The sequence below is a fragment of the Somniosus microcephalus genome, chromosome 6, assembly GCF_052327205.1.
Source record: "Somniosus microcephalus isolate GS21.2 chromosome 6, FLI_Smic_1.0, whole genome shotgun sequence".
Classification (NCBI taxonomy): domain Eukaryota; kingdom Metazoa; phylum Chordata; class Chondrichthyes; order Squaliformes; family Somniosidae; genus Somniosus; species Somniosus microcephalus.
The window spans coordinates 32,273,465-32,417,643 of NC_140992.1; the positions used below are offsets into that span (position 1 = coordinate 32,273,465).

A 144,179-nucleotide genomic window follows, 5' to 3' on the forward strand; every position below is an offset into this window, starting at 1 on the left:
AATAAGCAATATAACCTACTCAGAAAAATACACCATTCTATGAAAGAATTCTGGCCTTATTAAAACATGACAAACTGGGTCTGGAAATCTAGAAACTTAATGATGAAAAAACTGTGATAGCATTCTGGCTATTGAGATAAGATAAGTTGTTGACACTGAATCAATAACGTTATTGAAACAGAAGGTTAAAGGCTCCTGAAGTCTGAACCTTTGGGAACAAGACAATAGTTACCCGGTACAAGGTGTTCTAATTTACACCTCGTAAAGGAGCACATAAAAGTAACAAACATCTGCCTTCATAAAAATGATACCAAGTAAAGCGCACCTGCTGTTAACGCCGTTTTTTATGATAAGCTTAGCACACCTAGAGGAGAGACATGGTTTTGTAGTGCTACCAGCTGAGATGACTGTAAGAACTGCAGGGGTTAGCAGAAAAATGACTAGAGATAATTAGCTTACATCAGCAGAAAACCTTAAAGGAAACACCACTGGAAAAGGGTATAAATATTGAACTCTCAAATGGGATAATAGACTCGCTTAAAGGGGTAAAGCGATTCTTGGCTTCAGAGCTGGCTCTGTAAGTCTACAACTCTTTGTACCTCAGGGATCAAGGTATTATATTTGATTTTGGTGGATATCCTGAATAAACTTTAAGAACTATAAAACTGTAGTGAAGTTAAGATTTGAGAGTAAGGATCTCCGATATGATTGTAAAGCTTTCTCTTTTTGGAACTGTTAATGTTGTGATTGACTCACCAACTGTAAATTATATGTCGGTTCTTTAATAAATCTATATATTTTTAGAATTATCTCACATAATACTTCTGTATCAAACTCGCAAACTCAATCTCTGTACACTCTTTGGTGAGGAGTTGCAGAATTCTGGGGGAGTTTTCCGGACCCTCATAATATCCAGAATGTTACAGTCTAGCTGAACTTATTAAAAGTGCTATCTGGAGGACGGTAACATTTTTGGGTTGTTCCTTTCCTTTAGGGAGAGATAGTCCGGATCTTTAGACCCAATTAAGCATCTTTAGGATTCGGCTACCTCAAACTTTAGTTGAAAGTGAATGTCTGAGGAATACGCCTGATCCGGGGTAACCTTAAAGGGGTTAGGGTTAGTAATTATCCCTTCAGAGCTAATTATCCACTCCATCACCAAGATTGTCTACTTCCACCTCCGTAACAGCACTTGTCTCCACCCCTGCCTCAGCTCAACTGCTGCTGAAGCCCTCATCCATGCCTTTCCCTCTAGACTTGACTATTCCAACACTCTTCTGGCTGCCCTCCCATCTTCCACCCTCCATAAACTTGAGCTCATCCAAAACAGTGCTGCCAAATCCTAACTCGCACCAAGTCCCGTTCACCCATCGTCCCTGTGCTCGCTGACCTACATTCGCACCCGGTCTGGCAACGCCTTGATTTTAAAATTCTCATCCTTGTTTTCAAGGCCTCCATGGCCTCACCCTTTCCTATCTCTGTAATCTCCTCCAGCCCCAAGATCTTGCGCTCCTCTAATTCTGGACCCTTGCACATCCCAGATTTTAATCACTCCACCATTGGCGGCTATGCATTCAGCTGCTTAGGCACCAAGCTCTGGAATTTTCTCCCTAAACCTCTCCATCTCTCTAGCTCTCTCTCCTCCTTGAAGACTCTCCTTAAAACCTACCTTTTTGATCAAGCTTTTGGTCACCTGTCCTAATAGCTCCTTACGTGACTCTGTGTCAAATTTTGTTTGGTAACGCTCCTGTGAAGTGCCTTGGGATGTGTTACTATGTTAAAGGTGCTATATAAATGTATTAGTGTTTTTGTTTGAAAGCAGACATCAGGTCTCCGTCCCCCCTTTTTCTGCGATCTCTAGACACAAGGCACAGGAAAATCGGCCCATTGTCTTTTCTAAATAGTCAGATCATCATCCACAGAGAAAGAGGCTGGCTGTTTTCTTTGCCAATAAGGTACTAGGAATATTACATTTCACTATCAGTTTAGGAATCAGTGAGAATGCAGGAATATATAAAACTTTCTGTGACGTGGAAGAGAAAAGCTATTTATTTTCGGTGTTCTGGAATGCCAATTGGTATGATTTGAACAATCACCAGATATTTTTTTTCATGCTGCGTGCAATGGACTACTTCCAAGGCAAACATGACCCAAGGTGCAAAGTAATCTGGGAGAGAGCATGTCTCAGGTGAACAATCAACACGTTTACCATCAATATACATACTGGAAACAATAAGTCTTGATGTCTTCAACTGACATTTCCATAATACACTGACAGATCATGAGTCTCAGGCTACAAGCTATGACTCAATTTATTAAGTAAAATTAAACAGAAGAAGATTACATTGTATTACAGTAAAATATTGATTTCTCACCAGTAAGTTAAACCTGTTTTAAAGTAATAAACATTTTGAACCTTTAATAGTTCTTGTAACTTGGAGCACATGTCTGTGTGGAAAAGCCTATTCAAAGGCTTGGTCAAAGAGGTAGGTTTTAAGGAGCTCATCTTAAAGGAAGAAAGAGAGGTAGAGAGGCGGAGAAGTTCAGGGAGGGAGTTCCAGAACCTCGGGTCTCAGCAGCTGAAGGCGCGGCCACCAATTCTGGAGCAATTAAAATTGGGGATGCTCAAGAGGCCAGAATTGGAGGAGCGCAGAGATCTCGAAGGGTTGTGGGGTTGGAGGAGATTGCAGAGATAGGGAGGGGGGTGAGGCCATGGAGGGATTTGAAAACAAGGATGAGAATTTTAAAATCAAGGCGTTGCTTAATCAGGAGCCAGTGTAGGTCAGCGAAGGTCAGCGAGCACAGGGGTGATGCCTGAACGGGACTTGGTGTGAGTTAGGTCACGGGCAGCAGAGTTTTGGATGACCTCAAGTTCTCAGTCCTATCTATACCAAAAGTAAGACAGACATCACCACAAGTAATCAAAGCTGATCCAGTGAGGGACCCGTTCATTAAACTTTTCCCCCCCAAAGGTATCAAGTTGGCTGCTTGGGCACCAGTCTCCGCTTATTCACCCATCTCAAGACAAAGCAGATCCGAGCATCTGGTAACCAGGACCCTTCCTGTTGGGACAGACTATTACAGTTAATGGTTCTGGTTGTCTTATGCATGGGCTAAACTCATAAAAGCTGTCTAATGTGATTAGTTAACCAACTGCGACCAAATAAATTTAGATGAAAACAACTCGTTTTGAAGTAGCTATCACGTGTGAGACAGAACAGGTGTATTATATACATAGACAGGCTACTTTCAACCAATTAAAGAGGCTACGATGCTGACACAGCTACAAGATCCCGTAAAGAAATATTAAAACTGACTCATGAGTTAAAGCAAGACAGATCTGTCACAACTATGTCCTAGAATAGAGCAGACAGCTGTCTGTTTTGCCGAAGATTGTAATGGCCAAAGATGAAAAAAGCATATCAGAATTGTGAGTCATAGATTGGATGGCATATTTGAGGGGCTAATCATGGATGGTGATCGCAGTGCTTTAAGGAGAGAGTTCGATGGTCTGTTATTTGCTGTGGTGAGAGGTTTTTAAAAGGCAGGGTATTATGCCATTTGAATAATCATTTCAGGTGGTTTTACAAGCAGACACCTAGGCTCAGAATTTACTTGCTAAGTGTAGCAAGATAGCAACACAGTCATTGTGCAACAAAGTCACAACGCAGGGCAGGACCCGTTTTCACCAGGTTTCCACCCCCTTGCTGCTATAGATCAGGACACCACTGGAATTGCCAAATTGGCCTGGAAATTCGGGGCGCCAAGCTCGCCTGGGCGCTGGAATTTCCGCTCCGGACAGAGCCGCTTGCGCCAGCGCGATATTCAGTTTCAGCGCCCCAAACGGAAGTGGGGCGCTGCTCGAGGCGCCCCGCGTCCCTCTTAGGGCGCTGAAACTGAATATCGCAGCGCAACGTGCCGCAGCGCCACATGCTGCGGCACGGCGCGCTGCGGTACTGCAGGCCTTCCTCCCCTTCTTAAAGGGGAGGGGCCTGCACCAGCGTGATCTCTGATTGCGAGAGCCGGCAACAGAGCCCGGCACTGAGGAGAAATGATGGGCTCTTGGAACACAGCCGGCACTGCCCGGGGGGGGGGGGGGGGGGGGGGCGGGGGAGGTGATCAGGAGGCCGGGGAGGGCGGCGTGAGGAGGTGCTGGCAGGCGGCCAGCGAAAAAATGGCCGCACCGCACCTCCCCTTTAATTAGCGCCACTACCGCCACAGGTAGGCCCCCCTGAACCGGTCGCGAATTGCGGCCGGCGCTACGGGGGGGGGGGGGCGCGAGCCAATATCGCGTTCGGGGCGGCAGCAGGGCGCTGCGCACACCGATGACGTCATCGGTGGCGGCGCAGCGCTACAGGCTAACGCCGCCATTAGCGCCCGGCTAAATTTCGCGGGAGGCGTGGCCAGTGGCGCTAAAACCACTAAGTGCCCTCTTTAGGCGCTAACTGGTGGCGCAGCCCACCAACTTTCTAGGCCAAGAACTTTGTTAGAAAGAGGCCCATGTGGCCCTTCAAATTGTAACCAAGAGAACCACAAGGGACCTGAAGGGGGTTTCACTGCTAAAAAATAATAATTACTGGCCGCAAGAGAAATTTCGAGACAAATAATCTAGGATACTTTCCCATCTGATTAAACATTTATCTTTGTCAATACAACTATTACTACATTTCTTCAACCTTCATGACAACTCCAATCCCTGCACTGGAAAGGAAAACTGGCTGGAATGTATAATGGGTAGCTGATCCACTACCAACCTTTTGCACCCCTGCTGTCCTTGAATTTAACTCCCAATGTATCCAATTGTGGGCGCTCTACTTTAGGAAGGATATTAAAGCCATGGAGACGGTTCAGAGGAGATTTACTAAGATGATACTGTGGCGGAGCCACCAAAGGACTCAGATCGGTTGTATATAATTCCTTTAATAGCATGTTAGCTACAGCCTGAGTCTGTACCTTTATTTATACTGTTTAACTGTACAGAGTGTAGTTACCTTAACAGTGCGGGTAAAACGTGATGACGTCATACTGTTCATCACGTGATCCCCGACTGGTGGGAAGAACGTGATGACGTCAGTGACCGGACCGCCCGAGCAGTCCTCGTGGAGCCTCCAAAGAGAACAGACCTGTATTCGATGTTATCCTGCAGTTTCTTGTTAAAACCTGTTTGTTTCATTAAAGTTCGTTTTGTTTAATCGCCTGAGTAGAACTCAGTCTTTTAGTTAGGAACTCACGTTCCTACATTGGTGACCCTGACTTTCGTGAACGGTTTTCGCGGAAGATCTTCAGCATGGAAACGAACGCCGTGACTCTGAAACTGCCACAGTTCTGGGAGCAACAACCAGCCACGTGGTTCATCCAGGCTGAAGCCCAGTTCGCCATCAGGAACATCGTCGCGGATCAGACCTGTTATTACTACGTGGTCTCCGTCCTCGATAGCACCACTGCCTCGTGGATCGTCAGCCTTCTCGGTAGTCCACCTACTGACCGCAAGTATGATACGTTAAAGGCGCAGTTGCTACAAGTCTTCGGGGTCTCGAAGTCAGAACGCGCTCGCCGGCTTCTCGCTATGCCCGGCCTCGGGGACTCCAAATCGTCTGAGCTCATGAGCGTGCCGAACTGGAATGCTTCCTCTTCCGAGAGCTATTCCTCTGCTAACTGCCAGAGCAGGTGCAGGCTTCCCTAGCCATGTCCGAGGTTACAGACTGCGCAGAGCTTGCTGCCGAAGCAGATAACATTTTCACAGTAACCCAGCAGTGCTGCGCCGCCACAAGACGCCCATCCCCCACAGACGCGGCTCCAGCTCCTTCTGCAGCGGGCTGGTGCGTCTACCACGCCCGCTTTGGCGCGAAAGCATGACGCTGCCGCTCTCCCTGCAGCTTTTCGCCCCCAAAAAAAACAAAGCTCCTGCAGCGTTCATGGCGAAGGAGGACCGGGTCTAACGGGCGCTCCGCGGCTGCGATGGCCATCGGATCTTCGGGGAAGCTTCTCTTCATCACAGACTCCCTTTCGGGTCGACGTTTCCTTTGCGACACCGGGTCGCAGTGTAGCATCCTACCTGCGTCAAGTCTTGATATTCAAGCTGGGGGCCATGGCCTTTCCCTCGAGGCGGCTAATGGCGCAGCCATTCGAACTTTCGGAAAGCGGCGGGTCCAAGTGTGTTTCAGCGGTCAGCGCTTCCACTGGGAATTCGTCACGGCCAAAGTCTCGCAGGCCATCCTGGGGGCGGATTTTCTGTGTGCCAACGATTTCCTCGTCGATGTCCAGCACCGCTGGTTGGTCAACACGGCCACCTTCCACTCGATTCCGTGCCACCGCGGTTACGCCGTGACGCGCTCTGTCGCCTGCACGTTCCCATCTCCGGATGACTTCATTCGTCTCCTTGGAGAGTTCCCGGAGCTGACCAGGCCAACTTTCCCCACCTCGGTCATGAAGCATGGTGTGGAGCATCATATCGCCACGACTGGCTCCCCGGTTTATGCACGGTCTCGAAGGCTTGAACCCGGCAAGCTCGCGGCTGCGAAAGCGGAGTTCGACACGATGGAGCGGCTGGGGATTATTCGCCGGTCGAATAGTCCCTGGTCTTCGCCTCTCCACATTGTTCTGAAGCCTGGCGGCGGCTGGCGGCCATGCGGCGACTACCGACGCCTAAACGATGCCACTACTCTTGATCGGTACCCGATCCCGCATATCCAGGATCTTTCAGCCCATTTGGCAGGAAATTCCATCTTTTCTAAAGTCGACCTTGTCCGTGGGTATCACCAGGTTCCCGTTCACCCGCAAGACGTTCCAAAAACCGCCGTTATCACCCCGTTCGGCCTTTTTGAGTTCCTGCGGATGCCGTTCGGTTTGAAGAACACGGCACAGGCTTTCCAGCGCCTTATGGACTCTGTGCTCTGAGACCTTACTTTCATCTTCATCTACCTCGACGACATCCTCATCGCCAGTGCTAGCAAGGAAGAGCACATCGGCCATCTGCGTACCCTCTTCACATACCTCAGCCAGCACGGATTAATCATCAACCCAGCCAAGTGCCAGTTCGGCTTGCAACGGATCCATTTTTTGGGACACCGCATCACCTCGGATGGCGCCGTTCCCTTACTGATGAAAGTGGAGGCTGTTACCTCTTTCCCACGCCCGCAGACCATCCGGGCTCTGCAAGAGTTCCTGGGGATGGTCAATTTCTATCACCGATTCGTCCCTAAGGCGGCCCTGCTTATGCAGCCTTTGTACGAGGCCCTCGAGGGCAAAGCCGGTAAAGATCCAATCGGCTGGACGGCCGAGATGGACCAAGCGTTCGTCAACACCAAGAGCGCCTTGGCCAATGCAACCATGCTGGCACACCCGCTTCCAGGCGCCACCATCGCCCTTACTACAGACGCGTCAGACTATGCCATTGGCGCAGTACAGGAGCAGTGGGTGAATGGCATGTGGCAACCGCTGGCGTTTTTCAGGCGTCAACTGCGGAAAAATGAGAGAAAATACAGCACCTTCGATCGGGAGTTGCTGGCCCTTTTTCTGGCCATCCGCCATTTCTGGTTTTTATTGGAAGGACGCTCCTTCACGACTTTTGTCGACCACAAGCCGCTGACTTTCGCCATGGCCAAGACCACCGAACCGTGGTCAGCTCGTCAACAACGTCACCTGACGTTTATTTCTGAATTCACCACAGACATTCAACATGTGTCTGGTAAAGACAACCTGGTAGCGGATTGCCTCTCCCGCGCGACGGTCCACGCGGTTCACCTTGGGATTGACTACGCCCTCATGGCTGAGGATCAGATTTTGGACCCAGAGGTCCAATTATACAGAACCGTCCCATCTAGTTTCCAAGCGGCCGATGTCAGCTTCCAGGCCGCAGGCACCACGCTCCTTTGCGATGTCTCTATGGGAGTTCCCCGGCCTATCGTGCCAGTCGCATGGTGCCGGAGAGTGTTCCGACGCAATACACGGGTTGTCGCACCCTGGTATGAAGGCCTCACAATGGCTTATGTCGGCGAAATTCGTCTGGAAGGGTATGCACCTGGATGTCCGTGACTGGGCCAACACCTGCGTGGTCTGCCAGAAGGCCAAGGTCCAGCGTCATGTTAAAGCTCCAGTGGCTACGTTCGCTGTTCTGGAACGTCGTTTCGACCACGTGCATGTGGACCTGGTGGGGCCACTTCCACCTTCCCATGGCTATACTCATCTCCTCACCGTGATGGACCGCACCACTAGGTGGCCAGAGGCAATTCCTTTGGTTTCCACCACTTCGGCGGATGTTGCTAGAGCTTTCATCTCCTGTTGGGTTGCTCGTTTCGGGGTACCGGCGGACATCTCTTCTGATCGTGGGCCACAATTCTCCTCGGAGCTCTGGAACGTGGTAGCTCAGGGGCTCGGCACCAAGCTTCATCGCACCACCGCCTATCATCCACAGGCGAACGGCCTGTGCGAGCGATTCCACAGGTCGCTTAAAGCCGCCCTACAGGCCAGTCCTCAAGGTGCAGGATGGGTGGACAGACTCCCATGGGTCCTTTTGGGTCTTCGTACAGCGCCCAAAGAAGACCTGCGATCGTCTTCGGCGGAGCTCGTTTATGGCCAGCCGCTCCGAGTCCCAGGTGATTTCCTCCCTTCTCCCACAAAACTGTGGTCTGCCTCCCAGCAACTCGTCAGCCACCAGGAAGCGGCCAGGTGTTTCGCTCCGGTGCCTACGTCAAATCACAGCCTACAGACCTCCCACGTGCCAGTTGAGCTGAAGAGCGCCGAGTACGTCTTTATCCGCCATGACGCTCACCGGGATCCGCTCAAGCCTCCTTACACTGGTCCTTTCTGCGTCATCGAACCGGGAGACAAATCCTTTTCGGTCGACATCGGAGGAAAGCCTGATCACATTTCGGTGGACCAGTTGAAGCCGGCTCATTTGGACCTTGACTGCCCAGTCGTCATCACTCAACCGCCGAAACGTGGCCCTCCGCCCGCAGCCGCCTTGACAGATCAACCACAGCTGCCCGCCAGTTCAACCACACCCGCCGCGCCAGCTAATCCACAGCCGCCCGCCAGCTCGACCGCCGCCCATCAGCTTCCTCTGCCAGGTTACTGAAGTTGCTCGGACAGGCTTGTCAGGCCTCCTCGACGTCTCACTTTTACTGTTAAAGACAATTCTGGGGGGGGGGCGCATGTGGCGGAGCCACCAAAGGACTCAGATCGGTTGTATATAATTCCTTTAACAGCATGTTAGCTACAGCCTGTGTCTGTACCTTTATTTATACTGTTTAACTGTACAGAGTGTAGTTACCTTAACAGCGCGGGTAAAACGTGATGACGTCATACCGTTCATCACGTGATCCCCGACTGGCGGGAAGAACGTGATGTCGGCGACCAGACCGCCCGAGCAGTCCTCGTGGAGCCTCCAAAGAGAACAGACCTGTATTCGATGTTATCCTGCAGTTTCTTGTTAAAACCTGTTTGTTTCATTAAAGTTCGTTTTGTTTAATCGCCTGAGTAGAACTCAGTCTTTTAGTTAGGAACTCACGTTCCTACAATATCAAGGATGAGAGACTTTAGTTATTAGGAGTGTCCAGAGAAACTGGGGCTCTTTTCACTAGAACAGAGAAGGTTATGAGCACATCTCACAGAGGTGTTCAAAATTCTGATGGATTTTAATAGGTTGAATAGAGAAAAAAAACAATTTCCATTGGTTGGTGAGTTGGTAACTAGAGGGCATAAATTGAAGATCATCGTCAAAAGCATGAAAAAGTTAAGAGAAGCTTTTTTCCCCCCCCGCAGAAGGTTCTTAGGATATAGCATGCCCCATTGGAAACAGTGATGGAGGCACAAACGGTTACAGCTTTTAAAAGGGAAGTAGATAGATATTTGAGAAAAGATGGTGCCCAGAGGTTTGGACAGTGGGATGATACCTTAAACCCTGTTGGTCTTAAGATCTAGCAGGTTTATTTTCAAGTCTGGTGACAAAGAAGAACTGGTTGTTTCAGACTGTTGCCAATCTTCCTGGAGGCAGTAAACATGCTGCTCCAGTGGCAACACTCTGCAATGGTGGCGATGTCATGATGTACAGTTTTGATTTCATTATGATTGTCTTTGTAGTCATACCATAATGGATGTGCACTGAGAAAAATGTCACGGCCAGTCTACATGCATACAGAATGCTGGGCCTGCAGCCGATTTACAAAAGACTAGCTGCACATTCGACAGATAAATGTGGGAGAGCTACACAGTTGGCTCACTCCCCCCATGACCTAGGCTGCAATTTTTAGTGCTAGTCCATTGGAGGTCAGTGCTATTGGGAGGCCGCTCTGCGACTATACGTTCCTTTTTTCACAGCAGGGAGCCCAGTCAAATAAGTGGAATGGAGAGCGTCAGGTTAGGAAAAAACGCCAGGAGGGATGAACAGAGCGGATGTTAAAAGGGCCAAATACATGCAGGAGAGAAATAGTTTGGAAAGAAGACAGTAGCAGGAAGTGAGCCATTGTGTCAGGCTGCACGCTCATCAGGAGGGGTCATGCATGTGCAGCAGTTGCAAAATGGTCACATGTGGTACTCATAAACCATGACCCGTGAGCCTAACCTCATAAGTATCACCTACAGTGACTATGGTGTTAGCATACATAATAAAAAAGGATGTTTGCTGTCATATACCTAGAGCAAAGCCTTCTTTATTTACAAGGCAAAAATTGAAAGCAATTTTACAAGGTTGTGCAGACAATATGGCTCCAGGAAGAGTAACATTATTTTATCTTTTTTTTCACCAAATACAAAAGCCAACTGATTATAAACTGTTGGTTATATTACAAACTCACTTTAAGGCTCTGGGATCCAATTATCTCAAATTGAAAAGAAAGACTTTTCTACATCAGGAAACTTGGCAATGCCTCTGTAATTTTGCTGCTCAGATGTGGCCAGAGGAGGAAACCCTCCGACTGTTACGCTCCAGCTCTTGTTGAGTTTGGATCAGTTTCATTCAAACTGTCCTTTTCCCTGACCTACATTTGCAAGTTGCATCAATGAGTACACATTGTGTTTATTGAATGCAAGTGTAATAATCAAAAAGTAGAAGGATTCATAAAGTGCACATCATGTAACATTAAAAAGATAATTAGAGAACTTTTCCTACCCACATGAAAGGCTGCTTTGAAAAATAAAAATCAATTGGTTTCTAGTGATTGTAACCAGATCTAAAGCTTGTTATGATTTATATTTTCAAACCAAATTTCAGACTTGGATAAGGAGTAGCAGTAAGGAAAATCACAAAGAATTTAGAGCTAAGTTTTTTGTGATGTTTGGATATAATGTATGGAGCTAATCAGATGTCATTGTCATACAACAAGGAGTAATTGGCATCTATTTTAAAAACAATGTTTTGACCAAGTTATTTTCAAACACAATACGGCGAATCATACACCATTCCATTCAACTCACTCAACCTGTCCTGTAATCATACCCATCTGATGTGAAATGCATGATTACATTTTTGATGAAGGACTTGCGTGTTTGTATTGACAGAAAGTCTCAAAACAGTGATGGGTCATGGTGAAAGTGATACCCATTTGTTAAAAGAATATAACTAACTAGGTTCAGTTTTTCATTTGTCCAGTTAGCAGCAACGATCATCCATGTACAGTTTCTCCCTCTTCCATTACTTTCCACAACACTAAGTTACTCTAAAGGTAAATTATTCCGATTAATTTTTTAAGCTGCAGTGTAACTCTCCTCACGTCCCGCCCCTCTCCCCGCCCCCATTATGATCAAAATGACAAATCTTTGTGCTCTGCAGTCTGTCTCATCATTCACCTATTCAAGGCAAAGAAAAATCATTCCTTTTGTAATTCACACACTATATGCGATAGAATGAATGAATTGTTGAGTTACATGGCTCACCTCAAACAGCATTAACTGCTGTAGATAAAATTTTCACAATGAAACACCCAACTGTACACTCGTGTTTAACTTTTGGTATTTAAGTATTCGTTTTTTTGGACTTGTTTTTTAGTTGACGGCGTGGTTCTATTTCCAGTGTCCTATTCTAGAGTAGCTATTAAAATTGTCAAAATATAAATGTTTCATTCTTCTTACAAATTGAGGCCTGTATCGATCAGAGAGCATACAATGCTGCAACAACAACTCTGAATCCCAAATAAAGACAAATACAAACAAGCAATAGAAGAATAAATTTTATTTTTGTTTCTGTACTGAAAGATTATGTTTTGCCTTCTTTTAAATACATTTTCTCTTCAAGCAGTTCAGCATTGGACTACAAAATTACACTTAAGTAATTAACTGTATGTGAAAGTCTTGGAGACGTTTCTGAGAGAATTGCTATACAAATGCAAGCCTTTCATTTCTCTCCAGGCTGGGAGGATACATCGGAGATGATTCCACGATCCCGTGCTGCAAGTGGGGAGCTGTGCGTCAGAGAATCAGTATTGTAGCACTAACTCTGTCCCCCATTCCCTTGGAGTGTGGCTTCCCTATTGGTGTTGCAAGATTGCCTCTGGCATTCCAACCGGTGATACCTTCAAATACCATCAATACCAGTGACAAGATAATTATGGATGAGGAAGGCTACTTGGTTCATCTATCCAGAAGCACCCTACAGTTTCCCTCCTCCCATTGCAGCATCTAATCGATTAAGTACAACCAGGGTTTTCGCCTCCACCAGCCAGCCTGGCAGTTCATTTCAAGTGTTGAACCCATCCATGATGCAGCGGTAAGTAAACATGCTTTATTGTGGTACAGAATGGTTTTCTTCCCTCTCGTAGAGAAAACCAATATGGCATGAGCTATGCTTCATTGAGCGCACAGGTTAGTTAAGACTGCAATTTCAAATTGACTCTTCTAGTCAACATTCCACCAGTCTCAACATCACTGCTAGAAGTTTTGAAGAAATGTTTAAAAAACTTAAGGTAGTTTACGTGACGTTTAAACCAAGAGCATGTAACAAAAAATAAAACCGATAACCGTATCACTGATTCCAAAAAGCAAACAGAGTTTATGAAAGGTGCAAACAGTAACAATATGCAACCAAAGGTCGTAACAGGAGTGGATAGCAAGGAATGAGAGTTGATAATCATCTGGCAAATCGATTCAGTCTTTGCTGCCTCATTTCCTCTTCACTCAGTTGTCTTGGTCTCCCAAAGGTGTATGGTCGTCTGCCATTACTATGGGCCCCTGAAAACACAAGATGAAAGTGAGCTGCTTGTCTTAGAATATGACTGATTCAGGCTTGGAACACAGAATACTTACTTCAAGGCTGCCCGAGTAACGGGGCTATCTACCATGTGTAGTAGCTTCCTACTGCTGTCTGACTAAAGGGTAGGCAGACAATTATTCTGCTTGCTTAAAGTGCTCAAGGTATATTATCAAGTGACAACATATTGGGAATACAAAATATTATGCATGCACCTAGCCCTTAATTATAGGGGAGACACCTAACATGAGAATTCTGAAATGAGAAATTCTATTCGTTAGTTAAGGAAAAGTTTGAGGTTTAAGATTCACTACTCACATTGCCCAACTTTCCCCTGCAAGAATAAAGAAAAATTATTGTTTTCCCATTCTATTGAGAAGCAGACAATCCTTCAACTCAGTGGTAATTGGAAGAGACAATCAGCACAGCACCAGATGACGACACTGTTGGGTGAACACAAGGTCACTCTTCTATAGGAAGTTGAACAACATACACCAGCAAGTGGAGAGAATTGAAGGGGACGAGATAGAGACAGATCCAATTTTTGGGGAAGCCACTGAGGCTATTTCAGATTGCTTAAAATCTATTAGGACACAAAGTATACGATCAAAAAACGTATTTGGTCCACTTCAACTACTTCTTCCACCATCATAGGACTAAAGGAAATTTATAGAATAGAAGGCGGCCATTTGGAACATCAGGGCTGGAGTTTCCTGGGTCCCACCCGCACAGTGCTGGGGACCCAGGAGATGGCAGGAAACCCGTAAGTTCGGGTTTCCTGGCACGCTGTGGAGTTTTGACTCTACAGCGTGCATGCGACGTGAAGGGCGGGTTCCCCACCCAGAAGTCAGGATTGACAGGCTGACTTCCAGTCATGCGGGGATCACGGACCAGGAGGCCACAGGACAAGGTAAGCGCTGGGCTCAGGTTGGGGGAAGGGGGGTCCGATCCCCGACCCCGGGGCTCAGCCGCGATCCGGGGGGGAGGGGAAGGGGGGAGGGGGAGGGAGATGGTGGACCGATCCCCGACCCCAGGGAGTGCGGGCTGATGGTGGAGCATAGGGGGCCGAGGAAGCATTCCTGCTCCTCCTGGCCCACAGGGAGTGCTCCCCGAGGTTATGGCCACCTTGTTGCAGTCACCAGGAATCTCGAGCCCTGGGATCCCCAGTCGCCTGCAGTAAAACCTGCAAAGCAGGTTAAAGTAGAGGCTTCAAGCCTCATTATAATATTTAAATTGCCAACCTGCCTCCTGGCAGCGGGTTGGCATCCCACCCCTTCCATCCCAACTTCATGCTTTGATCTTTGAGGATCAAGGAGAAATGTCATAGGCTGGGAATTTGCACATGAAAGGTGAAAGGGCGGGTTGGAGTCGGGTTTTACATTTGCACAACTTTCACTTCCCCCCATGCCTCTGGCCCATGTCTGTGCTGCCTCATAGATTCTCCTCAAGCTATTTCATTACTTGAGGTAGGTGCATAATCACAGGTTGCATTTGCAGGAAGAGAAACTATAGCCAGGAATTTCCTTGGAGCTGCTCCTGCTTCACCACAAGTGCGGTGGAAATCCCGTTTGCATGTGCAAATTCCCAGCCTATGACATTTCTCCTTGATCCTCAAAGATCAAAGCATGAAACCACAGGTTTTCCACTCAACAGTATGCAACCCTAACTGGTTGCAATCCACGGATAACATTGCCATAATCTCAACAGGAATTGAACAATATTGTTCCACACCATCTATGTTTAGATCTATCATTATTTAACCACATTATTGGGCACAAGTCAACTAAAAAAAAGGCTTCATCTCAAAAGTTATGCTTAAAAGCAACATCTCTCACAGTGTTGTCCAATAGAAATCACTGACTAGCCACAGGTGTGGCTACAGCGATACCGTTTTAGCCACAGGCACTAATTTTAGTAGACAACACCTTATATGCACCCACACAATACAGGTAAATGTATTTCATGTGTATATTTACTTAACATACATCTACCACAATTCAGTAACCTTGGAAGTAATGCACTCACAACAATCAAAACACACACATACACTCTGCTTTTTGTCTTACTACTTTACCAATAAATGCACAAAAAGGTTAAAGTACACATGCATACACCGTACAAATGAGTATCGCAATCACATGCCCAACGACTTAGGTTTTATTTACTAATCAGAATTGCAATTAGCCATATCTGGATTCCCAATAAGCCACATGTGGCTAGTGGATAATGCACTGGACAACACTGGTCTATCACAGGTGCTGAAGTTTGTGGCCAATGGGACAGGCTGATGGAAACAGTGAAGACAAGAGTCACGGGTCTGCTTCTCCAATGAGTGCAGAGTTTGCAGAAGCCATGTAAGCATCCAATTAAAAATAGAGTGCATACAATGAACATGATCCAACACATAATTTATTTATTTAAGTACTATTCTTGGAACATTACTACATTTTTCAGTCAAAACAATCCATTTCACTGTGACTACATAAATACTGCACACATAATTAGTCAATTCCTATCACTTTCAATTGATAAAGTTACTGCGAGCATGTTATACCTCAAACCCTTTAATTTTGTGTTCCACATTTTATCAGATGAAAGTTTCAGCTTGTTGGAAGTATACGGCTATTTAAAAAAAATTCATTTATGGGATCTGGGCGTCGCTGGCAATGCCAGCATTTATTGCCCATCCCAAGTTACCCTTGAGAAGGTGGTGGTGAGCCGCCTTCTTGAATCGCTGCAGTCCGTGTGGTGATGGTACTCCCACAGTGCTGTTAGGTAGGGAGTTCCAGGATTTTGACCCAGCGACAATGAAGGATCGCCGATAAACTTTTAAGTCAGGATGGTGTGTGACTTGGAGGGGAACTTGGAGGTAGTGGTGTTCCTATGCGCCTGCTGCCCTTGTCCTTCTAGGTGGAAGAGGTCACGGGTTTGGGAGGTGCTGCCGAAGAAGCCTTGGCGAGTTGCTGCAGTGCATCTTGTAGATGGTACACACTGCAGCCACGGTACGCCGGTGGTGGAGGGAGTGAATGTTTAAGGTGGTGGATGGGGTGCCAATCAAGCAGGCTGCTTTGTCCTGGATGGTGTCGAGCTTCTTGAGTGTTGTTGGAGCTGCACTCATCCAGGCAAGTGGAGAGTATTCCATCACACTCCTTACTTGTGCCTTGTAGATGGTGGAAAGGCTTTGGGGAGTCAGGAGGTGAGACACTCACCGCAGAATACCTAGCCTCTGACCTGCTCTTGTTGCCACAGTATTTATGTGGCTGGTCCAGTTAAGTTTCCGGTTAATGGTGACCCCCAGGATGTTGATAGTGGGGGATTCGACAATGGTAATGCCATTGAATGTCAAGGGAAGGTGGTTAGACTCTCACTTGTTGGAGATAGTCATTGCCTGGCACTTCTGTGGCGCGAATGTTACCTGCCACTTATCAGCCCAAGCTTGAACGTCGTCCAGGTCTTGTTGCACGCGGGCATGGACTGCTTCATTATCTGTGGAGTTGCGAATGGCGTTGAACACTGTGCAGTCATCAGCGGACATCCCCATTTATGACCATATGTTGGAGGGAAGGTCATTGATGAAGCAGCTGAAGATGGTTGGGCCTAGGACACTGCCCTGAGGAACTCCTGCAGCGATGTCCTGGGGCTGTGATGATTGACCTTCAACCACCACAACCATCTTCCTTTGTGCTAGGTATGACTCCAGCCAGTGTAGCATTTTCCCTGATTCCCATTGAATTCAGTTTTACTAGGACTCCTTGATGCCAGACTCGGTCAAATACTGCCTTGATGTCAAGGGCAGTCACACTCACCTCACCTCTGGAATTCAGCTCCTTTGTCCACGTTTGGGCCAAGGCTGTAATGAGGTCGGGAGCGGAATGGTCTTGGCGGAACTAAAACTGGGCATCGGTGAGCAGGTTGTTGGTAAGTGCCGCTTGATAGCACTGTCGATGACACCTTCCATCACTTTGCTGATGATTGAGTGTAGACTGATGGGGTGGTAATTGGCCAGATTGGATTTGTCCTGCTTTTTGTGGACAGGACATACCTGGGCAGTTTTCCACATTGTCGGATAGATGCCAGTGTTGTAGCTGTACTGGAACAGCTTGGCTAGAGGCGCGGCTAGTTCTGGAGCACAAGGGTTCAGCACGACAGCCGGGATGTTGTCGGGGCCCACAGCCTTTGCTGTATCCAGTGCGCTCAGCCGTTTCTTGATATCACGTGGAGTGAATCGAATTGGCTGAAGACTGGTTTCTGTGATGGTGGGGACCTCGGGAGTAGGCAGATATGGATCATCCACTCGGCGCTTGTTTTGTTGCATTTGAAGGGATAGGTTTTCAGACTGCGGTACCGGACCACAAGGGCTCCACAGGAGATCCCCAAAGTCATCTGATTTCTATCCCTCGGTTGTCAGATATCTTTACTTGTTGATTTACAAGCACTGGTCAAGGATTCTAATATTTGCATTATTAAAGGGTGTTCCTGGTAACACGTCATTGCAGGGGGATCCCTAGCAGCACATCGATTTCCACCATGCAGAAAAGCTGAAAACCACAATACTGAAGTGATTAAAAAAGGTGGTCAAGATTTCCAACAGTTGCATTTCTGAAGACCCATTTCTTACACAAACACTTTCACTATTTAATGGGCAGCATTTGGAGAATGAAGTTCTTCACTGGCCAGCAGCTTTAGTTTGACAGCAATGAAGAAACCTCTGTGGAAACCATTCCAGTGTCCAATTTTGCTTGATAACACTCCTGTGAAGCGCCTTGGGACGTTTTTACTACGCTAAAGGCGCTATATAAATGCAAGTTGTTGTCGTCTATAATATTGAACAAAATGCGACATACTTACATTACACAAATCATAACCGGTTAAAAATGATAATTCTCCAAACCAAGGGTAACTTACTAAATGCGAGATGAGGCACAGCGGTGTGCTAAACTTGGTGCTAAGTTTCCACCAACCACTCTACAACATCCAAACCAGAATTAATTTCAGCTTGAAAATCCAATAGCCAATACAACTGCAACCGCTTCTCTCCCTACACCAAAAAAAAACTGCACAGAAATGTATAGAAACCCCTCCACTATAATCCGGGTTCATTATCTGGAAATTCTGAGGGTGAATCTGCTTGGCTGCCCTGATTACGAGTAGATTCATGGAGCTGCTCCACTTATAGTGGGTGCAATTAGCACACAGTTAAATCAACGATGGGTGGAACGGACCAGAGAGATACAAGTCTGCTATATGCCGACACCAATTCTACACTTGCAATTCCAGTAAGTTACTGCATACTGCAACTCATAAGTTTGCGTTGCAGGCAATTTAATATGCAATGTGACCCAAGAACATAAGAAATAGGAGCAGGAGTCGCCATATAGCCCCTCGAGCCTGCTCCGCCATTCAATAAGATCATGGCTGATCTTCTACCTCAACGCCACTTTCCCACCCGATCCCCGTATCACTCGATTCCCTTAGAGTCCAAAAATCTATCGATCTCAGCCTTGAATACACTCAACGACTGAGCATCCACAGCCCTCTTGGGGTGGAGAATTCCAAAGATTCACAGCCCTGAGTGAAGAAATTTCCCTTCAGTCCTAAATGGCTGACCCCCCTTATCTTCTATGCCCCCTAGTTCTAGACTCTCCAGCCAGGGGAAACAGCCTCTCAGCGTCTACCCTGTCAAGCCCTCTCAGAATCGTATATGTTTCAATGAGATCACCTCTCATTCTTCTAAACTCAAGAGTATAGGTCCATTCTACTCAATCTCTCCTTGTAAGACAACCTTCTCATCCCAGGAATCAACCTAGTGAACCTTTGTTGCACCGCCTTTAAGGCACGTATGTCTTTCCTTAGGACCTCCAGTATAAGCAGAGCACTCCCCACTGAATGAAAAGGAGATTACAAGATACTTATGGGTGAGGAAGGCCATTCAGCCCATTTTAATAGATCTATATAGAAAGACCCTCTAGTACCCCATTGCTATATCTAACTGTTTCTTAAATGATTCCAGGATTTCTGACTTCACCAAGTGTTGGTTATTCTTTTTGTGTAAAGAACTTCCTGATACCAGTCCTGATCGTACCTTTTACTGGATTGAACCCATGTCCTCTTGTCCTACTCTCAGTTTAATTTTAAGTAGCATTCCAGATTTCTTTTCCAATCCCTTAACTATTTAATATGCCACGAGAAGGTCAGCTTTCAGGCACTCCAGGCTGAAAAACCCACCTCCAGTCTTTCCTCATGACTCAGACCCCTGGCATTAGGGATCAGCCTCAGTACAAAGTTTATACAAATTGCAACTACATGTGAAAATTACCGACAGCACTTCCTCACACAAAACATTTTAACAATAAATCTCCTATGTGCGAATCAAGATGTTCTGTATTGGATTGAGCGACATTAATGTGACTTCACAGGTCATGAAGCTACAAACTACACACAAATACATGTACACATCCAATCTGTCTGGCTGTTTTATTAGGCTACCCTTGAATTTTGTTAAGGCCTCTTGCTTTTCTTCCTTTACACAAATCAATTTGACTGCAGCTCCAATTATACTCACACTCCCATAGAAGATTGCATTCAGTTCGGGTCAGGGTGACCCTAAACCGAAAGTGATTTCTTCCCCTGCCCTGAGCCAAGGTTTATATAGAGAAGCACTCTCGTCTCCCCACCGGCCCACCCCGCCAATGAGTTAATTGGATCCTGGACACCTGCTGACAAGCAACTTGATTTCTGATTTCCAGCTGAAAACTGCAGATGCCTGCACAGACCCAAATGCCAACCACCTGCTTCCAGCGTCAGACAGCACCAAGGAGAAGGGAGGAGAGCCTCGATTAAGAAACCCCAAATCAATGACTTCTCTCCCTCTCCCACATACCCACCGCTATTTCGGCTTGCCCAGTTCCTGCAATTACACAGCAACGCTACAATAAATGAGACAGCCTGCAGCAAACACATGACAGTTAAAGTGGTTAAAATGTGGAGGCTGACTTCCACATGACTCGAGTGTGTGGACATGGAGTAACCTAGCAACAGGGGTGTGAATGTCAACTAACATTAAGAAAATTCAAATAGTCTGCTCACCTAAGCTGCAATTCAACAGGCTGAAATGATAGACTAGGAATTCAACTTTTACCATTTGGGGTTGAAACGTTTAAATTGATAAAACAAGGGTCAGGCAATGATCCCTTCCTTCACCCTAGAAATTCGATCCCTCTCTCCTGGATGGGTCAGAAGCCACCAGGCAGACAGACACATACACCCACCCACCAGAGATTCAATTTCCCGCACTCCCCCCACCCCAAGACAGATCCAAACCACTAGGACAAACTACAATACTCTGCTTCTTCCCCCAGACCAAATATGTACAACCACAGACTGAATTCCCCACACTCGATTAATCAGCCCACCCAGTAAAGAAAGTCATCGACCCCAGGGTGTTTCATTAATCAGATCATCTCTGTAAATTAATTCAGCTCCTTCATGTCAATGGATTTCATAACACAGACAATTCTACTGTAATCGGCATTCACAACTCAAAACAAATCTTGAGAAAATCTTTTTTGGAAACAGAAATAAAGAAGTAAACTAAAAAGGATGCTAATAATCATTGGAAGGATTTGTGCAAATAGTATTTTTTCTTTCCCCCCCCACCCACTATTACATTTAGTCACACAACACCAGTACAAAGAAGGTTCACTCGGTTAATCCCGGGGATGAGGGGATGGACATATGAGGAGAGGTTGAGTAGATTGGGACTCTACTCATTGGAGTTCAGAAGAATGAGAGGCGATCTTATTGAAACATATAAGATTGTGAAGGGGTTGGATCGGGTGGATGCGGGGAAGATGTTCCCGATGATGGGTGAAACTAGAACTAGGGGGCATAGTCTTAGAATAAGGGGCTGCTCTTTCAAAACTGAGATGAGGAGGAACTACTTCACTCAGAGGGTGGTAGGTCCATGAAATATGCTGCCCCAAAAAGCTGTAGAAGCTACATCATTACATAAATTTAAAACAGAAATAGACAGTTTCCTAGAAGTAAAGGGAATTAAGGGTTACGGGGAGCGGGCAGGAATTTGGACATGAGTCTAGGTTCGGATCGGTCATGGCCCTGTGGGTAGCGGAGCGGGCCCAGGGGCCGTGTAGCCTGATCCTGCTCCTATTTCGTGTGTCTAATTCTGTTAGATTCAGGAGATGGTTCTGTGATAGTGGATTGGCAGATAGGATCAGATCAGCCATGATCTTATTGAATGGCGGAGCAGGCTCGAGGGGCCGATTGGCCTACTCCTGCTCCTATTTCTTATGTTCTTATAGTCCAACAGTTTTATTTGAAATCACAAGCTTTCGGAGCGCTGCTCCTTCGTCAGGTGACTCCACCTGACGAAGGAGCAGCGCTCCGAAAGCTTGTGATTTCAAGTAAAACTGTTGGACCATAACCTGGTGTTGTGTGACTTCTTACATTTGTCCACCCCAGTCCAACACCGGCATCTCCACACCATTATTACATTTAGGAGAGTGGGCAGGTGATCTGTTCTCCGGCTTCCACTGTAACCCACATCCAGACATTAACAAGGGCAGATGAAGATACCTCTCCCTTGGACTTCCTTTCCTCCGTGTTGGGAAAGCTCCTGATCTCCATTCCTTGCTCCCTAAAACAGGACTGGTCAGGTTTGGAACACTTCACAAAAGGGAACCACAGGCATGAACCTGCAACTTAACACTTCATAGCCCCTCCCTTACTTCCATTAATTCTATTTCTTCCCCCCAAAAATAAAAGGGGGCCTGATTATTAACATTCACCTAGGGCTGGACATTAACCTACTCCTAAGGTTAAGTGAGCATTCCAACTGAGCTAATCTGTAATGGAAGAGTTAACATCGCTGTACTATTACACATTCCTAGGTTAGAATAATCTGGATTTCATCTGAATGGATATGGAATTCCTGAGGCATTGCGAGTGACTGAAGAGCATGCATTGCTGAGTCTCCAGTGGAGGCCCTGTGTTTTGTGTGCGCAGTGATTAGATCCAGATGTTTTCTAGCTTCTTAATTAATGGGAATATATTCCTTTCTGCCAAGACAAAAAGATTACTGTTACCAAACATTGGTCACACTAAAATTATGTTCCTCTTTACAGTATCTCAGGAGAACCCAATGTTTGATTTTTAATTGTATACATTACAAGAAACAAAAGCCATAGGATGCACTTCATGCCAAAGCACAAGTATGTGTTGTATACATAATACCGGGTCCTTTAACAGTTAGGAAAATAAATCATATTGTTACAGTGTAAATCATGCGGCATATTAGCATCCATCAACAAACCCGTCCAGCTTGTTCCACGAACCTGGTCCTGTTTCAGGACCCAATCTATGCTAATCTTATACCCACCACAAACCTATATTGCTTCCTGAATCAGAAATTTATCTGGCCGTCTTCTCAACACTTCTAACTATAGTAGCAGCTAATGCTACAAACATACAAACCAGCACTATTCATTACTGCACCCTACAAATAAGATACTGCCCAACCTCATTTAACCTAACTCAGTTCTATACAGGTTATTGTACAGCCTATTATACTGAACTCCAACCTACAGCTATGATATCAAGTACAAAGGTCCAATCATAACACACTGCATTCCCACCCATTGCACCACCGTACAAACTACTGCCCAGTGAAGCATAATCCATTCAGTGCAACACCATTTATGAGCATATGAAATAGGAGCAGGATATACACAGCCCCTCGAGCCTACTTTTCAATAAGATCATGGCTGATCTTCTACCTCAACTCCACTTTCCCACCCTAATCCGTCTTTACACTGAGGACACCCTCCATCGTGTTGTGTGGCACTACCACCGTGCTAAATGGGATAGATTCAGAACAGATCTAGCAGCTCAAAACTGGGCATCCATAGAAACATAGAAGATAGGAGCAGGAGTAGGCCATTCGGCCCCTCGAGCCTGCTCCGCCATTCAATGCGATCATGGCTGATCATCCAAATTCAGTACCCTGTCCCTGCCTTCTCCCCATACCCCTTGATCCCTTTAGCCTCAAGAAATATATCCAACTCCTTCTTGAATATATTTAATGAATTGGCCTCTACTGCCTTCTGTGGTAGAGAATTCCACAGGGTCACCACTCTCTGGGTGAAGAAATTCCTCCTCATTTCTGTCCTAAATGGCCTACCCCTTATCCTTAGACTGTGACCCCTGGTTCTGGACTCCCCGACCATCGGGAACATCCTTCCTGCATCTAGTCTGTCCAGTCCTGTCAGAATTTTATAAGTTTCAATGAGACGCTGTGGGCCATTAGCTGCAGCAGAATTGTATTCCACCACAATCTGTAACCTCATGGCCTGGCATACCCCTCATTCTACCATTAACATAAAGCCAAGGGACCAACCCTGGTTCAATAAGGAGTGTAGAAGAGCAGGCCAGGAGCAGCACCTGGTGTACCTAAAAATGAGGTGCCAACCTGGAGAAGCTCCAACACAGGACTACATGCATGTTAAACAACGGAAGCAGCATGCTATAAACAGAGCTAAGTGATCCCACACCAACGGATCAGATCAAAGCTCTGCAGTCCTGCCACATCCAGTCGTGAATGGAGGTGGACCATTAAACAACTGACGGGAGGAGGCTCCATGAACATCCCCATCCTCAATGATGGCAGAGCTCAGCATGCATGTGCAAAAGACAAGGCTGAAGCTTTTACAACCATCTTCAGCCAGAAGTGCCGAGTGGATGATCCATCTCAGCCTCCTCCTGAGGTCCCCACCATCACAGAAGCCAGTCTTCAGCCAATTCGATTCACTCCACGTGATATCAAGAAATGGCTGAGCGCACTGGATACAGCAAAGGCTATGGGCCCCGACAACATCCCGGCTATCATGCTGAAGACTTATACTCCAGAACTAGCCGCGCCTCTAGCCAAGCTGTTTCAATACAGCTACAACACTGGCATCTACCTGACAATGTGGAAAATTGCCCAGGTATGTCCTGTCCACAAAAAGCAGGACAAATCCAATCCGGCCAATTACCACCCCATCAGTCTACTCTCAATCATCAGCAAATTGATGGAAGGTGTTGTCAACAGCGCTATCAAGCGGCACTTACTCATCAATAACCTGCTCACTGATGCCCAGTTTGGGTTCCGCCAAGACCACTCAGTTCCAGACCTCATTACAGCCCTGGTCCAAATGTGGATAAAAGAGCTAAATTCCAGAGGTGAGGTGAGAGTGACTGCCCTTGACATCAAGGCAGCATTTGACAGAGTGTGGCATCAAGGAACCTTAGTAAAATTGAAATCAATGGGAATCAGGGGAAAAACCTCTCCACTGGCTGGAGTCATACCTAGCACAAAGGAAGATGGTTGTGGTTGTTGGAGGCCAATCATCTCAGCCCCAAGACATCACTGCAGGAGTTCCTCCGGGCAGTGTCCTAGGCCCAACCATCTTCAGCTGCTTCATCAATGACCTTCCCTCCAACATAAGGTCAGAAGTGAGGATGTTTGCTGGTGATTGCACAGTGTTCAGTTCCATTCGCAACTGTTCAGATAATGAAGCAGTCTGTGCCCGCATACAGCAAGACCTGGATGATATTCAGGCTTGGGCTGATAAGTGGCAAGTAACATTCGCGCCACACAATATATTGCCGTTCCTTCAGTCACTGGGTCAAAATCCTGGAACTCTCTACCTAACAGCACTGTGGGAATACCTTCACCGCATGGACTGTAGCGGTTCAAGAAGGCGGCTCACCACCACCTGCTCAAGGGCAATTAGGGATGGATAATAAATGCTGGCCATGCCAGCGATGCCCAGATCTCAGGAACGAAAAAAAATCCCCATATTCCTCAATTTCCTTAGTGTCCAAAAATCTATCGGTCTCAATGACTGAGCATTCACAGCCCTCTGGGGTAGAGAATTCCAAAGATTCACAACCCTCATCTCAGTCCTAAATGGCCGACTCCCTGCCCTGAGACTATGACCCATAGTTCTAGACTCTCCAGCCAGCATCTACCTGGTCAAGCCCTCGAAGATTTTTCTATGTTTCAATGAGAACACCTCTCATTTCTTCTAAACTCCAGAGAATATAGGCCCATTCTATTCAATCTCTCTTCATAGGACAGCCCTCTCATCCCAGGAATCAATCTAGTGACCCTTCGGTGCACCCCCTCTAAGGCAAGTATATGCAAGACCAAAACTGTACACAGTATTTTAGGTGTGGTCTCGCCAAAGCCCTATATAATAGCAGCAAGACTTCCTTGCTCTTATACTCCAATCCCCTTGCAAGGTTTAACATACCATTTGCCTTCCTAATTGCTTGCTGTACCTGCATGTTAACTTTCTGTGATTCATGTGCAAGGACACCCAAATCCTTCTGCATACTAATATTTAATAGCTTCTCATCTTTTAAAAAAATATTCTGCTTTTCTATTCTTCCTACCAAAGTGGAAAACGTCACATTTCTCTACATTATACTCCATCTGCCACCTTCTTACCCACTCACTTAACTGGTCTATATCCCTTTGCATAATCTTTGGGTCCTCCTCACAGCTTACTTTCCCACCTAGCTTTGCATCATCAGCAAACTTGGATATATTACACTTCGTCCCCTCATCCAAGTCATTGATATAGATTGTAAATAGCTGAGGCCCAAGCACTGATCCTTGTGGCACCCAGCTAGGTGGAACTTGCCAACCTGAAAATGACCCGTTTATTCCTACTCTGTTTTCTGTCCGTTAACCAATCCAAGCTAATATATTACCCCAAATCCCATGAGCTCTAATCTTGTGCAACAACCTCCTGTGTGGCACCTTATCAAATGCTTTTTGAAAATCCAAATACACTACATCCACTGGTTCCCCCTTATCTACCCTTGTAGTTACACCCTCAAAAAAACTTTAATAGATTTCCCTATCGTAAAACCGTGTATACTCGGCCTAATCATAGGATTTTCTAAGTGCCCTGTTACCACGTCCCTTATAATAGATTCTAGCATTTTCCCTACTACTGATATTAGGCTAACTGGCCTATAGTTCCCTGTTTTCTCTCTCCCGCCTTTCTTGAATAGCAGGGTTACATTTGCTACCTTCCAATCCACGGGGGCCATTCTAGAATCTAGGGAATTCTGGAAGATCAAAACCAATCTACTATCGCTGCAGCCACCTCTTTTAAAACCCTAAGATGTAGGCCATCAGGTCCAGGGGATTTGTTGGCTTTTAATCCCATTAATTTTTCCAGTCCTTTTTCTTTACTAATATTAATTACTGAGAGTAAGTTCCTCACTCTCATTAGACCCTTGGTTCCCCAGTATTTCCGGTATGTTTTTTGTGTCTTCTACCGTGAAGACATGATACAAAATATTTGTTTAACATCTCTGCCATTTTCCTTATTCTCCATTATAATTTCCCAATCTACCTTAGCCAACTCGCCCCTCATACCTACATAATTGGCTTTCAGATTTAACCACATCACTCTCAAACTCAATAAGAAATTCTATATTATGATTACTCAAGCCCAGAGGATCTTTTACTCTAAGATTACTAATTAACCCTCTCTCATTACACAATACTAGATCTAAAATAGCCTGTGCCTTCTAATACAGTGCCTTCCATTCCAGTGCAATCCAACCTAATACAGCACGTTCCTATTTGGCACAGCAGCATTAAATAGAGCACTGTTCAATTCAGTGCACTGTTGTCCAAGACAAAACCACTGAACAGCTACTTGCAGCTGAGCACGATCTAAACTAACTTAATGCAACCAGCAACAACAACTTGTATTTATATAGCACCTTTAACATAGTAAAACATCCCAAGCCACTTCACAGGAGTATTATAAAACAAAAAATTTGACACCGAGCCAAATAAGGATAAATTAGGGCAGGTGACTAAAAGCTTGGTCAAAGAGGTAGGTTTTAAGGAGCGTCTTAAAAGGAGGAAAGAGAGGTAGCGAGGCGGAGAGGTTTAGGCAGCTAATTCCAGAGCTTAGGGCCTAGGCAACAGAAGGCACGGCCACCAAAGGTTGAGCGATTATAATCAGGGATGCTCAAGAGGGCAGAATTAGGAGCCCAGATATCTCGGGGGGGTTGTGGGGCTGAAGGAGATTACAGAGATAGGAAGGGGCGAGGCCATGGAGGGATTTGAAAACTACTGCTTAACCGGGAGCCAATGTAGGTCAGCGAGTACAGGGGAGATGGGCAAACGGGACTTGGTGCGAGTTACGACACGGGCAGCCAAGTTTTGGATGGCCTCAAGTTTACATAGGGTGAAATGTGGGAGTCCAGCCAGGAGTGCAGTGGAATAGTCAAGTCTAGAGGTAACAAAGTAATGGATGAGGGTTTCAGCAGCAGATGAGCAGACAGAAGAGAGCTGGAGACTGAAGTGTGGGTATATTATATACCTCTGTATATACCGTATTTCTTTTATATAAAATTAATGTCCACCCATTTATTTCTCCAGGTACCATAGACCATCATCCTGGCCAGAAGGATGAGCAGAGAAAGTACTGTGTAAATGATGCCCTTGAGCTAGCCACCAGCTCATGATGTAAAAATAGCAAAGGCTCATCTTTTCTTTATGAAGAAGCTCCCTGGTCTTGTTCTGTACACATCTTTCCAAGACTACAAAGGATGTTAGAAACAAGTATGTTGAGATCTGGCATCTGAACAATTCTTCACTTTGCCAACAGGTGGCAGTGTAGACAAACTTTAGGAGACCTCGTCGGAATCTAGGACAATAATGCAGTCAACAAAGCCTTCAGCACGATAAGCAGATTTAGTTATTGTTCAAGAAATGCATTAAAAAACACTAGAGAGAAGCCAAGGCAATGTACACTAGCAATCATTGCATTGTTGAACTGGATTAGTAAATGAGACAAGGATTAACTGCCCATTGCCAGCAGTTTCTTTGGCCGTTTGTTCATCGCAGAATGTGCTGTGGAATGAATGACCAATGGAATTCCTAATAATCCTGAATGAATTGAGAACTCAAATTTGCTGAAGTGCACTAAATTGTAAAAATAAAATAAAAAGTGGGACGTAGGCACATTCTGGGATGATGACTAACTAGTAACAAATCTACTTTGAAATGCTCTCTGAACAATATGTACTTGGCACAAACACTTCTGGATTATTTTTATTTAGATGCATTTAATGGGAATCTCTCTGCCCTGTTACCTCTGTAAAGAAACTGCTGAGAAAAAACTACGCATTGCGGCTGTGTTTTATGGAGGAGCAATCTGGGACAGGAGATAGAGACTGATTTTGTCACAGTCAAACACTTAGAAAGGATAATGTGTGTCTGCTCTTAAATTACAGCTGTCCTCTCACTTTTTTTCCCCCCTACTGCCGTGTATAGATTTAGCAGGTTAGAGACATTAGGATAGGAACAGATGTTACAAGTAGGTGGAAGACAGTTAGTTCCTGTCAATGTGGTTCAGATTATGCTCTTCTCCCCAACCCACATTGTGCAATAAAAGTAGCAGTGACAAGTTCGAGTACACGTTTTCGTATCATCATCGCAGTCACAGTCTTAAAAAGACGAGCACAGCACTTCGTATTAAATAAATAATCCTTTAAGCGGTGAGCCACTTCTGTTGGGCAGTCTCTTCAGTTTAAATACCAGATAAAATACAATTTCCAATAGTAGATTCAGCTCCTGAAAAAGGCTAGTAGGAAAGGTTAACTCAACACGTGATCAGAGAAATACTCACCCACCAGGTGCCAAACATATGTAAATGCAGTACGTTGAATATTCATTTACACAAATTGTATACGACCTTGAAGTGGCTACATTCAAAAGGGTTTTCATTGCTAACATAACCAGGGAACAGCAACTAAAAAAAAGAGACTGCTACTGAACTAGTATTAGCCCATCTTACAATTGTGCTGAAATATTACATAGTGGATAACAATTTTTTTTGCTTGCTTCTGTGGTATTGCTTTAACAGTGAAATATGCCATATTTTTGAAACGCCCTTTAACCTGCATCATTCTTTATTATGTTTACAGGTTGATTTCACTGACCGGTTTAGTCAGTTTTCAGCCCCCCGCCCACTCCAGTGGCGGGTGCCATGGTGGACAATGGCAGGCTCCACAATCAAATCACATGAATTTGAACATGGTGCAATAAATACACCATTTCTCCTCCTAGCTTAAATATTTACTATTATACGGGCAGATAACCCATGGCATTGATCACACTGAGTTGGAGAATATATTGTCCTGTAACAATAGGGTTATCAGCAAAGCGTGACAGAGAGAGTCTGACATGTATAGGAAGTGCCTACTACAGGCAAGACTTTTAATATATTATACACGGATATGCTTTATGTCATGGCCAGCAGTGTGGTCTGATTTTCACTTCTGTTATTCAGTTTCAAACCAAGGCCAGAGGAAGATGGAACTGTGAGGGTAAAAAGGGAAAGGGGTAGTGGGCCGATGAAGGGATGTGATGGGAGCAAGGGGGTAAAGGGTTAGCACGAGTGATCGGGGTAAGGGATGGGAAGGGAGTTGCTCGAAGACTTCAAGCCACATTTCCCCCAGCATCCTGCAGTGAAAAATACAGCCTGGTTCCTTTTCCTGTGACAACATACCATGCCACCCATTCCCCCACCACCACCACTTGAGAAGACTGAGGGGTGACCTAATGGAGGTCTTCAAGATTATGAAAGAGTGCGATAGGGTAGACGTAGAGAATATGTTTCCACTTGCGGGCAAGACCAGAACTAGGGGCCATAAATATAAGGCAGTCACTAATAAATCCAATAGGGAATTCAGGAGAAGCTTCTTTACCCAGAGAGTGGTTAGAATGTGACGCTCGCTACCACAGGGAGTACTTGTGGCAAATAGTATAGATGCATTTAAGGGGAGGCTAGATAAGCACGAGGGAAGAAAGGAATAGAAGGATATGTGGATGCGGTTAGATGAAGAAGGGTGGGAGTTGGAGGATAGCTGAACGGTGAGGAAGGAAAGAAAAGCCACTTTTATACTGCCGCTCATTTAGTTCCATTCACGGGAGAGTGGAGTTCCCGTCCCGCCTCCCCGCATTTACACTTCGAAAATTGGCTCCTTTATTCTGCTGGCAGAGTCTTAGACCAACTGAATCAAAACATCATCACCGAATGCTCAGTTGTGCCATCAACGGTCCATTTGAAATGATGGCTGGATGATTAAGTAACTGCATAGTCGTTAATGTTGATTAACAGCTATTTGTATGTAAATTGAAACACGCTGAATGGATAGCGTGTAGGTAGCAAACCCTTTCCTTCTCAGCAGTGCTTAAAACTGCTTTTATGTTCATTTTGCGCTGCTAGCTTCCAACGCGCAATCTCCTGCAGCCAGCATTAGCAGAAAGCTAAACAGGCGCAACATTTCTTTTTTAAAACGGACCAGCTAAAAGACCTGTTTTTAAGCAGGTATTCCGTACGGTCACTGCTCATCCTGCAGCAGTGCAATTCCTGACAGTGATGTCATGAAACAATGCCATTACATTGCCCAGATGTTGATGAAGTGGGCATCTTGTGGCCTGCCCCATTAGTTAGACTTTTTCCCCTCACCTTTCAGCTCAAAATTTTTGTTGCATCGCTAATGACACAGCGAGGGCAAGGGGGCATCTGGGACCTTGGTGAACGAGGCCTACAGGGAGGAGGTCCAGCATCTCGTGAAGTGGTGCGCCAATAACAACCTGGCCCTTAACATCAAGAAAACCAAAGAAATCATTGTGGACTTCAGGAAGTCTAAAGGCGGAAGTCACACCCCCATCCACATCAATGGGGCTGTGGTGGAAAGGGTGGACAGCTTTAAGTTCCTCGGAGTCCACATCACGGAAGACCTCTCCTGATCCCTCAATACCTCCTCTCTGGTGAAGAAGGCCTAGCAGCGCCTATATTTCCTAAGGAGGCTGAAGGGATGTAACCTGTCACCCCGATCCTCTCTAACTTTTACCGCTGCACAATAGAAAGCATCCTGACGAACTGTATCACAGTATGGTATGGCAGCTGTAGCTACTATGACCGGAAAGCCCTGCAGCGGGTAGTCAAAACTGCCCAACGCATTACCGGCACCCGGCTACCGACCATAGAGCACATATACCAGAAACGCTGTTTACGGAGGTCACGGACCATCATCAAAGACCCTACCCACCCCAGCCACAGTCTGTTCGCCCTCCTGCCATCTGGGAGATGCTACAGATGCATTCGCACCCGTACGACCAGATTTAAGAACAGCTTCTTTCCCAGGGCTGTCATCCTACTGAACTCCACAAATAAACTCTAAAGCCTGCACATCTGCCAATGCACTTTATTATGGTTATGTTTATGTTAATGTATTACAAGCCAAATGTATGTTGAATGTTTAAATGTCTTAATCTAAATGTACACTCTCGGGAGCCGCAAGCCTACATTTCGTTGTACTGCACTTGTGCACTAACAATGACAATAAAGTTGATTATTATTATTATTATTATGATAGGACCAACAGTCTATCTCCTTAACCAATGATATTTAAGGATAGAGAAACAAACAGAGAAACAGCTGAGAAGGGAATGGGGTGAATTAGAGTCGAATTACATACAGAAAGAGAAATAAAGAGATGGAAAAAAAGATTGGATTGAGAGAGAGAGAAAAAGAAAGAGATATTTAAAATTATGAAAGGTTTTGATACAGTAGACGGGGAGAGAGTGTTTCCACTTGTGGGAAAGAGCAAAACTAGAGACCATCAATATAAAATAGTCACCAAGAAATCAAATCAGGAATTCAGCAGAAACTTCTTTACCCAGAAAGTGGTGAGAATGTGGAACTCACCACCACAGGGAGTAGTTGAGGCAAATAGTATAGATGGATTTAAGGGGAAGCTAGATAAGCATATGATGAAGAAGGGAATAGAGGGTTATGCTGATAGTTAGATGAGGAAGGATGGGAGGAGGCTCGAGTGCGGCATAAATGCCAGCATGGACTGGTTATACCGAATGAACTGTCTCTGTACTGTATATTCTATGTAAACCACTAGTTCAATCCACTAGTAAATCAATGTTCACTCCATAAACACACCTCAGATTCTGGCTCTTAACTGATTACCTCCTTGTTATCAAAACTTTTTTCTATTCATTCTCGGCCCATCCGTAATAAGGTGGATGAATTAGCTTGTGCAAATAGATGTAAACGGATATGATATGATTGGGATTACGGAAGCATGGCTCCAGGGTGACCAAGGCTGGGAATTCAACATCCAGGGGTATTCAATATTCAGGAAAGACAGGCAAAAAGGAAAAGGAGGTGGGGTAGCATTGCTGCTTAAAGAGATTAGCTCTGATGATGTGGAATCTGTATGGGTAGAACGGAGAAATACCAAGGGGCAGAAAACGTTAGTGGGAGTTGTATACAGACCCCCAAACAGTAATGTTAAGGTTGGGGATGGCATTAAACGGGAAATTAGAGACGCGTGCAATAAGGACACAGCAGTTATCATGGGTGACTTTAATCTACATATAGATTGGGCTAACCAAATTAGTAACAATACTGTGGAGGAGGGATTCCTGGAGTGTATAAGGGATGGTTTCCTGGGCCAATATGTCGAGGAACCAACTAGAGATCAGGCCATCTTAGACTGGGTATTATGTAATGAGAAAGGATTAATTAGCAATCTTATTGTGCGAGGCCCCTTGGGGCAGAGCGATCATAATATGATCGAATTCTTCATTAAGATGGAGAGTGAAGTATTTGACTCAGAGACTAGGGTCCTGAATTTAAATAAAGGAAACTACGATGGTATGAGGCGCGAGTTGGGTAGGATTGATTGGGGAATGTCACTCAAAGGGTTGATGGTGGATAGGCAATGGTAAACATTTAAAGATCACATGGATGAACTACAGAATTTGTTCATCCCTGCTTGGCATAAAAATAAAACAAAAAAAGGTGACTCAACCGTTGTTAACAAGGGAAATTAGGGATAGCATAACATCCAAGGAGAGGACATATAAATTGGCCAGAAAAAGCAGCAAACCTGAGGATTGGGAGCAGTTTAAGATTCAGCAAAGGAGGACAAAGGGATTAATTAAGAGGGAAAAGAGAGTATGAGAGTAAGCTTGCAGGGAACATAAAAACTGACTGTAAAAGCTTCTATAGATATGTGAAGAGAAAAAGATTGATGAAGTCAAGCGTAGGTCCCTTGCGGTCAGAATCAGGGGAATTTATAATGGGGAACAAAGAAATGGCAGACCAATTAAATACATACTTTGGTTCTGTCTTCACAAAGGAGGGCACAAATAACCTCCCAGAGATGTCGGGGAACATAGGGTCTAATGAGAGGGAGGAACTGAATGAAATCAGTATTTGTAGGGAAATGGTGTTAAGGAAATTGACTGGATTGAAGGCCGATAAATCCCCAGGGCCTGATAATCTACATCCTAGGGTACTTAAGGAAGTGGCCCTAGAAATAGTAGATGCATTGCTGGTCATCTTCCAAAATTCTATAGACTCGAACAGTTCCCATGGATTGGAGGGTAGCTAATGTTACCCCGCTATTCAAAAAAGGTAGTAGAGAGAAAACGGGGAATTATAGACCGGTAAGCCTGACATCGGTAGTGGGGAAAATGCTAGAGTCCATTATAAAAGATGCAATAGCAGAGCACTTGGAAAACAGTGACAGGATCGAACAAAGTCAACATGGATTTACAAAAGGTAAATCATGCTTGACTAATCTACTGGAATTTTTTGAGGATGCAACTGTGGATGTGGTGTATTTGGACTTTCAGAAGGCTTTCAATAAGGTCCTGCATAAGAGATTAGCATGTAGAGTTAAAGCACAAGGGATTGGGGGCAAGGTACTGACTTGGATAGAGAACTGGTTGGCAGACAGGAAGCAAAGAGTTGGAATAAACGGGTCTTTTTCCGAGTGGCAGGCAGTGACTAGTGGGGTACCGCAGGGATCAGTGCTAGGACCCCAGCTATTCACAATATATATTAATGATCTAGACGAGGGAACTAGATGTAATATCTCCAAGTTTGCAGATGACACAAAGTTGGGTGGGCGTGTGTGCTGTGAGGAGGATGCCAAGAAACTCCAGTATGATTTGGACAGGTTGGGTGATTGGGCAGATGCATGGCAGATGCAGTATAATGTGAATAAATGCGAGGTTATCCACTTTGGTGGCAAAAACAGGAAGGCAGATTATCTGAATGGCAATAGATTGGGAGAAGGGGAAGTGCAATGAGACCTGGGTGTCCTTGTGTACCAGTCGCTGAAGATAAGCATGCAGGTGCAGCAGGAGGTTAAGGCGGCAAATGGTATGTTGGCCTTCGTAGCGAGAGGATTCGCATACAGGAACAAGGATGTCTTGCTGCAGTTGTACAGGGCCTTGGTGAGACCACATCTTAAGTATTGTGTGCAGCTTTGGTCACCTTATCTGAGGAAGGATGTTCTTGCCATGGGGGGAGTGCACCGAAGATTCACCAGACTGATACCTGGGATGGCAGGAATGACGTATGAGGAGAGATTGGGTCGATTGGGCTTGTACTCGCTGGAGTTTAGAAGAATGAGAGGGAATCTCATTGAAACTTATAAAATTCTAACAGGACTGGACAGACTAGATGCAGGAAGGATGTTCCCGATGGTCGGGGAGTCCAGAACCAGGGGTCACAGTCTAAAGATAAGGGGTAATCCATTTAGGACAGAGATGAGGAGGAATTTCTTCACCCAGAGAGTGGTGAACCTGTGGAATTCTCTACCACAGAAGGCAGTAGAGGCCAATTCATTAAATATATTCAAGAAGGAGTTAGATATATTTAAGGCTAAAGGGATCAAGGGATATGGGGAGAAGGCAGGGACAGGGTACTGAGTTTGGATGATCAGCCATGATCTCATTGAATGGCAGAGCAGGCTCAAGGGGCCGACTGGCCTACTCCTACTCCTATCTTCTATGTTTTTATGTTTCTATCCCTAGTACAACGTTGCTAAGCCATTTCAGAGGGCAGTTAAGTCAGCCACGTTGGTGTGGGACTGGAGACACATTTAGCCCAGACTAGGTAAGGATGATGGGCTTCCTCCCCTAAAGGACAATGTGAACCAATTGGGGTTTTTTTTTTTGTTTTTTTTTTTAAAAACGACAATCTGCCAGCCTCATGTTCACCAGTCTTTTATTCCCATTTTAAACTGAGTTAAAATTTCTCAAACTTTTATGGTGGGATTTCAGCTCACATTCTGGATTATTATTAGCTCTTTGTTAATAGTTCAATAACAAACATTTGCAAGTCTGATCTATTTACTGTCAAAGGGATTCCCATCGGGGCTCCGGGAAACCTCTAACTGTGCACATGGAAACGCTGCTCTCCGAGGAACCTCTATGCACATAGCTGCAAGGTTCCTTGAAATAGGGAAACTCATAGCTCTTCAGGTACCTCCCATATTTATAGTTAGTGCATAAATGCATACACTATAATTATTCATTAGCTCCGAGGACTGTTAATTCTCTTTCGTTGTCTCGACTAGTTTTTTCCAGTTCTTATCTCGCTCTCCAGAGTTGGATTTTTATCTTCTTTCGTTGGGTCAGCATTTACTCTCCTGCCCATCATTCCATCCCCCTTTTCATAGGTCAACTCTTCTCCACTCCCCCTAACAGTCAGTATTCTACACTGATCCTCATTTGTAATAGATAAGAATGAACTATTTCTACCCAACCTGCAGCTGGACTCCCAGTCCCCTTTCCATTCTGTATCTAGTGCAAGTGCAGTATATGTAGTCTGCTATGCTGCTGGAAGACCTTCAACTCGGTGAAAGACGCCCTTTAGTCTGCCCGAAACTTGCTGGTCTTCCAGAGTAAGGAGTTGTCCACGACCGAGTATTGCAGGCTGGCACATTCCAAGGTCCAGGAGTAGGTGCTGAGGGACGCACTAAAGGTTGGTGCCGCCGCCGCAAAGGCACGATGGGGAAGGGCCACAGTTTAAGGCCCTCCCGCCACTGTACACCGAGAGGCTGGAACCAGCATAAAAAACCCCCTCGGGCCATATGTATCAAATTGTCTAAATGTAAATGTACATAACACTTGAAATGTAACTGGCATGTAGCGAACAAGACTGCCATGTAATGTATTGAACCTGGACTGTATGATATAAAATATGACCTGTGGATTGTACTGTAATGCATTTGAACACATTTTTATGAATAAAGTATATTTTTGAAAAAAAAAAAAAAAATGTAGTTTCTATAAGACTCCCGATTATCATATATTAGTCCAGTAACATAACCATTACTCTAACAATCCACTTTTGCACAAGGTAACATGATTTCTGGTATCATTCTTGTAAATCTTTTTTGCACCCTCTCCAGTGCCTCTATATCCTTTTCCTAATATGGTGACCAGAACTGTGCACGGTACTCCAAGTGTGGTCTAACCAAGGTCCGATACAAGTTTATCATAACTTCTCTACTTTTCAATTCTATCCCTCTAGTGCTTTATATAACAAAACAACAATGTTTGGCCAATCACCTCCCTGTTTATGGAATGGGTAAGGGTTCTGAACATGGAGATGCAGCCAGAACAATTATATTGCTCACCCAGTTATGAATTTGATTTTTCTCTTCCTGAAATGTAACCTCCCTAATATAACTCATGGACCAGGGAATCATTAAACATTTCTAAACCCTTTTCTGCTGAATTAAATGATCAGTGCATTTAACATCTCCAAAACAACCCTTCAAGGAAACTTAGCTTCCGAACTATTGATGATGTTTGAATGAATCTCAGCTAATGGCAAGTACAGCTGTGTAACTGAAATTTCCAAGAAGGCATCAGTCTGTATATGCAGAGAAATGAGGCCGCACATATGACACAACAGGAAGTATTAAAACAAAAATAGTTCAAATTGACTGTTATTTAAAATTCTCCTCACAAGTGGTCATATAGACTGAATACACAAGAGCACCAGAGGAACATCTAATTTAATCCACTTGTAAAGGTCTCCTCACTCAATGAATAAATGTGGTGTGGAGATGCCGGTGTTGGACTGGGGTGGACAAATGTGAGAAGTCGCACAACACCAGGTTATAGTCCAACAGCTTTATTTGAAATCACAAGCTTTCGGAGCGCTGCTCCTTCGTCAGGTGAAGTGAAGAAATGCATATAGGCACAGCATATATAGTCAGAGAACACTGCCAGATGATTACAGGTAATCTTTCTAACTGCCCTTTATCACACCTCGGCAGAGAGATAATCACAGCAATCAAAGGTGTGGATGGTGTCCAAACAGGTCAGTCAGGAAAACATTACATCAAAGAACAATGAGGTGGGGTCATAAGGGGTCAAATGTTGCAGATGCTGGGGTCTGTATGAAAAACAAAAAACAGACAAAATTTTTTTTTTGCTGGCAATCACAGCAGGTCCGGCCGCATCTGTGTACAGAGAACAAGCCAATGACGGCTCGCGTTTGGATGACTCTACGTCAGGTGGGGTTACATGTAGCATGACATGAACCCAAGATCCCGGTTAGGCCGTCCTCATGGGTGCGGAACTTGGCTATCAGTTTCTGCTCGACGATTTTGCGTTGTCGCGTGTCTCGAAGGCCGCCTTGGAGAATGCTTACTTGAAGATCGGAGGCTGAATGTCCTTGACTGCTGAAGTGTTCCCCGACTGGGAGGGAACACTCCTGCCTGGCGATTGTTGTGCGGTGTCCGTTCATCCGTTGTCGCAGTGTCTGCATGGTTTTGCCGATGTAACATGCTCCGGGGCATCCTTTCCTGCAACGTATGAGGTAGACAACGTTGGCCGAGTCACATGAGTATGTACCATGTACCTGGTGGGTGGTATCCTCACGTGTGATGATGGTATCTGTGTTGATGATCTGGCATGTCTTGCAGAGGTTGCCGTGGCAGGGTTGTGTGGTGTCGTGGTCGCTGTTCTGAAAGCTGGGTAATTTGCTGCGAACGATGGTCTGTTTGAGGTTAGGCGGCTGTTTGAAGGCGATTAGTGGAGGCATGGGGATGGCCTTAGCGAGGTGTTCGTCGTCATCGATGACACGTTGAAGGCTGCGAAGAACATGGCGTAGTTTCTCCGCTCCGGGGAAGTACTGGACGACGAAGGGTACTCTGTTGGTTGTGTCCCGTGTTTGTCTTCTGAGGAGGTCTATGCGATTTTTCGCTGTGGCCTGTCGGAGTCGAGCGTCATACTCTGTTCTTACGAGGGCGTCTTTCAGCGTCTGTAGGTGTCCATCGCGTTCCTCCTCGTCTGAGCAGATCCTGTGTATTCGCATAAATGAATAAATGGGCATTCATTGTTCCCTAGCCTGCCCCACCTCAAATACAGAGTCCTCCAGCCCCCCTCATCTCCCTCCACTCCCCACCCCCAACCATCACCACCATCCTCCCAGAGATGTGTAACACATGGCATGGAAGAGTTTAAAAATGCAGAAATACTTAAGGAAAAAAGTAGATAACTAAAAAGAAAACTGCCAGATTAAACAGAGCTCTATGAGGTTTTACTCTAAATATTTCAGATATTTCTGTTTCTAGTTAAATGTGTACCTTATTGGTTATCCTCCCTTATTCTTACTCATCTGCCATTCAGTTCCTCTTTTCCATGCAGTAGCCAGCAAGTCCCATGTGCCGACCACTCCCACACCACTGTACCAGCCCCCTGCTGCAGTCATTCACTGCAAACTCCTAAAGAAGCCATGCACTCAACATACAGGTTTATGCTTCCATAACGTTCATGGGAACTAATTAGGTTCATTACAACTATGAGAGACCACTTGAAATGCAAGGCAAACACTTAGTAAACAAGTGAAAACTATGAGAAACTGTGCCATTCAACTGCAAATTGATAAACACGAAAACCACTTTTATGTTATAGAAGTGCAGGCGAGTGTGTCTGTTGTATGCACTCTACAGTATTAGCGCCCTGAATCTAGTCCCTGTATTTCCAAGAGATTGATTCTCTGCACCACACAATGGAGCCCAGTGAGATGATGCCTGACTAAAAAGCAGGAGAGAGAGAGAGAGTGGTGCAGGGCAGCAGCTCTCCCTAAACAGGAACAGCGGAAAATAGGCAATGCAAAAATGTTAGTGTGGAGATGTGCAACCACTGTATATTCCTGTTTTAAAGACTGAGGGAGCTAGCACAGATCCTGAGGACTAAAGCTTGTGGTAGGAATGTGGAAAACAGCATATAGAAGAAACTTATTTACTCAGTCATCTGGCACAACTTCCATTCAACTCAGACACAAATGGTTCTTTTTCCATGCTGCAGATCCTCAGAGTGAAATACATCAAAAAGGAACTCCCCAGTGAAGAAAGAAGCTGCATGGTCTTTTAAAAAGTATTAAAGTATGGCAATTCTACTCTGTATTTGGCTTCTCTTTGGAAAAACAGATAAATAAGTTCACTAATACTGAACGAAGGGAAGGGCATTTGAAGGGCTTTCAGCAATAAATTGTGCTGACAGATGCACTTGTCAAACCGCATTCACTACTAGAGAGGGGAAAATATTCAAGTGAGAATTCCAAGTTTTCTGTGAATCAAGGACAAACAATTGCAATTCAGAGAGCATACTATATAAATACATATATACAAGGGAATAGGGGAGCCTACCTGCACTATTTCTTCAACTTGCAAAATGCACATTATGGATTGTTTATAATTGACATTGTGTAGAACGATAACATGCACAGGATAAAGTGTAGTTAAAGCTATAAAAGGTAATACACAGATAGGCAGAATTGAATTTGGGACATCAAACAAGTTCTTATTCGAACACGAAATTCAGAACCATATTTTAGATGTAACTGGGAATCTCCCTTAATATGAGGGCCTGAGGATGGCTGGTAGAAAAAAATTGGAAGGGCTAGACTAAAGCAATAGAGAATTGAGCAAAGCACATTCTTGGGACTGTGGAGAGCTTTACCTGTAACTTGTGCTGATCAGGGGAATGTTTGATGCTGGGACTAGATTGAAAAAAGTGTGAAACAAATGTTCGGTTTGCAGCACTAATGTCCCTCACCTTGATAAGCAAAAGAACTCATAAAAGAAAACATGTACAAGTGCGTGCGCGGATACACACAGGGTTCTTCTGCAGCTCACACAGAAACTCTGCGGTATGTAGTAAAAATCAGTAGACTGCAGCAACTAATGAAATCTTCTGTTGGTGTCTTAACCCCCTCCCCCTTCCATCCATTACTAAAGTATTTAAGCAAATATGAGCACAAGCTCTGGTACCTCACACCCAGAAGTACACAGATAGCACCTAGCTGTCTTGAATTGGCCCAATGCAAAAAGGACCAAAGTTAAAATAGTGTCAATTATAATGACATTTTTTTTGGTCTAGAATCTACCAGTCAAATTTTATAATGTCAGAGCAGATATTTTTAAATTAGTGTCAGCGAATGGATTTTAAACAAAATACATTCAAGGCATGACTCTCTACAGTTTCTTAAATCAGTGGAGACAACACAAAACACCACTGTAGACACTAAAAAAGTAAAATTAAAAATGGAAAACGAAACATACTGGTCACACGTTGCTATATAACTTTATGGATTTGGTCTGACACATAACATTCAGCAAGTGGACTGAATGCACGCTCCCCCTTTACATTGTTAGTTCAAATGTTTCTGATAAGACTGAAGATGCTCATAACGGCACTATATTTCATATATTCATTTAAACTCTAAAACAATCCTGTTAACTTATTTGATTTCAGCCCTCCTGAAATAATAAATATAACTTCTGCACCAGCTTTAGGTATTGGACACTACAGATGCAGCACCCGTCAGATTATCTGCAGATTAAATGTGCATAGTGTACCACTGATCACTACAGAGAAATATATTTTAAAAATACCATCAGCAGTCTCACCATCAAAAGAGAATGGAACATTTTCTACACTGCGCCTGAAGGAAATCGTTCTATAGTTGGGGGAATGAAATAAAAACTCCCCAGTGCTTCTGCCAATTTGTATTCCAGGTTTGATGTACTAGATCCAAATGGAATTACATTTTCTCATAGATTGCATATTACATAAACAAATGCACAGCATTACGTTAAAGTTAGTATATACTAAAAAAAACCCCAGAGTAGAACAACCAAAAAGGAAACCTCTATTGGATCGCATAACATACCAGAGTCATTTAAACTTGCCCGAATCGCTTCTTCTAATTGTTCCTGTTCAGTCATTCCTCCTGTATAGTTCATCCTGTAGTTTGGGGCATCATAACTAGAAGCACTGTAACCAGAATACCCTAGGGTTTACAAAAATCAGACAATTTCTAATTAGGACAATAATATATGGGCGTGGGGAGAAAGAGATCAGACTATATTCATATGATTTTTTTAAGCTTAAGGTTTAATGAATAAATAGTATGGACAATATTGGATAGTTTATCAGGTGCAGAGAGTATATTGGAGCATAATCATTATATAAAACTAAAGGAATAAGTGGGTAACTAAATGATCATCTGTTTAGGTGTTACTTGAGGGATAAATGTTGTCCAGGACAGCCAACCTGCCCTTCTTCGACTAGTGCCGTGGAATCTTTTACGTCCACTTGTGAGGGCAGATGTCTCATTCAAAAGACAGCACCTCCGACAATGCAGCACTCCCTCAGTACTGCACTAAAGTGACGACCTAGAGTTTGTGCTCAATTTTCTGGAGTGGGGCTTGAATCCACAACCTTCTGACTCAGGCAAGAGTGGTACCACTGAGCCACAACTGACACTTGTAAAGATTTGCATATTTGTTGTAAAGATATTCATGAAGAACAGGTCAATCTAATGGAAACTCCCTTGGTAGAGTCTGATGGTTTCCTACCAGTGAGATGTCAGCTATGGAGAATACACTCCACTAATCATTTTGCTAACTTTATATTCGAAATAGTCCTGCTTAGGTCTTTGGGACTATAATGAATCACATTGTTTGAGTGGGCTGTGACAAAAATAGGATTTTTAATCTTTAGTTTTGCACGGCTTCCAGTACTTGGGAGTAAATCTTTATTAAAAATGTCAATCAGGAAGTATGACCCAAATGTGTTCTTGTTGTCTTATATCAATGTGTGGCTGCCCAAAACATAGCCCATTCCTTATTTCCATGGAGCTCTCTGCATGACTATTTCATGTGAATTCATCTTGATGACAGCAGTCTGTGAAGCATTTTGGGGCATTTACATTAAAGGTGCTATATAAACACATGTTGCTGTTTATTGGAAAAGAGTAAACACCCCGAAGAGGAGACACAATTCTTATGTCATCGTGACATGTTTACGGAGATGTAGTCTGCCAGATTCTTTTTGTGAAAGTCAATCTTCAAAGTCATTGCTTATACATCAAAAGGATCCAATATATGTCAGGCTTTGCAGCATTCTTCAATTTTCTACTCATGTCACGGCCTGTGACAGGGGCGGATAGAACACTGTAAGCAGAGACCCTATGTATGTACCACCAAAGACTTTCTAAGAGGTTGCTGGAAGAAATATAGACTCTCTTTCTTTCAATGGGCAATCTAGTTTGTATGTAATGCAAGTTTGATGATTGTGCTATATAATCTTTTACCTATACCTTTCTGCTCGTGTGTTACTGTTACAAATTTGGGTCTGCCATAGATACCTACTTGGCCAGTAAGACACTCCAATCACTTTAAGGGAGCATCAGTCACTCCCTTAAAGTACCCATTATCTATTTGTACAATAGCATAACCCAAGAATGCAACAAGAGCACCCCTGATCAGATCCTCGTGTCTTTTGCACGTACATTTATGCAATCTGTCAGTCAGACGGTGAACCACTAGGTAAGGACAGGCTTGATTGTTAAGCTGCTTTACTTCACAGTAAAGTTCTGAATTTAAAATAAAGTTCACAGTTCTGAAGGGTCCCAGGCCTGAAACGTTAACTCTGTTTCTCTCTCCACGGATGCTGCCTGGCCTGCTGAGTATTTCCAGCATTTTCTGTTGTTATTTCAGATTTCCAGCATCCGCAGTATTTTTGCTATTACTTCACAGTAAGGTGAACATACAGAAAAACAGATTCACTTAAGGCAAACCTCATCTTCATGTAATGATATAAATAGAACGAGCATGCTACACTGCCCCAGTTCAGTGGGTCACCTTACTTGACTCAAACAGAATAACTCTTATGCATTTTGTCTCACAGCCGAGAGCAGAACCTCCTCTCCCTGTAGATTGTCTATTTTTAAATCCTTCTCATTGCAGTTTGCTGCCTGACTTCCTATGTGGCTTTGTCCATTTCTTTGTTTGCACAGCAAATTGGGGGTTGGCTTCTGATTCCTCCCTTGACTGGGGTTGGCCGGCAGAGCTGCTAATCAAGCCCGTTACTGTGTCCCTCCCTTTGAAACTACCTTCAAAGTTCAACAAGAAGGGACACTTCTATTCCACCCCCTACAGTGTGTCTTTTTTGAGACACCTCAAGGATGAGCTAACACTGCCCTATTATTTCTAGCCATCCTGGGCAATGGTGTCAACATCTGGCTTTAATACACATTTGGCAAATGACAGCAGCCTCTGGCCTTCCTTTTTAAATTAGTGTAAGTGAAAGTGTTTTTAAAACACACTTAAAAGTAAATTTTTCCCCAAATACTTGTGGGAAAATGGACAAAAAGTCCTGAAAAGTGACTACATTTTATCTGTAAATACATCTAAAAATTCTGTAAATATATCCAACAGTAGTTCTAGCCTGCACAATGGGAGGGGAGTTGTATTTTATGCCATACAAGGAAATGAGACAGAAGAATGTGCTAGGTATCCTACATATCCTCCAGCATGCAGTTTATTACAATTGAGATTACTTGTTAGACTGGGCTACAATAATTCACATGTGGAGAATAATGACATGGATACAAGTTCATAAAATGATTGGTCTGCTCATGAAACCATCATCAAGCCCACTTTCCTTCTATTCGTTCCTGGGATGTGGGCATCGCTAGCAAGGCAACCATTTATTGCCCATCCCTAATTGCCCTCGAGAAGGTGGTGGTGAGCCACCTTCTTGAACTGCTGCAGTCTGTGAGGTGAAAGTACTCCCACAGTGCTGTTAGGTAGGGATTTCCAGGATTTTGACCCAGCGACAATGAAGGAATAGCAATATATTTCCAAGTCAGGATGATGTGTGACTTGGAGGGGAATTTGCAGGTGATGGTGTTCCCACACGCCTGCTGCCCTTGTCCTTCTCGGTGGAAGAAGTCGCGGGTTTGGGAGGTGCTTCGAAGAAGCCTTGGTGAGTTGCTGCAGTGCATCTTGTATATGTTGCACACTGCAGCCACGGTGCACCGGTGGTGGAGGGAGTGAATGTTTAAGGTGGTGGATGGGATGCCAATCAAGCGGGCTGCTTTGTCCTGGATGATGTCGAGCTCCTTGAGTGTTGTTGGAGCGGCACTCAACCAGGCAATTGGAGAGTATTCCATCACAATCCTGACCTTGTGCCTTATAGATGGTGGAAAGGCTTTGGGGAGTCAGGAGGCGAGTCACTCGCCGCAGAATAGCTTCTGACCTGCTCTTGTAGCCACAGCATTTATGTGCCTGGCCAGTTAAGTTTCTGGTCAATGGTGACCTCCAGGATGTTGATGGTGGGGGATTTGGCAATGGTAATGCCATTGAATGTCAAGGGGAGGTGGCTAGACTCTCTCTTGTTGGAGATGGTCATTGCCTGGCACTTGTGTGGCATGAATGTTACCTGCCCAAGCCTGAGTGCTGTCCAGGTCTTGCTGCATGCGGGCATGGACTGCTTCATTATCTGAGGAATTGCAAATGGAACTGAACACTGTGCAATCATCAGCGAACATCCTCACTTCGGACCTTATGTTGGAGGGAAGGTCATTGATGAAGCAGCTGAAGATGGCTGGGCCTAGGCCACTGCCCTGAGGAACTCCTGCAGCGATGTCCTGGGGCGAAGATGTTTGGTCTCCAACAACCACAACCATCTTCCTTTGTGCTAGGTATGACTGGAGAGTTTCCGCTTCCCCCCCCTATTTCCATTGACTTCAATTTTACTTGGGTTCCTTGATGCCACACTCCACCAAATGCTGCCTGATGTCAAGAGCAGTCACTCTCACCTCACCTCCAGAATTCAGCTCTTTTGCCCATGTTTGGACCAAGGCTGTAGGAGATCTGGAGCCGAGTGGCCCTGGTGCAACTCAAACTGAGCATTGGTGAGCAGGTTATTGGTATGTGCCGTTTAACAGCATTGTCAACAACACCTTCCATCACTTTGCTGATGATTGAGAGTAGGCTGATGGGGCAGTAATTGGCCACATTGGATTTGTTCTGCTTTTGTGGACAGGACATACCTGGGAAATTTCCACTTTGTCAGGTAGATACCAGTGTTGTAACTGTACTGGAACAGCTTGGCTAGAGGTGCGGAATGCTTTCGGGGCCCATAGCCTTTGCTGTATCCAGTGCACTCGGCCGTTTCTTGATATCACATGGAATCGAATTGGCTGAAGACAGGCTTCTGTGATGGTGGGAACCTCAGGAGGAGGCCGGTATGGATCATCCACTCGGCACTTCTGGCTGAAGATGGTTGCAAACGCTTCAGCCTCGTCTTTTGCATATACTTCAGCCTCGTCTTTTGCATATGCTTCAGCCTCGTCTTTTGCACTCATTGAGGATGGGGATATTCATGGAGCCTCCTCCTCCCCCCATTAGTTGTTTAATTGTCCACCTCCATTCACGACTGGATGTGGCAGGACAGCAGAGCTTCGACTTGATCCGTTGGTTGTGGGATCGCTTAGCCCTGTCTATAGCATGCTTCTTCCACTGTTTAGCATGCATGTAGTCTTGTGTTTTAGCTCCACCAGGTTGGCCTCATTTTTAGGTATGTCTGGTGCTGCTCCTGGCATGCTCTCCTCATTGAGCCAGGGTGGTCCCCTGGCTTGATTGTAATGGTAGAGAGTGAGGGATATGCCAAGCCATGAGGTTACAGATTGTGGTGGTATACAATTCTGCTGCTGCTGATGGCCCATAGCACCTCATGGATGCCCAGTTTTGAGCTACTTGATCACATTTTGAATCTGTTCCATTTAGCATGGTGATAGGACACCCTCCATCATGCTGTGTGGCACTCGGTGTGAAGATGGGACTTCGTCTCCACAAGGACTGTGAGGTGGTCACTGCTACCAATACCGTTATGGACAGATGCATCTGCGACAGGTAGATTGGAGAGGACGAGGTCAATTAGGTTTTTCCCCTCGTGTTGATTCTCTCACCATCTGTCGCAGGCCTGGACTGGCAGCTATGTCCTTTGGGACTCGTCCAGCTGGGTCAGTAGTAGTGCTACTGAGCCACCCTTGGTGATGGACATTGAAGTCCCCCACCCAGAGTACAGTCTGTGCCCTTGCTACCCTCAGTGCTTTTTCCTGAGTGGTGTTCAACATGGAGGAGGAGTACTGATTCATCAGCTGAGGGAGGGCAATAAGTGGTAATCAGCAGGAGGTTTCCATGCCCATATTTGACCCGAAGCCATGAGACTTCATGGTGTCCGGAGTCAATGTTGAGGACTCCCAGGGCCACTCCTTCCCGACTGTATACCACGGTGTCACCACTTCTGGTGGGTATATCCTACCAGTGGGACAGGACATACCCAAGGATGGTGATGGAGGAGTCTGGGATGTTGGCTGAAAGGTATGATTCTGTGAGCAGGGCTATATCAGGCTGTTGCTTGACCAGTCTGTGGGACAGCTCTCCCAATTTTGGTACAGGTCCCCAGATGTTAGTGAGGAGGGCTTTACAGGGTTGACTGGGCTGGGTGTGCCTTTGCCATGTCTGAATCCGATGCCTCAGTCGATGCTGACTGGTCTGTTCGGTTTTATTCTTAGTGTTTTTCCTGGCAGTTTGATACAACGGAGTGGCTTGCTAGGCAATTTCAGAGGACAGTTAAGAGTCAACCACATTGCTGTGGGTCTGGAGTCACATATAGACCAGACCAGGTAAGGACGGCAGATTTCCTTCCCTAAAGGACATTAGTGAACCAGATGGGTTTTTACGACAATTCGGTAGCTTCATGGTCACCATTACTGATACTAGCTTTTTATTCCAGATTTATTTAATTAACTGAATTTAAATTCCAATTTGAACTCATGTCTCCGGATCATTAGTTTAGGCCTCTGGATTACTACAACAACAACTTATATTTTATATAGCGTCTTTAACATAATAAAGCATCCCAAGGCGTTTCACTGGAGTGTCATCAAAAAAAAATTGACACTGAGCCATAGAAGGAGATGCTAAGGCAGATGACCAATAGCTTGTTTGAAGTGGTAAGTTTTAAGGAGCGTCTTAAAAGGAGGAAAGAGAAGTCGAGAGGCGGGGAGATTTAGGTAGGGAATTCCGGAGGTTAGGACCTAGGCAGCTGAAGGCACGACTGGCAATGGTGAAGCATTTAAGATCGGGGGTGTTCAAAAGGCCAGAATAGGCAGAGCGGGGAGGTCTGGGGGGATTATAGGGCTGGAGGAGATTACAGAGATAAGGAGGGGCGAGGCCATGGAGGGATTTGAAAACAAGGGTGAGAATATTAAAATCGAGGCGTTGCTTAACTGGGAGCCAATGTAGGTCAGCAAGCACAGGGGAGATGGGCGAGCAGGACCTGGTGCGAGTTAGCGCACAGGCAGCAGAGTTTTGGATGACCTCAAGTTTCTGGAGGGTAGAACTAGGGAGGCCAGCCAGGAGTGCATTGGAATAGTCAAGTCTAGAGGTGATAAAGGCATGGATGAGGATTTCAGCAGCAGATAAGTTGAGGTAAGGGTGGAGATGGGCGATATTATGAAGGTGGAAATGGGCAGTCTTAGTGATAGAATGGATATGCGATAGGAAGCTCAATTCGCGATCAAATAGGACACCAAGGTTGCGAACAGACTTGGTCAGCCTTAAGACAGTTGCCGGGGTGAGAGATCGAATCAGTGGAAAGGGAATGGAGTATGTGGCATGAGGCAAAGGCAACGGCTTCGGTCTTCCCGATATTTAATTGGAGGAAATTTCTACTCATCCAGTGCTGGATGTCGGACAATCAGACTGATATTATACCGTCTCTATACTATTAGTCCAAAAGCCTGAAATATACATCAACATAGTGAAATCAGCAAACTAATTCTAAATGATGAGAATGGAGATCAAAAGAATTGAAAAGTGTGATCGGACTTTCGGCAGGAACTTGGGTTGCAGTGCAACAGCATGACTGATGTGCTAGAAAGCAAGGGTTGATCAGTTCCTGGATTTTACTCACCCCATGGCAGATATCAGAGCAACAAGCAGAAGAGTATCCCAACCCAATAATTTGAGATTGTAGGAGCCAACGGTCTCAAAAGCAAGACAAGTTTTTGAATAACTGGATTTAAATCTCAAAAGAGGTTTGACAGCATTAAACATCTCTACACTTTTTGTAAAATCAAAAAAAGGATGGTTCCTAAAAGATCCAGAAGGGACAGCATCATAGAAGACTGTAGCTGCTGCTCTATGGACCTGTATAAATCTAGATTCACATTACATGGAAACAAGGAGATGCTTTAATATGATGATGAAGACTAAAATTCTTTAGCAGAGCAGAGCGCCACTGGACACGTTTCTTCTACTTAATGGGGTTCATTCAGTTAAGTGTAGAGGAAAAAACTTTAGATTCATCCAAGGTAAGTATATAACACGATGAGGGGAGTGTAATTTTTTTCCTGGATGGATGAACTAAGATAGCCTCCCTCTGTATTTATCTTGTGACACTGAGCAGACCGATGTACCGAGATAGCTCAAAAAAAAGGTCCTTGAAAGTGGTGATGGTCTCGCCAACTTATATAGACAGCACTTGGGAGCCCCCCGCTTTCAGAAATCAGTCAATGCCAAGGCAGCGGCACTAGGTGATTTTGGAAGAACTCCTACTTTTTTCTCAGGGCCTAGGCATGGCCAGTGCTGGGACTTCTTTCTCCAATCATTAAGCAATGGGCAGGTTGGCAAATGACGTTTGACAGTTTGTCATGGTCAATGTAAATGGAGTGCTTGCAAAAGGCATATACTTCAGTACTGGCAGGCACTAAGCTGGTTCCATGTGCACAGATGCCACACACATCTTTAAGCCTGACTAGTGCTGAACTGGAAGATCAGGCAGGCTGGAATTGGCCAGAGCCGATTTCTAAAGATTTCTAAAGAAATGAAAATGCCAAGGCTTGCGGTCGCCACATTCTTCTAAAGGCGCTGTTGGCGGCCCCATCGGGTTTATGAACTTTGGATTTATAAACATTATAATCAGGCTTTGTATCAGGAGGGATAAGTGAAGATAAGTGTACTGGAGATATCCTTTGGGTCAGAGACAGTGGCAATGAAGTGCAGGAAGGAGAGTAAAATCGGATCTCTTTTTAAACATTTGATAGGAGCATGAGGCAGCAGGAAGATTCTTAACTCCACCAGAGACGGAAATCATTTAAAATTTTAAGAGAAACCAAACTGCGAAATGAAGGAAGAGCTAAAACTTAGGTTGAAATTATAGCTGCCGATTAAAAAAAAATCAAAATGTTGGTGCCAGACTTCAAAAATTTCCCGAGAGGACCCCCTGACCATGTTCACAAAACCAGCCAGCTGGCAGTCTGTGTAATCACAGCGTGATAAGTTTACATAGGTGAATCCCATTATGTTGAAAGAGGAAATTATGAATGGGAAAAAGTTGACAGAGTGCGTGACAAAAATGTAACAAGAAGTCAAGTGGTGCAGACAGGAAGTGTGCATAGATGTATGATTTTTAGGGCTATCAAAAATCAGGCAGTTTCTATAAAGGACAGCCAAATCACCAACGAACGTTTTACGCCTGGGTGGCAAGTTGAAAATCTACTCCATGAAGCCCTGCCTTCCTCAACTTCATAATAGTGCAAGCCACAGTGACAATGTGACTCCCACTTGCAACACTGAAAATAGCCCTCACACCATGTCCTTTAGTGTAGTATCAATGCAGCAATAATTGTACTTCTCGTTTCTGTTTCTATCTTTTCTTCTATTTTCCTGTCCCTCACTTACATTTTAAATCGCTTTCTGTTTCTAGCTTTATTACCTATCTAGCTTCCAGTGCAAGTGTCACTATTATTTTGCATTCTCTGGCTGGAGAGCAAGACAAGACAAAAGAGCCCTATGGAGGGAGGTGAGACTAACCCAGAAATCACAGTACTACTGAAAAATAAAATCAGGATTTACCGGCAGTGCTGGCAGGATAGTGATCCTTAGGCAGGTAGAAAAAGTGAGGCTGTGATATCGTACAAGATGCGCACAAAACTGTAAGAGTTGATAGGCTTCCACCCATGCAGCAAGTGCCATCATGAAGCACCTTACAGATGGCAAAAAATTACAACATAGAAGCTGTAGACAAGACCATGGCTGAAAACAGTAAACCAATTGAATTTGTCTAGTAGATATTTTTTTCCCCCAGAAATTTTTTTGAAGAATTTTAGCAAGCCGAAATGGAATAGTGCGACATTTTGGTCTCTCACGTGTCAGCATCAAGCACTTTCACATCAGGCATAGTGTGGAAAGTTTCTACATTGCCCCCAAAATATCCCTTGACCACTCAAACAAGATGATCAGTAAGACCGTTCCATTTCTCACAACAGTTAACCTTGGCACAGTTGACTTTTATTGTGCAGGATGATCAGAGAAGCCACACCACCAGTGAACTGACATTGAGTGCACAATTCTGCAAGAAACTGGAAAGTACTGAAGTATAAAGGGATCTGGGGGTCCTGGTGCACGAAACTCAAAAGGTTAGTATGCAGGTGCAGCAAGTGATTAAGAAGGCCAATGGAATGTTGGCTTTCATTGCTAGGGGGATAGAATATAAAAATAGGGAGGTATTGCTTCAGTTGTACAAGGTATTGGTGAGACCGCACCTGGAATACTGCATACAGTTTTGGTGTCCATACTTAAGAAAGGACATACTTGCTCTCGAGTCAGTACAAAGAAGGTTCACTCGGTTAATCCCGGGGATGAGGGGATGGACATATGAGGAGAGGTTGAGTAGATTGGGACTCTACTCATTGGAGTTCAGAAGAATGAGAGGCGATCTTATTGAAACATATAAGATTGTGAAGGGGTTGGATCGGGTGGATGCGGGGAAGATGTTCCCGATGATGGGTGAAACTAGAACTAGGGGGCATAGTCTTAGAATAAGGGGCTGCTCTTTCAAAACTGAGATGAGGAGGAACTGCTTCACTCAGAGGGTGGTAGGTCCATGGAATATGCTGCCCCAAAAAGCTGTAGAAGCTACATCATTACATAAATTTAAAACAGAAATAGACAGTTTCCTAGAAGTAAAGGGAATTAAAGGTTACGGGGAGCGGGCAGGAATTTGGACATGAGTCTAGGTTCGGATCGGTCATGGCCCTGTGGGTAGCGGAGCGGGCCCAGGGGCCGTGTAGCCTGATCCTGCTCCTATTTCGTGTGTCTAATTCTGTTAGATTCAGGAGATGGTTCTGTGATAGTGGATTGGCGGTTAGGATCAGATCAGCCATGATCTTATTGAATGGCGGAGCAGGCTCGAGGGGCTGATTGGCCTACTCCTGCTCCTATTTCTTATGTTCTTATGTTCTTAAAAAGACAAATATGATGTTGAAATGGACAGTTTAAACAGCAATCTAGTGAGTGGTTTCTTACCAGTTTCGAAGCAGAGAGAAAACACTTTCTGTGTAGGAAACCTCAGTAGGGATAAGACTGAAGATGTACAGCTTGTACAGATGTACTATAGGAAGGATGTGATTGCATTAGAGAGGGTGCAGAGGACATTCACCAGGATGTTACCTGGGCTGGAGCGTTTCATCTATGAAGAGAGACTGGACAGGCTGGGGTTGTTTTCCTTAGAGCAGAGAAGGCTGAAGGGGGACCTGATTGAGGTGTACAAAATTATGAGTGGTATAGACAGGGTAGATAGAAAGGAACTTCTCCCCTTAGTAGAGGGGTCAATAACCAGGGGGCATAAGAATTAGAGGGGATTTGAGGAAAAACTTTTTCACCCAGAGGGTGGTTGGAATCTGGAACTCACTGCCTGAAAGGGTGGTAGAGGCAGGAACCCTCACAACATTCAAGAAGCATTTAGATGAGCACTTGAAACGCCATAGCATACAAGGCTATGGACCAAGTGCTGGAAAATGGGATTAGAATAGATAGGGCTTGATGGCCGGTGCGGACACGATGGGCCGAAGGGCCTCTTTCTGTGCTGTATAGCTATGATTCTAGTTTCACTGAATATTCTAAACATTGAAGATTTTAGAAGTTCACTTCATATGGTATAAAATCTGTTTAAGGATTTAGGATCTGATGCCTTTACTATAGATTTTATTTTGATTATTTAAGCGTTTGGTAGATTACATTATTTATTTATAGCACTTTGATTTTATAAGTTTCTCAATATTCCATCCCTGGGGATTCTTCAAAGTTATAATATGACAACATAACGAATGAGCTCCGACTATAGTTTGGTCACACGACTGACCAGCTATAATTATTAGCCACCATGTCTTAAGCAATACTGCACGAATACCCCCACAGCAGGTTATTCCAATTTTATGCAATGACAAGATGCTTTGCTCAGCAGCTGAGGAAATCTCATTGCTTGCAGTTTACCAGTTCTTGCTATTCAGTCTCCATTACGATCAGGGATAATTTCAGCATTGCTTCTATTTCAAGGAAATTTACCAGCTTCAGGAGTTTATATATGCAAATGTGCGCTCTGTAACAGGTTTTAGCACGATCATTCATTTAGATAAAACTTCAGTACATTGCCCTTCGTGACAGTTGTTTTTTTTCCATAAGCATTTGTTCCATTATAGTATCAAAGGCCATGATTTTGCTGGTGCTGAGAGAGAGGTTAAAGTGCTATTGACTGACGGCGGGTCCCGAACCCGCCGTCAACCCGCCTCCAAACAGCTTTCCCAAGTGTCGGGTCCCCGATTTGCAAATGGACCCGGCACCTAGTGGCACGAAACAGATTAAAAGCAATTACCTGCCTATTAACAGGTACTTGTCAGCAGTTTTCAGCCTGTTTTTGGATTTTCCTGCACTGGGTCAGATTTCCCGATGTCCGGACACCACGCCAGGCAAGTGTGGCGTGTTGAGAGTCTGGTCTAATGTTTGTGAAAAGATGACAGCTGCAGAAGTGGTGTGAAGGAGGCAATGTTGCACATGGCGAGTTTCAGAGCAAAGAAAATGTTGGTTACTGCATTTTCAAAACATATAGATTTCTTTAGCTTACAAGTTTTTAAATCCAACTATATGTCCAGTGCCACCTCATTGGGAGAACCTCTCACACCAGTGACAGGTCTCTTCTGTCACCTCACCTGCAGCTGCCATCTATTCCAGCATATGGAGGGAGTCATTGGAGAGCCTAGGTGCAAGAGTTCACCTTTGTGCAGTGATCGTCAGTGTTTTCAGCACCTCAATGCTGTCAAACACTGAGAAATCAACTGTCAAAATAAAAGTGTGTGGTCCCTTTAAGGAATCCGGCAGATGACGAGTCATCAGATGACATCATCAGATCTGCTTCCTGTTAATTGGCCAGTTAACAAGGTCAATCAAGGGAAAATCACATCTGTGGAACAGAGGCAGCTGGGGGCGGGACCGGAACCCGGAAACCAGCTGTCCCGCATCTATTCCGACACCAATCACAAAATCGCAGCATAAATGTGGGCCCATACGATAAGTACACAAGCATTTTAGAATATGAAGTTTAAGTAATGCATTTCATATGCTAAGTTCTTAATCGCATCCCAGTCACCAGTCCAAGAAAAGGCAGGGCTCTTCCCACGAGGTAAAGGAGAAAAGCCACCCTACACCAGAAAAAACCTTGCATTTATATCGGGCTCCTCATGTGAAAACAAGGTCTCAGAATTCTTTGCACAGGGATGTTGAGCAGGAGCGAAGAGTTTAACGAGTGAAAGGAAAAAAGAGAGTTTTTTTTTTAGGAGCCTTTGAAGGCACAGAGAGGGGCAGCAAAGCAAAATCATTTTGGAAGATAATACCAGAAGGCAAGCTCAGAATGGGTGAAAGAGACTGGTCCCATGAAAGTATACTGGGGAGGGGAGATGGTGAAAGAGTGGATTTATCAACATTGTTGGGATGGAGGAGAAAAAGCAAGCCATAGTTACACAGTCATGCATGGTGACTTTGATCAGGGTGGTTGGAAATGGGATTGGAGGGACTCGAGCAGAAAGAACTGAGAACATAGTTATGTGGCAACTTGTTGAAGGAAGTTGGAGAGAAAAAGTAGGTTAGAGGTAGGGTGATAGTTTGCAAGCGTATTTTGGTAAATGGTAGGAACATTGCCTGAAGAAAGAAGTTGCCAATGAATGGGAAGTTCAGCGGTCTGGAAGGGAATGTATATGGTGAAAGAGATGAGGAAAGTATCTACATAGGAACAAACAGGAGTAGGCCATTCATCCCCTCGAGCCTGTTCCACCATTCAATCAGATCATGGCTGATCTGTATCTTAACTCCTGAGATGTCACTGTTGGCGAATGTGACCTTGGAAGGTGGTGAGACCTTGTGCGATAGTAAAGTAAAAGGGGTGACCATGGATATGGATGGGAGAGTTAATTTTGAGGGCAACAATCACGGAGGAAAATGCACCAGTGAATCTGGAGGAGACAGCAGGAACAGTTCAGGTGAAGTTGAAGAGACGAAGGAGGAGTTGCCATGTAGTGTAAAGGTTGAAACATTTGATAGTGATTTCAGCAAGGAAGTAGTCAGGGGCCTTCACACATCTGCTGTTAGCTGGTTATACAGTAGCAAGCACCGTTTCTCCTTTCCCCTCCCCAGATTAGGGAATGGAATGTGGAATTAGCCAAGGAAAACAAATTCAAACTAACCTTGGCTACTGAATCTGGTTTGTTGTCTATGATGGTAACTTGATGAAGTACCTTCTGTCAAATAAGAACATTGAAAATATATTACATAATTAATCCAGGGTGATTAGGACATGTTGAATAAGTCAGGTCAGTAAATTCAGTATCACACAAACAACAAAACCGGTATTCCAAGTTGTCTTCTGGCATTATTTGGTCAAAATTTAAATTATGTTAATTATCTTTAGTGTGATCTTTCTCATTGGGTGAAAGTATTTTCCCTCCATAGGTATTTAGGCCCATCATCCAGTGGAATAGAATAACAGGGCCAAGTACCTTTAACACTTCAATTCACTTAAGTCCTGACAGGGGAAATTTTCTTAAGGGCAATCTATATCGTGCGAGTACTTAAGCCACTCGCACCCAATTCTTACTAGTGTTATTTTGAATAAAGGGATTAACAGCTATCTTAGATAAATGCTGGGAGGAAATTGACATGAGCACTTTGACTTGCTCCATCAAAAGATCGGTCAATGGAAGGTTTATCTTATGATTACTAGGTGTAGTGCAGTAAAGAAAACATTGGCCCCAAAAATCCATGGGCATTCTGACAGACTCCTGCCTTAAATCCACAGGAGACTGCCAGAAAGGTCACGGACTCGGACAGGACCCGGATACGCCAGTTCCTGGCACAAATCGGGGATTCTAGGATGGTCTAGTAGAGGCAGAGCCTCTGGCTACACCTACAAGACCATCGTCGTGGTGGGGTGGGGTTGGGATCTTCGGAAGCCTCTCATTTGGAACCTAGCGCAGTTTCAGCGGAGGTACACCTACCCGCCAAACCCCTGACAGTAGTGGGGCACACATGGAGATGCAGGCCTGGACCACTGAGCAAGAGGTCTCTTTTTTTTTTAAATATTTAAATGTGCAAAGGGGCCATGATACTTTAGGATATATTTGTTTTGGGGAAAAGTAGCCCACCACGCCAAGCTGGCCACTTCGGCTGTATGGGGCCATCTGCAATGGTCACCCTAGATGCACCTCCACCAAGCATCAAAGACCCGCTTCTTCTGGCTCCACGTCCTGACCCTACAGGCCTTTGAGGCTCATACTCTTGCACCACTCAACAAAATGTTATCTTGCAAAATATTTAGGGTGAGAGCTAGAGAAACCTGCCAAGTCATATAGAGGAGTTCAGTGCTTTCTTCCCAGCTAATTGGGAGTGTAGAGAATCAACTTTCACTGGTGCTCTTGAAAGTGAATGTTCATGCAGTTAACTACGGTGTCTTCTCATGCTGGGTGAACCTGTCTACACCATTTGTCCTTCATGGATATGGATGGCAGAACCAGTGCCAACAGTGAATGGAGGTGGATGTAGAAAAAAAAAAACACTCTGGGTATTCAAGGATTGGTTCCCTAATTTTTTAAGTTTTTCAGCAAGGCCTTCTGGAGAAATAGAAGCCAACTTCATGGTGTTTGAAACTGTGTTTTAAAGAAAAGCAACTAAGACATTGTGGAAATGTCTCAAAACAGGATATATAAATCTCAAAGCTTGGTGTCAGCATATGTCAGGGTCTTTTAATTCATAAACTAAGGCACTTTGTCCTGTACAAAAACAGACATATTTTAGTGTGGAGAAACAGGCTGTTGAAACTTTTTCAACTGGAGTTGAGATGAAGCTGGTACTGAAGCTACAAGTTAGAATTGACAGATATATATGCAGAAAAGATTGTGAGGAACTTTATTTCCTGAAAAAGATATGGACATCAACAAATAGAGAAAAAGAACTCCAAACTTGTAAATAGCCATGGAGGCCGGATCGGAGATGACCATGAGGTTCTTGTAAAACTTTAGAGAGTGAAATTTAAGAGCTATTACTCCTGTGAACCCACTCTCTGCCACTGAACAGTAGGCTATCCTGTTCACTGTAGAGCATAAACAAATGCAGAAGATCTGGATTGTTTTCTGTGAACAATGAACACAGAAAACTTGTCAGAGAACATCACCAGTTAGCTTGGCAGCACTTCACACAAGTCAGCGACAGTCCGGCTGACAGACATGCACAGATGCCACCAAAAATGCTCCATGGGTGACCTGCCTGCCTCCTTACCCAAGACAGGGGAAAAGTCACCCCCAAGAGAGCTAGAGTACAAACATCAGAATAGAATGGTATTCAAATCTGGCCACATCAGCATTAATGCTCTAACATTCCACTCACTGGATCGTTTTAAGACACCACATATAAGTGGGGGGGAGGAGAGGGGGAACGTTGGGCAAAGATGGTAAGGGAAGAACGCACTCTGGTACGCACCACATTTGTTAATAATATTTGGCAAAAGTCCATTTAGTTTCAACATGAAAAATGAAGAAATTAACTAAGATATACACCAATTCTCTGATCACCCAATATTGCTCATTAACAATTTTTAAACTACAAAATAATTCAATGGATTTCTAAAAAGCAGTTTTTGTTATTACATTTTTGAAACAAAATTTAATTTCTCCCTTTGTTTTTGTATTGGTCTCCGGCACGGTCTATGGGGATCTAGGATTACTGTAATTTATACTCGAGATACTTAATTAGGTACAGTGCCATATGACAAGCTGGAAAGTGCAAAATGCATTCCTATGTCTAAATGATCCAATAGGGAATTGTATTTTGTGACTAAGGAGCGAGGATTTTTGCACCTACCAGCGCACATTTTTATCAAATCCTTCAAGGGTCCTTTGGTGTACATTAGCCCAACAAGAATCCCGGAAAGATGGCCAACAAAAGAAGACCTAGAAGAAAAGAAAATTCTTAGCAAGTGCCTGCTTAAAGTGACACTGATTGAACACTGTCTGCACAATTGTTATTCAGACAATTTCAATTAAGAGCAGTTTCTCCTCTTTGTTCCAGCTGTTATTTCTTTAAAATTGTTAATATTGAATCTTAGGAAGCCTATTAAAATGAACACAAAGGCGCTCCTAAAAATTCCAATTTATCAAAAAGCAACCAAAAGTGGTTTCTTTCTCTCTTACAGCGAGTCCTTAAATGAATCATTACTACAAAGGTCTGTCTGTAATGCAGACAGACAGCAGCTGTAAAAGCTCACCCACACCAAACTGTGTGCATCATTGTGCAACTAAAAAACAGTTATTGAACTATAGGTCTGTGTATATCTCTATATAACAGGTCAGGTCATTAACACTGCCAGACTCAGAACTAAACCACTGCAATGCCATCGAATTATTTACCTTCACATCAAAACAAACTTAATTTACGTCCATAATTTTGCAATCATTTAAACCACGTAATTTATTTGATTACAGGTGTGGCTGGGCGCAAATGCGGAGGAAACTGCAGTTCAGCACATTTATGCCAGGTTCGGCATCAAAACATGGCTTCTTTCTGAATTCAGAACACAACATTATACGTATGCAGCTCGGGTTTGGCGGTGATGCTTCCTATGGAAGTAGCTTGTTGACACTCCTGTCGGGCTCATACATAAATAATATTACTTGAGCAAGGTACCAGAGAGCGACCAAGCACAGATGGAACTATACCCAGCAAGAGTCAATGCCTTGGAAAGAATGGGAGGGGGTGGGAAGAGAGAAATTACCTTGTTCAAATTTTCCCATTTGATCATTTTGTTCTTTGTCTCCAATGTCTTTTTTTACTTATCGTACCATTGCCTTTCACTGTACACATTATTATTTATTTTTTTGCTGCATTCTTTCCACGCCACACACCTTTGCTAGCCCACAGGACAAGCTGCAGACCTGTTCCCAAGCTGCAAAAGCCACTATAAACAATCACGCAAAGTTTGCAAGAGCTAAATGAGCCTCTTGCATTCCTTCTCCTTACTGTGGATGAAATACTCGGGCTCTGCTCAGCACCTCCCCACAGCGAGATCGGAAGCTCATTGTGGGAAACTTATAACGGAATGAGTCTTCATCCTACCGCCACATGGGGCAGTGGGTTGGAGGTCCAATGCGTTATGTCACCATACTCACTCTCTCCTGGTGTGCAAGCTTTTGCCACTTGCCATAGGGACAACCATGTGCTCACTGGGCTAAACAACTCAAGGTCTTCTGATCCACTGGTGAGACTTATTCTGTGGATCACCTGATCAACGTCACTCAAAGATGTGCTCAGTGTTATTTTGTTTGAGTCCACTGCAACTGTGGCACTGATAGTTTTCCCCTCATTAGAATCCAGTAGCAACAAAAAACAGAATTCCAATGTGTAGTCTCAGACAAATCAGCATCAATTTAACATTTCATGACATTTTCTCAAGCACCCAGATAAAAGCAGCATTTCTATATCCTCTGCTCCCCAAGGTCCTCTACTGTTATTTTTCTCAGAGCTTCACTGCTTTAAAGCATAATGAACCCTGTTATAGCCCCTTTTCCTATTCCAGTATTAAAATGAATCCTGAAAAACATAATTTATTGTATTCTGGCAATTATAGTTACACCAACAAGTTGGGGCTTCACTACAGTTGTGAAAACATGACAATTTCTTTTTTAAATCAGTCAGTTGTGGCGGTACCACTGGTTGTCCCTTACATTGAGACACATAATTCCCTTTAACTTACCTTACTGTATGTTTAACTTACCTTTTGGGGCCATTGCCCCTTTAAGACGCGCCCTAGCGCGCTGACGTCACGTCACGTACAATGTGATGTGCATGCGCCGGCACAGCCCGGCCTAGCGTCTTCGGCCTAAACGGCCAGCCGATGGGAGCGACGTGATCTTCCGCTCCCGCGGCAAGCACAGCCCGGCCTCGTGACCTCAGCCTCAACGGCCAGCGACGCAACGACGCGCATCACGTGATGCCCTAAGCGCGGGAAACGTGATGACGTCACAACACAAACGCGATGACGTCATCATGCTCCCCACAGGACTGCGAACTCAGTCCTCGTGGAGTCCCCGCTGGGACAAGACCTACACCACGGTGCTCCTACAGTCAGCCATCTTACCTGCTATCTTACCTGCTGTAATTAGCCTGTTCCTGTAAATAAACAACTTATTTATAGTTCATCGAAGTCAAACTCTCTTATTTAGTGGCGATCTACACGAACCGCTACACAGTAATCTTACTTTTTTTCAAATAATTCAATAACAATGTTTTCTAAGAAGGATTGGTGTAATCCTTTTGGGAGTCAAAGCAACATTTATTAAAAGTAATTTACTGTGAAACAAATTGTGTACTTACCCCGGAACCAACAAATGAATCATAACCAACTCGGCCCAACATGCATACTGACTCCACACTGGGAAGCCAAGCACGTAGGTGATGCCTCCAGGGTTGTAATAGCTGTTCACAACTTTCAAGGCAAATAAAACACCTAAAATGGAGAAAAAAAATCCATAAGAGCCCCAATACTTCCTTCCAAGTCCACGCACAATGTGGTTATTCTATGGATACCACAAGTACATTTTAAACAGTTAAATTCCCAGATCCTATGCCATACACGATTTCCAGGAAGACCAGCCAGGCCAGTGTTGCTCTGCCTCCATCTTGCCACAAGTACATGAGAGCAGCCCAAAAATGACTCATTTTCTGATTCCACCCCCCTCCCGATTGACGGCCTCCACTTAGTGCCTCTGGTCAGCCAAGTTCAAATGGAGAAACTTGTGTGTGATTATTTTGTAAGCACAAGCTCACAAACCTGCACCACTCTGGTAGGTCAATTTAATGGAAACAATGTGTAAAACAAAGTAATTTTCTTGCAAGAATTTTAATCCAGCATCCCTCTCCCTCCCTTTACAAATCCCACATTAAGATAGAATGGCAACTTATTAAACTGCCTTTCCCTGTGGGAGGTGGACAGCCTCCATCAGATACCACCCCCAATAGCATAATGAAAGGCTGGGGACGCTTGTAAAGAGGTTCAAGACTCTAATCCATCTCTTGCCATTTTAGTGCAGTGCTTTGGATCACCAACAGTTGTGCCACCATTTATGTAAAACTTCTAGCACTCAGTCCCTCGTATGGAACATTGAACCTTCTCCTGTCAGAACTGGGTTTGAATCTAGAGCAGCCAAGAGGACAAAAGTTTTTGTTCTGTGTTGGCTGAAAAAGAGTCCTATCTGAAATGACTGTGGCAAGTATCAACCAAGTCCCTCGTGGATGCAGAACCACAGCAGAAAACTGTAAATAATAAGATAAATTGGCAAACTTATTTAGAGGGGCTGTATAGGTAGCTGGTATGGGAAGCTGAAAAATTCACAGGAATAGAAGCAGGCCATTCAGCCCCTCAAGCCTATTCAATTAGATCATGTCTGATCTGTATCTCAAACCCATTTACCCGCCTTTCACCCATATCCATTAATCCTCTTACCTAACAACAACAACAAAAAAATCGATCTGTCTTGAAAGCTTCAATTGACCCAGCATCCACAGCCTTTTGGGGGGGAAAAAAAGTGTTCCAGATTTCTATGACCCTTTGTGTAAAGAAGTGCTTCCTGATTTCATCCCTGAATTGTCAAGTTCTAATTTTAAGATTATGCCCTCTTGTTCTGGATTCCCCCACCAGAGAAAAGAGATTCTCTTTATCTACCCTATCAATACTTTTATCATTTAGATCACCCCCCAATGTTCTATACTCAAGGGAATACAAGTCAAATTTATGCAACCTGTCCTCATAATTTAAGGCCAGTATCATTGTGGTGAATCTGCACTTCACCCCCTTTAAGGCCAATATCTCCATCCTGAGGTGCGATGCCCATAATTAAAGACAGCACTCCAGATGGGGCCTTACCAAGGCTCTATACAACTGAAGCATAACTTCCTCCCCTTTTGTATTCCAGCCCTCTTGAGATTAAGGCCAACATTCCATTAGCCTTTTTGATTTCTATTTATATCTGTCCACTAACGTTTAGTGATTTGTGTACATGGACACCTAAATCCCATTGCTCTTCAACAGCTCCTAGTCTCTCGCCATTTAGAAAATATTCCGATGTCATTCTTGGATCCAAAGTGGATGACCTCACACTTCCCCACACACCATCTGACATACTCATTTAATACAGATCCCTGGGGAATGCCACTTATCACATCCCGCCAATCAGAGTACATGCCCTTTATCCCTACCTCCCAACTCATGTTGTAAGGTTGCCTCCAATTCTTTGTGCTTTCTTTTTTTACTAATAATCTCTTGTGCAGTACCTTATCAAATGCCTTCTGGAAGTCCATATAGATAACATCCATAGACACTCCCTTATTTATCATGTTATTAACCCCCTCAAAAAAAATTCAACTAAATTAGGCAAACATGACTTACCCTTCACAAATCCATGCTGACTCTCTGATCAGCTCAAATTTGTCATGTGCTCAGTCACTCTGTCCCTAATGACAGATTCTAGTAACTTCCCCAGAACTGATGTTCTGACAGATCTGTAGTTACCCAGTTTCCTGCTCCCAACATTCTTAAAATAATGGAGAGACATTAGCAATTTTCCAATCCAATGTCATAATCCTTAAATCAAGGGAGCTTTAGAAGATTATTACCAACACATTGCAATTTCTTCACCTACTTCTTTTATTACCCTGGGGTGGAAACCATCAGATCCTGGTGATTTGTCTTTCTTAAGTCTCATTATTTTCTCCATTACTTTTTTTTTTAAACTTAAAATAAATCCAGTAAATTCCTCCAATTTATGTATTTTTAGTTTCCCTGGTACCACTGGTATTTTGTCCTCATCCTCTTCCTCTAGATGGATGCAAAGGACTCATTTAACAAATCTGGCATTCTCTTGTTGATTAGTGTCTGTCTTTAATGGGCCCACATTTCCCTTACCCATTCTCTTAATATATTTATTAAAACTTTTACTCTTACCCTTGATATCCACTGCAAGTTTTATTTCCCCGCATTCCTTTTTGCAGCTCTTAACACTTTTGTTGTATCCCTTTGTTGCTTTTTACAGCTCTCTGCTGGATTTCCACTTTTCTTTGCATTTGTGCAAGCCTCTTCTTTTAGCTTTACACTGTATCTTACCTCATTTATTGACCTTGGCTGCCTAGCTGCACAAGTGAAGTTTTTGGCTTTTAGGGGTATGTATTGGTCTTGTGTTGTACCAAATACTTTTGAATACCTCCCACATTTTGTCTGTAGGTTTACCCATTAACAATTTGGCTCAGTTTATGTCTCATTCTTTTGAAGTCAGCCAGAAGTTTAAAACCTTGGTTTGTGACTCTCCCTTCTCCCTCTCAAACTTAATGTCAAATTCGATCATGTTATGGTTACTGTTCACAAGATATTCCCTTATCTTCAAGATTGTTAATTAGTTCTAGCTTGTTACTCAACACCAAATCTAGTAAATTCAAATCAGATGTAGCAGATAGTAGTTGAGGTTGTGAGTTCAGGCATACCGTTCAGACAGGGTAGGAAGAGTTTTACTTTGCATAAAAAGTTGAGCGGCTGAAGTTTGCTGCACTGACAGTTCATCTTGATGAATGCAAAATTCACTAAAAGTGAACTTCCTTACCTGAGAAACCAACTGCACATTGCACTTTATATGAATGGTCATTCATCAGTTCCGTTAGAAGCATCTCGAGCAACAAGTAGACAACTCCAGTCATTACAGAGAACACAGACAACAGGTAGGCAAACCACCTGCTGCCAAGCCTTTGCTCCAATTGGATCCCTTTGTATAGCACAGACACCATGTTGAAATATAGGTGCCAGTCATCGGCATGGTGAAATGGCGAATAAAAAAGACGTCTCCAATCTTGTCTGTTCCAGATTTCATGCACACTGATGCAAACATCCAATAATGGCTTAATTGGTGATAAGAATAAAAAGATATTCAGTGCCATTGTTATCAGAGTAACAGGTGGAATATTATCAAATCCCACTTGGAATAGCTGGCATAGTAACAGAAAAAGTCCCAGGTTCACTCCACGCCGTCTGGAATGCATGACTCCCACCCTCAGTGGATAAGCAATATGAGCAGTGGTAACAATTCTTTGGATTAGTTAATATTGTATTCAGCAATGACGTTAGCTGCAGAACGGTCACGTCTACCTGGAATAACAATAGTACACACGTGAGTTACACAGCACACATTTATTATTAGAATTTTTGCTTTTGATGAAAAGGTTAAATGGACACAAGCAATTTAGGTTCAACAACACATTGGCAAAAAGCAAATCCTGCCCTGCTCAATAAGCTCAATCCTGCCATTTGGTACCATCATCTCCCCATCTCAACTTTACTAGTGTGTACACTACTCCAAAATATCCATCCATACTGCTGGCTAACAAAGTCTATTTTTATTGGGCAACACTAAAGTAAAATTGTTATCTATACAAATATTCACTTAGTTGCAATGGGAATGTCATGGTTTTAAATCTGAAAAATAAATTGCACTTAGGTATTATATAGTAAAGGAGCAACTGCCAATTAGGCTTGTTCAAAAGACTATGGAGGAGTGGTAAGAGGTTTTTATAACAGCAAATTGTAGTCATGAATCAATAAGCTTACTACCCAAGTACAGTGGAGCCAATCAGATGTACAGGCAAGGCAGGGGTTATAACACTTTGTGTAATTAAATTATTTACGTTGTGACAACTGCTTGATAATTTTTTTTTTAAACCATGTATCAACTACTGGTCAAGACAAGGATTGTCCTCCTCTTGATCAAATATCAGGTAAAGGATTACCTTAACCCTACAGCCAGTTGAAAGGAATACCCTACCATAACAGTTCCACCACTCTCCAGGTAAGTACTGCCCACTTTTATTTTAAGCCAAAAAAAAGGGCTCCTTTAGCCATTTTGCAGCAGCAAATGGTCTTCGCACTACACGGAAAGGCACCAAAGGTTAAGATCCAGTGGGTTTCCAGATATTTTTTCAACATCTAATGCAGAGAAATAAGAGCATTCAAGGGACCTATTTATATTAAAAACTAAAAATGAGATTGGTCACCACTAAGCTCATCCAAGATACTATTTTTTACTAGTTCATGAAAGACAAATCAATGAAGTACAACCTTTTTGCGACCCAGATATTACTATATAAGCCATCTTATTAAGTAGGGAGGTTAAATAGCTAAGTTAAATAAACCGAGAGACATTTGTGTGCGACAGGAGGGAGGCAGGAGATTACATCACATCTGAAGCAAATAGCCATAAGTAATGAGTGCAGCATATTCCATATGAAAAATGAACAAAAATTCTAAACAGAATTGAGAGTATATCAATTCTTTCGCTCTTGGCATATTTACTGTGGATTTCTGCTGTAATCAGTCAGCAATGACAAAGCATGGTTGTTTGACTCCTTGTGCTTCATGCATTTACTTTTAATTTTGGATCTTGAAACAAATTCAAGGCACTCTGGACATTATTATTATAGATATTCGAAAAGATGAAACTAGGAGGAAAAAAAAAAATCACAGACTAAGAAAACTACAGCTCTGAAGATTGAGGAGGAATGGCATTTGCCTTTGATGCAAAGTCATTTTTGTTTAAAAACTGTTTCAAGCACTTAATGGACATCAAAAATGCTTGAGGAAATGCTGCAACCACTGCAGATGTGGAGCATTCTGTGCTTCTACCCACTCTGTCATCATGAACCTTTATACAAAAGACAGAAGCACAAGGGAAGTCTCCTCCTTCCTCGTTCTTTCAAAAGGTCGAAATAACACTCTAAAAGTGAGCCATAAAGTCTGGTGCACAAGTCTTAAAACAAGTTATATCAAAATAATGTTGATACATATAGGCTTTCTCACCTCAGCTAGAAGATTAAAAGTCTATAGACATACATCAAAAGTTCCAGGGTTTTGTAGAAGTCGAGTGTGTGTAAATATATATATCATTGCTTGCTAGAAGTGCAGCTGTGAGTGTAACATATGTAATGAACAACTAAGAAAATCTTCCATTAATTCAGCCACTAGACGTCTAGTCAATCACAAAGGGGTATTTTGGATATGAAACAAATAAATGAAGAAGTTGCAATTAATTGTAACAGAAGAGGCAAATTTTCACAGCTGGCTCTTCAACCCGTTACTCAGTGTGGACATCAAAACAGTTGTGATGCCGGGCAATCATCATAGACATAGAGCTAAGTTCAACTACAGCTGCAGAGCCTGCAGTTGACCAAGGGCCTGACATTACATTGTGAGAAACTAGCCAATGATCGCTTAACCAATGGATTTGTCTGAAATTTTCCCCTCTGCTATTTTAGCGGGTGCATCAGCTGATTTGAAATAAATGGGTTAGCATCTGTGTAAATAGCAGAAAATGGAATTTCAGACCTCCTTAAGCACTGTACACTAGTATCCCATGATGTAAGTTCAAGACCCCAAGTGTTTTAAACGTATTCTATTTATGAAAAATTCATCCTAAAAAGTCACAGTTTCTTCCCCCTATTACTGTCAAGTTGTCTTTTTCTGAATTATTGATTACTCTCTGAGCTGTTTGTTTATATTCGAGGCTGTAAATCACTACCAGGTATTGACTATTCCATTCTGAAGTTAATGTCTTTGAGATTTGTTACACTGAAGTATTGCAAAAATATAATCCAGCTTCCATGCTGCCTTATGTTCAGATATTCACAAATAAGACAGATTAGAATTGCTCCAAATGATTCAAACAAAGCTCTGGGATAATGCAACATTCCTTTAAGGCACAAAAACCCCACAGGAAAAGTGATCCAACCGTGGCTAACAAGAGAAGTTAAAGATAGTATTAGATCAAAGGAAGAGGCTTATAATGTTGCCAAAAAGAGTAGCAAGCCAGAGGATTGGGAGGATTTTAGAATTCAGCAAAAGAGGACCAAGAAATTGAAAGAGGGAAAATAGAATGAGAGTAAATTAATGAGAGACATAAAAACAGACTGTAAAAGCTTCTATAGGTATGTAAAAAGGAAAAGATTAGCAAAAGTAAGTGTGGGTCCCTTACAGGCTGAGACAGGAGAAATTATAATGGAGAATAAGGAAATGACAAAGAAATTAAACAATTAAACAAATACTGTGTGTCTGTCTTCACGGAAGAAGGTGCAAAAAACTTCCCGGAAATAGTGGAGAACCAAGGCTCTAGCGAGAATGAAGAACTGAAAGAATTTATTAGTAAAAAAATCGTACTGGAGAAATTAATGGGACTGAAAGCCATTAAATCCCCTGGACCTGATGGCCTACATCCTAGGTTTTTGAATGATGTAGCTATAGAGATAGTGGATGCATTGGTTGTCATTTTCCAAAATTCCATAGATTCTAGAACGGTTCCCGTGGATTGGAAGGTAGCAAATGTAACCCCACTATTTAAGAAAGGAGGGAGAGAGAAAATGGGGAACTACAGACCAGTTAGCCTGACATCAGTAGTAGGGAAAATGCTAGAATCTATTATTAAGGACGTGGTAACAGGGCACTTAGAAAATAATAATAGGATTGGGCAGTCAACACGGATTTATAAAAGGGAAATCGTGTTTGACAAATCTGTTCAGTTTTTTGAGGTTGTAACTAGCAGAATAGATAAGGGGGAACCAGTGGATGTGGTGTATTTGGATTTTCAAAAGGCATTCGATAAGGTGCCACGTAAAAGGTTGTTAAACAAAATTATGGCTCATGCGATTGGGGGTAATATACTAACATGGATTGAAGATTGGTTAATGGACAGAAAACAGAGTAGGAATAAACAGGTCATTTTCGGGTTGGCAGTCTGTAACTAGTGGGATACCGCAAGAATCAGTGCTTGGGCCTCAGCTATTCACAATTTATATCAATGATGTGGATGAAAGGACCAAATGTAATATATCCAGGTTTGGTGATACAAAGCTGGGTGGGAATGTACGTTGTGAGGAGGAAACAAAGAGGCTTCAAGGGGATATAGACAGGCTAAGTGAGTGGGCAAGAACATGGCAAATGGAATATAATGTGGAGAAATGTGAAGTTATCCACTTTGGTAGGAAAAATAGAAAAGCAGAGTATTTTTTAAATGGAGAGAGATTGGGAAATGTTGGTGTTCAGAGGGACCTGGTGTCCTTGTACACGAATCACTGAAAGTTAACATGCAGGTACAGCAAGCAATTAGGAAAACAAATGGTACATTGGCCTTTATTACAAGAGGATTTGAGTATAAGAGTAAAGATGTCTTACTGCAATTATATAGGGCCCTGGTGAAACCACACCTGGAGTATTGTGTACAGTTTTGGTCTCCTTACCCAAGGAAGGATATACTTGCCATGAAGGGAGTGCAACGAAGGTTCACCAGACTGGTTCCTGGGATTGGGGGGGGGGGGGGGGAATTGTCCAAGAGGAGAGATTGAGTAGACTGGGCCTATATTCTCTAGAGTTTAGAAGACTGAGAGGTGATCTCATTGAAACATATAAAATTCTTAAAGGGCTTGACAGGGTAGATGCAGGGAGGGTGTTTCCCCTGGCTGGGGAGTCTAGAACCAGGGGTCACAGTCACAGAATAAGGGGTCAGCCATTTAGGACTGAGATGAGGAGAAATGTCTTCACTCAGAGGGTGGTGAATCTTTGGAATTCTCTACCCCAGAGGGCTGTGGAGGCTCAGTCATTGAGTATATTCAAGACAGAGATCGATATATTTTTGAATATTAAGGGAATCCAGGGATATGCGGATAGTGCAGGAAAGTGGAGATGAGGTAGAAGATCAGCCATGATCTTACTGAATGGCGGAGCAGAGTCGAGGGACCAAATGGCCTACTCCTGCTCCTATTTCTTATGTTCTAATAACTTCTTCAGGATATCAGGATTCCAGTCATGGACTGATAGAAGTTCTTTTGTTAAAAAACCATTAGGAAAGGACATGATTATGACAAGAATACATTTGGATACTGTTACAGCAAAGGATAAACAGATGTTTTAAAATGAGGAATGTTAAATCACTATTTGAACAAAGCTCACTTTTCAGAAAAAAAAGACAGGCAACCTGCTTGCAGTTCATGGAATGCAATTCCTCCTCAAAATGGATGTTTTGGGAAGCTGTCTAAAGTTATCCCTGTTTTGGTCAGCGTGCCTTGATTAAATAACAACTGACCAAAGACACTAGGCGAATTGTTCATTTTCTGCAAGAGACTTCCCAAGTCAGGCTGCCACCCCCAAATGTACAAATATTAAGAATACCCTTCAGGCAAACTAGCTGCGTTGACTGAGCCTGCCACGTGCCTGCATATTTGCTCACTTACTCAAAAATAAATTGAAGTTGGAAAAGGGAGTACCATGAATAATCGTCTGTATTTATTTTGAGTGCTGTGCATAAGTGATTTGTTTTAGCATTTAAACAATTTCAGAAATGTACTTTCTGTACATTCACCCCAGTCTTGGATATCTGAAATAGCTGCCCAGTGTGAAATCTGCCCAGTTTTGTCTATTATTGCCTACAGGATATTGTACATTTCCCAATATTTATTGTCACCCTTCCCCAGGTCAGTTTTCGGTAGGCTGTTTGAAAATTTTGCTTCCAGATGCTGTGTGAGAATTAATTTAGGCAAGTATTTTTTTTTTTTTTTTTTTTTTTTTTTTTTTTAAACCAATTGGGGTATAGTTATTGGAGTGCAGCGAAGATTCACCAGACTGATACCTGGGATGGCAGGAATGATATATGAGGAGAGATTGGGTCGATTGGCTTTATGCTTGCTGGAGTTTGGAAGAATGAGAGGGGATCTCATTGAAACTTATAAAATTCTAACAGGACTAGACAGACTAGATGCAGGAAGGATGTTCCCGATGGCGGGGGAGTCCAGAACCAGGGGTCACAGTCTAAAGATAAGGGGTAAGCCATTTAGGACAGAGATGAGGAGGAATTTCTTCACCCAGAGACTGGTGAACCTGTGGAATTCTCTACCACAGAAGGCAGTAGAGGCCAATTCATTAAATATATTCAAGAAGGAGTTAGATATATTTAAGGCTAAAGGGATCAAGGGATATGGGGAGAAGGCAGGGACAGGGTACTGAGTTTGGATGATCAGCCATGATCTCATTGAATGGCGGAGCAGGCTCGAGAGGCCGAATGGCCTACTCCTGCTCCTATCTTCTATGTTTCTATGTTATAATGTTTTAAAATAGAATTGCTTCAAAATATTGGTCCTGAAATTCTTGGGGCTCCGCTCCAACACCGGAAGTGTGGCGGGGAAGAACTTCTGGTCACCAGCCTGCTGCACAATGAACTCGCTCTAAATCAAGGGGGCCTGATGTCCATGACACAGAGTTACTGGAGCATCCACTTCCGAGAGGCAGACATTTTGGATGAAGAGATATGCAGTTTATGCGACAGTATTTTGAATGCTCTGTGCTTGATTACTGTTGGGAAACTAGCATTTGAGGCAGTGGTCGGGCTCACATCCACCAGGCTCTGGAACTGGCATGCAAATAATGTCTGCATGATACTGGTATGCTTAGCATTGGTGTTTCTGATGGATGACATCATCCCACCACACTTTTTTGGTAGCAACCACATGGACAGACAGAAGAAGTGCCTGCCCCCACTTCCGGTGGAATGTGACGATGTAGAAAGGAGGGGTGGAAACTTGGTGAACAAGGCCCAGCCCTAATTTCTGGCCTGCCTGCACTGCATCCTCTTTCTCCCACCCCAGAAATTTCCAGCCCTTTTTAAAAAATTTTATGATGTCCATCCTGAAAAATAAATGTACAGATAATTAACATATAGAATTTGAAGTAGATTTTCCCTACAGCATTTTAAATTCAAAGCTGGGGTATCAGGCACAGCCACCAATGGTGGGGCGAAGGAAGCAGGGGACACATAAGAGGCCAGAGTTGGAGGAACGCAAAGTTATGCAAGAGTTGTAGGGCTGAAGGAGGTTACAGAGATAGGATGGGGTCTTTACTCCACACCACAAACTCCATTCCTTGACCACCGTTTCTAGCCCTGGCAACTGTCTGAAGCGGAGGCAGACTGTTCGCAACCTTGGTGTTGTGTTTGACCCCGAGATGAGCTTCCAGCCATATATCCGCTCTATCACCCAGACTGCTTACTTCCATCTCTAACATTGCCCGACTCCAACCCTGCCTCTGCTGAATCCCTCATCCATGCCTTTGTTACCTCTAGACTTGACTATTCCAACACACTCCTGGCTGGCCTCCCATCATCCACCCTCCATAAACTTGTGTTCATCCAAAACTCTGCTGCCTGTATCTTAACTCGCACCAAGTCCTGTTCGCCCATCACCCGTGCTTGCTGTCCCACAGTGGCTCCCGGTCCAATAATGCCTCAATTTTAAAAATCTCATCCTCGTTTTCAAATCTCCTCCAGCCCTACAAGCCTATGAGATCTCTGCGTCCTCCAATTCCGGCCTCTTGCGCATCCTCAATTTTAATCGCTCCACCATTGGCGGCCGTGCCTTCAGCTGCCTTGGCCCTAGGCTCTGGAATTCCCTCCCTAAACATCTCCGCCTCGCTACCTCTCTCTCCTCCTTTAATATGCTTCTTAAAACCTACCTGTTTGACCAAGCTTTTGGTCATCTGTCCTGATATCTCCTTCTATGGCTCAATTTAAAAAATGTTTTTATTGATAACGCTCGTTAAGCGCTTTGGCGCGTTTTGCAACGTTAAAAGCACTATATAAATGCAAGTTGTTGTTGTTGTTGAATTCCCCAGGGCTTCCTCAAGGAGCTGCAGTGTTCCGACATGAAGTGAAATCAAGGACAGACAGAAATAAAACAAGAGGGAACATTCCCGAGCCTTCCGTTTCATTTTCCTGAAGGTTTGCCAGAAAGGTGCCCAGATGCTCCCAAAGCTGTCGCTGGCCCTTGTGGCTGGTGCCCCTGAGAATGGCTGCAGGCCTCTGAATGGATTGGAGATTTCTTCTCATCCAGGACTGGATGTCAGACAAGCAGAGGGGGCAAGAGAGGTGGTGATGAGGTAGAGCTGCGTGTCGTCAGTGTACATGTGAACCCGGACGTCGTGCTTTCTGATGATGTCGCTGTAGATGAGATATAGGAGAGGGCCAAGCATAGATCCTTGGGGTACCCCAGAGTTAACCATGTGGGTGTGGCAAGAGAAGCCATTGCAGGAGATTCCCTGGCTATGAATAGATAGGTAAAAGTGGAACCAGGCGAGGCAGTTCCACTCAGCTTAACAATGGAGGGAAGTCATTGGAGGAGAATGGTTTGGTCAACTATATCAAAGGTTGCATACAGGTCAAGGAGGATGAGAAGGGACAGTGCACCATGGTCACATGCATATAGGATTTTTTTTTTTTTTTTTTTAAGAATTTGACTGGGGCTGTTTCAGTGCTGTGGCAGTAGTGCAAACCTGATTGGAGAGGTTTCAAATACAGGAAACTTTGGTTTATCCAGGAGGTTGTATGTCCGGAAACCTCGATCTACCGGCAGAAATCAGGAGCCGTTCTGTTAGGTTTTTTTTCTTCTCGTGGCTTTGTTTTCAACAGTCGGGCTCTGGAAAGTCTCTCTGAAGCTGTTGCTAAGCTACAGAGACACTTCCAAGGTACAGGCCGACTGTTTACAAGCTGTTGCTAAGCAACAGTGTTTGTTGTCAGATACGGAGATGAAAACCTCCGTATGCTTCAACATTAACTTTGTATGTCCAGCAGTTTTGATAGATCGGCAACAGCTCGGTCCCGTCGGTGCCGGATATAACAAAGTTTCCTGTATGGAGTTACGAGAAGGACAGTCACGGAATTGGGAGGCGACAACACGATCAAGTACTGGAGAGGAAAGGGAGGTGGGAGATGGGGTGATCGTTTGCAAGGACAGAGGGGTCAAGGGTGGTTTTTGAGGGGGGGCAGAAGAGAAAGAGGAAGGCAGATTTGAAAGGGAGGGGAAACCGTTTACAATATCAGCGAGCATGGGGGGGGGGGGGAAGTTGAGTGGTCAGCAGTTTAGTGGGAATAGGGTCAAGAGACCAGGAGGGGAGTCTCATGCACAAGATGATCTCAGAGAGGGCACGAGTGAAGATAGGAGAGAAATTAGAGAAAGATGCAAGTTCCAGGCTAGGACAGGGGGAACCTTGTGGGAAGTTTGGCTTGGCGGGCCAGGAGAAGGGAGGGTTGCAGTGGAGACAGCTGAACGGATGGACTCAATCTTAGTGACAAAGAAGTCCATAAGCTCCTTACACTTATTGAAGGTGAGAAGGGATAGGAGGAGAGAGGTAGTGGAAAAAAGCCAGGGATTATCTGGGCCCAATAGTGCTTTATGTGGTTCAGCCAGATCTTGGTGATGAATGGCTAAACCAGTTGTGCGTCATACATGTTCAAATCTGTGTCCCTTGGAGCGAAGATGGGGCGTACCAAGAGAACGACCAGGGTGGGAGAGAGTTTTACTGGGAACAAGGGTATCAAAAGTGGAGGTGAAGGTGTGATTGAGCAAATCAGTAGTTGCAGAAGTATTGTGGCGAATGGAGGGCTAAAGGCTAGGCAGTTGGGAGCTGAAAGTGCTGTTGTAAGTGACTTAGGGGAAGAGTTGCAACAATGGGTCAAGCCTTTTATGATGGAAGTAGCGAAACTTGCAATATGACAGGAACAGCTGAGATTTGTTTAGAGTGTATTATGTGGAAATTAACACTATATAGATTTAGATAGCTGAATTTCTTCTCAAGGCAGCTAATGTTAAAATAACTGCAACACGTGCTTAGAAAGAGGAGTGAAATAATACAATTCATGATGTTACAAAAATTATAAATACCACCACATATATTTGGTAACAAAAAGAACCAATTAAAACTTGAAAACTAAAATTTAATAAGTTCCACCACATCAAGTACAGCTTCCATGCCAGCATAACAGGTACACATCAGGGTGTTTTCTTAAATTCCAAAACAGAGACTGCCTAAAGAAAACTCCAAAGAATCTTTATCAGTGTTCTCGGTCATAAATAAGAATGATGTTCAGAAGGTGAAAGTCTAAACTACTAAAGCAGCAGATTCCCAGGAAGGGGTTTAGGGCAGCACCCATGAATGAGACAAGAGGCAGAGCTGTCACACAACATAAAATATTACATTCAGATGTTATGTAGAGACTCAAGATCAAATGTCCCACAAGAGCAACTGGTCATGGGAATTACTGTACACAAGTGGTATACAACAGACCAGCCTCATAAATCACTCAAGCACTGTGAAAGAAGAACATAACCTATCTCAGTGCAAAGGCAGAAAGACCAAAAGCTTTATTTGTTGAAACATTATAGAAAAGTAAAGTAAAGAGTACTTTCTAACAGTGTCAAATGGGCGAGAAGAATCCACTCAATTTATTTTGGTCAGCCAGGTTTCTGAAATGCATAGAAACCCATTACCAAGCTTAAAACAGTCTCCAAACCAAACTACTGAAAAATTCACACAGGTATAGTTTCTATTTGATCAATATGGAGTACATTCTCGCCTCAGTGACAACACCAGCAGCGCCCCCACCCCTCCATACCCAAATCCAGGGAGCTTAGTTGTAGGTTGGAACATGTCAAGGCTAGGTAAATTCCCCCACCACCAAAAGTGTGCACAGGGATACGAAGGTCATTGATTCATGTCCCACTGCAGAGGCTTCAGCCCATAATCTAGGCTAACAAATGTACAGAGTATCAGCAGCAATTGCTCACTCCTTTGCAACTGAAGTCACACTAGGCTCCCTCCACCACCAGCACACTGTGTAACATCTACAAGATGCACTGCAGCAACTCGCCACGGCTTCTTCGACAGTACCTCCCAAACCCTCGACCTCTAACCACCTAGAAGGACAAGGGCAGCAGGCGCATGGGAACACCACCACCTCCAAGTTCCCCTCCAAGTCATACACCATCCTAGCTTGGACATATATTGCAGTTCCTTCATTGTTGCTGGGTTAAAATCCTGGAATCAAGGGATATGGGGGTAGGGCGGGAAAGTGGAATCGAGGTAGAAGATCAGCCATGATCTTATTGAATGGCAGAGCAGGCTCAAGGGGATGTATGGCCTCCTCCTGCTCCTATTTCTTATGTTCTAACTCTCTATCTACATGGACTGCAGCTGTTTAAGGTGGCGGTTCACCACCACCTTCTCAAGGACAACTAGGGGTGGGCAATAAACGCTGACCTTGCCAGCTATGCCCACATTCTGTGAATTAATATATATTTTTTTTTAAAGGCTGTGAGCCCTGAATATATGTGGATGTGTTTTCATGCCTGACCTCCAGGTAAAACCTTCCAGCAGCTGTTGCTCAAGTCTCGCTAATCCTGGGGCATGGACCCCCACAGAAGAGACAGGGCACTGGAGCACCAATTCAAATAATCTCCATAATTTGCCAATAATTCTGGTCAGAGAGGGAAAAGAATTTCTGGGAAACAGAAAACTACTGCTCCTGGTCTCAAAAGACACTGACACAGATGCTTTAATTGCAAGAAAAGGACAATTATTTGTCCCCTATAATGGTCTGGCTTATGATTCAATAAAGTAAAATCCCTCTTCAAAAATCGGCAGCGCCTCTACGTAACCTCCTCCAGCCCTACAACCCTCCGAGATCTCTGCCCTCCTCCAATTCTGGCCCCTTGCGCAGCCCCGATTTTAAATCGCTCCAATGGTAGCCGTGCCTTCAGCTGCCGAGGCCCTAAGCTCTGGAATTCCTCCTGTAAACCTCTCTAGCTCTCTCGCCTCCTTTAAGACGCTCCTTAAAACCGCTCTCTTTGACCAAGCTTTTAGTCATGGTGTGGAGATGCCGGAGTTGGACTGGGGTGGACAAATATAAGAAGTCATACAACACCAGGTTATAGTCCAACAGCTTTATTTGAAATCACAAGCTTTTGGAGCGCTGCTCCTTCTTCAGGTGAAGTGGAGAAATGCATAAAGACACAGCTTATATAGTCAGAGAATAATGTCAGATGTTTACAGGTAATCTTTCCAACTGCCATTTATCACACCTCGGCAGAGAGATAATCACAGCAATCAAAGGTGTGAATGGTGTCCAAACAGGTCAGTCAGGAAAACATTACATCAAAGAACAATGAGGTGGGGTCACAAGGGGTCAAATATTGCAGATGCTGGGGTCTGTATGAAAAACAAAAAACATTTTTTTTGCTGGAAATCACAGCAGGTCCGGCCGCATCTGTGTAGAGAGAACAAGCCAATGTCGACTCGCGTCTGGATGACCCTGCGTCAGGTGGGGTTACATGTAGCGTGACATGAACCCAAGAGCTCGGTTGAGGCCGTCCTCATGGGTGCGGAACTTGGCTATCAGTTTCTGCTCGACGATTTTGCGTTGTCGTGTGTCTCAAAGGCCGCCTTGGAGAATGCTTACCCGAAGATCGGAGGCTGAATGTCCTTGACTGTTGAAGTGTTCCCCGACTGGGAGGGAACACTCCTGCCTGGTGATTGTTGTGCGGTGTCCGTTCATCCGTTGTCGCAGTGTCTGCATGGTCTCGCCGATGTACCATGCTCCGGGGCATCCTTTCCTGCAACGTATGAGGTAGACAATGTTGGCCGAGTCACATGAGTATGTACCATGTACCTGGTGGGTGGTGTCCTCACGTGTGATGATGGTATCTGTGTTGATGATCTGGCGTGTCTTGCAGAGGTTGCTGTGGCAGGGTTGTGTGGTGTCGTGGTCGCTGTTCTCCTGAAAGCTGGGTAATTTGCTGCCAGCGATGGTCTGTTTGAGTTCCGCACCCATGAGGACGGCCTCAACCGAGCTCTTGGGTTCATGTCACGCTACATGTAACCCCACCTGACGCAGGGTCATCCAGACGCGAGTCGACATTGGCTTGTTCTCTCTACACAGATGCGGCCGGACCTGCTGTGATTTCCAGCAAAAAAAATGTTTTTTGTCTTTTTTTGTTTTTCATACAGACCCCAGCATCTGCAATATTTGACCGCTTGTGACCCCACCTCATTGTTCTTTGATGTAATGTTTTCCTGACTGACCTGTTTGGACACCGTTCACACCTTTGATTATCTCTCTGTCGAGGTGTGATAAATGGCAGTTGGAAAGATTACCTGTAAACATCTGACATGATTCTCTGACTATATAAGCTGTGTCTTTATGCATTTCTCCACTTCACCTGAAGAAGGAGCAGCACTCCGAAAGCTTGTGATTTCAAATAAAGCTGTTGGACTATAACCTGGTGTTGTGTGACTTCTTACATTTAAGCTTTTAGTCACCTGTCCTAGTATCTCTATGTGGCTCGGTGTCAAAATGTTGTTTTCGCTCCTGTGAAGTGCCTTGGGAATGTTTTACTACTTTAAAGGCGCTATATAAATACAAGTTGTTGTTGTTACCAGGACACTGCCTGTTTTTTCTTCAGAATTAATTACCCCTAGTGAAAGTATGGCTTTGATCATTTTTTTTTTTTTTTAAGGTCATGATTAAAGAGAAACGCAGGCATTGGGAGGAATTCCATTCAGCTGTTTTCAAATTAAAATCAAATCAAATTTTATTGTCATTGTTAGTGCACAAGTGCAGTACAACGAAATGTAGGCTTGCGGCTCCCGAGAGTGTACATTTAGATTAAGACATTTAAACATTCAACATACATTTGGCTTGTAATACATTAACATAAACATAACCATAATAAAGTGCATTGGCAGATGTGCAGGCTTTAGAGTTTATTTGTGGAGTTCAGTAGGATGACAGCCCTGGGAAAGAAGCTGTTTCTAAATCTGGTCGTACGGGTGCGAATGCATCTGCAGCGTCTCCCAGATGGCAGGAGGGCGAACAGACTGTGGCTGGGGTGGGTAGGGTCTTTGATGATGGACCGTGACCTCCGTAAACAGCGTTTCTGGTATATGTGCTCTATGGTCAGTAGCCGGGTGCCGGTAATGCGTTGGGCAGTTTTGACTACCCGCTGCAGGGCTTTCCGGTCATAGTAGCTACAGCTGCCATACCATACTGTGATACAGTTTGTCAGGATGCTCTCTATTGTGCAGCGGTAAAAGTTAGAGAGGATCGGGGTGACAGGTTACATCCCTTCAGCCTCCTTAGGAAATATAGGCGCTGCTAGGCCTTCTTCACCAGAGAGGAGGTATTGAGGGATCAGGAGAGGTCTTCCGTGATGTGGACTCCGAGGAACTTAAAGCTGTCCACCCTTTCCACCACAGCCCCATTGATGTGGATGGGGGTGTGACTTCCGTCTTTAGACTTCCTGAAGTCCACAATGATTTCTTTGGTTTTCTTGATGTTAAGGGCCAGGTTGTTATCGACGCACCACTTCACGAGATGCTGGACCTCCATTCCTCCCAAATTGTAATTCTCACTTTTAATATTTAAATCTTTTGATTGTCATTCCTGTTTTATTCATTGCTGCTACTTAATCTTGAGCCTATTTTTTTTTTTTTTTTTTAAATAGCAGATGAAAACTTCAGCATCAACAAAAAATGGTTTGTGCATCGACTGAACCCTGGTTTTTCTTTGAAATGATTTTAGCTGTGGGCATTCCAATTTTTTATGCTCATCTTTGGGTCCCTTGGGTTAACAGTGCAAACAGATAATTTGCTCAGATCTCCCCCAATGCCACTTGAAGGCAGCAGGATTGCTGCGTTAATGACGAGCAACAGCAGTCTCTGGACACTGATGTAGATGGATTTTAGAGGCGCAGAAAACCAATGAGAGAGAGTGGGGACTGTTGCAGGTGAACCACTCACACATCTCTGGCACAGTTTTAGTGCCAGCTGTGGCCCAGTGGGTAGCACTCTCACCTCGGAGTCAGAAGGTTGTGGGTTCAAGTTCCACTCCAAATCTAGGCTGACACACCAGTGCAGTGCTGAAGGAGTGCTGCACTGTCGGAGGTGCCATCTTTCGGATGAGACATTAAACCGAGGCCCTGTCTGCTCTCTCAAGTGAATGTAAAAGATCCCATGGCACTAATTCGTTCTCCCCGGTGTCCTGCCCAATATTTATCTTTCAATCACCATCACCAAAAACAGATTATCAGCTCATTATCACATTGCTGTTTGTGGGAGCCTGCGGTGCACAAACTGGCTGCCGTGTTTCCTATATCACAACAGTGACTACACTTCAAAAAGTACTTAATTGACTATAAAGCGCTTTGGGACGTTCCGAGATTTCCCCCCATTCGTTCACGGGATGTGGGCGGATACAAGGCCATCATTGATTGCCCATCCCCAATTGGCCTTAGAAGGTGGTGGTGAGCTGCCACCTTGAACCACTGTAGTTGTGAAATAAACTATATAAAAAACTATAATAAAAGCCTTTCTTTTTAACAAGACTTGCAGTTATATAGCACCTTTCATGATTTAAGCACAGCAAGCTCCCACAAACAGCAATGTGATAATGACCAGCGTCGGCGGGAATTTCAGCGGCAGCAGCGAGGCTATAAAAGGCTCCAAGAGACCAGGTAGGCCTCACAGTGTCGGCGGGAATTTCAGCGGCGGCAGCGGGGCTATAAAAGGCTCCAAGAGACCAGGTAGGCGTACTAATCTCCAATCTCAAAGAGAGGGAGAGAAGTAAAAAGTAATCGAAGTGTGACGTCACCAGAAAGCAGGTAAGTGATTGGTTGGTGAGTATTTCTCTCTTTTTAAACTTTAACTCTGTGGTTTATAGTTTCTAAGCTCTCTGTGGTGTAGCGGGGACTGTTTGTAAACCAGGACCCTTAAATATATCATTTAACTGTAGTGAAATTGGTGGGATTGATTTGATTTAATTTAATTGCAATTAACTAAAGGGTAAGTCATGGCAGGACAGCCCAGCCCTGTGGTATGCTCCTCCTGCGATATGTGGGAACTCAGGGACACTTCCTGTGTCCCTGACAACTATGTGTGCAGGAAGTGTGTCCAGCTGCAGCTACTGGCAGACTGCACTGCGGTGCTGGAGCTGCGATTGGATTCATACTGGACCATTCGCAATGCTGAGGACGTCGTGAATAGCACGTTCGATCAGTTGGTCACACCGCAGGCAAAGGTTGGACGGGCAGAAAGAGAATGGGTGACCAACAGACAGAGTACGAGGCACAGGCAGGTAGTGCAGGGGTCCCCTCTGGACATCATCCTCTCAAACAGATACACCACTTTGAGTACTGTTGGGGGGGATGGCTTATCAGAGGAAGGCAGCAGCAGCCAACTTCCTGGCACCAGGGGTGGTTCTGCTGCACAGGACGGGAGGAAAAAGAGGGGTAGAGCTTTAGTAATAGGAGATTCTATTGTAAGGGGAATAGATAGGCGTTTCTGCAGCCGCAAACGAGACTCCAGGATGGCGTGTTGCCTCCCTGGTGCAAGGGTCAAGGATGTCTCAGAGCGGCTGCAGAACATTTTGGAAGGGGAGGGTGAACAGCCAGTTGTCGTGGTGCATATAGGTACCAACAACATAGGTAAAAAATGGGATGAGGTCCTAAAAGCTGAATATAGGGAGTTAGGAGGTAAATTAAAAAATAGGACCTCAAAAAGGTAGTGATCTCAGGATTGCTACCAGTGCCACGTGCTAGTCAGAGTAGAAATAGAAGGATATTTCAGATGAATACGTGGCTAGAGGAATGGTGTGAGGGGGAGGGATTCAAAATCCTGGGACACTGGAACCGGTTCTGGGGGAGGTGGGACCAGTTCAAAACAGACGGTTTGCACCTGGGCAGGACCGGGACCAATGTCGTAGGGGGAGTGTTTGCTAGTGCTCTGGGGGAGGGTTTAAACTAAAATGGCAGGGGGTTGGGAAACTGAGCAGAGGGACAGAGGAAAGGGAAACAAGGATAAAAGAAAAAGATAGGAAGGAGAAAAACAAAAGTGGCAGTCAGAGAAATCAACAGTTTAAATCAAACATAGCCACAGTAAATAATAATTCTAATAGGTCTAAGAGCGTTAAAAAAACAAACCTGAAGGCTGTGTGTCTTAATGCGAGGAGCATTCCTAATAAGGTGGATGAATTAGCTGCGCAAATAGAAGTAAACGATGATGATTTGATTGGGATTACAGAAACATGGCTCCAGGGTGGCCAACTCAACATCCAGGGGTATTCAATATTCAGGAAAGATAGGCAAAAAGGAAAGGGAGGTGGGGTAGCATTGCTTGTTAAAGAAGGGATTAACACAATTGTAAGGAAGGATATTAGCTCTGATGATGTGGAATCTGTATGGGTAGAACTGAGAAATACCAAGGGGCAGAAAACGTTAGTGGGAGTGGTATATAGACCTCCAAACAGTAATGCGGAGGTTGGGGATGGCATTAAAAGGGAAATTAGAGAAGCGTGCAATAAGGGCACAGCAGTCATCATGGGTGACTTTAATCTACATATAAATTGGGCTAACCAAACTAGTAACAATATTGTGGAGGAGGAATTCCTGGAGTGTTTATGGGATGGTTTCCTGGACCAATATATCGAGGAACCAACCAGAGATCAGGCCATCTTAGACTGGGTATTATGTAACGAGAAAGGATTAATTAACAATCTTGTTGTACGAGGCCCCTTGGGTCGGAGCGATCATAATATGATAGAATTCTTCATTAACATGGAGAATGAAGTTGTTGACTCAGAGACTAGGGTCCTGAATTTAAATAAAGGAAACTACGATGGTCTGAGGCGCACGTTGGGTAGGATTGATTGGGGAATGTCACTCAAAGGGTTGACGGTGGATAGGCAATGGCAAACATTCAAAGACTGCATGGATGAACTACAGAATTTGTTCATCCCAGTTTGGCATAAAAATATAACAAAAAAGGTGACTCAACCGTGGCTAACAAGGGAAATTAGGGATAGCATAAGATCCAAGGAGAGGACATATAAATTGGCCAGAAAAAGCAGTAACCCTGAGGATTGGGAGCAGTTTAGGATTCAACAAAGGAGGACAAAGGGATTAATTAAGGGGAAAATAGAATATGAGTGTAAGCTTGCAGGGAACATAAAAACTGACTGTAAAAGCTTTTATAGATGTGAAGAGAAAAAGATTGGTGAAGTCAAGCGTAGGTCCCTTGCAGTCAGTATCAGGGGAATTTATAATGGGGAACAAAGAAATGGCAGACCAATTAAATATATATTTTGGTTCACAAATAACCTCCCAGAGATGTCAGGGAACATAGGGTCTGATTAAAGGGAGGAACTGAAAGAAATCAGTATTTGTAGGGAAATGGTGTTAAGGAAATTGATGGGATTGAAGGCCGATAAATCCCCAGGGCCTGATAATCTACATCCTAGGGTACTTAAGGAAGTGGCCCTAGAAATAGTAGATGCATTGCTGATCATCTTCCAACATTCGATGGAATCTGGAACAGTACCCATGGATTGGAGGGTAGCTAATGTTACCCCACTATTCAAAAAAGGTGGTAGAGAGAAAACGGGGAATTACAGACCGGTAAGCCTGACATCGGTAGTGCGGAAAATGCTAGAGTCCATTACAACAGATGTAATAGCAGAGCACTTGGAAAACAGTGACAGAATCGGACAAAGTCAACATGGATTTACAAAGGGTAAATCGTGCTGGACTGACCTACTGGAATTTTTTGAGGATGTAACTGGTAAAATAGATAAAGGGAGAACCAGTGGATGTGGTGTATTTGGACTTTCAGAAGGCTTTCGATAAGGTCCTGCATAAGAGATTAGCATGTAAAGTTAAGGCACATGGGATTGGGGTCAAGGTACTGACTTGGATAGAGAACTGGTTGGCAGACAGAAAGCAAAGAGTTGGAATAAACGGGTCTTTTTCTCCCCCCCCCGGAGTGGCAGGCAGTGACTAGTGGGATACCGCAGGGATAAGTCCTTGGACCCCAGCTATTCACAATATATATTAATGATCTAGACAAGGGAACTAGATGTAATATCTCCAAATTTGCAGACGACACAAAGCTGGGTGGGTGTGTGTGCTGTGAGGAGGATGCTGAGAAACTCCAGGATGATTTGGACAGGTTGGGTGATTGGGCAGAAGCATGGCAGATGCAATATAACGTGGATAAATGTGAGGTTATCCACTTTGGTAGCAAAAACAGGAAGGCAGATTATCATCTGAATGGCAATAGATTGGGAGAAGGGGAAGTGCAACGAGACCTGGGTGTCCTTGTGCACCAGTCGCTGAAGGTAAGCATGCAGGTGCAGCAGACGGTTAAGAAGGCAAATGGTATGTTGGCCTTCGTAGCGAGAGGGTTTGAGTACAGGAACAAGGATGGCTTGCTGCAGTTGTACAGGGCCTTGCTGAGACCACATCTTGAGTATTGTGCACAGTTTTGGTCGCCTTATCTGTGGAAGGATGTTCTTGCCATGGAAGGAGTTCAGCGAAGATTCACCAGGCTGATACCTGGGATGGCAGGAATGACGTACGAGAAGAGATTGCATAGATTGGGCTTGTACTCACTGGAGTTTAGAAGAATGAGAGGGGATCTCATCGTAACTTATAAAATTCTAACAGGACTAGACAGACTAGATGCTGGAAGGATGTTCCCGATGGTCGGGGAGTCCAGAACCAGGGGTCACAGTCTAAGGATAAGGGGTAGGCCATTTAGGACAGAAATGAGGAGGAATTTCTTCACCCAGAGAATGGTGAACCTGTGGCATTCTCTACCACAGAAGGCAGTAGAGGCCAATTCATTAAATATATTCAAGAAGGAGTTGGATATATTTCTCAAGGCTAAAGGGATCAAGGGGTATGGGGAGAAAGCAGGGACCGGGTACTGAATTTGGATGATCGGATTGAATGGCAGAGCTGGTTCGAGGGGCCGAATGGCCTACTTATGCTCCTATCTTCTATGTTTCTATAATCTGTTTTTGTTATGTTGGTTGAAGAATAAATATTGTTGGCCAGGACACTGGGGATAACTCCCCTGCTCTTCGAAATAGTGCTGTGGAATCTTTTACGTGCACCCGAGAGCAGACGGGGCCTCGGTTTAACATCTCATCTGAAAGACAGCACCTCAACAGTGCAGCACTCCGTCGGCACCGCACCGGAGTGGGACTTGAACCCGCAACCTTCTGACTCAGAGAGTGCTACCAACTGAGCCACAGCTGACACAAATTTGAGAGGTTACATGCAAAGCAGGCACAGTTGCATTCAGCGGGGCATGTTAAAGGAGGCAGACAGGATGGAAAGACAAGTTTCCTCTCCCCCTCCCAACGCCGGCAGCATGTCCTGTTTAATGAAGAAGTTGCGGCGAAATAAGTCACATTTTGAAAAAGTAAAAATGAGGAGACTGCGCCTGGTTAATAGGCAGAGTTTAAAGATGGGTGGCGTGAAGAGAAAACGAAAGCGCGGTGGGTTGGGGTGGGTGACTGCTCTGCCCGGGGTCCACGGTCTCTCTGTTTAATGCGCCGTATGAAGCCGCGCTCTCTACAGCGAGGAGCGGAGCGGAGCCGCGCGCCGCCTCGAACGCCGAGCCGTTTGAAAACACCGTACTCACTGTGACGTCAGGAGGCAGCCCAACCGGCAGTCCGCGTGCTCCTGGCAATGTGTTCCCCCGCCTCACTCACTGCAGGTTCCGCCTGGCAATGTGTTCCCCCGCCTCACTCACTGCAGGTTCCGCCTGGCAATGTGTTCACTCACTGCAGGTTCCGCCTGGCAATGTGTTCACTCACTGCAGGTTCCGCCGGGCGACCCCGCTCGAGCCCGTCTTTATTTCTCAACCCTCCTCCCCCCCCCCTTTTCCTTACCCCGTCAGGAAGAGCCACGTCAAGGATCAAACCAAACCGCACCACACAACGCTTCTTCAAGTGCGAGGAGAAATTGCATCAGCGGCAAAAAAAAGTTACCAGCTCCATTCGGGAATTGCATCATTTTCCCCAAATCACTACTTGCATTTATACAACGGATATACGGCAAAGATACAGACCATTTGGCCCAACCAAGCCATGCTCCCACTTGAGCCTCCTCCAGTCTTTCCTCATCTAAATCTATCAGCATAACCCTCTATTCCCTTTTCTCTCATGCTTGTCCAGCCGCCCCGTAAATGCATCTCACTGTTAGCTTCAACCACTCCCTGTGGTAGCGAGTTCCACATTCTCACCACTCTCTGGGTAAAGAAGTTTCTTCTGAATTCCCTATTGGATTTCTTGGTGACTATCTTATATTGATGGCCTCTAGTTTTACTCTTCCCCACAAGTGGAAACACTCTGTATCCACTCTATCAAAACCTTTAATAATTTTAAAGACCTCTATTAGGTCACCCCTCAGCCTTTTTTCAAGAGAAAAGAGACCCAGCTTGTTCATCCTTTCCTGATATGTATACCCTTGCATTTCAGGTATCATCCTTGTAAATCTTCCCTGCACCCTCTCCAGTGCCTCTATATTCTTTTCATAATATGGGGAAAATATATAATGTGGGGAAAAAAACACCACCCCAAGGCACTGCTTCACTGAGGGATAAGGGGAGAGGAGGGAATGGGTGCCACACCAAAGAAGGAGATGTTAGGTCGGGGGGGTCACCATAAAGCATAGTTGAAGAGGTTGATTTTAAGGAGGGTCTATAAAGGTGGCGGGACTTAGGGAGTGGGAATTAGGCATAGTTGCCAATAGCTGGGCAAAGGCGGGGAGGGTGGGTGGGTTATAGGCTGGAAGAGATTACAGAGATAGGGGAGGGGTGAGGCCATAGAGTGATCTAAACATGAGAATTTAAGTGTTGAGACTTTGGGGAACAGGGAGTCAGTTGATTAGCAAGGACAGGAGTGAACCATACAAAAACTTGCATTTATATAGCGCCTTTCACAACCACCGGATGTCTCAAAGCACTTTTACAGCCAATTAAGTACTTTCTGAAGTGTAGACACTGTTGTAGAAAACACAGCAGCCAATTTGCACACAGCAAGCTCCCACAAACAGCAATGTGACAATGACCAGATAATCTGTTTTAGTGATGTTGATTGAGGGATAAATATTGGCCAGCACACCAGGGATAACTCCCCATGCTCTTCGAAATAGTGCCAGGGGATCTTTTACGTCCACCTAAGAGAGGGGCCTCAGATTAACGTTTCATCCAAAAGATGGCACCTCCTCTAGTGCAGCGGCACTCCCTCAATACTGCACTGGGAGTGTCAGCCTAGATTTATTGTGCTCAAGTCTCTGGCATAGGACTTGAACTCACAGCCTTCTGCCTCAGAGGCAAGGGTGCTACCAACTGAGCCACAGCTGACACTGTAAGCATAACTTCTATGGAATAGGATACGGGCAGCAGAATTTTGGATGAGCTGAAGTTTACAGAGGGTGGAGGATGGGAGGCCGGCCAGGAGTTCATCGGAATAGACCCGAGAACACTACTTCCTTTCCCAACGTTACCCAATCCGCAGTTTTACTCTCTAGGGGTATCAGATCATCCACTATTTCCCGTCGCATGCAGCCTAAATAACCACTTCCCTCCAGCGCACCACCCAAGATTTCCCCTCGCCTTCTTCCAAATCCTACGGGATATGAGGCCACTGCTATCTGAAATTTAGACCACTGTCTCACTTCAGGGAGTTGGCTGTGGAAAAGAGCCTAGAACGGCAGGAGTAGTAGGATTTGAAGGAGGAGAGTGAGGCATGACAAAGCTTGACCTCGTCAAGCCAAATCTGGCAATTGTTGAGTAGGCCAGTTGTGTATAAGGTAAGCTTGGGTTTATGCCCCACTAATTTGAGGGTGCAAAGATGGGGACGGCATCAGGTAGATGACAGAGTTGGGAGATAATGATCGATTTGCTGGGAACAAGGACATTGAAGCTATTGAAGGAATTAACGTGTCATATGAAGAGATCGCAAAGTCTCTGAAGAATGGACTCAGTCGGGAATATTTTGTGGACTTTATGGGATTTTTCTGAGGGTATTTTCCCTGTTATGGGATCGCCCTGTGCAGATACGTGAAAGACTGGTTTGTTAAAACTCCAGAGAACGCATGGCAGTTGGCTGTGACAAAAGAACTGTCAGTCATCCAGAATGTATGGGCTCGCCCGACAGTCCTGGAAAAAGGAAGGGGGCCATTGAACTTGATTAGAAAGGCCACTCTAATATGCAAAAGCACTTCTCACCTCCATCTCGGAAGAGAAGCAGAACAATGAACCCACTGGCCTCAGCCAGCTGAAAGGGAGCCAGTTTTTTTCCCAACATAAAGACTGAAAGATATGTCCCAGACTTAGGGCCATTAATCTAATACGCATGGGTCCGAGGATGACTCATCACTGATTAAGCACCGGAGTGCTTAGAAACAATAGGATTTTAAAGATTGGCGGGAAAAGATAGGGACTACTATAAAAATAGATTCTTTTCCACCGTTCTCTCTCTCTCTCGCTCCCTGCTCCAACAAGATCGAATTAACAAGAAGGAGCAGAGAAGCCGACGAGCGGAGCGATCAAAACCGACCGCGTGTGGGGGTAAGCATAGTCTCTCAGAAGTGAAGCTTTTGGGCTATTCCGAGGGTGGGAGCTTCGTTTGGTTCAGCCACTCGAAGGGGTTTATACGACTGGGTAATTCGTTGGTAGGGGTGGAATTAGAGTCCACCATAACAACAAGGGAATTACTGCTTGTTATAGTCCCCAGTTTTGTACTGTATGTATGTTGATTGTAATCTGGATTTTATTCTCCACAGGGACAGTGATTTCGTTTAGTAGTGCATGTTTTAGCCAGTGTATGTTAGACCAAATAAATATAAGTTTGATTTTTCACCGAAGCATTCCTGTCCGTGACTTATTTCATTTACACTCTGAATAATAATTCCCGGGTATAGAACTTTTGTAAGGTGGGGACGATGCGCACCGTCCATCTAGCAATTGGGCTAGGATCAAAAACTGCTTACATCACTTGGCGACCGCGGCAGGACGGTTACAAAAACCGCTTACACATACAAAGCTAGGTGGGAAAGTAATTTGTGAGGAGGATGCAAAGAGGCTGCAATGGGATATAGGCAGGTTAAGTGAGTAGGCAAGAACATGGCAGATGGAATATAATGTGGAGAAATGTGAAGTTATCCACTTTGGTAGAAAAAATAGAGAAGCAGAATATTTTTTAAATGTTGAGAGATTGGGAAATGTTGGTAATCAGAGGGACCTGGTGATAGTTAACATACAAGTACAGCAAACAATTAGGAAAGCAAATGGTATGTTAGCCTTTATTACAAAAGGATTTGAATATAAGAGTAAAGAAGCTGCAGGAGCTTCTCAGGGCAGTGTCCTAGTCCCAATCATCTTCAGCAGCTTCATCAATGACCTTTGCTCCATCATATGGTCAGAAGTGGGGATGTTCGCTGATGACTGCACAGTGATCAGTGCCATTCGCAACTCCTTAGATAATGAAGCAGTCTATGCGCGCATGCAGCAAGACCTGGATGACATTCAAGCTTGGGCTGATAAGTGGCAAATAACATTCGCACCACACAAGTGCCAGACAATGACTATCTCCAATAAGTGAGAGTCTAACCACTGCCCCTTGACATTCAACGGCATTACAATAGCCGAATTCCCTACATCCTGGGGGTCACCATTGACCAGAAACTTAACTGGACCAGCCACATAAATACTGTGGCAACAAGAGCAGGTCAGAGGCTAGGTGTTCTGTGGCGAGTGTCTCACCTCCTGATTCCCCAAAGCCTTTCCACCATCTCAAGGCACAAGTCAGGAGTGTGATGGAATACTCTCCACTTGCCTGGATGAGTGCAGCTCCAACAACACTCAAGAAGCTCGACACCATTCGAGACAAAGCAGCCTGCTTGATCAGCACCCCATCCACCACCTTAAACATTCACTCCCTCCACCACCGGCGCACCGTGCCTGCAGTGTGTACCATCTACAAGATGCACGGCAGCAACTCAACAAGGCTTTTTCGGCAGCACCTCCCAAACCCGCAACCTCTACCACCTAGAAGGAGCAGCAGGTGCAAGGGGACGCCATCACCTGCAAGTTCCCCTCCAAGTTACACACCATGCTGACTTGGAAGTATATCGTCGTTCCTTCACCATCGCTGGGTCAAAATCCTGGAACGCCCTCCCTACCAGCACTGTGGGAGTACCTTCACCACACAGACTGCAGCGATTCAAGAAGGCGGCTCACAACCACTTTCTCAAGGGCAATTAGGGATGAGCTGAGGAGGTGAAAATCTGACGGCAAGTACAGAATTCATCAGATTACAGGCAAGGAGATAAAACAATCAAAATAGTGTATACTATTAGTGTGGTAAACCACTGTTTGTATTCCACTGTGTACATGCCTGGACATGCCTCGGCTGACTCCTCCCACAAGTCCTAGTATAAAGGTGACTGCTCCCCAGCCCTTTGTATTTCTGGACCGGTCGACCACTCGAGGCAGACCTTCATTCTTTTGTTAATAAAAGCCTTTAGTTACTCTCTTAACTCTCAGTCTTTCATGAGTAATTGATAGCGCATCAATTAGTTTCTCTGAATACGCACACTCCTCACCCTCTCACTGCTCAATCAGTCATTGAAAATTAACATAAATATAGCAGTTTCATATCGCTGTAGATATTTATTTATATATATCCAAAAGAAGACCAACTAAGCATAATCTCAACACAATAACAAACTCAAAGCTTGCACTTACCCAAGCTTTTGACAGACTCAATACAGTGTACACCAAGGAAGAACTGACTCTTTGCTCAGGTAGCGCGGCTTAAATATATGGGTTGTGTCAGTAAAAAACGGCTGGGAATTTTGGGGATGCTTGTGGACTTGCACTTCCAAAATAGACCTACACGAGCAACTTGCTACCAGTGACAACATGTATTATAAACCTATAGGAAAAGAGTGCATGTGATTACCCATCTTCTCACTATTGACTGTTCCTATTCACTTTTGTAGGGGGTTTTGTTCCAGGGGCTTATTGTAGGTCAGCCAGTTATGTTTTCCTGAGCTGCCCTGCCCGGTGTGCGGTTGCGAATCGCTTTCCCCTTCCTGATTCTGAGCTCAGGACTTATCGAGTGGTAACAAGGACAAACGAACAGACCAATGGATTGGTGCAAGGAAAACCAATGTTTATTAATTAGAAAAGCTAACACTACAAGAAAAACAGTATTATACAGAAGATAAAAGAAATCGCTATGGATGCAATACAGTTTTACACTTAACGGGAGAAGAAACGGACACAACGAGGGAAAAAATTCTAAAATCACAATTTTGTAATACCCCTTTAACTCCCACCCTTACACCTAGCTAGGTTGTCTTGTGACGGCCAGAAAGATAATGCTCACCGGTGAAACAGATGAAAAGGCCTGGCCCTTGTGCCCCGCTGCTGCCGTCGAAATGTGCTTGCGATGCTTTCTAGATGGTTTTCCTTCTTGGTTGCTAGCAGACCAACAGGACACTGGGCCGAGGTGAAGAGAGAGAGAGAGAGAGAGAGGTGCTGGGCCGCCCCAGTTATATCCTCTTGGCAATGGGTCATTATCGCGCCTCATCAGTCCGTTCCATTGTCCGATTTGGGCTCGAAAACATAAGACAAGAGGACCTTGATTTTGGCCCATTTACGTTGATGGCACCGATCAGTACCACAACTGCCTTTCCATTGTTTTCTGAATGTCCTTAATTGTTCTGAATGTTCCTCAATTGTTCTGAATGTTCCTCAAGCAACTGGGACTATCTCCGCCCGAACTTAGATTGTGTAGGCAAACAATTGATAACCTGCCTCAGGGCGTGAATACAACTGAGCTTGCCTCACTGCATTGTTCAAATTAAACATGCAGTCTGTGAAGCTATCAGAAAATCCATATGGATGCCGCAGGCCCTTTGGCCATGTGTCTGACCGCAGCCATTTTGAGAGGCCCTGGATTTTTAAAACACAGTCACTCCAAGGTTTCTTTAATAACTCCAATTAATCTTCGGGGGGGGAACATATGAAATTTTGCGAATCCCTTCACTTTTAATGTTCAGACAGGTCCTGACCCACATATATAATGGGATCATGAGCTATATTTATAAACAGGTATGAGACCTGCATGCAGATGCGGGAAGTAAATGTTGTAAACCTTCCCCACCAACCCCCCGCCACTTCCCTTATCTCCTCCACACCCAAACACACGTTCACAAAGGTGTGATGAGTGGAGGGGCCAAAGAGAAAGGAGTTGCAAGACGCAAATGGTGAGAAGTACATTGTATTCCCCTCAGTTAGAAGATGCATAAATACAGAGATCAGGGAAGCAATTAGCAAAAACAATGTGGTTATGATGGGAGATTTTAATTTTTACATAGACTGGGAGAAGCAGAACAGCTCAAGTTGTAAGAAAGAAGAAAGAAAGACTTGCATTTCTATAGCGCCTTTCACAACCTCAGGATGTCCCAAAGCGCTTTACAGCCAATGAAGTATTTTTTGAAGTGTGGTCACTGTTGAAATGCAGGAAATGCGGCAGGCAATTTGAGCACAGCAAGCTCCCACAAACAGCAATGTGATAATGACCAGATAATCTGTTTTAGTGATGTTGGTTGAGGGATAAATATTGGCCAGGACACTGGGGAGAACTCCCCTGCTCTTCTTCGAAATAGTGCCATGGGATTTTTTACGTCCACCTGAGAGAGCAGACGGGGCCTCGGTTTAACGTCTCATCCGAAAGCACGGTTTGGTGTTACTTGTTGAATTATCAGAGGAATTCTGTGCACGTTTTGTAATGTTCCAGTAGCAACTTCTTTATAGTACTTTTGACAGCAGCACAAAATGGTTATTTCAAGCAAAAAACATATACAGATTTATAAGAAACAATATTATAGTTAACTTCGAATGTTAAATGAATAAAAGATTTATAAAGGAACATCTCCACTGATTTTGTAGATGCCTTCAGGGGCAAAAGAGAGAGAAAATGAATATGAATGAATAAAGGCAATTAATTTCCAGAACGTATTTGGGACATTTTTCTATAACAATATGTTTTAGAACTGACACGGGAATATGCCATACTGGATTTGGTGATGAGTAACGGACCAGAACTAGTTAACAATCTGACAGTAAGGCAACATCTTGCAAATAGTGACTGTAATATGACTGAATTTGATATTAAGTTTGAGAGGGAGAAGGGGGAATCACAAACCAAGATTTTAAATTTATGTACAGTAAACTTCGAAGGGATGAGCAATGAATTGACCGCAGTAAACTGGGTTGATCTGTTAAACAACAACAACAACAACTTGCATTTATATAGTGCCTTTAACGTAGTAAAACATCCCAAAGTACTTCACAGGAGCGTTATCAAACAAAGTTTGACACCGAGCCACATAAAGAGACACTGGGACAGATCGGTATATTTGAAGGAGTGTCAAAGGAGAATCACAGAATCACAGAAACCCCACAGTGCAGATAGAGGCCATTTCGGCCCATCGAGCCTGCACCGACACATATCCCACCCGATCCCCGTAACCCCTACACCAACACATATCCCACCCTATCCCCGTAACCCCACGTATTTAATCCCCCTAACACTAAGGGTCAATTTATCATAGCCAATCAACCTAACCCGCACATCTTTGGAGAGAAGCTGAGGGGTTTAGGGAGGGAATTCCAGAGCTTAGGACCTAGGCAGCTGAAGGCATGGCCTCCAATGGTGGAGCGATTAAAATCGGGGATGCTCAAGAGGTCAGAATTGGAGAAGTGCAGATATCTCGGAGGGTTGTAGGGCTGGAGGAGGTTACAGAGATAGGGAAGGGCAAGGCCATGGAGGGATTTGAAGATAAGGATGAGAATTTTAAAATCGAGGCGTTGCTGGACGGGCAATCTATGTAGGTCAGCGAGCACAGGGTTGATGGGCGAATGGGACTTGGTGCAAGTTAGGAATGGGTAAACTTACAGACAAACCATGGGAACTATTCAAAGAAGTATTTGGTACAATACAGAACCAGTACATACCCCTAAAAGGTAAGGGCTTTACTTGTGTAGTTAAGCAACCATGGTCAACAAACGAGGTAAGAGACAGTATCAAGCTAAATGAAAAGGCTTACACAAGCGCAAGGAAAAGTGGAAATCCAATAGACTGGGGAGCTATAAACAGCGACAAAGGGAAAAAAAAGGTACAAAAAGTTATATGAAAAAGAACTTGCAAGGGATATCAAGGTTAACAGCAAACATTTTTCTAAATATATTAAAAGAAAGGGAATGCTAAATGGGCATATAGGCCCATTATAGACAGTTGCAGGTGAGAGTAAATGGATAATAAGGAAATGGCAGACTTATTTGTTGTGACGAAGGGTCACAGACCTGAAACGTTAACTCTGTTTCTCTCTCCACAGATGCTGCCTGACCTGCTGAGTGTTTCCAACATTTTCTGTTAATAAATTAATACTTTGTATCCATTTTCATAGCAGATCCCATGGCACTATTCAAAGAAGAGTAGGGGAGATCTCCCCAATATCCTGGCCAATGTCTTAACATTTAATAGGTGCCAGCAATCTTCCGTACCTCACCCTAGTGACCATTCTTCACGTGGAAGGCATCACAGCCAAGCCTAATCCTGTCTTGACCAGCATCCATAGAGTCTTTAGCAATGATCAAAAGCTGATTTGTTTTCCTGTCCTTAGATCAAAGACATTGAGACGAGCTGTATTGCTCCCACCTCTGCACTGTGCTCAGGTAACTCAGCACAGGCCCGAGAGCAAACCTAGGGCCTTAACAGTCTGTGTAACTCAGTAAGATTTACCCACTTAGCTGAGTGTTTTAAGTTTGTCCCTCTAAACTAGCATGAAGTAAATAAAATGTAGAAAAAGAAAAACATAGAATTGTTTTTATATTTGCTGACTACTATGGTCTTTATAATATTTGTGCCTGTCAGGCTAAAGGATGTTATCTTAAACTTTCCTTTTTTGCCCCAAAGAGAACAAACCTGACTTCCATATCCTTTGGTCACAATTTCCATTCCTGACATCTGGAATCATCTTGGTTGTTTGCCTCTTTACGTCAGTGATATCTTTCTTATGATTAGATGACCAAAACTGCATGTATGGTACATAAACAATGCCTCAAAGAGCAACAATACAACCTCTTTTCTATTGGTACTTTATCCTTCTGCTAATGCAGCCAAGCACTGGGCTAATGGTTTTATAGATTGAACCATATTTATACCTGAATCTCTTTAATCAACATATTGTACGCATATTCCATTTTCCAGACTTCCTTTTTTTGGTTTCCTATTCCCATGCCAAATATTCTATACCTATCCACATTTAACTGCATCTTCCACCTACTAGCCCAGTTGTCTTAAAGTCTGAGTCCACTGTATCTTAATATTTGCCACCTATTTTGGTATAATCTGCAAACTTGGAGATTTTGCTTACAGTAGGAAGAAACAACGTGCATTTATATAGCGCCTTTCATGTTTCAAAACATCCCAAAACACTTTACAGTCAATTAATTACTTTTGAAGCGTGTCGAACTGTTGGTATGTAGGAAAACAAAGCAGCCAATTTGTACACAGCAAGGCCCCGCAAACAGTAATGAAAGAAATGACCAGTTAATATATATTTTGCTGTTGTTGACTGAGGGATAAATGGCCAGGAGAACTCCCCACCTCTTCAAATACAGCCATAGAATCTTTTACGTCCACCTTCATATTACTCCTTCAGCACTGCACTGAAATGTCAGCCTAGATTATGTGTTCAAGTCTCTGGAGTGGGGCTTGAACACACAACCTTCTGCCGCTGATCCGAGAGTGCTACCGCCGAGCCAAGGCTGACACTTTTTTTTCAAATCACTACTGTATAGTGTAATGATCAATAACATGTCATTCTATAGTGGACACTAGGTGGAGCCGTAGAGCTGTGTAGAGCTGTATATAAGACTACACTACCCAGCTGTATGCATATTAAGACTACATTACCCATGAGACACTAGGCTACCCACAAGGCGGCAGTCAAGATGGAAGCCTCTACAGATACAGTACCTAGTCCACATGTGCTCAATAAAGTAACTAGCAAAAGCTAGCTGTGTTCATAATAAGAATGTCTAGTTATTAATGAGCATAACATGGTACCAGGGTGGTGAAGATCTGCTGAAAATTGTGAAAAGCGACATGGAGAATTTGAAGCCACCAGAGCGTTTGAAACTCACAGGAAACATCGACTACAATTGGCAGACTCTTAAACAACAATTCGAACTCTACATTGCAGCCATCGGATTCGGTACGAAGCCAGACGCAAGGAAGATAGCGTTGCTGCTTACGGTTGCAGGTCCACAGGCGATAGAGGTATTTAATACATTTGTATTTAATCCAGAGGAGAACAGAGAAAAATTAGAAGATGTGCTAAAAAAATTTGATGCACATTGCTCTCCCAAAAAGAATGAGACATATGAAAGATACATCCTCCGTTCTCGGACACAGCAACAAAATGAGACTTTTGATAGCTTTATAACTAATCTGAAACTGAAAGCACAGACATGTAATTTCTCTGAGCTGAAATCATCCATGATTCGTGACCAGATTGTGTTTGGTATTCATGATAAAAAAGTCAGGGAACGTCTGTTGAGAGAAACCGAACGAAATTTGGAAAATGCGGTGAAAATATGCCAAGCCAGCGAGCTAGCTCGAAAGCACGCGAAGACTTTCAGTGAAATCAATAATGATGCGATCGTAATGAGTGATAATGCTGCTGTCGGTGCTGTGTCCTACAAGGGGAAGAAACGTGGGCAGAACAGAAATGAAAAGCAATCGGAGGATGAAATTTTTAATTGTAAACGCTGTGGTTACAAACACCAGTTAAGACAATGCCCAGCGTTTGGAAAAATGTGCACAAAGTGTAATGGAAAGAATCACTTTGCCAAACAATGCTTTTCAAAAGTAAAAACAACAAAAGGGCAACAAGTTAATGTGATTGAAGACACTGATTTAAGTGAGACATTTTTTGTAGGAATGGTGTCATGTGACGATATCAAAAAAGATACAGAAAATGTGCAGCCCTCAGAAATGGACAATGCTGAACATAAAGTCAATGCAGTAAAAGTGGACAAATGGATGATCCCACTGCAGATAAATGGAGCATTAGTTACACTGAAGCTGGACACTGGGGCAAAAGCAAACTTAATCAGTATGAGTGACATTAACAATATGAAAGAAAAGCCCAAAATACAGAAAAAGTCAGTACTACTGAAGGACTATAATGGACAGAAAATAGATAGCTTAGGTGTATGCAGACTCAAAGTGACAGTCAAAGACAAAGTGCATCATCTCATGTTTTCTGTTGTGGCTGAAAGACTTGATTTGATACTAGGTGACAAAGCTTGTGAAGACTTAGAACTGGTCAAGAGAGTCTACCGTATAAACTGTGCCATAAGCAGACCAGATGACTCAGGTGATGAAGCAGAGAGCCCATCAAGGATGAAAAGGCCAAAGGGTATCCATGTCTTCAAAAAGCCTAGTTTCTCCAAGAAGAAAGAAAAAGACTTTAAGGTCAAAGAAAAGCACAAAGAGGAAAAACACAAGGAGAAAAAGTCCAAAGATATAACCGCAGCAGATGTTGTTAAGCAGCGGAAAGAGAAAAAGAAAAAGAAGAAGCCTGCACCAGAACAGGAAGCAGTTCCGGTGGATACTCCTTCTTCCCTCAGGCCAATCTTTGGTGTTCCATTAGCCGAGGCTGCTGAGAGGACTATGCTGTATGATGGGATCCAGCTGCCAGCAGTTTTTCGAGAGTGCGTTGACTACATTGAGAGTTATGGCATGAAGAGTGAAGGAAACACTGAAACCCTCTCCAAGCAAAGATCGCAAGGAGACCTCGATCTATACAAGAGCAGATCGATGACAATGCCGCAACTGCATCTTGTCATTCACCGCCAGAACAATCTCATGAAGACACATCAGACTTACCCGTGTTGAGAAGATCCACACGTGAAGTAAAAGAGCCTGATAGACTTAATCTTTGAGTACAATGTAAAGCTTTGAAAATGTGTTGACTGTTTTGAAAATGTTTATGTTTATAGAGCACTAACAAAAGTGTTACTGATATTATCTTTATTGTTTTCTGGAAAGTTGATTGATATTGATTTTGTTAAACCTCAAAGAAAGGGGGATGTAATGATCAATAACATTTCATTCTATAGTGGACACTAGGTGGAGCCGTAGAGCTGTGTAGAGCTGTATATAAGACTACACTACCCAGCTGTATGCATATTAAGACTACATTACCCATGAGGCACTAGGCTACCCACAAGGCGGCAGTCAAGATGGAAGCCTCTACAGATACAATACCTAGTCCACATGTGCTCACTAAAGTAACTAGCAAAAGCTAGCTGTGTTCATAATAAGAATGTCTAGTTATTAATGAACATAACATATAGTAGAAATGAAACTAACAAAACAAACTCCTGGGGTCTCCTGCTCATACCTCTTCAACTAGAAAAATTGTCATTTATAGTTACCCTATGTTTCTGCATTTTAGGGCAATTGCTGATCAAGCCCCATACTCATATTTTTGACTCCTCTTAGCCCTTAATTGATGTTGTGGAAACTTGAAGAATAGCCACATAGGGTGGTACTGGTACTAGCCACTGCCATCTGTGTAATCATGCATCAGACACGGCTTTCATAAGTGCAAAAACTGGGGGGGATTGAAAAGGGCAGTGAAATGTTTTGTTGGCTTAAGAACTTGGCACAAGTCCATTTTTAAAATAATAATTTTCCTCTAATCACAGAAAAAGTAAAAAGGCATACTTTTTTCACATTGAAAGCACTGATGCTTCACTGTAACCAAGGACACATTTTTATTCTTTTGTGCCAAACCGTGACCTGATTTATTTAGTGTCATAGGGACACTTGCATGACAGAACTGAATACCATTGTAGGCTTTCCTTTGAAACTGTGGAATGAGATATTCTGAGATCTCGCATCTGTCCCATAAATTGCTACTTTCAAGGTACAGAGGACTGCCAGCACTCATTAAACATGTGACATGGCCATACATGAGAATTAAAATACTTTGGAATTTTACTTTCCTTCTTATGCTTCCCATTTACTAAATCTAAGAATTCAGCCTTGTTTCACAAACACTTACTATATGCTACCTGTGCCTGATTAAAGATGTCAAAAAACAAGAGTGTCAGAATATTTTTACAGCCATAATATGCTTAAGACATCCATTTTCCTTTCAATGTTTTGTACCTTACATTTGTTGGTACTGTATTAAATTTTATTTGCAACTGATTTGCAGTTCCTGATATCATTAACTTTGAGTTGATTCCATTTCTTCTGCGCTCAATTGCTTAGTTTTCAGTTATCCTTCCCTTGGCTTTGATGCCCAAATGTCCTTCTTAAGGTCAGAAGTATTCTCTGTTCAAAAAATTGTTAGCTACAAAAATGATGCAATGATTATTTAATATACAGATAATTATTTTTACAGCTCCACGATTCTCCCCCACTCTTCAGGTTTCTGTCTGTTTTTTTGTTCAGGCTTGTCTTTTCTTCCCTAACCCATTAGCCTCTTTCTTCAGCTCACTCTAAATTTCTCCTCTTTAGGATTCCCCATTCTTCCCAGGCCAGCTGAGTTACTCAAGTTAAAATAGACGTATGTAAAGGACAGGAAAAGACCACCCGTCCATCAAGCCTGCCCTTTCCAAACATGGTGCATGTAATGTATGTACTTTGCAGAAGGAACTATATTCTGCAGCCCCTGTATACTGCAGTACCAGTAGTGACCACCCCTGTATATAAGCCTGTGTAGTAACTTTGCATAGTAGTTCCAGTTTTGTCTCCACTCAGTAAACACCTGTTGTAACCTACTCCTACAGTCCGTGTCTCAATTACACACGGACATAATACTGGCGACGAGCAGATCCGAACTTACCTACAGTTCTGCACCATCTCATGGGGATCCATCCCTGAAGCGAAGTTGTTGGAGGTCGAGGCCAGAAAGAAGAAAGAAGAAAAAAAAAACAAACAGAAGAAACGGGCGTCGACCGTGGATAACCGCCTCTGATTCATCGGAGTTGAAGATTTGCAGGAGAGGCTGTCGAGAGCGGGGCTTGGTTATCCTGTCTATGGTGTTCCAGCTAATCGGGCTGGTGGCAGATAGTACACTGATCCTTCCTGGGCTGCGGCGGGCTAGAGCTCGATCGGGTGGCTTTTCAACGGGGCCGAGCAGCGTTGTCGGGAAGAGGAGAGAGGGTGGAGCACATAGGGCGCGGCCGGTGCTACGAAGCCAGGCAGCGTACAGACCCGAGAAGAGGGAGGAAAGTGTCCCGGAGGGTTTGCTCTGACGACGGGAAAATAAAATAAATTAGAAGCGCAGAAAGCCGCGAGGAGCTGCAGTTTGCCACGGGGACCGCGGAGAGCGGCGTTAGCAGCAGCGCAGGAGGGGGAAAGTGCGCGAAGACCATAGGGCGTCGCCATCAAGGCATAAAAATGCCAGTAACAGCGCTAGCAGCAGCGGAGAAGACAGAAAGCGCTGGAGGCGCCATCTTAATCCAGCGGGGAAGAAGGCAAAGCGCGGGAGGCGCCATTTTGTTCAATCGGGGAAGAAGGCAAAGCGCGGGAGGCGCCATCTTAGATTTCCAAGATGCCGAAGACTGGCAATATCACTGCCTTCGATAATGCAATAGAAGACTGGACCATGTATGTGGAAAGAGTCGAAGTATATTGCAAGGCAAATGAAGTAGCCGATGAGAAAAAGGCATCGGTACTACTAAACTTAATGGGCACAAGAACGTACGGCCTATTGCGGAACCTGATCACTCCAGCCAAACCAATGGCGAAGAGTTTTAACGAAATTGTTGATATCCTACAGGAACACCTAAATCCTACACCGCTGCTGATAGCAGAAAGATTTAAATTCCACAAGAGAAATCAGCATAAAGAGGAGAGCAATGCTGATTACCTTACGGAACTACGCAAGCTATCAAAGCACTGCCAGTTCGGAGCAGGACTGGCAGATACCCTACGGGACAAATTTGTCTGTGGACTCCTGAGTGAAGGAACCCAGAAGAGGTTACTCTCAGAGGAAGAGCTGATGCTAGATAAGGCGTTCAGTGTGGCAGTATCGTACGAAGCAGCAGCAAGGGGAGCTGCGGAAATACAGCAAAAGCCACAAGAATACACGGGGATTTGAAAAATGTTATCGCTGCGGCAGAACAACCCATGACCAGAAGGACTGCCGGTCCAAGGACAAAATATGCAGGCAATGTGGAAAGATGGGACACATTGCACGAGTTTGCAGGTCTGGAAAGAAGACTAATGACAACAAAAAGGCTACTAAGGAACAGTACAGGACAGTACAAAAGATGACGGACAGTAGTTCCGAAGACCAGAAGAGCGATAGTGAATCCGGGAACAAGAGACTAAGCTGTCTCAAACTTCACAACATAATCGCAAAAGAGGATCACCAAACCATTTGGGTCACCCTCACGATAGCAAGGTCCCAAGTCAAAATGGAATTGGATACAGGATCAGCTCTGACCATCATGAATCGACGAGACTACGAGCGGCTATTCTCACACATACCCTTGAAAGAGACATCCATTGTCTTGAAGACATATACGGGGCAGAAAGTATACGCCAGAGGAAAAATAAGGGTGCCTGTCGAATACAATGGCAAGGAAATACAGAAATTGTATCTGTACATACTGCAAGATGGTGGACCACCGTTATTGGGACGTGAATGGATCAGAAAGATAAGTTTAGACTGGCACTCCATTCAGGCACTGACTGTGGCTGGTAAAAAGGATAACAACGTCACACCTGGATGATTGGCAAAAATCTTAGCTAACGCCAAAGAGGTATTTCAACAAGAACTGGGAACTCTTAAAGGCATAACCGCCTCGATAAAAATAGAAGAGAATGCAATTCCCAAGTTTTTCAAAGCAAGACCGGTACCGTATGCAATTCGCCCAGCCATCGAGGCAGAGCTGGAGAATCTGGAGAATGCAGGCGTGTTATCTAAGGTAGACTGGAGCGAGTGGGTGACACCCATCGTTCCTGTCATCAAGAAAACATTAAATAATAAGCCTGAGGAGCCAAGGAAGGTCCGCATCTGTGGGGACTTCAAGGTAACGGTGAACCCAGTCCTTCACACAGTGCAGTATCCTCTCCCGAGGATAGAAGATATTTTCGCCTCACTATCTGGAGGGAAGCATTTTACAAAAATTGACCTAGCACAAGCATATTTGCAGATGGAGGTTGAAGAATCCTCTAGGAAGTATCTCACGATAAACACTCACAAAGGTCTTTACCAGTATAATCGACTGGTATTCAGAGTGGCCCTCATCTCCATGGCAAAGGGTACACATTGATTTTGCTGGTCCATTTATGGACTCGATGTTTCTAATTGCGGTGGATGCACATTCAAAGTGGCCAGAGGTAATAAAAATGTCCTCAACCACCACAGAAAAACTATCACAGTCTTACGAACCATATTCGCCAGAAATGGGCTGCCTGAACAAATTTGCTCTGACAATGGACCACAGTTTGTGTCTGAAGAGTTCCGGAGGTTCTTAAAGAACAATGGTTTTAAGCATTACACATCCGCCCCATATCATCCAGCCGCCAATGGATTGGCTGAGAGGTTCGTTCAAACATTCAAGAAGGCTATCAAGGCAATGTGTAATGAAGACATACCCCTACAACACAAGGTGGATAACTTCTTGTTTGCCTACCGGAATGCGACACATGCGGTTACCAACCAAACTCCAGCCATGATGTTCTTCAATCAAAGACTACGATGCCGCTTGGATTTGGTTAAGCCAAACATCAGAAGAGATGTGGAGAACAGGCAGTTTCAGAATATGAATGAAAGGCCGACCAGGAGTTTTAAGATAGGTCAACCAGTTTTGGCCCGGGACTACCGCACAGAGAAATGGCAGCCAGGAACGATCTGCACACGGCAAGGACCTCTAATGTATACCGTGGACGTTGGAGAGAGCATTGTAAGACGCCATGCTGACCAGATTCTAGAGTCACTGGAAAACGTCAATTTCACACCATGATCCGATACACCTGGTGATGAAACCGAAGTACCAATTGCATCTACCCCAGAATCGGTGATATTGGAAGCAGACGAACCAAACAACGACGTTGATTCCGAATCAACTGTGCCAGAAGAACCTGATACCCCAAAGAGGCGTTATCCAGACAGAATCAGGAAGCCTCTTCAAAGACTGAACTTATAATTGCTTAACTTCAGCTAATGTATCTAGCAACTGTAATTGTAAATATGTTATTTAATTATTAATCAAATGTTATGTACTGTTTAGCTAAAAGTGGAGGAATTGTAGTGTATGTACTTTGCAGAAGGAACTATATTCTGCAGCCCCTGTATACTGCAGTACCAGTAGTGACCACCCTTGTATATAAGCCCGTGTAGTAACTTTGCATAGTAGTTCCAGTTTTGTCTCCACTCAGTAAACACCTGTTGTAACCTACTCCTGCAGTCCGTGTCTCAATTACACACGGACATAATAGTGCAGTAATGTACATCATCAACCTCTCCCCTAGTCACAGAATCTCCTGTGAGAGGCAAAAAAAACCTGTAAAAACCTGTGGCCTATTTAGGAAAAACTCTGGGAAATTCATTTCTGACTCCCTAAGGCAATCAAGCAAGTTCCAAGAGCCCACAGAAATCCATGAGTCCCAGTAATGTCACATACCCCACAACTTACTTTTAATAACTTGTGCACCTCCCTTTTGAAGGATTGCAGGGAATTCATACTCACCGCACACTTCAGTAATCAGTTCCTGAAAAGTGTTAACATGTAACTTCATGCCCCTTAATTTTCCCATCCCTTTCTATCTCAAATAACCTATCCAACTGGACAGAATCTATTCCCTTCATCATTTAGAAACTTCAGTCATATTTCCTTTAAGTCTGCATTTCTCCAATGAAAATAGTTTCAAAACTTTGAGTCTTTCCAAACAACTAAGAGCCCTAAGATTGTCAAATCAAATCAAATCAAATCAAATCAACTTTTATTGTCATTGTTAGTGCACAAGTGCAGTACAACGAAATGTAGGCTTGCGGCTCCCGAGAGTGTACATTTAGATTAAGACATTTAAACATTCAACATACATTTGGCTTGTAATACATTAACATAAATATGACCATAATAAAGTGCATTGGCAGATGTGCAGGCTTTAGAGTTTATTTGTGGAGTTCAGTAGGATGACAGCCCTGGGAAAGAAGCTGTTCCTAAATCTGGTCGTACGGGTGCGAATGCATCTGTAGCGTCTCCCAGATGGTAGGAGGGCGAACAGACTGTGGCTGGGGTGGGTAGGGTCTTTGATGATGGACCGTGACCTCCGTAGACAGCGTTTCTGGTATATGTGCTCTATGGTCGGTAGCTGGGTGCCGGTAATGCGTTGGGCAGTTTTGACTACCCGCTGCAGGGCTTTCCGGTCATAGTAGCTACAGCTGCCATACCATACTGTGATACAGTTTGTCAGGATGCTCTCTATAGTGCAGCGGTAAAAGTTAGCGAGGATCAGGGGTGACAGATTACATCCCTTCAGCCTCCTTAAGAAATATAGGCGCTGCTGGGCCTTCTTCACCAGAGAGGAGGTGTTGAGGGACCAGGAGAGGTCTTCCGTGATGTGGACTCCGAGGAACTTAAAGCTGTCCACCCTTTCCACCACAGCCCCATTGATGTGGATGGGGGTGTGACTTCTGCCTTTGGACTTCCTGAAGTCCACAATGATTTCTTTTGTTTTCTTGGTGTTAAGGGCCAGGTTGTTATCGGCACACCACTTCACGAGATGCTGGAACACCTCCCTGTAGGCTTGGTGTCATCTTGGTGATGGTTTTATACAAAAGAGTTTATCTGAAAATAAAATTATCTCAATGTGTATACAACTAACGGGAGGAGGAGGCTCCATGAACATCCCCATCCTCAATGATGGTGGAGCCCAGCACGTGAGTGCAAAAGACAAAGCTGAAGCATTTGCAACCATCTTCAGCCAGAAACGCTGAGTGGATGATCCATATTGGCCTCCTCCTGTGGTCCCCACAACCACAGAAGCCAGTCTTCAGCCAATTCGATTCACTCCACGTGATATCAAGAAACGGCTGAGCGCACTGGATACAGCAAAGGCTGTGGGCCCCGACAACATCCCGGCTGTCATGCTGAACCCTTGTGCTCCAGAGCTAGCCGCGCCTCTAGCCAAGCTGTTCCAGTACAGCTATAACACTGGCATCTATCCGACAATGTGGAAAACTGCCCAGGTATATCCTGTCCACAAAAAGCAGGACAAATCCAATCCGGCCAATTACCGCCCCATCAGTCTACTCTCAATCATCAGCAAAGTGATGGAAGGTGTCGTTGACAGTGCTATCAAGCAGCATTTACTCACCAATAATCTGCTCACTGATGCCCAGTTTGGGTTCCATCAGGACCACTCGGCTCCAGACCTCATTACAGCCTTAGTCCAAATATGGACAAAAGAGCTGAATTCCAGAGGTGAGTCAAGAGTGACTGCCCTTGACATCAAGGCAGCATTTGATCGAGTGTGGCATCAAGGAGCCCTAGTAAAACTGAAGTCAATGGGAATTGCGGGGGGAAACTCTCCACTGGCTGGAGTCATACCTAGCACAAAGGAAGATGGTTGTGGTGGTTTGAGGTCAATCACCACAGCCCCAGGACATCACTGCAGGAGTTCCTCAGGGCAGTGTCTGAGGCTTAATAAGGTCAGAATTGTGGATGTTTGCCGATGACTGCACAGTGTTCAGTGCCATTTGCAACTCCTCAGATAATGAAGCAGTTCATGCCTGCATGCAACAAGACCTAGATGACATTCAGGCTTGGGCTGATAAGTGGCAGGCAATGACTATCTCCAACAAGCGAGCGTCTAACCACTGCCCCTTGACATTCAACGGCATTACCATCACCGAATCCCCCACCATCAACATCCTGGGGATCACCATTGACCAGAAACTTAACTGGACCAGCCACATAAATACTGTGACAACAAGAGCAGGTCAGGGGCTGGGTATTCTGCGGTGAACGTCTCACCTCCTGACTCACCAAAGTCTTTCCACCATCTACAAGGCATAAGTCTGGAGTGTGATGGAATACTCTCCACTTGCAAGGATGAGTGCAGCTCCAACAACACTCAAGAAGCTCAATACCATCCAAGACAAAGCAACCCGTTTGATTGGCACCCTATCCACCACCTTAAATATTCACTCCCTCCACCACCAACGTACCGTGGCTGCAGTGCAGCAACTCGCCAAGGCTTCTTCGGCAGAACCTCCCAAACCCGTGACCTCTTCCACCTAGAAGGACAAGGGCAGCAGGCGCAAGGGAACACCATCACCTCCAAGTTCCCCTCCAAGTCACACATCATCCTGACTTGGAAGTATATCGCCGTTCTTCATCATCACTGGGTCAAAATCCTGGAACTCCCTCCCTACCTACTATGGGAGCACCTTCACCACACGGACTGCAGCGGTTCAAGAAGGCGGCTCACAACCACCTTCTCAAGGGCAACTAGGGATGGGCAATAAATGCTGGCCTTGCCAGTGACGCCCACATCCTATGAATGAATAAAACACCCCACAAATGATCCCTTATACATCTTTTTCTGTCTTGCTGCATCATCTTTATTGCCTGTACACAGAGGCAATCAGATATAATACAACTAACTTTCAAGGATCAGCAGTTACTGGCTTCTACATATCTAACCTGATCTCCTACATGCGGTCTGTTCATTGCCATGTGATAGAAATGTTAATAAGTGAAATTACAATGCTGTCTTACTTTTGCACAGAGCACTAAACTAGTTTCAGATTCACACGGTCGAGACATTGATTGTCATTGCCTGGAGGTTGCTTACAGTTAATACTCAGTAATTATGAATTGTCAGTCCCCTTGTTTGAATGAGGAGGTGTGTTTTGCCCTCAGGGCTAATCATCCATATCATTGTGGTCTGGGTATGTATATATCAACCTGTATCAGAGAAGAGAAACATAGAGACCTTGATGAATAAGCTGTTGTAATAACTTTAATGTAACAGAGGCATGAGCCAAAAGATTAGTCAGATCTGAACTTTCCCAGGTGTTCTCATATTTAGGTACATTTTTCAAATAGGTTTTGTCTGTTAATGTTGTTACCTAGATCTTAAAACATAATTGAATATAAATAATTAAAAGGATTTGGAGAATACATTTTTCATAAGTAATAAACGGTAGTAATCAACATAGAAATGCTGGTTTCATCCCCTGTGAAAATACGGAGTAAGTAGCGAGTGTTCCTTTGCCAGTGTTCAAGTCCGCTTCCTGCTGAAAGAATGGAGGATGAATGTGGGGAGAGTAGTGGAGCTTACGGGAGGCAGTTGTTGACAAAAATGAAGTTAAAAGCTGAAAAGTCAAGTGCGTGAAAACTAAAAAATCTGCAGGAATCTCTTTATTAAGTGAGACATTTAAGGGACGAAGTAGTGGCATAGAATTCTAAAGCTCCAGTCCACTATGGCATGGAGTGGTATCTCACTGGTTTGCACTTTCTTGGGCAGGAGAGCTTAATTTCACTCTCTGTTATGATGGAGAGCCACAGCAGAGACCAGTTGACAGGGAGGGAGGGGAATACAAAGGGAGAATCACCCTCAGACATTCTTTTGAACTTCGTAGTTGCCAATTACACAGGAGCATTGACAGAGGCTGAAAGCAGGTAGATTCTTCAGGAAGGGAGAATTCCTTATTGTGTTTTGTCTCATTTTGAAGATTCTGCGCAGGATCCAGGTAGAAGAAACAACAGTAATCCTATAAATAAATATGGTATGAAAAGTTTACGTTTGTTTGACTTTCTGAAGCTAGGTGTTGACCTACTGTTTGGGTCTGTTGTCCCAAATGAAGGTACAAATTTGACACAAGTCATCCAAGGACTTCCATTTGATGGCTTCATTCTTGAGTTATCAGCCTATTAAGTGTAATGATCAGTAACATGTCATTCTAGGATGGTACACTAGGCGGAGCTGTATGTTGCTGTATGTTTATAGCTGTATATATAAGAGTGGGCTACCCACGATGCACTAGGCTACCCACAAGGCAGTAGTCAAGATGGATGCCTGCACACGAAGTCCACATGACTGAATAAAGTGACTAGCTCAAGCTAGCTGTTCATAATAAGAATGTCTAGTTATTTATGAACATAACATTAAGTTGTTAAGTAATTAAGGCTATTCTAGGCTCCCAGAAGATATTCAACTTTTAACATCTATAATGCAAAATAGAAAAGGTTTATCTTAGAAGTATACTGACTTAGAAGTATATCGCCGATCCTTCATCATCGCTGGGTCAAAATCCTGGAACTCTCTACCTAACAACACTGTGGGAGTATCATCACCACACAGACTGCAGCGGTTCAAAAAGACGGCTCACCACCACCTTCTCAAGAGCAACTAGGGATGTGCAATAAATGCTGGCCTTGCCAGTAACACCCAGATCTCATAAGCGAATTTAAAAAAAATTCAACCCCTTAGACTATAATATTCTGACATTTTATTTTGTTTACAATCTTTGCTTTCTAGAATTCTTTCAATTAGGTCTGTATGCGATCACTTGGCAACCATTGTTGCCTACCCGTTCGAGGGAGGAACGGCAAGAAAACATCATTTGGTAATGAGATTTATAGATTGAAAATCAGATACTGTATCTTGTTTATTCTTCTATTCTAGCTTGAAATCTTAATCTTGTTCTCAATAAACATTAGTGTCAGCTGTGGCTCAGTGGGTAGCACCCTCGCCTCTGAGTCAGAAGGTTGTGGGTTCAGAGTCCCACTCCAGAGGCTTGAGCACAAAAATCTAGGCTGACACTCCAGTGCAATACTGAGCGAGTGCTGTCATCTTTCAGATGAAATGTTGAACGTAAAAGACCCCACGGCACTATTTCGAAGAAGAGCAGGAGAGTTATCCCCGGTGTCCTGGCCAATATTTATCCCTCAATCAACATCACTAAAACAGATTATCTGGTCATTATCACTTTGCTGTTTGTGGGAGCTTGCTGTGCGCAAATTGGCTGCCACATTTCCTACATTACAACAGTGACTACACTTCAAAAAGTACTTCATTGGCTGTAAAGCGCTTTGGGACGTCCAGTGGTCGTGAAAGGCACTATATAAATGCAATCTTTCAGCTCTGGCTTTGCGTAAGCTTAAGTTTCTTACATTAAAATCAATTTCTTCCCCAGGTTTTACTTCTCCAAATCAAATAAGTGAATTTCATGCATAATACTTGATAAAAAAGGAAGATTAGCTACCCTCAGAATAGTTTTCTACAATCTTTGAGCATAAAGTTCTCCACATACAAATCATCCTTCCACTGATTTCACTCAAATTTGGAGTGCTTGGAACTTGTTTGGTAAGATTGTTAAAACTGTCCTTCATTGCATTACAAAATGTCTACTACTCTCCAACCAATTGGTTCAAAATAAACTGAGGGAGGATTCAGAACCAGAGCTCGTATACATCACGGAAATGATGCAGATCATGTTGTTTTTGTGCGAATGTTGTGAATGAAGACTCTTAGAGGACAATGTATTCTACTGTGAATTCTTCTGTTTGAGTGGCAGCTGAATTTATCTGTGTGTTTACAGTAGACTGTATACAAAGAATGAGGAGGTTACAAAGGTAAATAGCACTATTAGAGGATCATCCCTAATAATATGCATGCTGTCTGTTCTGAAATTAACAACAGAAACTTCCATTTGTACAGCGTCTTTAACGTAAGAAAATATCCCAAGGTACTTTACAAAGAGGAGCAAGGTGCCAAGCCGGAATTGAGTAATTAGGAGGTGAAAGGTTATAATGAGTATTGAGAAGGCTATTTGACTGTAGACGGTGTCACAGTCAAGCAGGATCTACCTGACCAAGAGTGAAATTCCTGTGTTTGCTAATTTTAGCAAAAAAGTTAATATGAGCATAAAGCAAATCCCCTTTACCCTCACATTGTCTTTTTTTTTAATTAGAGAAGGAATTTTAGCTCAATGACATTCATTACATTGACCTTCTAGCAGGAAGTCACTGGCTAACAATCACAAACAGGTACCCTGTCTGATTTCCTTCAACACCCCCAACCCCCCCACAGCCCATGGACACTTAGACCAATTGAAGCGGCCCCAATTTATGCTCTGGTGAACTATGTATGGGTTATTAGCATACCATGTGGTGCCATTACCCACTACAGTATATGATAGGGTTTTTAAGAGCAAAATAGCCTACACAAATCCATATTTAGATTCTGAACAATGTTTTTCAAGTCACCAAGGATGAGTATTTGTATAAGCTTGAAGAACAGCACCTCATCTTTCGATTAGGCATTTTACAGCCTTCCGGACTCAATATTGAGTTTAACAATTTCAGATCATAACCTCTGGCCCCATTTTTTTGGATGGCAGCTGCTGCTGTTAATTCTGATATTCCCATTTACACCTCCTCTAAACCCATCTTTTGTTTCTTTACTTGTCCCATTACCATCTCCTTTCACCTTGCACCATCATCCCTTTTGTCATTTAATTTCTCCTGCCTTGCACCCTACCACAGACCTTCCCTTTTGTTCTTTCCTCCCTTCCCCACTTTCCCTGTCCCTGTACTTGCTTAAAACCTGCTACATCTCCAACTTTTTCCAGTTCTGACGAAAGGTCATCGACCTGAAACGTTAACTCTGTTTCTCTCTCTGCTGCCTGACCTGCTGAGCATTTCCAGCATTTTCTGATTTTATTTCAGATTTCCAGCATCCGCACTATTTTTGCTTTTGGATTTGGATTCCTTTGTCAGTTTCGTGCAGGTCAGCTGTTTTTTTATTTCTGACATTCAACACTTGCCGTTGGGAACCTGAATGTGCCAGCACCTGCCATCGCCAAGTTCAAATGAATCGGAGCTGGATTTATTTAGTTCAGAATCAATCAGTCCTGTCCCAGCTGGGAGGATGAATTCAAAGTTTTGAAAACTATCAGCACTCAGCCTTGATCAGAGATTTGTCTGCTGTGTAAGTTTTCATCCAAGTATCTTTTTAATTAAAATTCGCAGACATAATTAGTGCCAGACTTAGGAGTCTTCAAATATGCTCAGCAGTAAACAGCTCTTGCATGCTAATAAACAGACACCACAGACCTTGGAGTCTAGTTAGTGCATGGGAGTCATTTCATTTGTTACTATCACTTAAATAAATGATGTCGCCTCTGAAACAGATGCAGTTTGATGCTTCCAGCAATGATGTTTGGTGTTTTTTTCTCAGCTAACACTGACAAGAGATGATTAATTACATTTCTGTGGTTATACATTTCTCAATTTGGTATCAAGGGAGCTTGCTTTATTTTCTTTTCTCCAGCATCCAGAGCAAAATGTATCACAGAATCACAGAAACCCCACAGTGCAGATAGAGGCCATTTCAGCCCATCGAGCCTGCACTGACACATATCCCACCCGATCCCCGTAACCCCTACACCAACACATATCCCACCCGATCCCCGTAACCCCACGTATTTAATCCCCCTAACACTAAGGGTCAATTTATCGTAGCCAATCATCCTAACCTGCACATCTTTGGGAGGAAACCAGAACACCCGGAGGAAACCCACACAAACACGGGGAGAATGTGCAAACTCCACACAGACAGTCACCCGAGGCCGGATTCGAACCCGGGTCCCTGGCGCTGTGAGGCAACAGTGCTAACCACTATGCTACCGTGCTGTGTAAAATGTAGACTGGGATTTCGTTCCCTATTTTTGAGGGTGGAAGTCTGAAAATCAGCCTGGCAATACACATTTCACCTAGGCTGTTTTATTCGTGCTTATCCCTTTGTGTTATAAACTATAAATGAACCAGACATCAAAGCGATATGTATATGTGGGAGTGATGATCGCATGTGTGACAAGTGTGGTTTTATGCACCATGCTAAGTGTGCAGTGCTGTTATATCACATCTACATTGCTTAGTGTGGTTTCCCCCATTTTCAAAAGCAGCCTCAATTCCATATGTCCCATATACTGCTACCGCTCAAGTGTTCTCTGCCATCGCTCATTGCTTCAACAACCTGTTGTCTCTTGTGCGCAATATTGTCAATCAATGATTTATGCAGTTTCTAAACCATTGCACTAACAGTACTATTAGTTTCAGTAACACTTGAGAAGCCACTTTTGACACTTTCCATACATGTATGGTTTTGCAGTACAAGGTCCTAAAAATCAAAACAAAAATAACTATAACATTCACACAAAGATGTTGCTAGTGATTCGGGAAGCAGAACCTTTAACAGTGCAGTACTGAGCAATAAGTATTAAATTAATCTCTCTGCACCTAAGGTTGGGGAAATGGTTCATATATTAGCCTGGAAATTACTCTTGAGCAATGTGAATGTTTAACACATTGACATCAAATCTCTCTCTCTACTATTTTAACAGAGGTGCTTCCTTTAAATAGGTTAATGCCTTTGTTAAAATAGTAGAAAGAAAAATTTGATAGGGACGCATTATATCCAGGCTATACTTCCTCATATGTTGGGTAGGGCAAGAACCTTAATCCCAGACCTGTTTAAGTGGAACAGCATTGAGCTTATTTGTACAATATCTGCACTTCCTGTCCTTCAATGCCTTGTTTATCACCCACCCCCTCCCTTCCCAAGCCCAGCTGCCATCACACACAGCAGAGTAAATACTTTGGGAGAGAAATTCAGTTGTTTGCGCCACCCGCTAGCGCCTTAAGAGGGCGATAAGTGGGGCGTGAGGCGGCTAGTGCCCGGGCGCGGCAAGACCTGCGCCTCTTGCGAAATTGAGCGGACATTTAGCGGCGGCGCAAAACCACAATGCCCGCTCAGCTGCGCGCGCAGATCCTGACATCATTTCATGCTGCAACGCCCTTGGGGCGCCCCAAACCGGAACTTCAGTGGTGCCCCCCTCCTTTCCGCCTCTCGCTCCCAGCGACTGGTTGACTGGAACGGTTCCCAGTCGCTGTGGGGCTGGGGGGGGCGCTATTTAAAGGGGGCTCTTCCTGGCTCCTTTGTGGTAGCCATTTTTGGACCACTCCTTCTGTGAGAGAGAGAGAGAGATTTGCAGAGAGACAAAGGGAGAGAGCTTTCTGCATTGAGTCAGCGCTCGCAGAGGTACTTTTGGCTTCGGCCCAGAACTTTGTAGTTGGTTTGCTTTTTCACTGGCATAACCTTGAGTGGCCACATACTATGGGGGCTGCAATGGGTGGGAACACTGGGCTTCTCCATTACATTGAGAGGGCTCAGAGATGCCGAGAGAGAGTGCCAATCGTGGCCAGACGGAGGAGGGCCAACAGGCGTCGGCACAGGAGACCTTACCGTCCCAGGGTTTTCCGCCAACAGTTCTCATACCTCAACATGTCTGAGGAGCAGTGTTTTCGGAGGCTGCGATTCAGCAGGGAGGTGGTCACTGAGCTCTGCCACCTGCTTCAGCCAGATCTGCAGCCTCAACTGAGGAGCAGGACGTCTCTGTCGGTGGCAGTGAAGGTCACAGTGGCTCTCAACTTCTATGCCACCGGCTCCTTCCAATCCACTACTGGGGACATTGCCAATATCTCCCAGTTCGCGGTGCATTGCTGCATCCATCAAGTCATGAATGCCCTCTTTAAAAGGAGACATCAGTACATTTCCTTCCCCATGACCCCGGACAAGCAGCAAGAGTGCGCAATGGGATTTGCAAGAATAGCGGGCTTCCCCATGGTCCAGGGCGCCATTGACTGCATGCATGTGGCTTTGCGGGCGCCGCAAGAGAATGCCGAGGATTACCGCAACCGGAAGGGGTTCCATTCGTTGAACGTGCAGTTGGTCTGTGACCACAGATAGCTGATACTCGCTGTCAATGCCCGCTTTCCAGGCAGCAGCCACAACGCCTTCATCCTGCGCCAGACTTCTGTGGCAGACCTTTTCGAGGCCCCGGCTCACCCAGGAGGCTGGCTTCTCGGGGACAAGGGCTATCCTCTGTGCACCTGGCTGATGACCCCGCTCCATGCGCCCAGCACCCCTGCTGAAGAACGATACAATGAGAGCCATCAAGCGACCAGGAACATCATTGAGCACACAATTGGCGTGCTCAAGCAACGGTTCCGCTGTCTGGACCATTCCGGGGGAGCCCTTCACTACTCACCTGAGCGAGTTTCGCTGTTGTGTGCTGCATGCTGCATAACCTGGCAATCCTCAGGACTCAGCCACTGCCACCAGACATTGGAGCACCAGCAGAGGAGGAGGAGGAGAAGGAGGAGGAGGAGCACCAAGATGGGAGGGAGGCACAAAGTGCAAGGGCCGTCCGTCAGCAGCTTATAGCAAGTCGGTTCTAGGCACCCTCTGAGGGAATGGCTTCTGCCATTCAAAGAACATGAATGGAACCGTTCCGCAACCCCTAAGCCGGTCAAGACAACAAATAGTTCAAAGAGCAAACATGCACATTCTGAATAAAGACATTTCTTTATTTAACAAACTGTGTGCCCTTCCCGCATGACAAAGTAATAGGGAGAAACCCCCCAAAAAAGCAGTCAGACACATAACTGGCTCTCACAACCTGGAGACAATGAACAAAACAGTAACCAAATAATGACCATGATCCTCGGCCTTCAATAAAACATTTAACAGCATTTTGACACACCTCCTACTTTTTGCCCTTCGAGGGTGATCTGCTTTGCTTGCGAGATTCGCCCATTCCCACCCTGCAGCTCCTCCGCAATGGGACCCCAGTGGCTGCAGCAAGGCTGGGGGAAGGCTGCTGAGTGTCAGAAACTGAGACTGCAGATGCCCTTGAGGGATGGCCTGGACCAGCTCTGGGCCTGGAGGGCCTGGCTGCTGACTGCTCCAACTCTGCATGGGCGGCAGCAGTCTGTCCTACAGGTGGTGGCAGCTGCAGCGGAGAAGTGACAGTGTTGGCAGCATCCTGACAGAGGACAGCAACTCCCTGGTCGGACAACACACTGGCACTCCCACAGGGCAGCGCTGCAGCATGCGGTGCAATCTGCTGAAGCACAGACTGCTGGCCTGCTGCGGCGCGGCGAGGGCCCCGACGATTCGTGCCCGATCCAACGAGGGTGGCAGCAGTCAGTGCTCGTGTGGCCTCAATCTGTGTCTGCATGAGACCAGCCACTGACTGCATTACACCACTAAGCACTTGTGTGGAAGCCGCCTGTGCTGCACCGAAGTCCTGGAGACTCCTTGCCTGTGCTGCGCCGAAGTCCTGGCCAGTGACTCAATGGATTCGGGCATCCTTGCCACTGCAGCCATGAGCTCAGTGTGCCTGTGCTCCGCCTGGGCGCTCATTTCAGTGAGGAGCCACACCTCTTCTGCGCTCACTGTAGCAGGGCTCGAGGCCAGACTCTCCCTCCGGGCAGAAGGCTGCCGAGCTTCCCTACCCCCCCCCCCCCCGCATTGCTGCAGCCCGCTGGGCCCTGGAGCTTCACCCTCCTCAGACCATTCCCCCCTGTTCCCCTCCAGGGAAGACGTGTCCCCATTATGGCCATGGGATGCCTCGGCTGAGGGTGGCACTGATGGTCTGGCTTCCTCCTCCTCGTCGCCTTCAGCGTCACTCACAGTGGCAGCTTGAGGGCCCGCCTCCTCACCTGGCGAATCAGCATCTGAAAGCAGGGAGGTACAAGAGTGGCTTTAGCGTGAGGACAGGGCGGCAGCGAGGGAGGCATGAGTGCTGCAATGCACTGTATTGGTTCGATAGTGGCAAAGGATGCTGGTGTGAGGCACAAGTGGAAAGAGAGACGTCAAAAAGGTGATCACCTTACCATTGCTGTCCAGAACGGGGTCGGCATCTCCAGTGGCGACGGGGCCAATCATCCGGCCTGCCATAATCCGCTGGACTCGCTGCTCCAGATCAGTGAGGGCTTGAAGGTGAGACCGGCCTCCCCCGGTCCATTGCTGCTGCCTCCTGTTATGGGCCAGCTTGCCCTGCAAGAGAAAGGATGGGCTCTGAGTACAGTGTGAAGCCCTGATCTTGGCTGCACTGCCTCCCATGGTGGAATAGCCCTTACAGTGTGTAAAGTGCTGAATGTGCATGTGAGTTTCATGAAAGGCCCATAGGTGTTGGATGAGGGCTGGGCATTGGGGCTTTCAGGACCCTTTGGCCATAAAGTGAGGTGCACATGCAGGGATGAAGAGGATACTGGAAAGGGTACTCACCCTGACAACCCGAGTGAGGTCGTTGAACTTCTTCCTGCATTGCACAGGGGTCCTAGGCACCATGCTGCTGGAGATCACTCTGTGAGCCACCTCCCTCCAAGCTTTGCGATAGTCGTTGGGCAGCGGCCTCCTGCCACTGTCCGGGAACAGGATAGATTGCCTGCGCTCCACCGCGCCAACCAGAACCTGCAAGGCCCCCTCACTGAACCGCTGCGCTCGCTCCCTGGCCCTCTCCATGGTCCTAGGCGTTAGAATGTGGCAGCAGGTCTGTCCAGGCCGAGAATCAGGGCTCCGATGCGCAGGGTGTGGCTGCAATCCAAGATCGAACTTCCCCTTTAAGAGCTGACCGGCGCCAGCGTGTCTGCGTGCAATCGCTAACTGGCCGCACCTGCGCTGCGCCCACCCTCGGTGGTTGCGCCTCGCTTCTCCGGTTTAATGCCTTAAGACAGTCATGCAGCGCCTGTTTTAGCGCTCCAAGCACCTCCTGGGGCGAAGCAGGTCAATTTAGCAGTCGGTGGCGATAATTTGCGCTGTTGCAAAATTTCGCACCCGCTCGATACTTACGCCCCAAACATGGCGATACTGAATTCCGCCCCCTTTGTTTTTAGCAGTCCCTTATCAGAGGGAGTTACCATTAAGATTCTTTATTTTTAAAGAGCAATGAAAATCTATTGACATCACTATTTATTTCTTTACATTTGTAAAATATATTTTCAATAAATTTTGAATGTTAGTGGCATTTTCAGAATACTGGCCGGGAGATAGAAGCAGATAATGATTGCCTGATATCCCCATTATGGTCTGCATGCATACCTGGGTTTGACTGCATCACATGACAACTGGATGTCATTCTCAGTTTTTGTATGAGAACGAAGAGCACTAGATTAGGGTTCAGAGGGCACATGTCATACGCTGGCACCAAGGTGAAGCACGTTGGCAAGAAGCACTTGGCACATTCACACACTGGGTTGCAGATTGAATTGTGGTTGCACTGTAGTTACATCATACATACTATTACATAGTATTTACAGCACAGAAACAGGCCATTCAGCCCAACAGGTCCATGCCGGTGTTTATGCTCCATACAAGCCTCCTCTGCTTCTTCATCTAACGCCATCAACATATTGTTGTGCATTGTTATTGGCTAGGTTGGGATAGGCCTTTGATGATGTGACATGAATGGGATCCACGCAAGTTATGCTAAGCCTATATAAAGCACTAGTTCGGCCCCAGCTGGAGCCCCACACTTTAGGAAGGATGTGAAGGCTTTGGAGAGGGTACAGAAGAGATTTACTAGAATGGTTCCAGGGATGAGAGATTACAGTTATGTGGATAGACTGGAGAAACTCTGGTTGTTCTCCTTAGAGCAGTGAAGGCTAAGAGGAGATTTGATACAGATGTTTAAAATTATGAAGGGTTTAGATAGAGTAAATAAAGAGAATCTGTTTCCAATGGCTGAAGGGCCGATAACCAGAGGGCACAGATTTAAGGTGATTGGCAAAAAGACTAGAGGCGACATGAGGAAAAACTATTTTATGTAATGAGAGGTTACAATTTGTATTTGCCTGATAGTGTTTTTTTTAATTCATTCGTGGGATCTAGGCATCGCTGGCAAGGCCAGCATTTATTGCCCATCCCTAATTGCCCTAATTGCAGCACTAAGCATTAGCGTGGCATCCACCTGTGCTACAGCAAAGTGCTCCACACTCCTTGCCAGTCCATCAATGCTTTTGGGCACCCTTCCCATTGCACCCATGAGCTGAGTGTGCATGTTCACCGCCTGGGTGTTCATTTCAGCAATGAGCCGCTCCTCCTCTGTGTCCAGTGCAGCAGGACTCGCTGGCCTACTCTCCCTCCGGGGAGAATTCGGCCCCGAGCTTCCCTACCCCATGGCATTGCTGCAGCCCGCTGGGTCCTGGAGCTCCACCCTCATCAGACCCTTCCCCCCTGCTCCCCTCCAGGGAAGACGTGGTCCCAGTGTGGGCATGAGCTTCCTTGGGAGACGCTGGAGCTGAGGCTCCGGCTTCCTCTTCCTCCTCGCCTGCGGCTTCGCTCCCACTGGCAGCTTGAGGGTCCGTCTCCTCAGCTGGTGATTCACCATCTGAAAGCAGGGAGGTACAAGAGTGGCTTTAGCATGAGGACAGGGGGGCAGTAAGGGAGCAAGGACTGGAGCGATTTAGTAAGTTGGATTGAAAGTGTAAAAGGCTGGTATTGTGAGGGACAAGTGGAATGAGAGAGGAGAGAAAGCTGATGACCATACCATTGGTGTCCCGAAGGAGGTCGACCTCTCCAGCGGCGACGGGACCTATCACCTGGCTTGCGACGATCCTGTGGACGCGCGCCTCCAGATCGCTGAGGGGTTGCAGCTGAGGCGGTCCTCCACCCGTCCGTTGCTGCTGCCGCCTGTTGTGAGATAGCTTGGCCTGCAATAAAAAGGATGGCATCTGAGTAAATATGCAGCCATGTGCTTGCCTGATGCGCCTCCCATAGTTGAATAGCCCTTAATGTATGCAGCCATGTGCTTGCCTGATGTACCTCCCATAGTTGAACAGCCCTTAATGTATGCAAGGTGTGGAAGGTGCATGTGTGTTTTATGAGATAGCCATAGGTCTTAGATGAGTGTTGGGCATTGGGGTTTTTACACCCTCTGGCCATAGAGTGAGGTTGAGATGGAGGGATGGAGAGGTATTGAAAAGCAGCCACTCACCCTAACCACCCCAGTGAGGTCATTGAACTTTTTCCGACATTGTGTATGGGTCCTGGGCACCATGCTCCTGGAAGAGACGTGATGAGCCACCTCCCTCCACACTCTTCTGTAGTCGTGGGGCAATGGCCTCCTGCCACTCTCTGGATACAGTGTTGCTCTTCGGCGCTTCACTGCGCCAACCAGAGCCACCAAGGCCCGGTCGCTGAAGCGCTGAGCTCGCTCCCTGGCCCTCTCCGTAGTCCTTTGCAGCAGAATTAATGTACAGGTCTCTCCAGGCCGAGATTCAAGGCTGCAATGAGCAGGGTTTGGCTGGAGAGCAAGATCGACTCTCCCCTTTAAGAACTGGCCGGTGCCAGTGTGTCTGTGTTCCATTGCTAACTGACATCACCTGAGCTTCGCCAGCGCTCTGAGGTAGCGCCCTGACATCACCTGAGCTTCGCCAGTGCTCTGAGTTAGCGCCTCGCTCCTCGGCCATTGAGCCTTAAGACAGGTGTGTAGCGCCTGATTTAGCACTCCAATCACCTCCAGGAGCGATAGAAGCCAATTTTGCAGTCGGAGGCGATAATTTGTGCCAGGTGCTAAACTTTGCGCCCGGCCAATAATTGCGCCCCAAACGGGGCGATACCGAATTTCTCCCCCTTGAAGTGCTATTTTCTATTGATTCACCAGCCAGCATAGTCTGCACACTGAACTCACGAACTGTCATGTGACCTCACCACAGTACAACAGCTCTTTATCCTACAGCACACTGTACCCTTCCATCACAGTAAGTCTCTGTGAAATAAGGTAATTATGTAAACTTGATCTTTAAAATTTTTATAAAATTGTAAAATCAATCAAGGTGTGGCATAAACAAGATACTGTACACAATAACTCTTGGCCAGTTATAGTAAAATAAATTATCAGTCTGGATCTCACTGCTTTAGGTTCATGAATTATGCACTTAACATTCCTCATTGGTTTATTTTTTGGTAAAACCAAGTTCTACTGTACAGTACATTGTCCTAGTCATGATATTGGTTCAGATGATCTGTGGTACCTCACAGTAATCTGGACTGTAAAGAGATTTCTTTTAGCTCCAATGCATAAATTAAGCCTTTTTGTTTATGATGGATTATATTGTTAGCTTCTTTCTCGTTGGCCATGGAACGCAGTTTTAGAATTAAGGTTCATTTAAAGAAAATAGCACAGGCTTTTTAAAAATTTGTTCTTGGGATGTGGGCGTCGCTGGCAAGGCCAGCATTTATTGCCCATCCCTAATTGCCCTTGAGAAGGTGGTAGTGGTGCCCTGCCTTCTTGAACCGCTGCAGTCCATGTGGTGAAGGCGATACTTCTTTGTAGCGGTTAGTTACAACTGAGTGACTTGCTCGGCCATTTCAGAGGGCAGTTAAGAGTCAACCACATTGCTGTGGGTCTGGAGTCACATATAGGCCAGACCGGGTAAGGACGGCAGATTTCCTTTCCTAAAGGGACATTAGTGAACCAGATGATGTTTAAACGACAATCCGGTAGTTTCATGGTCACCATTACTGACACTAGCTTTTTATTCCAGATTTATTAATTTTTGATACACTGCAGGCCCAGAGTCTGATGTAGATAGCAAGAGGGGATCGAGTTATTCATTGGAGCTCTGCACCTGCTTGCCTGGCCCATTGTGTTCAAAATATGATCACTAATGGATGTCAGTTAGATTGTTCCTGCAGCAATCAGGTAGGACAGGAAACTTTGTCCCCAGTTAAGGAGTCAAGCCATTCAACTCAAAATGTTTTTTGGAAACCCTTTTGTCCTAAGAATCAAGGTAAGATTTGAATCAGGTCTGTGAGAGGCCAGGCCATGATTCTTTGTAGTTTATTTGACAGATAGCTTTGTAGCCAGGAGCTGCTTTTTATATTTATATTTGGCAGTCTTTGTTCAGCTTCACAGTCACTCTGAAGCCTTCATAGATAGCAGCAGGCCATAGCCTCCATGATTGGTCAGTGGCAAACTGTCACATACGGAATCGTGCTTGAAGATTCAGTTTTATATTGGATGTTGGTGCAGGAGGAAGGTTTTCTGCTTGACCCCTGGACTTGCTACATTTACCTAGATAAATAGTAAATACTTGGATAAATACTTGAAGGGAAAAAATTTACAGGGCTATGGGGAAAAACAGGAGAGTGGAATTAATTGGATAGCACTACCAAAGAGCCGGCACAGGGACAATGGGCCAAATGGCCTCCTTCTGTGCTGTATCATTCTATGATTCGAGACATTGAGCAAGTTAAGATACACTCTGGGTCATAGGGAGCGAGGGCTTGATTGCACAAGTGGTTTGTGGCACTGAGTCTGATGAAAATATTGACTGTATAAAGCTGAAAATGTTGAACTTTGTAAAGAAATTTCTATCCAGTGTGTCAAAGGAAATAGGTGCTATCAAACCTGTTTGCTGATTAAGGTGTGTGTGCTTGTTCAGGTTCAGGAAAGCAATATAGCTAGGTATAATATGTAGGGAATAACAACAGAATATGTAGGGACTTGCACTTACTGGAGACCAATTAAATATAGCAATATATCAAGAATGTGGCTTGCTTAGTTTCAACAGCTTGCTCCTACCTTGAAATGAAATATTAATACTAATACTAATAAAAGATTAAATAACTTCATGTATCTCACTGTTAGACTAACAGTACAGACTTGTATCCTGATCCTCTTGGGAATACTGTGCATTCAAAATTAGGTGGCAGTCCTAATCAAGAAGCAATTACACAGCTGGTACTTAATTGTTTTATTGCTAGAAAGTCCACTGTCAAACAACTGCTGTCAATATTTATAATATTGGCCCAGAAATTCGGGTCCCAACGCGTGAGTACGCACGGGGTACTCACGCGTGGACCCGATGGAAGTGCCGGTTTCTTGCATGCACTGCGCATGCGTGGGAAACCGGCACTTCCGTTTCTCTGAACGAAGGGGTTCAGAGGTCGAACGCGTGCGCGCGGGAGTCTGCGCGTGTGCTTTGAACTTACATTTTTTTCACAGGTTTTTCCGTGAGGGTAAGTCTTTAGATTTTAGAAATGTAAAAACCAGGCGTAAGGCCTGCATTTTAAAAGGTAAGTGGTCAATTAATCAAAATTAAAACATTTTTTCCACAGGTTTATTATTTTTAAATACTTTAAAGCAAGGTAAGTTTATTTTTAGCCCTGTTTTTTTATAAAATTATTTTTTTCAAAAATTTAAATTATTGTTTAAAATAGTTATTTAATATAATTTATAGTTTATTTAAAAAGTGTGATTTAAAAAAAAAATTATTTGAAGGTTTACTGTTATTTTAGGGCCCGTATATTCATAAGCTTAGACAGGTCTTCCTGTCAATCTTATGAATGGGCTTTTCCCTCCTCTGATTGGCTGCCCATGGCTCATGTGATCCCAGGGGACGCATCGCACTAACTATGCCCCTGGGACATGCAAGCACAGCGCGCCGGCAGCTGGGCTAGGCCACAGAGCGGAATTCCACGGGAGCCCAGAGCTCAACTGCCGGCGCGCAAGGTAAGTGCAGGTCGGGAGCTTGCACCCGCGGGAAGCCCTCGACCCGAATTTCTGGGCCAATTTCGTTCTGTTACACTCTATTTTATTTTTCTCCTTTTTAAAAAATGTTATCCGCACCATCTCACGTGCATTTCAAGTACCATTCTCTGGTGGAGAAGTAACCTGTATCCAGCCCTCTGCCAGTGTTACTCTTTACTGAGAGGTTTTGTAAGATTAGCTAGGGTGAAGCAGTATATTGATTTCCTCCCTTCTCTCTCGATCCTACCTGAAGAAACACCTTATTTCCAGTTGCCATAGCCTTTTCCATGCTTGTGCATCAATGCATTGTGCCATTGATCCACTTCATTTGATTTTCTGTTTACATAGCGCAGCCAGAGGATCTTGACAGATCGGAAATGTCGGTTTCCAGCGCATGTGCAGTGCATGCCTAAAACTGGCATTTCCAATGTGCCTACGGGTGAATACACAGCGCATACCCACCCTTAGGGATCGGAAATTCTGCCCCAAGATTTAGATGACAATCAGTTACATTAAGTGCAATCAGCCCTCACTCTCCTCTGTCAAAATGGTCCACTATTCTGGGATCATCCTATTTAAATCTCTCCAATCAAGTTTCTGCCCCTTCCAGAGTACTGAAAGGGCCAATTGCCAACCCATCAGTCTACTCTCAATCATCAGCAAAGTGATGGAAGGTCTCATCGACAGTGCTATCAAGCGGCACTTACTCACCAATAACCTGTTCACTGATGCCCAATTTGGGCTCCGCCAGGACCACTCGGCTCCCGACCTCATTATAGCCTTGGTCCAAACATGGACAAAGGAGTTGAATTCCCGAGGTGAGGTGAGAATGACTGCCCTTGACATCAAGGCAGCATTTGACCGAGTGTGGCATCAAAGAGCCCTAGTAAAACTGAAGTCAATGGGAATCGGGGGGGGGGGGGAAACTCTCCACTGGCTGGAGTCATACCTAGCACAAAGGAGGATGGTTGTGGTGATTGAAGGTCAATTATCACAGCTCCAGGACATCGCTGCAGGAGTTCCTCAGGGCAGTGTCCTAGGCCCAACCATCTTCAGCTGCTTCATCAATGACCTTCCCTCCAACATAAGGTCAGAAATGGGGATGTTCGCTGATGACTGCAGTGTTCAGCGCCATTCACAACTCCTCAGATAATGAAGCAGTCCATGCCCGCATGCAACAAGACCTGGACGACGTTCAGGCTTGGGCTGATAAGTGGCAGGTAACATTCGTCCCACAGATTTGCCAGGCAATGACTATCTCCAACAAGCGAGAGTCTAACCACCGCCCCTTGACATTCAACAGCATTAGCATCGCCGAATCCCCCACCATCAACATCCTGGGGGTCACCATTGACCAGAAACTTAACTGGACAAGCCTCATAAATACTGTGACAGCAAGAGCAGGTCAGAGGCTGGGTATTCTGCGGCGAGTCTCTCACTTCTTGACTTCCCAAAGCCTGTCTACCATCTACAAGGCAGAAGTAAGGAGTGTGATGGAATACTCTCCACTTGCCTGGATGAGTGCAGCTCCAACAACACTCAAGAAGCTTGACAACATCCAGGACAAAGCAGCCCGCTTGATTGGCACCTCATCTACCACTTTAAACATTCACTCCCTCCACCACCGGCGCACCGTGGCTGCAGTGTGTACCATCTACAAGATGCACTGCAGCAACTCGCCAAGGCTTCTTTGCCAGCACCTCCCAAACCCGCGACCTCTTCCACCTAGAAGGACAAGGGCAGCAGGCGCATGGGAACACCACCACCTTCACGTTCCACTCCAAGTCACACACCATCCTGACTTGGAAATATATCGCCGATCCTTCATCGTCGATGGGTCAAAATCCTGGAATTCCCACCCTAACAGCACTGTGGGAGTACCTTCGCCACACGGACTGTAGCGGTTCAAGAAGGCGGCTCACCACCACCTTCTCAAGGGCAATTAGGGATGGGTATTGTTAGATCCGTGATTCTTTAAATAGGATGTTTCCCCAAGAACTACACGGAGGCTGTAACTTAACAATCAACAGGTGTTTACTAGAGTAGAGTAGTCTCAAGACTGAAGTACAGAAGCCTGCTCCGGCTTTATATACAGGTGTGGTCACTGCCGGTACTACAGTATACAGGAGCTGTAAAACAGTTCTCTCTTAAAGGTACATACACTACAATTCCTCCCCTTTTAGATTAGCAGTACCATAACATTCATTTAACAATTAACATTTTTAACATGCAACATTAACTGAAAATAGTCCATTTATAAATTCAGCCTTTGGGGCAGCTTCCTGATCCTTTCTGGATAGCGCCTTCCCTGAGGTTCTTGGTGCGAAGGTGATTCTGGCCCCCTTTCGTCGGTTAGTTCATCAGTTTCCACTGCTACTGTTTCTGAGGTAGATGCTACCGGTATGTCGGGTTCATCCCCAGGTACGCGAGACATGGGGTTGACTCGTTCCTGTGACGCTAGGATCTGGTCGACGTGGCATCTCACAATGTTCTCCCCGACATCCACTGTGTACATTAATGGCCCCTGCCGTGTGCATATCGTTCCGGGTTGCCATTTCTCTGTTTGGTAGTCACGGGCCAAGACTGGTTGTCCTACATTGAAGCTCCTTGTCGGCTTCTCATTGATGTGCTGGAATTGTTTATCCTCAACATTTCTTCGCACATTTGGTCTGAGCAAATCCAGACGAGATCTCAACCTTCGGTTAAAGAACATCATGGCCGGGGTCTGGTTGGTAACTGCATGTGTTGCATTTCTGTAGGCTAACAGGAAATTGTCCACCTTATGCTGTAGTGGAATTTCATCATCGCACATGGCCTTTATCGCCTTTTTAAAGGTTTGTACGAACCTCTCAGCCAATCCATTTGTGGCTGGATGATACGGGGCGGATGTGTAATGCCTTACCCCATTCCTTCTCATAAATTTCCGAAACTCTTCGGACACAAACTGTGGTCCATTATCAGAGCAAATCTGCTCTGGCAAGCCGTTCCTGGCAAATATGGTCCGTAGGACTGCAATCGTTTTCTCTGTAGTGGTTGAGGACATTTTTATCACCTCAGGCCATTTCGAGTGCGCATCCACTGCTATTAAGAACATTGAGTCCATGAATGGACCAGCAAAATCAATATGCACCCGTTGCCATGGAGAGGAGGGCCACTCCCATGGGTGTAGAGGGGCATGTGGTGGTGCATTTTGGACCTTCTGGCATCCTGAGCAGCTCTTGGTTAGGTCCTCGATTTGTTGATCAATCCCCGGCCACCACACATAAGCCCTAGCAAGGCTTTTCATTTTTACCCCTCCCAGATGACCTTCGTGAAGCTCATTGAGCACTCTCTCCCTTAACTTGGGTGGAATTACCACTCGGGATCCACACATCACTGTCCCCTGGCATACTGACAGCTGTTCTCTTCTGGATGAGAATGCTGGCAACAGTGAGTCGCCATGTGTTGGCCATCCCCTCACCGTCAAATCATACACCCGAGACAGTGTCGGATCATTGCGGGTCTCCTTCTCTATATCCAGGTTAGTTAATGGCAATCGTTCAATTATTGACGAATAAAATATCTCGATAGGGTCCATGCTGGTGCTTCCTCCACAGTAGGCAGTGGCAAGTGTGATAGCCCATCAGCGTTTCCATGCTGTTTCGTGCCTTTATATTCTATTTCATATTGGTTCGCCCCTAGAAAAAGGGACCATCTTTGTAACCGTTGTGCAGTCATCACCGGAACGCCCTTCTTTGGATTAAAGATGGAGACAAGTGGTTGGTGGTCAGTCAGCAAGGTGAACTTCTGCCCATGCAGATAGTGGTTGAATTTTTTTACTCCCCATACTAGGCTGAGGGCCTCCCTGTCGATCTGGGCGTAGTTGCGCTCGGCTGAGGTTAGTGACCGAGACGCAAAGGCTACTGGCCTCTCCAACCCGTCTGGGAATTTGTGCGACAGCACCGCTCCAATACCATAGGGTGATGCATCACATGCCAACCGAATTGGTAGTGCTGGGTTGAAATGGGCCAACACCTCTTTTGATGTGATCAATTCTTTGCACTTCTGGAAAGCTCATTTACATTCGTCATTCCACTTCCATGGTACCCCCGTTTGCAGTAGGGTATTCAGTGGGTGTACTACTGTAAACAAATTTGGTAAGAACTTATGGTAGTAGTTTACCAGCCCGAGGAACGACCTCAGTTGTGACACATTTTCCGGTGCTGGAGCCTTGACTACTGCCTCAATCTTTTCAGGAGACTTATGTAACCCTTCTTCATCAATAATGTGGCCACAATACAAGATCTGCTTCTGGAAAAACTCGCACTTGTGGCGATTAACTCGTAGCCCATATTCCTTTAATCTAGTGAGCACCTTCTCCAGGTTGGCGAGGTGATCACTGTCATTTTCGCCCGTGACCAGGATGTCGTCCAAATAACACTGGGTCCCTGGAATCCCTTGCAGGACTTGATCCATTGCTCTTTGCCAAATAGCCGGAGCTGATGCTACCCCGAACACCAGTCGGTTGTATTGATAGAGACCTTTATGAGTGCTGATCGTGAGGTATTGTTTCGAGGCTTCTTCTACCTCCATTTGCAAGTATGTCTGGGCCAGATCAATTTTGGTGAAGCGTTTACCTCCAGATAGCGAGGCGAAAATATCCTCAATCCGTGGAAGCGGATATTGTACCGTGTGAAGGACTGGGTTCACTGTCACCTTAAAATCCCCACAGATGCGGACCTTCTTTGGTTCCCCAGGCGTATTACTCAACGACCTCTTCATTACAGGGACGATGGGTGTAGCCCACTCGCTCCAGTCTACTTTGAACAGTACTCCTGAACGTTCCAACCCTTCCAGCTCTGCTTCAATGGCTGGTCGGATCGCATAAGGCACCGGTCTGGCCTTAAAAAACTTTGGACTTGCATTTTCCTCTATTTTAATCATTGCTGTTATGCCTTTTAGTGTTCCGAGTCCCTCCTGGAACACTTCTTGTGCGTCAGTTAGCATTTTTGACAGTCGTCCAGGTGTGGCGTCGTCATCCTTTTTGGCCTCAACCTTCAGTGCCTGTATGGAATGCCAATCTAATTGTATCTTCCGGATCCATTCACGTCCTAGTAGTGGTGGTCCTCCATCTGGCAATACATATAGGTCCATTTTAGGTATTTCCTGGCCTTTGTACATCACTTTAACCCTTATTTTTCCTTTGGGGCAGACTTTTTGCCCCGTGTACGTCTTCAAGACAATCTCTGTAGCTTTCAAGGGTATATGTGGAAATAGCCGCTTGTAGTCCCTTTGGTTTATGACTGTTAGGGCTGATCCAGTCTCCAGTTCCATTTTCACTTGGATTCCATCTATCTTGAGTGTGACCCAGATAGTCTGGTGATCCTCCATTTTGGTTACCTTATGTAGTTTCAGACAACCCAGCTCCTTGCTTCCGGAGTCTGTATCATTTCCCTATTCGTCTGAACTACTGTCCATCACCTTATGTACCTTTTTGTACTTCTCCTGTGGAGATTTCTTGCTGTTGGTTTTCTTCCCTGACCTGCAGACTCTTGCTATGTGTCCTGTTTTTCCACACTTTCTGCACACTTGGTCCTTGAACCAACAATCCTTCTGATCATGTGTTGTTCTGCCGCAGCGATAACACTTCCCTGCTCCATATGACATTTCATTGGTGCCGTATTCTTGCGGTCTCCGTTGTATCTCTGCAGCGCCCCGTGCGGCTGCTTCGTGTGATACTGCCATGCTGAAAGCCGTGTCCAGCGTAAGATCCTTTTCTGATAAAAGCCATTTCTGGGTTCCTTCACTTTGAAGCCCACACACAAACTTGTCCCTTAACGTATCTGATAGTCCCGCTCCAAACTGGCAGTGTTTCGATAACTTGCGCAGTTCCGTTAAGTACTCAGCATTACTTTCGTCTTTATGCTGGTTCCTTTTGTGGAACTTAAATCTTTCTGCTATCAGCAGTGGTGTGGGGCTTAAGTGGTCCTGTAGGATTTCTACTATGCTTTCGAAATTCTTCTCCATGGGCTTCTCTGGGGTTATCAGGTTTCGCAGTAAGCCATAAGTTTTTGCACCCATGGAATTTAACAAAACCAGTGCTTTCCTAGCATCTAGCACTTCATTCGCCCTGCAGTACACCTCAATGCGTTCCACATATGTCGCCCAATCTTCGACTTCATTGTCGAACACCATGATACTGCCATTCTTCGCCATCCCTGGGTGTAATTTAACTGTCTAAATGGCGTCTCCCGCGATCTCCCTTCTTCTCCGCTGGAACAAAATGGCATCTCCCGCGCTTTCCTTCCTTCCCGCGCTCGCCCTTCTTCTCCACTGCGGCTTCAAAAAAAAATGGCGTCTCCCGCGCTCTTCCTTCTTCTCCGCGGCTCAATGGCGTCTCCCATGTTCTCCCTTCTTCTCCCCGCGGACACGGTTCAGCCCTTGAGCCCTGGCTGTGCTCTGCACGTTCTCCTGTGCGCCTTTCCCGTTGCCGTCATTCGGTCCTGAACCCGGCTGCTGCTTTACCCTCTCTCTCTCTCTGCTTGTTTTTCCTCGACGCCGCTCGGTTCTTTAACCCCCGGCCGCGCCCTGTGCGCTTCACCCTCTCTCTTACCCCGTCGACGCTGCTCGGCATTTCTACGCCGTCGGTCGGCTCCCGCCGCCGCTGTCCGGGAAGGGTGTGCGCTGCACCTGTTGCCAGTCTGTTGCTGGATCGTCGTGGCTCTCAACAGCCACTCCTGCGATGTTCACTTGCTGCCGGATGACTGGGTGGTTGCTCGTGGTCGACGCCCGTGCTTCTGGCCTCGACTTTCTTCCACCGTCCTCCCGGAGCGACTCCTTGACGGGAAATGCAGAGTTGCAGGCAGATTCGAATCAACCTCGTCGCCACTGTTAGATCCGTGATTCTTTAAATAAGATGTTTCCCCAAGAACTACACGGAGGCTGTAACTTAACAATCAACAGGTGTTTACTAGAGTAGAGTAGTCTCAAGACTGAAGTACAGAAGCCTGCTCCGGCTTTATATACAGGTGTGGTCACTGCCGGTACTACAGTATACAGGAGCTGTAAAACAGTTCTCTCTTAAAGGTACATACACAACAGGTATAAATGATGGCCTTGCCAGTGACGCCCACTTCCCATGAACGAATGAAAAAAAAAACATGGTTACAAACAAAATTCTCTGTGGCTGTGGTCCATTATCTCTCTTTGTCTTCATTGATCTCTCTGCAGCCTTTGACATGGTCAACCATACCATCCTTCTCCAATGTCTCTGTTGTCCCTCAATGGGACTGCCCTCACTTGACTCTACTCTTAGCTATCTGATCATTGCTAGAGTATTTCCAGAAGAGGCTTCTCTTCCCACCTTTGCACTATTACCTCAGGCGCCTCCCCCCAAAGAATCTATCCTTAGCCGCCAACTTTTCCTCATCTACATGCTGCCACTTGGCAACATCATCCGTAGACATAGGGTCAGCTTCCACATGGACTCTAACAAAATTCAGCTCTACCTCTTCACCACCTATCTAGACCCCTGCACTGCCTTTGTGTTGTCAGACTGCTTGTCTGACATCCATTCTTGGATGAGCTACAATTTTCTCTAGCTAAACAGTGGGAAGGCCCAAAGCCATTATTTTCACCATACACCACAAACTCTGTACCCTTGATGCCAACTTCATTCCCCACCCTGGTCACTGTCTCGAGCTGAACTAGACTGTTCACAACCTTGATGTCCTAGACTGTCCCAAGCCGAACTTCTGAACCTATATCTTCTCCATCACAAAGACTGCCTACTTTCACCTCGGCCCCACCTCAGCCCATCAGCTGCTGAATCCCTCATCCATGCCATTACCACCTCCAGACTTGAACATTCTCATTCTTTCCTGGCCATCCTGCCATCCACCACTCTCTGTAAACTTCAACTCATCTAAATTCTGCTCACCCATTATCCCTGGCCTCGTTGACCTACATTGGCTCCAGGTCCTCCAATGTCTCAAATTTAAAATTCTCATTCTTGTGTTTAAATCTCTCCATTGCCTCAGGCCTTTCTATGCCTGTAACCTTCTTCAGCTCGATAAGCCCCACCCCCCAAACTCTCTGGTCCTCTGAATCTGGCCTCTTGTGCATCCCTGCCTCACCTTGCCCAACCACTGTCGGCTGTGCCTTCAGCCACCTAGGCCCCACACTCATGAGTTCCTTTCCTAAAGACCTCCGCCTTTACGACAACAATAACAACTTGCATTTATATAGCACCATTAATGTAGTAAAACATCCCAAGGCGCTTCACAGGACCATTATCAAACAAAATTTGACATCGAGCCACATAAGGAGATATTAGAACAAGTGACCACAAACTTGGTCAAAGAGGTAGGTGAAGTAATAAAACTCACTACGCACTTGGTTTGAGTATAAAGCAAGGCTTTAATCAACTTGTTTCAGAACATAGAGGTCTAGTTGTACTTCACTAGTTCCTGTCTTACAAAATGTCCCCGGGCAAGCTGGGCCCACGCCCAAGTATTTATATTCCTTGGACGGCGCCACCAGCTGGCCGTCCAGTGTTATTTCATGAGTAGTTTCTTTATGATGATGAGACTTATAACATTCTTCCTGCCTAAAAGATTTGGAAGTCCGACGACTTCCTCTTAATGGATTAGGCGGACCACGAATAGCCGCAGTCTTTTAGATCTTTGTTTATGGCTGGAAGGCACATCTCCCCGAACCGTGTCTTGGTCCCTGGGCCACTTGATCCGTACCGGTGGATCGACAGGGCCCGTGTTGCCCTGATCAACCCGAGGGAGGCTGGGGAGATAGTGACTCCGGGTGCGGGTCCCCACAGGCGCAGAGCTGGCTTCATCCTGTTTGATAGCCGGGGATTGACCAGTATCCTGGACTCATGTGGCCTTTCCATGGGGAGCGCTTGGCTCCCTGAGTGGATCCGGTGGGGCAGCCGGTAGATCTCTCGATGTCCCAGGTAGCGCGTCATCTTCACGGGAGCGCAGAGTGTCGGCATCACCATCGTGAGTCCCTCTATCAGTTGGGTCCGTGGGACCAGCTGGACAGGGAGCCAGGTCCCGGAGTGAAACGGTGGACTCCCGGCCATCAGGGTACCACACGTGCGCATACGTGGGATTAACGTCCGTGAGTTCTACCTCGTCGACGAGGGGATCGTTTTTAGAAGATCGGACGAATCTTCGGAGCAACACGGGACCGTGAGTGCCAACCATGACGGTAGGGACGTCCCATGTGTGGAGCGACGCTGGAACCTGAAGAATCGCTCGTGAGGCGTGACGTTGGTGGACGTGGAAAGAAGAGACCTGATGGAATGCAACACGTCAGGGAGCATAGTTTCCCACTGCTGGTCTGGTAGGTTGAGTGACCTCAGTGCAAGACGAACAGCGTTCCAAATGATAGCGTTGTATCTCTCAACCTGTCCGTTACCGATGGGATGGTACGGTGTCGTTTTACTTGTGGCGATTCACCATTGGGAAAGATAACTTTTGAGTTCGCTTGACATGAAGGAGAGACCCTGATCAGAGTGGATATAATTGGCTGTACCGCAAAGGGAAAAGACTTGATCGAGGCATTTGATCACTGTGGAAGTAAGCATATTAGGACAGGGGAAAGCAAAGGGAAAGCGTGAATATTCATCCACCATAGTAAGTAAGTAGGTGTTTCGCGTTGAGGAAGGCAATGGCCCTTTAAAGTCAATGCTGAGTCGCTGCATAGGCTGCATAGCGTGTATGAGCGAGCCATCCGATGGACAGAAGAATTGCGGTTTTAATTCCGCACAAAGTCTACAGGAGGAGCACGTTCTTTTCACATCTTCCGTAGAAAATGGGAGATTTTTAGATCGCACAAAGTGCAACATACGGGTAACGCCAGGATGGCATAACTCAGTATGAAGATCCGCAAGAGTCGAAGTTGACATAGAAGAGAAGAATGCCCGCGTGAGGGTATCCGGGGCCACATTCTCTTTGCCGGGTCGATAATGTATGGTGTATCCAAAGGTGGCCAATTCCATCCTCCAGAGTTGTATTTTGTTATTCTTGATCTTAGTGCGTTTTCGGTTATCCAGCATAAAGGCCACAGAACGCTGATCGGTTATAAGTGTGAAATGGCGACGAGCGAGAAAATGACTCCATTTACGTACAGCTTCGGTGATGGCTGTAGCCTCCTTCTCGACAGGAGGATAATGGAGCTCGCTACCCTGCAAAGTTCTGGACAGAAATGCAACGGGTCGACCACCTTGATTCAAGGTAGCAGAGATCGCCACATCAGATGCATCGCACTCGACCACGAAAGGAAGATTTTCATCAATGGAACGAAGCGTGACTTTTTCCAATTGTCGCTTGAGGAGGTTGAAAGCTGAAATAGCCGTTGCCTCCAATGGAAATGACTTTGCGTGAAGCAGGGGCTGTGTTTTGTCGGAGAAGTGGGGTATCCATTTCGCATAATAGGCGAACATGCTGAGTGCCCGACGAAGAGAGCCGAGATTCGTAGGGGGAGGGAGCGCCTGAAGCGGACGAAGTCGCTCCGGATCCGATTTGATGACACCGTTGCCCACCCAGTAGCCAAGGATGTTGACTGATGGTACTGATTTCACAGATTTGGACTCATTTAAGGTTAAGTTGCGATGATGGAGAACATCAAAAAATTTCTGGAGATTGGCATCATGCTCCTTCTGGTCATGACCAGCAATGGTGATATTATCTAGATATGGAAAAGTGTCCGTTAAGTTCTCCTGTTTGACTAGGCTATCCATTGCCCGTTGAAAGACGGCCACCCCATTGGTGACCCCACATGGAAGGCGACAAAACTGGTAAAGCCGACCATTGGCCTCAAATGCCGTATACTTTTTGTCAGAGTCCTTTAACGGTACTTGATGATATGCGCTCTTTAAATCAAAAGTTGAAAATATCTTGTAGTTGGCAAGGTTATTGACCATGTCATCGATGCATGGTAGAGGGTAGGCATCCAGGTCGGTATACTGGTTAATAGTTTGCGAGTAATCGAAGCAGAGACGTTTCTTGTGTTGCTTCAGAGGATTTTTAACAACGACGACTTGAGCCCACCAGGAAGAAGAATATGGCTCAATGATACCGTCAGCTAGAATGCGAGAGATTTCTGCCTCGATAAAGGATCGATCATCTTGGCTGAAACGTCATGATTTAGTGACTATGGGCTTACATCGGGGGGAAAGATTGGCAAACAAGGAGGGCTCGTCGAGTGAAGCCACCGAAAGCACACAAAACGGTACTTTGGAAATAGTAAGCTCCGGCTTTGACCCTCCAAACTCGAAAGTGAGTCTTTGGTGTTGTTTCTGGAAATCCTGTCCCAGGAGCACATCACTGCATAGGTTTTTGAGCACCCCGAGCCGGGAGGAGAAATAAGTGCGGCCATTGAAAATAAGGTCGACAAGACAAAAGCCGGAAGAATTGGTGGTCAGTGTCGTCAGAGCCATTGAAATTTCCCTGTCCAAGGGGTAAATACGCAGTTTTAACTTACTGACAGCCCGCTCACTAATGAAGCTGTCAGAACTGCATGAGTCGATTAGTGCGCTCAAAATGTGTCCATTTACCGAAACCTTCGTGGCTGCATGGGACAGACTTTGGGGAAAAACAGCTGTGATGGGAGGAGGGGCAGTTTTACCTTTGACAGCTGTAAACTTAGTAGTGGTTCTTGGGGGAGGAGCAGTTTCATAGATAGCAGCTGTAACTTTAGTAGTGGCTCTTGGGGGAGGAGCAGTTTTATAGATAGTAGCTGCAAAACTAACAGGAGCTCTCGACCGATATACCTTAGAAAAGTGGCCTTTCTTACTAACAGAGGTCCTGGCAGATTGGAAAGCTGCTAATGTAACACCCTTATTTAAAAAGGGTAGTAGACAGAAGGCTGGAAACTATAGACCTGTTAGCCTAACATCTGTGGTTGGTAAAATTTTAGAGTCCATTATTAAGGAGACAGTAACGGGACATTTAGATAAACATAATTTAATAGGACAAACTCAGCATGGTTTCATGAAGGGGAAGTCATGTTTGACAAATTTGCTTGAGTTCTTTGAGGAAGTAACATACAGGGTGGATAAAAGGGAACCAATAGACGTAGTGTATTTAGACTTCCAAAAGGCATTTGACAAGGTGCCACACAAAAGATTATTGCTCAAGATAAAAAATCATGGGATTGGGGGTAATATTCTGGCATGGGTGGAGGATTGGCTCTCTAACAGAAAGCAGAGAGTTGGGATAAATGGTTCATTCTCAGACTGGCAATCAGTAACTAGTGGTGTTCCGCAGGGGTCAGTGCTGGGTCCCCAACTCTTTACAATCTATATTAACGATTTGGAGGAGGGGACCGAGTGTAACATATCAAAGTTTGCAGATGATACAAAGATGGGAGGGAAAGTAGTGAGTGAGAAGGACATAAAAAACCTGCAAAGGGACATAGATAGGCTAAGTAAGTGGGCAGAGATTTGGCAGATGGAATACAATACTGGAAAGTGTGAGGTTATGCACTTTGGCAGGAAAAATCATAGAGCAAGTTATTATCTTAATGGCAAGAAACTGGAAAGTACTGTAGTACAAAGGGATCTGGGGGTCCTGGTGCACGAAACTCAAAAAGTTAGTATGCAGGTGCAGCAAGTGATCAAGAAGGCCAATGGAATGTTGGCTTTTATTGCTAGGGGGATAGAATATAAAAACAGGGAGGTATTGCTGCAGTTGTACAAGGTATTGGTGAGACCGCACCTGGAATACTGCATACAATTTTGGTGTCCATACTTAAGAAAAGACATACTTGCGCTCGAGTCAGTACAAAGAAGGTTCACTCGGTTAATTCCGGGGATGAGGGGGTGGACATATGATGAGAGGTTGAGTAGATTGGGACTCTACTCATTGGAGTTCAGAAGAATGAAAGGCGATCTTATTGAAACATATAAGATTGTGAAGGGGCTTGATCGGGTGGATGCGGTGAGGATGTTCCCAATGATGGGTGAAACTAGAACTAGGGGGCATAATCTTAGAATAAGGGGCTGCTCCTTCAAAACTGAGATGAGGAGAAACTTCTTCACTCAGAGGGTGGTAGGTTTGTGGAATTTGCTGCCCCAGAAAGCTGTGGAAGCTACATCATTAAATAAATTTAAAACAGAAATAGATAGCTTCCTAGAAGTAAAGGGAATTAAGGGTTATGGGGAGCAGGCAGGAAATTGGACATGAGTCTAGGTTCGGAATGGTCGTGGCCCTGTGGGTAGTGGAGCGGGCCCAGGGGCCGTGTAGCCTGGTTCTGCTCCTACTTCTTGTGTTCTAATTCTGTTAGATTTCAGGAGATAGTTTTATTGCTGTTCCTGGCTAGGGTGGAGATCGCCTTTACAGAAGGTAAGTACTGTAGAAAATATAGGGACAGAGTGATCTCCTGGATGAGTTTCGATCGCCTAGATGGGTCGGAGAGGAATTTCCCAGATCTTTTCTCCCAAATTGGCCATTGTTTTTTTTTTTACCTGGTTTTTCGCCTCTCCCGGGAGATCACATGGGTTCGGGTGGGATGGAGAGTGATAGTATACTTGAGGTTAGGATCAGATCAGCCATGATCTTATTGAATGGTGGAGCAGGCTCGAGGGGCCAATTGGCCTACTCCTGCTCCTATTTCTTATGTTCTCTTATGTTCTTATGTTGACTGGCATACCTTAGAAAAGTGACCTTTCTTGCTGCAATGATTGCAGGTTGCGTTACGAGCAGGACAAAATTTCCTATAATGGAACGTACCTCCACAGAAGAAACACTTCCTTCCAGATTGCCAAGATGCCGCTAGGGCAGGGTTGTCATCAGGGAAGGTTTCTAGGGTAGGGTTGTCATCAGCCAGGTTGGAGTCGTCATATGTGAGGGCTTCCGCCCGAGGCCTATCGAAGGAGTCACTAAAAGTGATAGCAGCAGCCCGTGCACGTGGTGAAAGATAGGTATCTGCATTCCTCTTTGCTAAGTCCAGGGAAAATGCCTGGTCATAGGCAGCTTGTAACTCGAGGGTTTTATTCTCCAACAGATGCTGACGTATGAAGGGAGACGCAATCCCATTAATAAAGGAATCACGAATTAACTCCTCCTGGTACTGCTCAGCTCTAACAGCTTTAAGGTTACAATCCTTGCTGAGCCTGTGAAGTTTCTGAAGGAATTGTTCAAGTGATTCCCCGGGTTGTTGTCGAGTTGTGGCCAATAGATGCCGAGCAAAAATTTCGTTTGGGGACTTGACATATAGCTGCTGTAATATTTGAATAGCGGCGTTATAGTCTACACAATCTTCGATATAATCAAACACCTGAGGGGATACATAATTAGCAAGAATTCGTAACTTATTAGGAACATTCTCACCACACTCCTCAAGGAAGTTGCTAAAGGTACGATACCAGTGTTTCCATACTTTAGCAGCTGTAAGTGAATTCGGGTCCAGGTCGAGACGGGCGGGTCTGAGTAGCTTCTCCATGATGGATCGATTACTTGTCTGGGTTCCCTCCTACGGTTCGAGTCGTAGCTGGCTGTTCCCGAAATCACCCAAAGCGTGGAGTCGATATCAAGTTGATTAAATTGATGTAATAAAACTCACTACGGACTTGGTTTGAGTATAAAGCAAGGCTTTAATCAACTTGTTTCAGAACATGGAGGACTAGTTGTACTTCACTAGTTCCTGTCTTACAAAATGTCCCTGGGCAAGCTGGGCCCACGCCCGAGTATTTATACTCCTTGGACGGCGCCACCAGCTGGCCGTCCAGTGTTATTTCATGAGTAGTTTCTTTATGATGATGAGATTTATAACAGTAGGTTTTATGGAGCTTCTTAAAGAAGGAGAGAGAGTTAGCAAGGTAAAGATTTCGGGAGAGAATTTCAAAGCTTAGGCCCTAGGCAACTGAAGGCATGGTCGCCAGTGGTGGAGCGATGAAAATCGGGGATGTGCAAGAGGCTAGAATTGGAGGAGTGCAGAGATCTCGGAGGGCTGTAGGGCTGGAGGAGGTACAGAGGTAGGGAGGGGCGAGGCCATGGAGGGATTTGAAAACCAGGATGATCATTTTTAAATCGAGACGTTGCTTAACCAGGAGCTAATGTAGGTCAGCGAGCACAGGGGTGATGGGTGAACAAGCCTTGGTGCGAACCATCTCCCTTTCCTCCTTTAAGACTCTCCTTGCTACTATGTCTCCCCCTTAATTTCTTCTTTGTCTCAGTGTCTATTTTTGTTTGATTATGCCGTTGTGATATGCCATGGGACGTTTTTCTACATTAAAGGTGCTATATAAATGCAAGTAAACAATAGTAACTGACCGGGGGTCGGGGGGTCGGGGTGGTTATAGTGTATTCAGTACCTTAGCGTCTCCTGTTAGCACCCGAGCGGGGTGCTAATGGGGCGCTAATGCATATTGCCTGGGTACGGTGATTCCAACACCACCCGCGAAATTCAGTCGGCATTTAGCGCCGGCACTAACACTTAGCGTCTGGGCTTCTAGCGCCACTCACACCGTGACGTCAATGAGTGTGCAACGTCCCATTAGCGCCCCGGATGTGAAATTCAGTCGCTTCCCCTGACTTACCACCTGGCACTGAGAACGACAGAAATAGCAGGCGTTGATACCTGGGATTGCCACTCCCGGGGCGCTATTTAAAGGGATCACTTACCGGTTCATTGGGAGGTCAAGCAGCAATGATCAGAGTGAGGCTGTGCAGCATGATTAAACCTCCCCTTTAAGAACTGGAAGGCGCCAGTCTGTCTGACGACTTCCTAGTTGACAGCGCCAGAACTTGATTAGCGCTCTGAAGGTAGTGCCCCGCTCTCCAAAGTTAGCACCCTAAGAGATGTGTGTAGCACTTGATTTAGCACTCCACTTCCCTCCTGGGGTGCTAAAATTCAATTTCGCGGTCGCCAGCGCTAATTAGCACCGGGCACTAAAGTTACCACCCAGGCGATGTTAGCACCCCAAAATGGTCGATACCGAATTTTTCCCCCTATATCTTTTGTAATCATGATGTGGCGATGCCGGTGTTGGACTGGGGTGGACAAATGTAAGAAGTCACACAACACCAGGTTATAGTCCAACAGCTTTATTTGAAATCACAAGCTTTCGGAGCGCTGCTCCTTCGTCAGGTGAAGTGGAGAGATGCATATACGCACAGCATATATAGTCAGAGAATACTGCCAGATGATTACAGGTAATCTTTCTAACTGCCCTTTATCACACCTCGGCAGAGATATAATCACAGCAATCAAAGGTGTGAATGGTGTCCAAACAGGTCAGTCAGGAAAACATTACATCAAAGAACAATGAGGTGGGGTCACAAGGGGTCAAATGTTGCAGATGCTGGGGTCTGTATGAAAAACAAAAAACAAACAAAAATACAGTTTAAAAAAAAAAATTTGGGGGGCTGGAAATCACAGCAGGTCTGGCCGCATCTGTGTAGAGAGAACAAGCCAACGATGACTCGAGTCTGGATGACTCTACGTCAGGTGGGGTTACATGTAGCGTGACATGAACCCAGGATCCCGGTTGAGGCCGTCCTCATGAGTGCGGAACTTGGCTATCAGTTTCTGCTCGACGATTTTGCATTGTCGTGTGTCTCGAAGGCCGCCTTGGAGAATGCTTACCCGAAGATCGGAGGCTGAATGTCCTTGACTGCTGAAGTGTTCCCCGACTGGGAGGGAATACTCCTGCCTGGCGATTGTTGTGCGGTGTCCGTTCATCCGTTGTCGCAGTGTCTGCATGGTCTCGCCGATGTACCATGCTCCGGGGCATCCTTTCCTGCAACGTATGAGGTAGACAACATTGGCCGAGTCACATGAGTATGTACCATGTACCTGGTGGGTGGTGTCCTCACGTGTGATGATGGTATCTGTGTTGATGATCTGGCATGTCTCGCAGAGGTTGCCGTGGCAGGGTTGTGTGGTGTCGTGGTCGCTGTTCTCCTGAAAGCTGGGTAATTTGCTGCGAACGATGGTCTGTTTGAGGTTAGGTGGCTGTTTGAAGGCGAGTAGTGGAGGCTTTGATTGCTGTGATTATCTCTCTGCCGAGGTGTGATAAAGGGCAGTTAGAAAGATTACCTGTAATCATCTGGCAGTATTCTCTGACTATATATGCTGTGCGTATATGCATCTCTCCACTTCACCTGACGAAGGAGCAGCACTCCGAAAGCTTGTGATTTCAAATAAAGCTGTTGGACTATAACCTGGTGTTGTGTGACTTCCTACATTTATCTTCTGTAATTAATTAAATTAAACCTCATTGTCCGTCTTTTCTCATTAACTCCTTGATTTTTCGAGCAGTAACCAGAAGAATTTTACATCACTGACAAGTGATACAATAATGTTTTTGTGAGCAAGGAAGAGTTCTAACATGAATTATGTAATTGCAATGTTATTTATATCATGACATAGCTCCGTTGGTAAACTCCATTATAAAAGTGTGCCAAGTATGGATTTCTAATAACAGTCATGTGCACTTAAGCCAGTGGGTGATTAATCATTTTGCAATTGGTAGAGAATTTCTAATATTAAGATTTAATTTAACTGACAATTCAAAAATATACATTAGATCTTATTTTTCAATGTACACCACCACACCTAAAACCCCATTTTCAATGCAGCCAGGCTGACTGACTTTAGCTGCCCACACAGCAGCTTGACTTTCTCATTTAGACAACGTGCGTTACAGTAGCAGACACTATTGCATCTGTTACTCCTAATAGAGGGAGGGGCGAGTAGAGACTCAATCTAATTTTTTTCAAGGAATGGAGGCAATTAGTGAAGTTGATATGCAGTAATTCTTTGAGCAGAACAGGGAGAAAACCGGAAAACATGATTGTGAGCTAAGGAAACTTCAGATTAAATGTAGCATTTGGAATTTTTAATTTATGGAATAGAAGGGTATATTTTCTTGTCCCTGCACTGAAGTAGTGGGACCAGAGCAGGCCCAGCCTAATGCTTATTAACAACAGAAAATGCTGGAAAAACTCAGCAGGCCAGGCAACATCCGTGGCGAGAAAAATAGAGTCAACGTTTCAGGTCGAAACCCTTTGTCACGACTGAAAAGGCACAGGAAATGAAACAGATTAAAAGGCCAGTTTGGGGGCTGGAAGAGAACAAAAGAAAAGTGAAGAGACATTAAGAGGTATTCAAAACGAGACGAGATGGTGATAGGACTAGTGGGGACAAAAGACGGCTCTAGATTAGGTGTGAAATGCGCTGGCAGAATGGGAGACAGCTGCCATGTGGGAGAGAAAAAAAGGGGGGCGGGAAAGGGCCAAAACAAAGGTGTGGATAAAAAATATAAGTAAAAATGTAATGGGGGCTGAGGTTATGATCTGAAATTGTTGAACTCGATATTGAGTCCGGAAGGCTGTAAAGTGCCTAATCGGAAGATGAGGTGCTGTTCCTCGAGTTTACGCCGAGCTTCCGTGGAACAATGCAAGAGCCAGAGTACGGTGAGGTCTGAGTGGGAATGGGGCGGTGAATTGAAATGACAAGCGACCGGAAGCTCGGGGTCATCCTTACGGACTGAACGGAGGTGTTCCGCAAAGCCTAATGCTTTCCAGCTTCCTGCCAGGCTAAACTCCCAAATTATCCAGGGTTTGATCCTAATGAATATTCATAGTGAATTCCTGGCCCAGAGTGCTGGGAGCTTGGCTTGGGGGGTGACGGGGCGGGGTGGGGAGGGTGTGGCAGGAAATTTCATGCTTCGGCAACTTTTAAAGGCCTGAGGTTAAAATGTAAAGTATTGTAGCTAAAAGTAAGTGGCCACATGGGGTGGTGGGGGGTGGGGGGCGGGAGTTGGGTGCTGGGGGTAAAAATTGTTGCAACTTTTACAAAAGCTTCAAATATTTTGAAAGTATATTTTCACCTTTCCAAAGGCTGTATGGGGCAAAAAGAGTAGCCTGCAAAATAAATGTAAGAAGTCACACAACACCAGGTTATAGCCCAACAGCTTTATTTGAAATCACAAGCTTTCGGAGCGCTGCTCCTTCATCAGGTGAAGTGAAGAGATGCATATAGACACAGCATATATAGTCAGAGAATACTGCCAGATGATTACAGGTAATCTTTCTAACTGCCCTTTATCACACCTCAGCAGAGAGATAATCACAGCACTCAAAGGTGTGAATGGTGTCCAAACAGGTCAGTCAGGAAAACATTACATCAAAGAACAATGAGGTGTGGTCATAAGGGGTCAAATGTTGCAGATACTGGGGTCTGTATGAAAAACAAAAAACAGACAAAAAACAATATTAAAAAAAAAAAATTTTTTTGCTGGAAATCACAGCAGGTCCGGCCGCATCTGTGTAGAGAGAACAAGCCAACGACGACTCAAGCCTGGATGACTCTACGTCAGGTGGGGTTACATGTAGCGTGACATGAACCCAAGATCCCGGTTGAGGTCGTCCTCATGAGTGCGGAACTTGGCTATCAGTTTCTGCTCGATGATTTTGCGTTGTCGCGTGTCTTGAAGGCCGCCTTGGAGAATGCTTACCTGAAGATCGGAGGCTGAATTTCCTTGACTGCTGAAGTGTTCCCCGACTGGGAGGGAACACTCCTGCCTGGCGATTGTTGTGCGGTGTCCGTTCATCCGTTGTCGCCGTGTCTGCATGGTCTCTCCAATGTACCATGCTCTGGGGCATCCTTTCCTGCAACGTATGAGGTAGACAACGTTGGCCGAGTCACATGAGTATGTACCATGTACCTGGTGGGTGGTATCCTCACGTGTGATGATGGTATCTGTGTTGATGATCTGGCATGTCTTGCAGAGGTTGCCGTGGCAGGGTTGTGTGGTGTCGTGGTCGCTGTTCTCCTGAAAGCTGGGTAATTTGCTGTGAACGATGGTCTGTTTGAGGTTAGGCGGCTGTTTGAAGGCGAGTAGTGGAGGCGTGGGGATGGCCTTAGCGAGGTGTTCGTCATCATCGATGATATGTTGAAGGCTGCGAAGAACATGGCGTCATTTCTCCGCTCCGGGGAAGTACTGGACGATGAAGGGTACTCTGTTGGTTGTGTCCCGTGTTTGTCTTCTGAGGAGGTCTATGTGATTTTTCGCTGTGGCCCATCGGAACTGTCGATCGATGAGTCGAGCGTCATATCCCGTTCTTACGAGGGCGTCTTTCAGCGTCTGCAGGTGTCCATCGCGTTCCTCCTCGTCTGAGCAGAGCCTGTGTATTCGCAGGGCTTGTCCATAGGGGATGGCTTCTTTAACGTGGTTAGGGTGGAAGCTGGAGAAGTGGAGCATCGTGAGGTTGTCCGTGGGCTTGCTGTAGAGTGAAGTGCTGAGGTGTCCGTCTTTGATGAAGATTCGTGTGTCCAAGAATGAAACCGGTTCTGAGGAGTAGTCTATGGTGAGTTTGATGGTGGGATGGAACTTGTTGATGTTATCGTGTAGTCTTTTCAGTGATTCTTCACCGTGGGTCCATAGGAAAAAAATGTCGTCGATGTATCTGGTGTATAGCGTTGGTTAGAGGTCCTGTGCAGCGAAGAAGTCTTGCTCGAACTTGTGCATGAAGATGTTGGCGTATTGGGGTGTGAATTTGGTCCCCATGGATGTTCCGTGTGTTTGGGTAAAGAACTGGTTGTCGAAGGTGAAGACATTGTGGTCAAGGATGAAGTGGATGAGTTGTAGGATGGACACCTACAGGTGCTGAAAGACACCCTCGTAAGAACGGGATATGACGCTCGACTCGTCGATCGACAGTTCCGACGGACCACAGCGAAAAATCGCATAGACCTCCTCAGAAGACAAACACGGGACACAACCAACAGAGTACCCTTCATCGTCCAGTACTTCCCCGGAGCGGAGAAACTACGCCATGTTCTTCGCAGCCTTCAACATGTCATCGATGACGACGAACACCTCGCTAAGGCCATCCCCACGCCTCCACTATTTGCATTCAAACAGCCGCCTAACCTCCAATAGACCATCGTTCGCAGCAAATTACCCAGCTTTCAGGAGAACAGCGACCACGACACCACACAACCCTGCCACGGCAACCTCTGCAAGACATGCCAGATCATCAACACAGATACCATCATCACACGTGAGGACACCACCCACCAGGTACATGGTACATACTCATGTGACTCGGCCAATGTTGTCTACCTCATACGTTGCAGGAAAGGATGCCCCAGAGCATGGTACATCGGCGAGACCATGCAGACACTGCGACAACAGATGAACGGACACCGCTCAACAATCGCCAGGCAGGAGTGTTCACTCCCAGTCGGGGAACACTTCAGCAGTCAAGGACATTCAGCCTCCGATCTTCGGGTAAGCATTCTGCAAGGCGGCCTTCGAGGCACACGACAACGCAAAATCGTCGAGCAGAAACTGATAGCCAAGTTCCGCACTCATGAGGGCGGCCTCAACCGGGATCTTGGGTTCATATCATGCTACATGTAACCCCACCTGATGTAGAGTCATCCAGACTCGAGTCGTCGTTGGCTTGTTCTCTCTACACAGATGTGGCCGGACCTGCTGTGATTTCCGGCAATAAAAAAAAAAATTTTTATATTGTTTTTTGTCTGTTTTTTGTCTTTCATGCAGACCCCAGCATCTGCAACATTTGACCCCTTGTGACCCCACCTCATTGTTCTTTGATGTAATGTTTTCCTGACTGACCTGTTTGGACACCATTCACACCTTTGATTGCTGTGATTATCTCTCTGCCGAGGTGTGATAAAGGGCAGTTAGAAAGATTACCTGTAATCATCTGGCAGTATTCTCTGACTATATATGCTGTGGCTATATGCATCTCTTTACTTCACCTGACGAAGGGGCAGCGCTCCGAAAGCTTGTGATTTCAAATAAAGCTGTTGGACTATAACCTGGTGTTGTGTGACTTCTTACATTTGTCCACCCCAGTCCAACAACTGCATCTCCACATCACTGTAAAATAAATGCAGAGATAGGGCACAAATAAGTAGGCAAGTGATGGAAAGATGCAGCATTCAAACCTCCTGTTTGATGGCTGGTAAAGTGGATGCGCTGCTACAGGAGATGTGTGTACTCTTTCGGTGATGCAGTAAACAAATAAACTGTAACTTAAACCATTAAAGGCAACTTAATAAATTAAATTAAAAGTCCATTGCCGGGGGGTGATGATGCACTCCAGTCCCTGCGGTGCCCAGCAGTCACGGAAGGCCTCGAGCGTGCCGGCGGACACCGCGTGCTCCATCTCCAGGGCTACCCGGGCGTGAATGTGGCCGCAGAAGAGAGGCAGGCAGTTGGGCCGAACAACCCCCTCGACCACCCGCTGCCTGGACCGGTTGATGGCCACTTTGGCCAGGCCCAGTAGCAGTCCTACGAGGGGGTCCTCCGATTTGCCTGCTTTCGCCCCCCCCCGCACTGGGTGACCAAAGATCAGGAGCGTGGGACTGAAGTGCAACCAAAAATCGAGGAGCAGCACCTTCAAATAATGGAAGAGGGGCTGCAGCCTCTCACATTCTACATATATATGGAATACGGACTCCTCCAGGCCACAGAAAAGGCAGGCGGCCTGGGAATCTGTGAACCGACTTAAAACCTTGTTGCACGGGACTGCTCTGTGCAACTTGAGATGTGTGTATGGAGGGTTGCAATGTTTAACATTTGAGGACATCCTCCCCAGAGGACGGTAGTGTAGCATGCCTGGCAGGAGATGGTATTCAGTGTCAAGGTTGTGTACAGTACCCACAGCACCTGGGAATGGAGATGTAGGAAGATCACACACCTTAAGGAAGCTGACAAGGTAAAATAACCCCACAATACCATTTACCAGTAGATAATTTACATTTATGCTTGTTTCTGCTCATCGGTTCAATCTTTAAACATTGATTTTAAACACTTCCGGGTCTGGGTAGCATTATATTGCAATGTGCTTTTATGTTGGCCATTGGCCATGCAGCTTCTCATTCACTGCTATGCTCGCTGCAGTGTATTCTAATTAGTTCTGCAGGAAATTTTTGCATAAATTGGCCACTGGAGGATCAGGGCCCACTGTTTCTAACTTATGCCATCCTTTGCCAATATCGCCATTGCAGCGAATGCCAGGCCAGTAAATTCCATTTATGTCTTTTATTTTCTTGGCATACCTTGAAGATGGGTTTAATCATCTCTACCACCTAATATTTTTGTATACTTTGATGAGATACCCCCTTAAGGTATACCCGCTTCGATGAGATGCCCTCTTTCCAGACTATAAAGCTTAGGTTTCTCCATTGTTTGCTCATTCTTCAACTG

The 144,179-nt window shown here is 45.0% G+C and overlaps 1 protein-coding gene across 4 annotated transcripts; it reads right to left on the reverse strand.

The window, feature by feature from the left end:
• Window positions 1-12,151: 12,151 nt before the first annotated feature.
• rhbdd1 (rhomboid domain containing 1) lies at window positions 12,152-84,334 on the reverse strand. Of its 4 annotated transcripts, none has more exons than XM_085989961.1 (7): window positions 84,174-84,331; window positions 63,445-63,983; window positions 60,170-60,302; window positions 57,662-57,750; window positions 54,994-55,047; window positions 41,293-41,412; window positions 12,152-13,161 (listed from the first exon to the last, which is right to left on the reverse strand). In XM_085989961.1, the coding sequence occupies exons 2-7, from the start codon at window positions 63,875-63,877 to the stop codon at window positions 13,061-13,063; spliced, it is 930 nt and encodes a 309-aa protein (XP_085846087.1). In that variant the 5' UTR covers window positions 63,878-63,983; window positions 84,174-84,331; the 3' UTR covers window positions 12,152-13,060. The 4 variants fall into 4 exon arrangements, 3 of the variants coding, with proteins under 3 accessions (XP_085846087.1, XP_085846089.1, XP_085846088.1); XM_085989962.1 differs by lacking the exon at window positions 12,152-13,161 and adding an exon at window positions 37,060-38,416 and having other exon boundaries at window positions 84,174-84,332; XR_015078639.1 differs by lacking the exon at window positions 12,152-13,161 and adding an exon at window positions 53,133-53,277 and having other exon boundaries at window positions 41,325-41,412; window positions 84,174-84,334.
• Between the last annotated feature and the right edge of the window lie 59,845 nt (window positions 84,335-144,179).

What these genes read in the sequence shown, in the direction of transcription:
- rhbdd1 (XM_085989961.1), bottom strand. Translation starts at nt 63,877, where the DNA reads ATGCATTCCAGACGGCGTGGAGTGAACCTGGGACTTTTTCTGTTACTA. An exon ending in ATGTGCAGTTGGTTTCTCAG is followed by an intron (nt 60,303 to 63,444) that starts GTAAGGAAGTTC and finishes TCTCCATTTTAG; the next exon opens with GTGTTTTATTTGCCTTGAAA. An exon ending in TTTGATAAAAATGTGCGCTG is followed by an intron (nt 55,048 to 57,661) that starts GTAGGTGCAAAA and finishes CTTATTTGACAG; the next exon opens with AAGGTACTTCATCAAGTTAC.